This window comes from Oncorhynchus masou, chromosome 30, assembly GCF_036934945.1.
Source record: "Oncorhynchus masou masou isolate Uvic2021 chromosome 30, UVic_Omas_1.1, whole genome shotgun sequence".
NCBI classification, from domain to species: domain Eukaryota; kingdom Metazoa; phylum Chordata; class Actinopteri; order Salmoniformes; family Salmonidae; genus Oncorhynchus; species Oncorhynchus masou.
In genome coordinates, this window is record NC_088241.1 from 17,362,606 (window position 1) to 17,505,177 (window position 142,572).

Here is a 142,572-nt window from a genome sequence, read left to right on the forward strand (position 1 = left end):
TTAAGAAAAACATAATTTGCTTATTTTTTTAATTATTTATGGACAGCTCACTCGAACACTCAGACATAATTTTGTGTTTAGTGAGCCCTCCAGATCAGAGGCAGTAGGGATGACAACCTGTTATATTGATAGATGCACCATATTGCTGTCTTGCCTGAGCATTCGCAAATGTAACGAGTACTTTTGGGTGTCAGAGAAAATGTATGGTAGTAAAAAGTACATATTTTCCTTAGGAATGTAGTGAAGTAAAAGTAAAAGTAAAAAATATATATGAATAGTAAGGTAAAGTACAGAAACCCTAAAAAATGTCTTAAGTAGTACTTCAACATCACATATAGATGCCAGGGGGAAATGGTTTCAGGGCCGGGATGGGGGGAGATGTAAGAGCTTTGTCTGGTGCTCCCCAAAGCTGAGGGGAAAGACAGACGTATCTGCTCTCTGCAGTACTGCAGTACAATATAACATCAGAATGTGAGAGGGAAGCCTCTTGAACTGAGGATGTATAGAGGGTGGGATGGGTCTCTAACAACAGTCCATGCCTTCCTTTTGGTTGCCCTATCGAAGAGGTTGCCCAGCTGATCCTGTGGCTGACCGATGATTTTGCTGGCTGACAATTGTGTCCAGCTTGTTTTTACTCCTCACATTCAAGTTGCTGTATCAGACTGTCATGTTGGTTAGGATTCAAGAATATCTTGACCATCTTATTACCTTGCTCTCTTTCTTCCTATCCTTTAACCCAGATTTCTAGTTTGCAAAAAACATTCTTCACAAAACAGACTATGCATATGTCTGAAAAAGGGAAGAATTAAGGTAAAATTGAAAGTACATTTTGACCTCAGTTTGAAAGTCTGGTAAATTATCTAGACGTATTCAGAGTGTAGACCGAGCTTGGAAATTTCTCTAAAACGTCTGTTGGTTATTCAAGCATGACATTGGTTCCAATCTCTACTGTTTTCTGATAAGTACTAACCCTCTGCAAATGCTGGTGCTAGTTAAAAAAAGTCAGATATATCTGTAAAATTAATGTTTGAGTTGTGAAAGATGATGTGCTTTATTTAAATGTCTATGTAAAACTTCAAAAAAAATAAAGATTGAGTCAAAAAGACAAGTTCCAAAAAATCTTAAGTTCTCTGTGAAACAAAATCTTTACAAAACAAATCAAAACATGAATGCATGCAAGAGAGAGAGTTACTGAGTTTTTCTCTGAAAGGAGAGTGTAATCAACTCCTTTCATTTCTTTTTTAGATTCTATTCCATGCACTTAATTTTGCTGTATCTCGTTGATAATTATTTTGTTCGTATCCTCGTACTTGGCAACATATTAGCTGCACTACCAAACCAACATGCTTGGTATTCAGTCTGTGTCCAAAATTATCAATTTAATTTCAGTCGAGATGTGCCTCTGCCAGATGAGTTGATGATTTATATTAATGGCATCTCTGTGTATCTGCCTTCTAGGTTACTGGCATTTTGTGAAGCATACATTTCCCAGATATTGCCTCAGAAATAGTTTTCCCATCAACAACTGGAGAAGTTAGACATCAAAGCTACACACAATGAATGTATTTCCTAGCAGATAGCTGTCCTGTAGCACAGCTGAGAAGACAACCAAATAGTTCTAACCTTCATGCATTTGAGTTTCTTCAAAACATTGTTTAGTTTTGGGAACAAAACAATTCTGCCAGTGCAAGAGTTGTTTTTATTAATACAATTATGTGATTAAATAGGGTTCCTAAGTTTACCAAGGGACACCAAAAGTAAGATTAAATGGAGGGTGAAAGAGGCTAATTGTAATTGGAACATAAATAATTAACTTGTCAAAACATTTGATTTCATAATGCTGTACTATGTTGGATGCAATATTCAACCTGTTTGGGGTTTTGTTAATTTTGATTAATATGAGTTTGTCTAAATTATCACTCTGAAGCTGAACACTGTTTCTTTCATTAATCAATAGGAATTGCAGGAACAGTAATAATAGTTGTAATAAAAGAGACAGTGACTATAATACCAATTTCATTGGGAGGAACAGTGATAAATTGAATAAGATGCTCAAGCCAAACTCTGTGACAGGTAATCTCCATTGCCCATTGTCTGATTGTGACCATATTGTGCTAATGATGGGTCGGCATTGCTTTATGCAAGCCCCTGAGGGCAGTGGGAGGCGATAAAGTCACCAGACTGGAAAGGTAGGTAGGAATTGTATTATCATATAAAAAGGAAGAGACATTTAGTCACTGGAACTGACCTTCATGGCATCATTTGGAGATACTCTGCAGGGATAACAGTAAAAGGTACTGTTCGAGACAGCCTATAGGGAGGTCAGAGACCTGGCTGGGTGGTGCAAGAATAACAACCTATCTCTCAACGTAACCAAGACTAAGGAGTTGATTGTGGACTACAGGAAAAGGAGGACCGAGCATACCCCCATTTTCATCGACAGGGCTGTAATGGACCAAGTTCCTTGGTGTCCACATCAACAACAAACACCAAGACAGTCGTGAAGAGGGCACGACAAAGCCTATTCCCCCTCAGGAAACTAAAAAGATTTGTCATGGGTCCTGAGATCCTCAAAAGGTTCTACAGCTCCAACATCAAGAGCATCCTGACTGGTTGCATCACTGCCTGGTATGGCAATTGCTCGGGCCTCTGACCACAAGGCACAACAGAGGGTAGTGCGTACAGCCCAGTACATCACTGGGGCTAAGCTGCCTGCCATCCAGGACCTCTACACCAGGCCCTAAAAATTGTCAAAGACCCCAGCCACCCCAGTCATAGACTGTTCTCTCTACTACAGCATTGCAAGCGGTACCGGAGTGCCAAGTCTAGGACAAAAAAGCTTCTCAACAGTTTTTACCCCCAAGCCATAAGACTCCTGAACAGGTAATCAAATGGCTACCTGGACTATTTGCATTGTGTGTTCCCCCCAACCCTTCTTTTTACGCTGCTGCTACTCTTTGTTTATCATATATGCATAGTCACTTTAACTATATGTTCATGTACATACTACCTCAATCAGCCTGACTAACCGGTGTCTGTATGTAGCCTCGCTACTTCTATAGCCTCGCTACTGTATATAGCCTCGCTACTTCTATAGCCTCGCTACTGTATATAGCCTCGCTACTGTATATAGCCTCGCTACTGTATGTAGCCTCGCTACTGTATATAGCCTCGCTACTGTATATAGCCTGTCTTTTTACTGTTGTTTTATTTCTTTACTTGCCTATTGTTCACATAATACCTTTTTTGCACTATTGGTTAGAGCCTGTTAGTAAGCATTTCACTGTAAGGTCTACACCTGTTGTATTCAGCGCACGTGACAAATAAACTTAGATTTGAATACACATGGAAGATATAGGTTTAACTCCAGTAATAATTAGCGCTATGAAACACAAAGGTTTTTCATTGTCCTCACTTTACCTAACTGAAAAAAAGGCTATATGGTTGTTGTATCAGTCACTAGGATACTCAGTTGATTATGTTATTTTCCCATCATGTCACAGGCATGTCTGCAGAGCTGTCATTTAGGAGAGACGTGATTGACATATGACTTAAAAAGTATACTCCGCTCCCAGAGGTACTCTGGGCAAGTCATCCATCTGTCACGTCCTGACTCCTTTATTTACCTTGCCATCGGTGGATTAGATGTGTCAGTCATGTATCAAGCTGAATAAAAGCTGCCCCAAAAGATACAAATGAAAGAGATGTGGGGTGAGAGAGGAGATGAAAGAAAGAAAATTACAGAAGTGAGGGTCATCATTGAAAATAATCCTGCAGCAACAGGAAATGAGAATTATTATGTGGATTATAATTAATTTAAAAAATGTATAGGGGTTGATACATTTTTCCTAGTGGAAAATTAAGTATCAAATTTCAAAGTGGAAATTACAATCTTCTGCCTTTTTAAACCTCAAATACACTACCAGTTTTACATTTCCTGCCATGCAGGAAGGTTCTCCTGCAACAGGGTGATCAAATTAAGATCCTACATCTGTATGTTGACTGTATTTGTTATGGTTGATACAGTATGACGTTATTGTATTCAGTCAATCCCCAGGAAGGGAAAGTGAAGTCACCTCTCATTGAGTAGTGTATGTTTTCCATAAAACTTTCAGACTCAATGGAGACTCATATAGCTTCTTCTGTGGCGTTATATGATGAATCAAATGAAATGAGAAGCCAACTGAATAGAAACACAATTCTAAAGGGTGAAGCAGGGTCAAGGTGTGTGAAGCATGATTCACTTTCTCTAAAGAGTTAAATGGATAGGGCGGTTGACTAGGCTGACTCTTGGGAGCTCAGCTGTGGTGGCTAAAGGCAGTTTGTATTGACGTCCCTAAACCTGCCTCCAGGCTGCAACCATAGAGCCAGGCCTGTACTGGCAGCTTCAATAGTCCTAATTAGATTCACTGGAATAGGCCCGGTCTGTGTGGATGAGGAAGGTTCCACGGTGACTTCCTGCCTGGCCCTCAGGTTTGTGAGGTGTCTTCAAGGACTGGAGAAATGTTTTTTATTTCCAATGAAATTACCTTGATGACCTTTGGTAATATGGGTACTCAATTATATCAAGGTTATGGTACAGCCAAGGCCTTTTCCATTCAAGTTAAGTTCAGTTGCCTCACATAAAAGGAAACTTTTACTTGTTAGTGGTAGTCTTTATTGGTAATAATGGTGGCCTTTGCGTACTGAAGTTCAGGATGTTTGTGAAGTGCTATCATAAAATAGCCTTAAATAGATTCCATTACTGTGTATGGAGACAGCTTCTACACAACTCCTTTAATTGCTCAGACTGTCGAGGCAGACAGGCAAACCTTCCCCTACTCTGGGCCTATAATTTACCAGCTGAATGGTATTGGAGTTGGTCTTTGTTCACAATCACACAAACGTTGCTTAAATTCTTCTCCAGCCCATGTAAAACACTGATGAAAATCTCTTCGCTTCGATCAATGTTTAATTTAGATAGTAATAATGCAGGTTTAGTATTTCCAGCAGCTACAGATTTTCTCAAAAATGTTCTGGCATATAAAGCTTTTCAAGTAAATCAATCAAAAATATTTATAAAGCCCTTTTTACATCAGCCAATGTTACAAAGTGCTGTACAGAAACCCAGCCTGAAACCCCAAACAGCAAGCAATGCAGATTTCTAAGTATGGTGGCTCTGCAAACTCCCTAGAAAGGACAGAACCTAGGAAGAAACCTAGAGAGAAACCAGGCTCTGAGGTGTGGCCAGTCCTCTTCTGGCTGTGCCCCTGTGGAGATTATAACAGAACAAGGCCAAGATGTTCAAACGTTCATAGATGACCAGCAGGGACAGATAATAATAATCACAGTGGTTGTAGAGGACACAACAGGTTAGCACCTCAGGAGTAAATGCCAGTTGTCTTTTCATAGACAATCATTCAGAGTTAGAGACAGCAGGTGCGGTGGAGAGAGAGTCCATAGCAGCAGGTCTGGGACAGGGTAGCACGTCCAGTGAACAGGTCAGGGTTCCATAGCCGCAGGCAGAACAGTTGAATCTGGAGCAGCACTATGACCTGGTGGACTGGGAACAGCAAGGAGTCATCAGGCCAGGTAGTCCTGAGGCATGGTCCTAGGGCTCAGGTCCTCCTAGAGAAGAGAGAAAGTGAGTGAGAGAAAGAAAGAAAGAAAGAGAGAGAAAAGGAGAGAGGAATAGAGGGAGCATACTTAAATTCACACAGGACACCGGATGAGACAGGAAAAATACTCCAGATATAACAGGCTGACCTTAGCCCCCCAACACACAAACTATTGCAGCATAAATACTGGAGGCTGAGACAGGAGGGGTCGGGAGACTCTGTGGCCCTGTCCGACAATACCCCCGGACAGGGCCAAATAGGCAGGATATAACCCACCCACTTTGCCAAAGCTCAGCCCCCACACCATTAGAGGCATATCTTCAACAACCAACCTACTACCCTGAGACAAGGCCGAGTATGGCCCATGAAGACCTCCCCCACGGCATGGACCCAAGGGGGGCGTCAACCCGGACAGGAAGATCACGTCAGTGACTCAACCCACTCAAGTGACGCACCTCTCCTAGGGACGGCATGGAAAAACACCAGTAAGCCAGTGACTCAGCCCCCATAACAGGGTTAGAGGCAGAGAATCCCAGTGGAGAGAGGGGAACTGACCAGGCAGAGACAGCAAGGGTTGTTCGTCGCTCCAGTGCCTTTCTGTTCACATTCACACCCCTGGGCCAGACTAGACTCAATCATAGGACCTACTGAAGAGAGCAGTCTTCAGTAAAGACTAAAAGGTCGAGACCAAATCTGCTTCTCTCACATGGATAGGCAGACCATTCCATAAAAATGGAGCTCAATAGGAGAAAGCCCTGACTCCAGCTGTTTGCTTAGAAATTCTAGGGTCAATAAGGAGGCCTGTGTCTTGTGACAGTAGCGTACGTGTAGGTATGTACGGAAGGACCAAATCGGAGAGATAGGTAGGAGCAAGCCCATGTAATACTTTTTTGAAATCAGCCCTAGCCTCAACAGGAAGCCGATGGCTAGCACTGGAGTACTATGATCAAATGTTCTGGTTCTAGTCAAGATTGTAGCAGCTGTGTTTAAATAAACTTCAGTTAGTGCTAGTGCTTTATTTGGGTAGCCGGAAAGTAGAGCATTGCAGAAGTCTAATCTAGAAGTGACCATGTTCACCATGTTTCATTGAAATGTACAGCTGTGTATCGTCCGCATAGCAGTGAAAATTAACATTATGTTTCCCGAATGACATCACCAAGAGGTAAAATATATACAGTGCCTTGCGAAAGTATTCGGCCCCCTTGAACTTTGCGACCTTTTGCCACATTTCAGGCTTCAAACATAAAGATATAAAACTGTATTTTTTGTGAAGAATCAACAACAAGTGGGACACAATCATGAAGTGGAACGACATTTATTGGATATTTCAAACTTTTTTAACAAATGAAAAACTGAAAAATTGGGCGTGCAAAATTATTCAGCCCCCTTAAGTTAATACTTTGTAGCGCCACCTTTTGCTGCGATTACAGCTGTAAGTTGCTTGGGGTATGTCTCTATCAGTTTTGCACATCGAAAGACTGAATTTTTTTCCCATTCCTCCTTGCAAAACAGCTCGAGCTCAGTGAGGTTGGATGGAGAGCATTTGTGAACAGCACTTTTCAGTTCTTTCCACAGATTCTCAATTGGATTCAGGTCTGGACTTTGACTTGGCCATTCTAACACCTGGATATGTTTATTTTTGAACCATTCCATTGGAGATTTTGCTTTATGTTTTGGATCATTGTCTTGTTGGAAGACAAATCTCCGTCCCAATCTCAGGTCTTTTGCAGACTCCATCAGGTTCCAGAATGGTCCTGTATTTGGCTCCATCCAACTCCCCATAGATTTTAACCATCTTCCCTGTCCCTGCTGAAGAAAAGCAGGCCCAAACCATGATGCTTGCCACCACCATGTTTGACAGTGGGGATAGGGTGTTCAGGGTGATGAGCTGTGTTGCTTTTACGCCAAACATAACGTTTTGCATTGTTGCCAAAAAGTTCAATTTTGGTTTCATCTGACCAGACCACCTTCCACATGTTTGGTGTGTCTCCCAGGTGGCTTGTGGCAAACTTTAAACAACACTTTTTATGGATATCTTTAAGAAATGGTTTTCTTCTTGCCACTCTTCCATAAAGGCAAGATTTGTGCAATATACGACTGATTGTTGTCCTATGGACAGAGTCTCCCACCTCAGCTGTAGATCTCTGCAGTTCATCCAGAGTGATCATGGGCCTCTTGGCTGCATCTCTGATCAGTCTTCTCCTTGTATGAGCTGAAAGTTTAGAGGGACGGCCAGATCTTGGTAGATTTGCAGTGGTCTGATACTCCTTCCATTTCAATATTATCGCTTGCACAGTGCTCCTTGGGATGTTTAAAGCTTTGGAAATCTTTCTGTATCCAAATCCGGCTTTAAACTTCTTCACAACAGTATCTCGGACCTGCCTGGTGTGTTCCTTGTTCTTCATGATGCTCTCTGCTCTTTTAACGGACCTCTGAGACTATCACAGTGCAGGTGCATTTATACGGAGACTTGATTACACACAGGTGGATTGTATTTATCATCATTAGTCATTTAGGTCAACATTGGATCATTCAGAGATCCTCACTGAACTTCTGGAGAGAGTTTGCTGCACTGAAAGTAAAGGGGCTGAATAATTTTGCACGCCCAATTTTTCAGTTTTTGATTTGTTAAAAAAGTTTGAAATATCCAATAAATGTCGTTCCACTTCATGATTGTGTCACACTTGTTGTTGATTCTTCACAAAAAAATACAGTTTTATATCTTTATGTTTGAAGCCTGAAATGTGGCAAACAATGGTGGTCCTAAAACGGAACCTTGAGGAACACCAAAATCTACAGCTGATTTGTCATAAGACAAACCATCCACAGAGACAAACTGATATCTTTTCCGACAGATAAGATCTAAACCAGGCCAGAACTTGTCCATATAGACCAATTTGGGTTTCCAATCTTTCCAAAAGAATGTGGTGATCAATGGTATCAAAAGCAGCACTAAGGTCTAGGAGCACAAGGACAGATGCAGAGCCTTGGTCTGACGCCATGCATTATTGTGTTCTCATGAATCATAAAACAGAGTTATTTGGGTCCGATTCATTTTACATGCTCCTCTTTATCAACATAAGGAGATAATAGTAAGCCTCTTTAAAATTGCATATGAATTTGAGTTTGTTTGTTTATTCAACCTTTTTTGTGTGTTGCGTTGGGAGGTTAAAATCAGTTGTTGAGGGTGTTTGCCAACAATTGAACCTCTTGTCGTTGTGTGTATGGCAGTGGGTGTATCTCACAGCCAGTCTATGTGTCTGAGAAAGTAGTGTGCTCTACAGACAGAAGCCTATGCTCATGGAAACCACAAGTTGCAGCAGTGCAAACAGAAATAGAGTGAGTACACAAGTTCTGACATATAGCACACTGCTTGACTCATGATAAGATCAGTAACGTGCATTATTTCTCATTTGATTGTTATTAATATTAAAAGAACAAAGTTGTTTCTGTTGAGGAGTATGCTCAAAGGACCCCGCCTGACTGTTTTTTGTGAGATGGAACTGTTCAGGACGACAATACTTCTGCCAGTTCTGGTCCTCTCTCAAGGTAACACAGTTTAATCTAATATTTCAACTTTTTTTTTGTAACAGTATTTTTATTGGAATTTCACAATTTTCACCCATATTAAGAGATACAACAACAGAGACAAAGCACACAAAAAAACACAAAAAAACAGCACTCACTTACACATATCTACACGTATATATATATATATATATGTGTGTGTATATATATATATACACACACACACACATACATATACATACACTCATGCATATACACATATATACGCTCACGCACATACATACACACACAAACATACGTACACCATTTCCCTCTTCCCGCTCGGTGCTTCTCTCACCCCATCCCCATCATTGCGTCTCTCAATACATAGATTTTAAACAAACTTACAAACAGAAATTAAACAAAAAATCTCAGTTTAAACCAAGAGGTTCGGTTCCACACATGGAACGTACAATGTAGTTCTGAAATACATAGATCCCCGCCATTCTAAGAGAATCCTTGCAGCATAATAGCTGATACCTCAGGTTCTAGATAATTTAGATAAGGTTCCCATACTTTGTAGAACTGGTCTGTTTTAGAATGCAATGTACATGTCAGATATTCCAGAGGCACCCATACAAATAGTATCTTATGCCAATCTTTAATAGAAGGAACCTTATCACTAATCCACTGTAAAAGGATGTTAATATTTCGACTTTGATTGTATTCAACTATATTATTTTCAGTGGCTCTTTTGATGGAAAGTATGACGGTTGTACTCTATGTACATCAAACACAGCATCAAATGTATTTTAGAATTGTTTGTATGAGTTGTTGGATAATACTAAAGATATGCTCATCAGAATAGTTGGCAGTGGAGTCATATTTGGTTTTCTATTATGCTTCTATATCACCATATTTTTAAATTAATTTCTGTTTGCTTCTTATTCATGTCTGAATGTACAAGAGCATGTCGTTTTATTCTACCTGTTGACAGCACGTGTTGGTGTGTTCAAGCAAATGATAAAATATTCATACAAAAAGGGGCTGACCGTAGTGATGCCAACTAGGTGTAGGCTAAATGCTGCACAATCCTACAGAGGATTACTTTACTTCCCAATGTAAGGTGTTTACTGCAACAACCAATACGATTCATCGAACACTAGCTAGCTAAAATTCAAAGGCCGCTTGAAGCAACATAAAAGTGCAGTGAATTCAAATCAACCAATTGGCTGAAGCGTAATTGTTTTTGTATGACTCACTAGTTTGTCACAGAGTGATACATAAACAAAGTGATAGTTGAAAATGAATGGCTTTCTGAGGAGGAGAGCTGTGAACAAACTATTATTTTGCTTGACAAAGATGATGCATTATCTGCATCGATTAACTCAACAATGAGCCACAGATGTTATTCATGGCATACCCATCTAACAACTAAATTAACCAATTGAGGCAGTTGATAATAGCTGTTGTGAAAACCAGTGTAAATATAGTGATTTACAGACTCCATATTATATCCGTCTAATGGGACTATTGTGTAGCCACCTTGAAATACCACCAACAGACAGTTTACAAAATGGAAAAGATTATTCTGATTAGAGCCAAATTCAATAACTTGTTTGTAATGTACGTGCCGTGGGCTCATGTAGCATTGGCAACATGAAGTAGGCTGAAATAACTGGCTGGACAGTTGCATGAATACTCCCATCTACGCATAACTACAATAATGTTGAATTTATCTTAGTTTAGTTTGTTGTTGTTGTTTGTCATATTTCAGCCTTTCTAAATAAAGACCACTCTGTTCCGGGGAACTTCTCTGGGTCGAGAAAGACTGATGAGCAGCAGACATCCAATCTAAGTGAGTTCCAGTTTTATTTAAATGGTTGGTATTATGCTAAAAAGATCCTCAGAACCTGAGCCTCCAATCAAGCTTCATTTGGTTCCGGAGGCCACTGCAATCTACATCGATCTTACTCTCTGAATACCACCCCTAATTCCTTCCTAAACCCCAAATTCCAATCCCTCGTGCCCATGCAGTCAAATTGCTAGGTGCAAAAATAGAGGGATGAATGGGTAAGGTGTCTGTGTGCTTCTTAGAGGGAGGAGACAACCTCAAGCAACGATCCTGCAGAGAACTTGATTGCTCACAAGTCATTATACAGAGATCGAAATGAGACGAGGCAAAGGCTTTTTTATTTACTATAATGATACAGGTCACCAGCAATTAAGCCATCGTGAGACGATGTTTTCATTGTTCCCAGGGTGATGGTGATGCGTAAGGCTCCACTAGTGCAAAGTGGGAGGAACATCCCACACAAACATAAAATAATGGGTCAATTGTCATTCGTGTCATAGAGGATATCAAATGGTCCAGTGGAGTCAGATTATTAAGGAAAATACTATCAATCAGTTATTCAGTTATAATCATACTACACTAACCTGGTTTTCATTCTCTATTTGTTGAACCTCAATGAAGTGCAATTCCATCCACCACATTTAAACAGGGAAAAAAGTGAAGACTGAAGAGTTAAATGCAGAACCAAAGGCTCCAGTGTCATATGGTTTGAAATCACTGAGAGTATTTGGTCCCGTGGTGGTTCTAGCATCAGGTTGGTCGACTTCAGTGTCCCCCTCCGAATTCACCACCCAGTGACATTTCCACAGGACATGAGTCACAGGATGTGGCTGCTCTGCTGAACATCTGCAAATAGCACAGAAACCGAAAGGCCAACAAACAGCTAGGGCATTCAATGTGTGTGTGTATTATGCTGTATAACATGTACTGTACATGTGACTACACTACATGGGGAAATATAAACAGCCATCTGTATTTCACTCTCATATTGATTCTGCATCTCTCCATCCCTCCAGCCATATCTCACCCCCCCAGGCTATCTCAGCACTGCTCTGGGGTTGTCGAGGTGCTCCATCGAGGGCTGTGGAGGCCAGTGACCTTAGACCTTGGGTCTGCAGAGTGGGCCAAAGTGGTGGAGGACATATGTACCAACCTGAGCTGCGGGGCAGTGTACGAGCGCCGACAGAATGGCACAGCTACATTAAACTACTCCAGCTCAACGTGTCTGAGCCAGTGTGTCTACAGAGACCTACTGGTGGAGAACTGTACAGAGCTCTCATACACAGACTGCTCTAACCTGACTGAGATAACCTGTGGTAAGACCATCATTGCAAAGCTTATGCTTGGATCGGCAAGCATCTTGAGCAACCACAAACACATTGTTGCAGTAACGCCTGCAAACTGCATGCCATGGAGAGACATCGTATGGGCTCTCCAAGTGTTTTGTGGACGCCTTGCAACAAGGTCCTCGCGATTCCATTTTCAAGCTGCTTTTTAATGATGTGTGAGGCCCAGCTTCTATGGAGGTTAACTGATTATGTATGAACTGATTTGTTGATCTGTCCATTCCTCAGGGCACCAGGCCGTGCGATTGGTTGGAGGCTCACACCACTGTGAAGGACGGGTGGAGTTGTGGAGTGAGGAAAAATGGGGAACGGTGTGTGACGATAGTTGGGACCTGAGAGATGGGGGCGTGGTCTGTGCCCAATTGGGCTGTGGCTCTGCCCTAAATGTGAGCGGGCAGGACGGGTCCTTTGAAGCGGGTGTTGGTCTGGTTCTCTTAGATGAGGTGAACTGTGGGGGGAGCGAGAGGAACCTATGGGAGTGTCCCTCCCTGGGGACAGTCAACGACTGTGGACACAAAGAGGACGCTGCAGTGGTTTGTTCAGGTAAGCCTGCAGCTATAATATTATCATTGTCAGTTACTGAATTGACAATCATGTCATTTAAAAATGACATTTTAAATGTGAATAGAAGCTAAGTCAATGTCATGCCCACTACTTAAAATAGCTATGCTGTTACATGACGTGTGTATATTCTCCTTAGATTGGTCTGAATATGGATAGTGCAGTAATAACATGTAAAACACATTACCATGACTGAACATCCGGTGTCTTGGTGACGAACCAAGTCCCCATCATCTTAGCGCTGATTTTCAGCATGCTGAACGCTGTCGACAATCAGGGTTCTGATGATTGCGAATCAAGAATGATTTGGCTCGTGACCTTATCAGCATGTCTGAATGGATAGCAGAGTCTCAGTCACGCTCAACACTGATACTGACGAACAAGCTTCAAATCCTCCTACAGTAATGCAGAGATCAGGTGATGTGAAATGTCATAAGCCGAAAAGAGACAGCTGCTTTGCATATTAATTATTGTTATTTTTATTAACGGGAAAAGAAAATGAAACACACAGGCAGCACAAAAACACACAGGGCAAAGTAATGCACGTCACTCAGAAAGTAGACAAACCATGTCAAACCATAGCTCTGTCTGAGGAAGACCCTCAATGAAAGATGTTCAACCTGGGAGCCAAGTTCAAGAGTTCCTTGGTGAGAAAACATCCAAACTGCCTTGACCTCAACTTAACAACAGTTGTTTGGCACTTCCATGGGTTTTAAATCTTGCATCTAAATGAACAATTTTTTTAGACCATGTTTTAAATGTTTTTTAATAATTATTTATTACAAAAAACACAAGGGGTAACATTAAAGTAATAGAACATGAAGGATAAACAATACAGCATCAAGACACTATCAAACATGTATCAGTCTTTCCACAACAGAGCCATCCTTATGTGTGAGGGAACGTGTGCATGATAGTGATATAAAATATATGTCATAGTTTCCTTTTTTATGATCACAATCATGTGAAATCCGAACCCTCCAAGATCCCCCCACAGTTCCCCAGTAGCTGTCCCTCAACCATTCGTCCCCCCCCCCCAACTCCAATACACCGACAACCAAGAGAATGAACTAAAGAGAAAGAGAGGAAGAGACAGAAGAAAACAGCAATCAACAATGCAAATTATTTATTTTCTAAATATTACATATAAAACAAAGGACATCAAGAACAACTGAAATCATAACAGCAATGCCTACTTTATATGTTTGTGTGCATGTCTGGCACTATTACATGTATGTGTGTGTTCTTGTATGCGTTTATTTGAATGAGAGTGTGTGTATATGCATGTGTACAAACACCTGCGAAGCATCAGCCTCAGGCAAACCGGCATTAGTTGTAAAAACACTGCCACTTAGTGTCATTCAAATGTACTTTTATTATGTTTTATTTTTACTTTTTTCCCCTTTTATCTTTTCACCATCATTCTCTCTCTCACACAGCAACTCCACTCCCACTTGTCTCCAATTCCACATACCAACCCTCAGTTTCCCTCAGCCCATCCCATCTATCTCTGCTGCCCACCCACTTGTTGTTTCTACGCAACATATACAGTGCCTTGCGAAAGTATTCGGCCCCCTTGAACTTTGCGACCTTTTGCCACATTTCAGGCTTCAAACATAAAGATATAAAACTATTTTTTTGTGAAGAATCAACAACAAGTGGGACACAATCATGAAGTGGAACGACATTTATTGGACATTTCAAACTTTTTTAGCAAATCAAAAACTGAAAAATTGGGTGTGCAAAATTATTCAGCCCTCTTAAGTTAATACTTTGTAGCGCCACCTTTTGCTGCGATTACAGCTGTAAGTCGCTTGGTGTATGTCTCTATCAGTTTTGCACATCGAGAGACTGAATTTTTTTCCCATTCCTCCTTGCAAAACAGCTCGAGCTCAGTGAGGTTGGATGGAGAGCATTTGTGAACAGCACTTTTCAGTTCTTTCCACAGATTCTCGATTGGATTCAGGTCTGGACTTTGACTTGGCCATTCTAACACCTGGATATGTTTATTTTTGTACCATTCCATTGTAGATTTTGCTTTATGTTTTGGATCATTGTCTTGTTGGAAGACAAATCTCCGTCCCAGTCTCAGGTCTTTTGCAGACTCCATCAGGTTTTCTTCCAGAATGGTCCTGAATTTGGCTCCATCCATCTTCCCATCAATTTTAACCATCTTCCCTGTCCCTGTTGAAGAAAAGCAGGCCCAAACCATGATGCTGCCACCACCATGTTTGACAGTGGGTATGGTGTATTCAGGGTGATGAGCTGTTTTGCTTTTACGCCAAACATAACGTTTTGCATTGTTGCCAAAAAGTTCGATTTTGGTTTCATCTGACCAGAGCACCTTCTTCCACATGTTTGGTGTGTCTCCCAGGTGGCTTGTGGCAAACTTTAAACAACACTTTTTATTGATATCTTTAAGAAATGGCTTTCTTCTTGCCACTCTTCCATAAAGGCAAGATTTGTGCAATATACGACTGATTGTTGTCCTATGGACAGAGTCTCCCACCTCAGCTGTAGATCTCTGCAGTTCATCCAGAGTGATCATGGGCCTCTTGGCTGCATCTCTGATCAGTCTTCTCCTTGTATGAGCTGAAAGTTTAGAGGGACGGCCAGGTCTTGGTAGATTTGCAGTGGTCTGATACTCCTTCCATTTCAATATTATCGCTTGCACAGTGCTCCTTGGTATGTTTAAAGCTTGGGAAATCTTTTTGTATCCAAATCCGGCTTTAAACTTCTTCAAAACAGTATCTCGGACCTGCCTGGTGTGTTCCTTGTTCTTCATGATGCTCTCTGTGCTTTTAACGGACCTCTGAGACTATCAGAGTGCAGGTGCATTTATACGGAGACTTGATTACACACAGGTGGATTGTATTTAACATCATTAGTCATTTAGGTCAACATTGGATCATTCAGAGATCCTCACTGAACTTCTGGAGAGAGTTTGCTGCACTGAAAGTAAAGGGGCTGAATAATTTTGCACGCCCAATTTTTCAGTTTTTGATTTGTTAAAAAGGTTGAAATATCCAATAAATGTCATTCCACTTCATGATTGTGTCACACTTGTTGTTGATTCCTCACAAAAAAATACAGTTTTATATCTTTATGTTTGAAGCCTGAAATGTGGCAAAAGGTCGCAAAGTTCAAGTGGCCGAAAACTTTCGCAAGGCACTGTATCTTTCAACTATGCTGATGTTTAATGTACAATTTTAATCTATCTCATCGAATCTACAGATTGTGAGTTGAAGATAAATACTTTTACTAAGAGTATTAGTATATTAGTAATTGACTCACCCAGTCTCTCCAGATCTCCTAACAGTACTATTTCTAGGGTCAGTTTTATGCTATGCATTTTCAGCCATTCCTGAACCTGAGACCAGAAACAGGCTACCTGAGGGCAATACCAAAATAAATGGTCTATTGATTCTGTATCCTCACAACAAAATCTGCAGAGCTTTGATGATTTTATGCCCCAAATATTCAACATTTTGTTCGTGGCAAGAAATCTATAGAATAATTTTAGTTGAAAAGCACGAAGTCTTGAATTTTGCGTTGTTTTATATATCAACTCATACACCCTGTACCATGGAATCAGTACATCAAAAATCTCTTCCCAACTATTTTGCAATCTGTATGGCACAGTTGTCAACATCCTGGTATTCAAATGAAACTGGTAAACTTTCCTATTTATGCTATTTTTATTCCTCCGCCAGTTTTGATCCTTTATATTGGGCAGACAGACCAGTTCCCTGCCTCCTCCTGCTGGCACCCGAACTCATCCAGTTTTGGGGCAATGCTGTAATCAATTGGTTGCACTCTTGGATTGAGCAGACCTTCCCAAACAACTCCATGAAGGACATAACTCTACCATTACAATATCATTTAAGAACAAAATACCCTTTTCAAACATCTTTCCCATAAATACAGGTATTTTATCAACCAGCACATTTGTTGACCATGTTTCCGATTCATTTCGAACAGCTCAAGTGATTTATTATGTAGGCCTACTATCAAGTTTATTATGTAGGCCTACTATCAAGTGTATTATGTAGGCCTACTCAGAAGGCTACATCCATCAATCTGGGAGTCCTACACATTTCAAGTACATTTTTTAAGAGAAAACACACATTCCTTGCAGTAATTGCCAAATGACTCTTGAATAAGAGTCAGATATTGGTTCAGTAGATCATTAGATACACAGATGGACAAACACAACTCCTCTTGGATTTTCAATTTTTGAGCAAATGTTTTTGTTAAACAAACCTTTTCCCCGTCTTTCAAACAAGAGTGCCTTGATTACTCAGGAGAAGTGAGCCATGCATCTGTTATACATTCTAGTTCTCTAACACCCCTGGGACTTTTCCATTTCCCTGACAGGAATTCCATCTCAACCAGGCAACGAGACGGCAGAACAGAACACCCAGACTTCAACCACAGGTACCTTCAATAGATGCTGACACACATGACCCTCCATCTGTGTAATAATACACCAAGAGTGTCTGCTCTGCTCATTAGAACATGTCAACAAGAATTTGTTATCTAGTCTGTACTCTGCACTATGATTTGTTCTTGTTTCCAACAGGCTCAGTTCTACTAGTCACCAGTGCAGAGAGCTGGTCCTCTCCTCCCGTAGCTGCTGTCTGGGGCTGCATCGCATTGTCTATAGCCCTCCTCCTCACACTCCTCTTCAATGCCTCACTCTTCCTGTCTTACAGGAGGAGAGCTGGTGAGTCATTTTTTTTCTCTTTCATTGCCTCATACTCAACTGTCACTCTTCCCATTTGTTCACACCAACAACAACAAACATGCTATCATCAATGAGCAGTAATTAACACTGAGAAGCTGCTTTGTCTGAAGGGTATTACATGTTCTTCTCAATGGTTTGCCAATTATGATAATACAACAACACAATGCAATGTGATTCAATACAGAACACAAAGCAAACCCAACTGGAACAGTATTCATACCGCTGGGTTGGTTGATTGCTCATTAAGAGAGTCCCACCACCAGTGTTGTTTTCACACCAACTTAAAAAAGCAGCATATTTTATTTCACAGGGATGATAATGCTTTGAATATGTGCCATATGTGACGGTGGTCTAATTAAAATATTTAATTGGTTTTGAGATGTATTGTCCTTTTTTTCTTGTCCAACATCAAAGACAACAAAGGCCAACAAATCTATTATCCTAGTTTCGGTAAAGAGGAGTTTCAAAGGCAAAACTTTCCCTTCATTACTAGCACTTCTGGTTCACCAAAGACAAGATGGCCGTCTGCTGTCCATCCAGTCTCAACACACTGACCGAGGGGAGAGAGTCAACCTCCTCACAGTCACCACAGACACAGCTGATTACAGTGAGTTCCTACTGATGCACTTGTCCTCTCTGTGCCCATTAGTTACTTGCAATTTCAGGAAATGTCTTATTAGTTCAAGTGTCCCATTTGTCAGAATATATTTTCTCTATGTGACCTTTCATGCAGCTCCACAGTACCTTTCCCAACATCCCTCTCAGAATGACACCGATGCCTCATGTGACTCTGACTATGAAAACTATGACTTCAATGACCAACCCTCTGTTGCCATGGCTACTGCACTTGGTCAGTTCATCTTCATAGTTTTGGATAAATAGTGCAATTCTAAAAGAAAAAAAGATGGGAAGTGACACATGGCTATTAAGGGAGAAAGTGGTCCAAGGACTCACTCACAGTGCTAACCAAATGGTCTTTTATGTTTTCATTAGTCAGGGTCCTTGACAATGGAGTGAGCACAAGCAGAGAACCATGTGAAACCACGCAGACAGAAGAGACTTCTGACGCTCCTGAGAAATATAATATTTTTGCTGAGATAATCAACGGCATTGAGAGAAAAAACCCTGCCACCCAAAGTTGTAAGTTACTGTCAGGTTGGGTGAACCAGATTTTTACCATGATCATATTGTGTCCATGTCCGACAGGTTTCTTCTTAGTCTTAAAAGGACATAATGTCCACATAAAATCTGAGACTTTTCAACAACCGTTTGCAGGACAAGGAATCAGAAAATGTATAATTTGCTGAAACTTGCCATGGTGACAGAAAAGATGAATAAGAGCCCTATCGTAACATACTAACACTAACAACCATTTGTATGTCCAGTGCATTTGCTGGTGTCATCCAGCACGTCTTCTGGGGAATGCTATGAGAACATTGAGACACTGGAGAAGGAGCTGCTGGACTCAGGTCAGTCCAAAATGCTCAATGGCAAATGCTGCAACAGACTCAGTCAGTGCATCTATGAAATCCATTCTCATGAATCAATGATAACAGAGTAACTGTGTGGAATGCTAACCACCCAGGTCCAGATTTGAGAGAAACTGTCCTCACAGACTTGATCTGTGGAAGAGAGCCATCCTTGGGATCGAGTAGTAGTACATCATCAGGGGAATCCTACTACAACGTGGGGATGGCAGTGGAACAGCATCTACAGTCAGGTCCGTTCAAGTCAAATACACAGGAACAACAACACACAATTCATCTGGCTGTGTCTAAACACTGGATGGAGTAGACACAACAGCAAAGGCTTTTTGCACTACAGAACAGTACATGAAAGTATTGTCTTGAAAGTTTTGGGGAGAAAGTATATAGATTGGTAATTACTTCATTGGGAGCACATTTTCTAATTTTCTCCTCAGAGAACACCTATACACATTCCCCTGTGCAATCAACCAGTACACACCAGGATCAGCAACAGCCTGTGAACAGCAACCGCCACCTACTGAGCAGCCAAAATCAAGGTACCTGATACATTTCTGATGAGTCTGAGCATGTGTGTTTCAAAGGTGGACAGAATTTCCATTGAACCGTGTAATGTTCCCTGCAGAGACTAATTCTCAGTCTCCTTTCTGGTGTCATATTGTGTTTCAAAACCTGCCAAATTCATTTGACGCCACCGGTGTAATCTCTGAAAGAAACAGAACAAATCATATTCAAAGGATTCTCTAAGTTTATAAGCCAATGTGATTTCAAGTTGTGTCAAAACTCAATTCAAAGAGTTAAGGTAGTCAGACAGATGGAGCCAGTGGGTATGGGGCATAAACATCTGTGAGGATTTAAAATGTACTTCATTCCTTTAGTTTTCGCCAGATTTACTATCACAGTGAATAATGGAAAGGGTAGTATTTCTGGCAGGCACATGCTTGAATCCAACAGAGGGAGGGAGAGAGTTGAAGAGAGAGACGGTCCTCATTCAGATGGAGGAAATTGCCTGGCTCTGTTTTTCACTCTAATCTGCCATTAGGCTATTAGATTACAGACACTAATATCTGTTATAGACAGACTTTAAGGCATTTTGCCTGTATTTTTATTTATTTATCTGGCAATGTTTTACAGACCCAATTCACAGTCCCATTTTTACCACATTCTTGCCGAGATAAGCCTTTTATATCTCCCATGCACATGCCGGCATAATTAGGAGTGGGAGTAGATGTGGGTGGATGTCTGTTTTAATAAATCAATTAAATATACACCATCACAAAGAAATCCATAATTAATGAGTTTTTTGGCAGGTCCTAAGAAACATTATAGGACCAATACAATTTATTTTCAGAATAATAGAATGGCATATTTTGAGTTTAATGATGTTACTGGTCTGTGCAGCCGATAGGCTACATGGCTGTGCCATGCATATAAAATCAAGTTATTTTGTTCCTTAAACAGACAAGACACTTGGGCTACACTGATCACAGTCAACACACATATATTTTGTAGAAGGCTGAGAATATAATGAAATATAACAGAATAAAAGACATCATATTTTTCCCACACAACTTGCATCACAGCAACGTGTGGAACTGCTGTCATATAAAAAAAGTGATTTTGAAACAGAGCCCAAGGCAAGCCCATGCTTTTTTGATCCACGTTTCATCTCTTTTCTACCCTCCCTCCGCTTTGATAGGGAGCAGGCGTAGGGTCTTACATTGAGAGTATCTTCATCATGATACTGATAGAGAATAATAGCAATCTATATTTTCAAAAGCATGAGTCTCCTGTTCATATTTCACAACCTCTGCAGGCTTTTGGAGTTGCCTATACGCTATTGAGCATAACAATAGGCCTACGCTTGATTTAAGGCACATTACTGCATGCTAAATGTTTCTAATCAGTGATAGATGAGCAAACAAATAGATGAGTTTCCACCTCTACTTGTTTGCCCAGCCAGAGAATTAACCAAATATACAGATGGAGAGTCAGTTAAACAAAATCACATTGACAAGTCCCAGGCTTTCGTTTGGGAGTAGGCCTAGGCTGCTATGCGACTGTGAGTAAAGAGGAGTGCTTTTCTCTGCTCATACAGGAGTAATTAAGCCCTAGTTCTCTAATTGTGATTTTTATGTACAGTGGGGCAAAAAAGTATTTAGTCCGCCACCAATTGTGCAAGTTCTCCCACTTAAAAAGATGAGAGAGGCCTGTAATTTTCATCATAGGTACACTTCAACTATGACAGACAAAATGAAGAAAACAAATCCAGAAAATCACATTGTAGGATTTTTTATGAATTTATTTGCAAATTATGGTGGAAAATAAGTATTTGGTCAATAACAAAAGTTTATCTCAATACTTTGTTATATACCCTTTGTTGGCAATGACAGAGGTCAAACGTTTTCTGTACGTCTTCACAAGGTTTTCACACACTGTTGCTGGTATTCTGGCCCATTCCTCCATGCAGATCTCTTCTAGAGCAGTGATGTTTTGGGGCTGTTGCTGGGCAACACGGACTTTCAACTCTCTCCAAAGATTTTCTATGGGGTTGAGATCTGGAGACTGGCTAGGCCACTCCAGGACCTTGAAATGCTTCTTACGAAGCCACTCCTTCGTTGCCCAGGCGGTGTGTTTGGGTTCATTGTCATGCTGAAAGACCCAGCCACGTTTCATCTTCAATGCCCTTTGTTTCTGGTGTCCTTTGACAGCTTTTTGATCTTGGCAATAGTGGAGTATGGAGTGTGACTGTTTGAGGTTGTGGACAGGTGTCCTTTATACTGATAACAAGTTCAAACAGGTGCCATTAATACAGGTAACGAGTGGAGGACAGAGGAGCCTCTTAAAGAAGTTACAGGTCTGTGAGAGCCAGAAATCTTGCTTGTTTGTAAGTGACCAAATACTTATTTTCCACCATAATTTGCAAATAAATTCATAAAAAAATCCTACAATGTGATTTTCTGGATTTTTCTTCTCATTTTGTCTGTCATAGTTGAAGTGTACCTATGATGAAAATTACAGGCCTCTCTCATCTTTTTAAGTGGGAGAACTTGCACAATTGGTGGCTGACTAATACTTTTTTGCCCCACTATATTATTTATGACTTCATTTCAATTTATTAGGGGGTGCTGCAGCACCACTATTTGCTGTGGCTATGCCGTTCATGCAAAGGGGTGATTAAAATGTTCAAACATTGATGCATTAATATTAAGGGTAGGTTCCCTTGAGAAAGATTAAGCCTAGTCCTTGACATTAAGTCATGTTCAATGGCGGCACCAAGTACCCGTATTCGCCTACATGGATCACAACTGTGCAGTAGATTCTAGAGTACTGTCTGTTATGTACTGTATGTTATGTACATTGCCTTCATAAAGTAGTCATACCCTTTGACTTATTTCACTTTGTTACAGTCTGAATTCAAAATGGATAAAACAAATTAAAAACACATAATGACAAAAGTGAAAACATGTTTTTAGAAATATTTTTTATTTTTATAAATAAATATCTATTTAAATAAGTATTCACACCCGAGTTAATACATGTTAGAATCACCTTTGGCAGTGATTACGGCGGTCAGTCTTTCTGGGTAAATCTCTAAAATCTTTGCAACACCTGGATTGTACAATATTTGCCCATTATACTTTTTTAAATTATTCAAGCTCTGTCAAGTTGGTTGTTTATCATTGCTAGACAGCCATTTCTATAAGGGCACAAGGCGAGACCCAGATGCAGACACAGGAGGCAGATAGTTTGAGTCTTTAATATTTATTAATAATCCAAATGGGGTAGGCAAGAGAATGGTCGTGGAGAGGCAAAAAGTCAAAACCAGTTCAGAGTCCAGGAGGTACAGTGTGGCAGGCAGGCTCGAGGTCAGGGCAGGCAGAATGGTCAGGCAGGTGGGTAAAGTCCAGAAAACAGGCAAGGGTCAAAACCGGGAGGACTAGTAAAAGAGAATAGAAAAGGCAGGACCACAGGGAAAACACACTGGTTGACTTGGAAAATACAAGACGAACTGACAATAGACAAGACAGAAAACACAGGTTTAAATACCCAGGGGAAAATGGGGAAGATGGGTGACACCTGGAGGGGGTGGAGACAAGCACAAGGATAGGTGAAACAGATCCGGGTGTGACAATTTCCAAGTCATGCCATAGATTTAAGCAAATTTAAATCAAAACTGTAACTAGGCCAATGTATATTTTGCCTTGTGTTTTAGGTTTTTGTCCTGCTGAAAGGTGAATTTGTCTCCCTGTGTCTATTGAAAAGCAGACTGAACCAGGTTTTCCTCTAGTATTTTGCCTGTGCTTGGCTCTATTCTGTTTATTTTTTATCCTAAAAAAAAAAACTCTCTACTCCTTGCTGATGACAAGCATACCCTTAACATGATGCAACCACCATACTTGACAAAATTAAGAGTGGTACTCAGTGATGTCTTGGATTTGTCCCAAACATAACACTCTGTATTTAGGACATAAAGTGAATTTCTTTGTCACGTTTTGCAGTTTTACTTTATTGCAAACAGGATGCATGTTTTGAAATATATTTATTCTGTACAGGTTTCCCTTTTTTCCCCATTTAGGTTAGTATTGTGGAGTATGTTGTTAATCTATCCTCAGTTTTCTCCCATCAAAGTCATTAAACTCTGTAACTGTTTTAAAGTTACCATTGGCCTCATGGTGAAATCCCTTAGTGGTTTCCTTCCTCTTCGGCAACTGAGTAGGAAGGATGTATATTTGTAGTGACTGGGTATATTGATACACCATCCAAAGTGTAATGAAAAACTTCATTATTCTCAAAGGGATATTCCATGTGTGCTTTTTTATTTTTACCCATCTACCAATAGGTGCCCTTCTTTACGAGGTAATGGAAAACCTTGAATGTCTTTGAAGTTGAATCGGTTTAAAGTTCACTGCTTTACTGAGGGACCTTACAGATAATTGCATGTGGTAGTCATTCAAAAATCTTGTTGAACACTATTATTGCACATAATGTTGCTACAAACATAATTCCACTTTGACATTATGGGGTATTGTGTGTAGGCCAGTGACACATCTAAATTGAATCCATTTTAAATGAAGGCTGTGTAACCACATAATATGGAAAAAGTCAATGGATGTAAATACTTTCTGAAGGTATTGTAGATGCAAATTGCTGAAAACATGTAGCTTATTGTGGATGTATGTAAATGGTAATGTGAGTCCTTTATACAGAAGATTCAAGCAGCTCATCTTCCTCTGAGCTTTATGAGAACATAGAAGTCCAAGATGAAGAGGGGATTGTTGATGTTACCGTGAAGGAAGTCCCGGACCAGTCTCTTTCTGACAGTGACTACGATGACATAACAAATTACTAGCATTTCATCAAACATAGCAGTGAAGTGAGAACTATAAAAGAGTCATTTACATATTAGCAGTTGTTATTATCCAGAAAGACAAACAGGAGCAATTATGTTTAATTGCCTTGCTCAAGAGCACAGACATATTTTTTCTCACCTCGTTAGCATGTGGATTCAAACCAGCGACCTTTCGGTTACTGGCCCAACGGTCTTAACCACCTTTGCTTCTCCACTGCACAGAATGACCAGCATTGTGAACAAACAGCACTGTCACTGATATTGATTCATGCGGTGACCTGAGCCACACAAAGCACAGTCAAACTTTTTAAACTTGAAATTCAATTGTGTTAATATTATCAAGGGAGAAAAAGCAACAAAAATGAAGTGCATACAACATTTATTCAACTAAGACTTGATGTGAATAGCCTAGTGTATAAACGCATATGCAGATGCTTTGTACATAATATGAGCACATGTTTTGCAATCCAAAATATCTACTTCTGACTGGGCTATCACAACAAATGTCTTTGGTAGTTAAGCTTTTTTTTTTTGGGGGGGGCTTCCCTAATGAATGAATTAGTAGATATTTAATAAACTATCCACAGATTACTTCATTTGATTATGATTCATTTATAAGGTATCAACTACTAGACTGTCAAGAGTGAAGTGATTATTTTATGTTTAATGTTTTTCTTCTTCTAAATGTCTAGCACAGATGCAACAGGAAAGGTTTGGGTCATTTAACTTCACACTAACCTCACCTTCATACTATACACAATACATGAATGGTAATATCAGAAATCCCTTAAAACAGAGAATGCATTTCACTCAAAGAGACAGAAGAGGAAATAAACAAAATGACAAGGGAATTAGAAACTAAGACAGAAGGAAAGGCTACAGAAAAGCATGTAACAGCATTGTATATGAAATACTACCAGATAATGGAATGTCTTCATTACTATTTTTATTTTATTTTATACATAAAAGACTATTCAATTTAGCCTCATCTTTCCTAAGTACCGTTTTCACACAAGTATGGTCTGGCATATACCTGCTCTTAAAACTGAGCTAGCTAAAAATCACATCTCTAAAGATAGCAGAAGACCTACCTTGTTCATTTACATTTAAACCCAGAACACACTAAATGTAATGCAGAGAAAGACCTACATCATTCTCAAGGCAGAAAAATGTGTGTTGGGATGTCTATAACAAGAGAACATTGGTTTTCAAGTAACTGCAAAGTGATGGTGTGTGATAGAGAGAAGGCATTCATACTTCATGCTTCCCACAGACCCACTTGAGCTGGTGCTGTTCTCTCAGGTCGGTGAGGTCTCGAGCAGAGTGCCAGCTACACTGGCAGGCGTACGCCCGCGCCCCTTTTCTTCTCCTCAACTTAGCCCGCAGCTTCTGACAGTCTGGCATGTTGTTCCTGCAGAGATACAAAGAGACAAGGCTGGTTAGCTAAGCAATGAGCAGTAGGTGAATATCTCTCACAGTATTGGTATGTAGAGTTATAGAGTAGTACTAAATTCACAAAGTACTTGATTATTTAAGTTGGTCATGTGCATGGAACAAAACCAGCCTCCAAGAACCCCTGAAAGATTGTGGAATGATTGGAAACATCACACATATTCAAGAGTTAACCTGCAATTTACAGCTGAAGGAATGAATCTAAGTGGAAGCATCATTTGCACAATACATTACGTTGCATTTAACAAGCACATTTGAATGATAAATGAATCCCCATGTCTTGTAGAGGAGCCCTGGGCTCTCAGACACTCTCAGTAACCTCTATACTTCAGCACAAAGCCTGAAACCACCCAAGTGTCCACCAGAACAGATAATTAGTTCACTGCTGTGATAACACCGACAGCAAAACCCACATGCTTGGAACGTGCACCAAAACACCAACAACATTGTGGTTGAGATAGCCTTCTTTGTTTTTCTATTTTAAAATGTTTTTCTTCCATATGAGCACAGCCCTTCTGTCTGTTGTCTTTCTTAGTTTGCATTTCAAGTCAACTCTCACCAATTGTATCAAATTCGTGTAGCCTAGAAGAATTTAATTACTGTCTTGGTGTTAAGAGCACCAAATACCCATGCCTGCATACTCACACCACTACTGCTATGAGGTCTTCCACTTCACTTCCTTAACTAAGCTTAAGTGTCAGTCTTTGTTATCATGGGCAAGCTCTCTGTCAGTGAAACAACACAATATTGAACCAGAGAGGCACTCACGGTGGCATTGTTGTGTTGTTTGACTGCCTTTCTAATGTCTGTCTCCATCCACTAGTACCAGTTGTCCTATGAAATTCCTATCTGCCATGCACCGATCTCAGAGCACGGTTAAAAAACGTTTTAAATTAAACCACTTTGGCAAAAGGTTACCTGTTTTTCTGAACAGGTGGATATCAATCAAGGTGAAAGTCATAATCCCACTTAAAAGGTATTTTACATTAAGAATCAAATGAAGATTATTCCAGTTTATTTTCACGAAGTCCCAAAATAAAAAGGTTTACACTGCCCTCTTCTGTTCAAATCTGAGAAATTTGGGATTTTGTTTTCTGTATCAACTTCCAACTTGTTTCAAGATAATAACAATATTTAAATTCCGCAAATAGTTTGTTACCCCATAAAGATACATCGGGCCCAATGAGAGGAGGCTCACCTGAAGAAGAGGTAATCACAAGAGGGGTCCCATTCATGATCGTCAAACATGGCCACCCGAAAGTCACAGGAGATACATCTCAGCTGATCACACGACCTGTCAGCACATGTTAAACAGTGAGTCAAATTAAAATGTGATCCATGCTTTTACACACACACACACACACACACACACACACACACACACACACACACACACACACACACACACACACACACACACACACACACACACACAAACACACACAACAGGGTTCCCCAACTGGCGGCCCTTAGGTGATTTTATTTGGTCCCCCGCGTTTTTTGAGCAAAATAAATAAATACATTTTATAATTTTATTGTTGGACATAAGACTGTAAAAACACCAGCAAATCAGCACCAACCAAGTGATTTTAATTTAGGAAATCTGTTCCAAAGAATTCCCACGCAAAATATAGAGAGATACAGTATGTGATCATACACAAATGAAAGCAGGGTTTGAAATTAGTCTGTTGTAGTTAAATATTATATCGGTTTGGGCTTCTTGCAATCAAATTGCAGTTGACTAATTATCCGTAATTATGTTCTGGCCTCCTGACCATCCTCTCAAGAAAAAAAATTGCCCTCGGCTGAATCCAGTTGATGATCCCTGCACTACAATTAAACAGCACTTTTACCTTTGTGAAACAGCTGTTCCTACACCATTTGCAATGGAGCTTCCACCAAGGAAAACTGGGCAGCACCTGCTCACATAAGAACAAATGGGGATCAAAAGAGAGCTTTTATCAAATACATGCTTTACCAAAGGCTTACTATTAGATTTTATGGCTCCCCGTGAATTACCATTTTGGTCTGCCTAAAATAATGACAACTGTAAAACATAAAATTACATTGACTGCATGCAAGAGAGATATACAGATGTCTTCGATAACATTTACTGAGTTTCAATAATAACGTCATATGAACACATTGACATTTTGCAGTATACCACAGCCAGATATTATGATTCAAGAGGCTGCAACACAAAATAAACCGTTGTCGGCAGGATTCGAACCTGCGCGGGAAGATCCCAATAGATTTCTAGTCTATCGCCTTAACCACTCGGCCACGACAACTGCCTACATGTTTGACAACTCAGCCAGGACAACTAACTATGTTTGCATGAATAAGTTGTTGTTATTCAACAAGTTTTTTTTTTTTTTAATAGTGTTGCAAGAACTTACTTTCTTGTGGATTGTGGCAATGTCTTCGTCATTTTCGGAAGCTGTCCAGTCTGCACATGTGTAGAGTTAAGCAAATATGAGACCACCTACGGGCCAGCCCTTTTGCAATGTAACGTTAGCTAATGCATTGGAGTCAGAAGGACAAAAATGATAGCAACCTGTCCATTGGAAACAGGCTAAAAACAAATCAAACATAGCCTCATATTTATCTCATTATAGCTAGCTAATACATCCGTGTGATATCCAGACAGCTAACTTTAGCTAGCTACTACTACTGGACAGTAGATGCTGTTAGCAACAACAACAAAAAACTGCATTCAACATTGCAAGGCGATGTAGCTAAGGTTATTTACTCACGTTAAGCGCAAAGGAATCGAAATCATCGTCAAGTATGTCCTCAAGAAGGGCATCTATATCTTCGATGTCCGTTTTTCTGGGTGTATCGTCAGTGGTGCTGACGGTGTGAAGCGAGGAACAGTTTTAGCAAGCTAACGTTACATAGCTAACTACGTGATTTAGCTAACATGCTTGATGAAATAACAATGCATTTTAGGAAGGCTGGCGTTTGCAACTACGTTACATAGCTATCGTCGTTAGTTACGTTGCATAAGCTTCCACTGTGTCAGTCATGGTCAACAACTTGGTTTGCTAACCTTGCTTGCTAACTTTAGTCCATTCCCCCGTACTAACGTTAGCTATCGTTAACGTTAGCCGGTTGACACTTGCATTTTACTACGCACCAGTGTTTTCTTTCTTTCCCAGTTTGCGTTAAACATTTCCCAGCCGTCGATAATTCTGAGGGAGCTTGAAGTTGTGGCGTCAAAGAAACATTGCGACAGAACTTTGTTTCAACCTCATCCAGCAATTCGTCCAAATCGTCCGCCATAGCTTCAGGGTACTGCTGCTTATTGAATGTTGTCATGAACAGGAGTGCTTGATTGACAGGCGTAACCTCATTTCAAGTAGGTAAAGATTGATACCGTGGAGCGAGCGATTTATGTGGAGTGATACAATAACAGATACTGGCTAACAAAGGAGAAAAATAGCACGTTGTCGGCAGGATTCGAACCTGCGCGGGAAGATCCCAATGGATTTCTAGTCCATCGCCTTAACCACTCGGCCACGACAACTACTGATACTATTGAAGACAAAAACCGGTAATAGCCAAATAAAATTACAAATATATCAGACACTGACTGATATTATGTTTTAGCAATGTTTCTGGCGAACCTCAAATTACGTTGGTAACCATTTTTTTCCAGGCTGTATCACCACCGGCAGTGGTTGATAGGCCCAGAGGGCAGCGCACAATTGGCCCTGCGTCATCCGGGTTTGGCAGGTGTAGGCCTTAGAATTTGTTCTTAACTGATTTGCCTAGTTAAATAATAAATAAATAAAAATAGCAATAAGGCACCTCGGAGGATCAAGGTGATCCTAACTGTTATAGGCCTATTTCTATTTTTCCTCGTTTATCAAAAGTGTTGGAAAAGTTGTCAATAATCAATTGACTGGCTTTCTTGATGTCTATAGTATTCTCTCTGATATGCCATCTGGTTTTTCGGCAATGAGCCGTCCTCCCCTCAGCAGCCTACACTGATATAACATTGTCATAGTATTATGAAGAGAACATTGGTGAAAACTGTTCGTACAGAAATATCTGTTCAGAGCAAAGAAAAATAGTATGTTCCCTGGCCGGGAATCAAACACGGGCCGTGGCGGTGAGAGTGCAGAATCCTAAACACTAGACACTAGACCACCAGGGTCCAGCTGTATAGCGCATGTCGACGGCCCACAATGGAAAGAACTAGGATGGTATTGCTTTCTGATTGGTCTGTGGACTTATTGTAAAGGCAACCTGCAAATGAAAAAATAATACACAAATCCTTGAGCACCACTGGAAACTTTAAAAGAGTATATATCAGCACAGAGGAACTCTCTGGGGGTCCAATTTAAAACATCCACATGCAGCATACAGTTTGTTTACATACCAAAACAAGCTCACAATGAGAATAGAACACACTCACCTGTCACTCTGAGGTGAACCTGCCCCTCCTGGTTCTGCTCTCCTACAGGTGCTGCCAGGAGACACTTGTACCTCCTGCTATCACCAGCCGTTACATTGGGCAGGAAGATATCAAAAGAATTATCAGCCAAAAGTTCCACTTTACGCTCCAGGCCTGCGTACCATTGGGTGGTGCTGTGAGGTGATAGCCTCTTCATCAATAGACCGGACTCCATATTAGAGGGCTCCTCACCCAGCTGGAAGAAGAGGGTGTGAGGTTACTTTATGCCCCTAACAGCTGGTCTGGAGCCAGTGCTGTAGTTTCAATAATGATGATTACAATGAGGACTGAGGACATCACAGATCGTAAATCACTAGTATGAGCCACTTATGTGTGAGCAGCCAAAGATCTCCAGAAAAACAGCAAAAGGCAGATAGTCTAGTAGTCAAATCAAATTCCATGGTTCAATTGCTAAAATTAACTCAGACAGCAGGAGACAAACCTGAGGTTAAATTGTCTGGGAATCTTAAAAGTTATGAGTTCTGCTCTCTTTAGATGGAAGAAAGATTGGACGAAGATTGATATGATTAAGTGGCTAGACAAAGGCAATCTACAATACTGGAAATGTACATTTCCGGAAGAAAATGTGGTGTGCTTGCTAACTTGTTTTAAACTATGGTTTTGAAATAAGTTAGTGTAGTGGTACTGACTGCAGTAGTAATGGTAATGACTGGTTATAGTTGAAAAAGTAGTGCTAATTTATGCAAATGTATATAGTTATAGTTAAAGGTAAAGTTTTTAAGAATTGGAAGTTAGGATAGCCTGAACATGTGATAGATGGTTTGGTGTCTCTATTTTAATGTGGTGTCTCATAATTATGTGAGGTTTTATGTGATGTTGGTGCTCTTGGTCAGTTTAGCTCTGAAAATGTCGCCCTCATCAATCAGCCTAATCCTGCCTATTATGAGCGAACAAATGTTGTGCCGAAAATCTCCCCCCAGTCAGAATTCTCCCCCTTCTAATTTCCTTAATTTTGTGACTAGAGTCAAATACTTTCTGTGGCACACATCAGAATCAAATACTTTCTACAGAACAAACTTCACTTCAAACTTCACTTCATAGGCAACCAAAATTAATAATTAATGTATATGCGTTATATTAAACATAGAAGGAGTAAAATGTTGGCAAGCAATAAACATTTCAGAACAACTATGGCTGAATTATTATCCTTACACTTTAAAAAGTACTAGTCGAATAAGACATGGGAGAGATGACGAATTTTGGCAAAGAGATTTATTAAAAGACCAATACCAATCAGTAGCGGATTTAGGTACGGGTGAAATGTAGGCTAAACTGACAACGGGGTGTAGAGCAGAAAAGCAAGCAAGTCGCAGCAATGAAGAACGCGAAGGTGGGGGGAGAATTCTGACGGGGAGATTTTCGGCACTATACCAGCCCTGAGGACTCTGATCCAGGGCTTTAGTCAGCATTAGCAAGCCACACTACTGCCCTGAAAAAGAACAACGCAAAGTAGTTTACCTTGTACCACCTCATTGACCGGTACTTGACCCCAGGTAAAGAATTTTCTTTACATCTCAGAACTGAATCCTTCCGCATATTGACCTTGTATTTTCTGCATCCTTCATAATCCTGCTGTGTACGCAAACTGGAAAAATGGAAGGCAAATGTCAAAACGAACCTTGATGGGCAGCCCTTACGAAAAAAAGATGGCTGTCAGAGTGCAGTATAACTGTAGTATGCTGCAAATACTGCATCCAAAATAACATATTTTTTTACTGCAGTAAATTTGCAAAGTAGCTGCAGTTAGAGTGCAGTATAACTGCAATTTTGCAATTACTGCTTCCAAAATACCACAGTCGACTGAAGTTACTGCAGTTTCAAAACTGCAATCTTTTTTTGTAAGGGAGGACATAAAGCCTTGTTAGCCCTAAAATGAAATTTGAACTAACCTAGTGCAAAGGCATGGAGAAAGACTAGGGTACGCAATTTTCGTTCAGCACCAACGCGTTTTCTATATTTCGTTGTCTAATTCAAGGCGTAGATTTATCCTACTAGAATATAAAAGTAGAAGTAGCCGTCAAAGTGAAAGTATACTGGGCTATCTGTTGAGGAAGAGAAAGGGCCAAATCGGCGGGAAATCTGTTTCCCTCCAGCAGGTGGCGGTTTTTCATTGTCTTGCCCACCAAGCAAAGAGTGTTGGTATAGAGGTCAATGAGAGTGTCGAATTTGGTCAACAAATCAAATTTGATTTGTCACATACACATGGTTAGCAATGTTAATGAACAGGGAGTACAGGAGAGTACAGGAGAGGGCAGAGAACGCACCCTTGTGGGGCCCCAGTGTTGAGGTTCAGCTGGGTGGAGATGTTGTTTCCTACCCTCACCACCTGGGGCTGGCCCATCAGGAAGTCCAGGACCAAGTTGCAGAACGACAGATTTCCACCTTGTCAGCTCGGGGATCCAATCTTGCAACCTTACAGTTAACTAGTCCAACGCAATAACGACCTGCCTCTTGTTGCACTCCACAAGGAGACTGCCTGTTACGCGAATGCAGTAAGCCAAGGTAAGTTGCCAGGCGGCCCTTTTGCAATGTAACGTTAGCTAATGCATTGGAGTCAGAAGGACAAAAATGATAGCAACCTGTCCATTGGAAACAGGCTAAAAACAATCAAACATAGCCTCATATTTTACATTACATTTAAGTCATTTAGCAGACGCTCTTATCCAGAGCGACTTACAAATTGGTGAATTCACCTTCTGACATCCAGTGGAACAGCCACTTTACAATAGTGCATCTAAATCATTTAAGGGGGGGGGGTGTGAAGGATTACTTATCCTATCCTAGGTATTCCTTGAAGAGGTGGGGTTTCAGGTGTCTCCGGAAGGTGGTGATTGACTCCGCTGTCCTGGCGTCGTGAGGGAGTTTGTTCCACCATTGGGGGGCCAGAGCAGCGAACAGTTTTGACTGGGCTGAGCGGGAACTGTACTTCCTCAGTGGTAGGGAGGCGAGCAGGCCAGAGGTGGATGAACGCAGTGCCCTTGTTTGGGTGTAGGGCCTGATCAGAGCCTGGAGGTACTGCGGTGCCGTTCCCCTCACAGCTCCGTAGGCAAGCACCATGGTCTTGTAGCGGATGCGAGCTTCAACTGGAAGCCAGTGGAGAGAGCGGAGGAGCGGGGTGACGTGAGAGAACTTGGGAAGGTTGAACACCAGACGGGCTGCGGCATTCTGGATGAGTTGTAGGGGTTTAATGGCACAGGCAGGGAGCCCAGCCAACAGCGAGTTGCAGTAATCCAGACGGGAGATGACAAGTGCCTTGATTAGGACCTGCGCCGCTTCCTGTGTGAGGCACGGTCGTACTCTGCGGATGTTGTAGAGCATGAACCTACAGGAACGGGCCACCGCCATGATGTTGGTTGAGAACGACAGGGTGTTGTCCAGGATCACGCCAAGGTTCTTAGCGCTCTGGGAGGAGGACACAATGGAGTTGTCAACCGTGATGGCGAGATCATGGAACGGGCAGTCCTTCCCCGGGAGGAAGAGCAGCTCCGTCTTGCCGAGGTTCAGCTTGAGGTGGTGATCCGTCATCCACACTGATATGTCTGCCAGACATGCAGAGATGCGATTCGCCACCTGGTCATCAGAAGGGGGAAAGGAGAAGATTAATTGTGTGTTGTCTGCATAGCAATGATAGGAGAGACCATGTGAGGTTATGACAGAGCCAAGTGACTTGGTGTATAGCGAGCATAGGAGAGGGCCTAGAACAGAGCCCTGGGGACACCAGTGGTGAGAGCGCGTGGCGAGGAGACAGATTCTCGCCACGCCACCTGGTAGGAGCGACCTGTCAGGTAGGACGCAATCCAAGCGTGGGCCGCGCCGGAGATGCCCAACTCGGAGAGGGTGGAGAGGAGGATCTGATGGTTCACAGTATCGAAGGCAGCCGATAGGTCTAGAAGGATGAGAGCAGAGGAGAGAGAGTTAGCTTTAGCAGTGCGGAGCGCCTCCGTGATACAGAGAAGAGCAGTCTCAGTTGAATGACTAGTCTTGAAACCTGACTGATTTGGATCAAGAAGGTCATTCTGAGAGAGATAGCGGGAGAGCTGGCCAAGGACGGCACGTTCAAGAGTTTTGGAGAGAAAAGAAAGAAGGGATACTGGTCTGTAGTTGTTGACATCGGAGGGATCGAGTGTAGGTTTTTTCAGAAGGGGTGCAACTCTCGCTCTCTTGAAGACGGAAGTTACGTAGCCAGCGGTCAGGGATGAGTTGATGAGCGAGGTGAGGTAAGGGAGAAGGTCTCCGGAAATGGTCTGGAGAAGAGAGGAGGGGATAGGGTCAAGCGGGCAGGTTGTTGGGCGGCCGGCCGTCACAAGAAGCGAGATTTCATCTGGGAGAGAGGGGAGAAAGAGGTCAGAGCACAGGGTAGGGCAGTGTGAGCAGAACCAGCGGTGTCGTTTGACTTAGCAAACGAGGATCGGATGTCATCGACCTTCTTTCAAAATGGTTGACGAAGTCATCTGCAGAGAGGGAGGAGGGGGGGAGGGGGAGGAGGATTCAGGAGGGAGGAGAAGGTGGCAAAGAGCTTCCTAGGGTTAGAGGCAGATGCTTGGAATTTAGAGTGGTAGAAAGTGGCTTTAGCAGCAGAGACAGAGGAGGAAAATGTAGAGAGGAGGGAGTGAAAGGATGCCAGGTCCGCAGGGAGGCGAGTTTTCCTCCATTTCCGCTCGGCTGCCCGGAGCTCTGTTCTGTGAGCTCGCAATGAGTCGTCGAGCCACGGAGCGGGAGGGGAGGACCGAGCCGGCCTGGAGGATAGGGGACATAGAGAGTCAACGGATGCAGAAAGGGAAGAGAGGAGGGTTGAGGAGGCAGAATCAGGAGGTAGGTTGGAGAAGGTATGAGCAGAGGGAAGAGATGATAGGATGGAAGAGGAGAGAGTAGCGGGGGAGAGAGAGCGAAGGTTGGGACGGCGCGATACCATCCGAGTAGGGGCAGTGTGGGAAGTGTTGGATGAGAGCGAGAGGAAAAGGATACAAGGTAGTGGTCGGAGACTTGGAGGGGAGTTGCAATGAGGTTAGTGGAAGAACAGCATCTAGTAAAGATGAGGTTGAGCGTATTGCCTGCCTTGTGAGTAGGGGGAAGGTGAGAGGGTGAGGTCAAAAGAGGAGAGGAGTGGAAAGAAGAAGGCAGAGAGGAATGAGTCAAAGGTAGACGTGGGGAGGTAAAAGTCGCCCAGGACTGTGAGAGGTGAGCCGTCCTCAGGAAAGGAGCTTATCAAGGCATCAAGCTCATTGATGAACTCTCCGAGGGAACCTGGAGGGTGATAAATGATAAGGATGTTAAGCTTGAAAGGGCTGGTAACTGTGACAGCATGGAATTCAAAGGAGGCGATAGACAGATGGGTAAGGGAGAAAGAGAGAATGACCACTTGGGAGAGATGAGGATCCCGGTGCCACCACCCCGCTGACCAGAAGCTCTCGGGGTGTGCGAGAACACGTGGGCGGACGAAGAGAGGGCAGTAGGAGTAGCAGTGTTATCTGTGGTGATCCATGTTTCCGTCAGTGCCAAGAAGTCGAGGGACTGGAGGGAGGCATAGGCTGAGATGAACTCTGCCTTGTTGGCCGCTGATCGGCAGTTCCAGAGGCTACCGGAGACCTGGAACTCCACGTGGGTCGTGCGCGCTGGGACCACCAGATTAGGGTGGCCGCGGCCACGCGGTGTGGATCGTTTGTATGGTCTGTGCAGAGAGGAGAGAACAGGGATAGATAGACACATAGTTGACAGGCTACAGAAGAGGCTACGCTAATGCAAAGGAGATTGGAATGACAAGTGGACTACACGTCTCTAGTGTTCAGAAAGTTAAGCTTACGTAGCAAGAATCTTATTGACTAAAATGATTGAAATGATACAGTACTGCTGGAGTAGGCTAGCTGGGAGTGGCTGCGTTGTTGACACTACACTAATCAAGTCGTCTCCGTCGAGTGTAATAGTTTCTACAGTGCTGCTATTCGGGGCTAGCTGGCTAGCTAGCAGTGTTGATTACGTAACGTTACGTTAAAAGAACGACAATAGCTGGCTAGCTAACCTAGAAAATCGCTCTAGACTACACAATTGTCTTAGATACAAAGACGGCTATGTAGCTAGCTAGCTACGATCAAACAAATCAAACAGTTGTACTGTAATGAAGTGAAATGAAAATGTGATACTACCTGTGGAGTGAAGCGGAATGTTGGCCGGGTTGCTAGGTTCAATTCGGTAGACGTTGGCTAGCTGTTGGCTAGCTAGCTCGCAGTATCTCCTACGTTAAGGTCGACAAATAGCTGGCTAGCTAACCTCGGTAAATTAAGATAATCACTCTAAGTCTACACACTCTAAACTACACAATTATCTTGGATACGAAGACAGCAAAGACAACTATGTAGCTAGCTAACACTACACTAATCGAGTCGTTCAGTTGAGTGTAATAGTTTCTTCATATTAATCTCATTATAGCTAGCTAATACATCCGTGTGATATCCAGACAGCTAACTTTAGCTAGCTACTACTACTGGACAGTAGATGCTGTTAGCAACAACAACAAAAAACTACATTCAACATTGCAAGGCGATGTAGCTAAGGTTATTTACTCACGTTTAGCGCAAGGGAATCGAAATCATCGTCAAGTATGTCCTCAAGAAGGGCATCTATATATTCGCTGTCCGTTTTTCTGGGTGTATCGTCAGTGGTGCTGACGGTGTGAAGCGAGGAACAGTTTTAGCAAGCTAACGTTACATAGCTAACTACGTGATTTAGCTAACATGCTTGATGAAATAACAATGCATTTTAGGAAGGCTGGCGTTTGCAACTAATTAGTTATTGACTGTTGTCATGAACAGGAGTGCTTGACAGGCGTAACCTAATTTCAAGTAGGTAAAGATTGATACCGTGGAGCTAGCGAATTATGTGTAGTGATACAATAACAGATACTGGCTATCTATGATACAATGTAAACGCCTGGGCATTACCAATCACAGGAGAAAAATATCACGTTGTCGGCAGGATTCGAACCTGCGCGGGAAGATCCCAATGGATTTCTAGTCCATCGCCTTAACCACTCGGCCACGACAACTGCTGCTACTATTGAAGACAGAAACCGATAATAGCCAACATAAACTTACAAATATATCAGACACTGATTGATTTTATGTTTTAGCAAAACTCAAATTACATTGGTGACCATTTTTTCCAGGCTGTATCACAACCGGCAGTGATTGATAGGCCCAGAGGGCAGCGCACAATTGGCCCTGCGCCATCCGGGTTTGGCAGGTGTAGGCCTTCGAATTTGTTCTGAACTGATTTGCCTAGTTAAATAATAAATAAATAAAAATAGCAATAAGGCACCTCGGGGATTGTGGTATATCGCCAAAGGGGGAGATCAAGCTGATCCTAACTGTTATAGGCCTATTTCTATTTTTCCTCGTTTATCAAAAGTGTTGGAAAACTTGTCAATAATCAATTGACTGGTTTTCTTGATGTCTATAGTATTCTCTCTGGTATGCAATCTGGTTTTTCGGCTATGAGCCGTCCTCCCTCAGCAGCCAACACTGATATAACATTGTGATATTATTATGAAGAGAACATTGGTGAAAACTGTTCGTACAGAAATATCTGTTCAGAGCAAAGAAAAGTAGTATGTTCCCTGACCGGGAATCGAACCCGGGCCTCGGCGGTGAGAGCGCCGAATCCTAACCACTAGACCACCAGGGACCAGATGGATAGTGCATGTTGACGGCCCACAATGGAAAGAACTAGGATGGTATTGCTTTCTGATTGGTCTGTGGACTTATTGTAAAGGCAACCTGCAAATGAAAAAATAATACACAAATCCTTGAGCACCACTGGAAACTTTAAAAGAGTATATATCAGCACAGAGGAACTCTCTGGGGGTCCAATTTAAAACATCCACATGCAGCATACAGTTTGTTTACATACCAAAATAAGCACACAATGAGAATAGAACACACTCACCTGTCACTCTGAGGTGAACCTGCCCCTCCTGGTTCTGCTCTCCTACAGGTGCTGCCAGGAGACACTTGTACCTCCTGCTATCAACAGCCGTTACATTGGGCAGGAAGATATCAAAAGAATTATCAGCCAAAAGTTCCACTTTACGCTCCAGGCCTGCGTACTATTGGGTGGTGCTGTGAGGTGATAGCCTCTTCATCAATAGACCGGACTCCTTATTAGAGGGCTCCTCACCCAGCTGGAAGAAGAGGGTGTGAGGGAAGTTTATGCCCCTAACAGCTGGTCTGGAGCCAGTGCTGTAGTTTCAATAATGATGATTACAATGAGGACTGAGGACATCACAGATCGTAAATCAAAAGTATGAGCCACTTATGTGTGAGCAGCCAAAGATCTCCAGAAAAACAGCAAAAGGCAGATAGTCTAGTAGTCAAATCAAAGTCCATGGTTCAATTGCTAACATTATCTCAGACAGCAGGAGACAAACCTGAGGTTAAATTGTCTGGGAATCTTAAAAGTTATGAGTTCTGCTCTCTTTAGATGGAAGAAAGATTGGACGAAGATTGATATGATTAAGTGGCTAGACAAAGGCAATCTACAATACTGGAAATGTACATTTCCGGAAGAAAATGTGGTGTGCTTGCTAACTTGTTTTAAACTATGGTTTTGAAATAAGTTAGTGTAGTGGTACTGACTGCAGTAGTAATGGTAATGACTAGTTACAGTTGAAAAAGTAGTGTTAATTTATGCAAATGTATAAAGTTATAGTTAAAGGTAAAGTTTTTAAGAATTGGAAGTTAGGATAGCCTGAACATGTGAAAGATGGTTTGGTGTCTCTATTTTAATGTGGTGTCTCATAATTATGTGAGGTTTTATGTGTTGTTGGTGCTCTTGGTCAGTTTAGCTCTGAAAATGTCGCCCTCATCAATCAGCCTAATCCTGCCTATTATGAGCGAACAAATGTTGTGCCGAAAATCTCCCCCCAGTCAGAATTCTCCCCCTTCTAATTTCCTAAATTTTGTGACTAGAGTCAAATACTTTCTGTGGCACACATCAGAGTCAAATACTTTCTACAGAACAAACTTCACTTCAAACTTCACTTCATAGGCAACCAAAATGAATAATTAATGTATATGCGTTATATTAAACATAGAAGGAGTAAAATGTTGGCAAGCAATAAACATTTCAGAACAACTATGGCTGAATTATTATCCTTACACTTTAAAAAGTACTAGTCGAATAAGACATGGGAGAGATGACGAATTTTGGCAAAGAGATTTATTAAAAGACCAATACCAATCAGTAGCGGATTTAGGTACGGGTGAAATGTAGGCTAAACTGACAACGGGGTGTAGAGCAGAAAAGCAAGCAAGTCGCAGCAATGAAGAACGCGAAGGTGGGGGAGAATTCTGACGGGGAGATTTTCGGCACTATACCAGCCCTGAGGACTCTGATCCAGGGCTTTAGTCAGCATTAGCAAGCCACACTACTGCCCTGAAAAAGAACAACGCAAAGTAGTTTACCTTGTACCACCTCATTGACCGGTACTTGACCCCAGGTAAAGAATTTTCTTTACATCTCAGAACTGAATCCTTCCGCATATTGACCTTGTATTTTCTGCATCCTTCATAATCCTGCTGTGTACGCAAACTGGAAAAATGGAAGGCAAATGTCAAAACGAACCTTGATGGGCAGCCCTTACGAAAAAAAGATGGCTGTCAGAGTGCAGTATAACTGTAGTATGCTGCAAATACTGCATCCAAAATAACATATTTTTTTACTGCAGTAAATTTGCAAAGTAGCTGCAGTTAGAGTGCAGTATAACTGCAATTTTGCAATTACTGCTTCCAAAATACCACAGTCGACTGAAGTTACTGCAGTTTCAAAACTGCAATCTTTTTTTGTAAGGGAGGACATAAAGCCTTGTTAGCCCTAAAATGAAATTTGAACTAACCTAGTGCAAAGGCATGGAGAAAGACTAGGGTACGCAATTTTCGTTCAGCACCAACGCGTTTTCTACATTTCGTTGTCTAATTCAAGGTGTAGATTTATCCTACTAGAATATAAAAGTAAAAGTAGCCGTCAAAGTGAAAGTATACTGGGCTATCTGTTGAGGAAGAGAAAGGGCCAAATCGCGGAAATCTGTTTCCCTCCAGCAGGTGGCGGTTTTTCATTGTCTTGCCCACCAAGCAAAGAGTGTTGGTATAGAGGTCAATGAGAGTGTCGAATTTGGTCAACAAATCAAATCAAATTTGATTTGTCACATACACATGGTTAGCAATGTTAATGAACAGGGAACAGGAGAGTACAGGAGAGGGCAGAGAATGCACCCTTGTGGGGCCCCAGTGTTGAGGTTCAGCGGGGTGGAGATGTTGTTTCCTACCCTCACCACCTGGGGCCGGCCCATCAGGAAGTCCAGGACCAAGTTGCAGAACGACAGATTTCCACCTTGTCAGCTCGGGATCCAATCTTGCAACCTTACAGTTAACTAGTCCAACGCAATAACGACCTGCCTCTTGTTGCACTCCACAAGGAGACTGCCTGTTACGCGAATGCAGTAAGCCAAGGTAAGTTGCCAGGCGGCCCTTTTGCAATGTAACGTTAGCTAATGCATTGGAGTCAGAAGGACAAAAATGATAGCAATCTGTCCATTGGAAACAGGCTAAAAACAATCAAGCATAGCCTCATATTTATCTCATTATAGCTAGCTAATACATCCGTGTGATATCCACACAGCTAACTTTAGCTAGCTACTACTACTGGACAGTAGATGCTGTTAGCAACAACAACAAAAAACTACATTCAACATTGCAAGGCGATGTAGCTAAGGTTATTTACTCACGTTTAGCGCAAGGGAATCGAAATCATCGTCAAGTATGTCCTCAAGAAGGGCATCTATATATTCGCTGTCCGTTTTTCTGGGTGTATCGTCAGTGGTGCTGACGGTGTGAAGCGAGGAACAGTTTTAGCAAGCTAACGTTACATAGCTAACTACGTGATTTAGCTAACATGCTTGATGAAATAACAATGCATTTTAGGAAGGCTGGCGTTTGCAACTAATTAGTTATTGACTGTTGTCATGAACAGGAGTGCTTGACAGGCGTAACCTAATTTCAAGTAGGTAAAGATTGATACCGTGGAGCTAGCGAATTATGTGTAGTGATACAATAACAGATACTGGCTATCTATGATACAATGTAAACGCCTGGGCATTACCAATCACAGGAGAAAAATATCACGTTGTCGGCAGGATTCGAACCTGCGCGGGAAGATCCCAATGGATTTCTAGTCCATCGCCTTAACCACTCGGCCACGACAACTGCTGCTACTTTTGAAGACAGAAACCGATAATAGCCAACATAAACTTACAAATAAATCAGACACTGATTGATTTTATGTTTTAGCAAAACTCAAATTACATTGGTAACCATTTTTTCCAGGCTGTATCACAACCGGCTGTGATTGATAGGCCCAGAGGGCAGCGCACAATTGGCCCTGCGTCATCCGGGTTTGGCAGGTGTAGGCCTTCGAATTTGTTCTGAACTGATTTGCCTAGTTAAATAATAAATAAATAAAAATAGCAATAAGGCACCTCGGGGGATTGTGGTATATCGCCAAAGGGGGAGATCAAGCTGATCCTAACTGTTATAGGCCTATTTCTATTTTTCCTCGTTTATCAAAAGTTTTGGAAAACTTGTCAATAATCAATTGACTGGTTTTCTTGATGTCTATAGTATTCTCTCTGGTATGCAATCTGGTTTTTCGGCTATGAGCCGTCCTCCCCTCAGCAGCCAACACTGATATAACATTGTCATATTATTATGAAGAGAACATTGGTGAAAACTGTTCGTACAGAAATATCTGTTCAGAGCAAAGAAAAGTAGTATGTTCCCTGACCGGGAATCGAACCCGGGCCGCGGCGGTGAGAGCGCCGAATCCTAACCACTAGACCACCAGGGACCAGCTGGATAGTGCATGTTGACGGCCCACAATGGAAAGAACTAGGATGGTATTGCTTTCTGATTGGTCTGTGGACTTATTGTAAAGGCAACCTGCAAATGAAAAAATAATACACAAATCCTTGAGCACCACTGGAAACTTTAAAAGAGTATATATCAGCACAGAGGCACTCTCTGGGGGTCCAATTTAAAACATCCACATGCAGCATACAGTTTGTTTACATACCAAAACAAGCACACAATGAGAATAGAACACACTCACCTGTCACTCTGAGGTGAACCTGCCCCTCCTGGTTCTGCTCTGCTACAGGTGCTGCCAGGAGACACTTGTACCTCCTGCTATCAACAGCCGTTACATTGGGCAGGAAGATATCAAAAGAATTATCAGCCAAAAGTTCCACTTTACGCTCCAGGCCTGCGTACTATTGGGTGGTGCTGTGAGGTGATAGCCTCTTCATCAATAGACCGGACTCCTTATTAGAGGGCTCCTCACCCAGCTGGAAGAAGAGGGTGTGAGGGAACTTTATGCCCCTAACAGCTGGTCTGGAGCCAGTGCTGTAGTTTCAATAATGATGATTACAATGAGGACTGAGGACATCACAGATCGTAAATCACTAGTATGAGCCACTTATGTGTGAGCAGCCAAAGATCTCCAGAAAAACAGCAAAAGGCAGATAGTCTAGTAGTCAAATCAAAGTCCATGGTTCAATTGCTAACATTATCTCAGACAGCAGGAGACAAACCTGAGGTTAAATTGTCTGGGAATCTTAAAAGTTATGAGTTCTGCTCTCTTTAGATGGAAGAAAGATTGGAGGAAGATTGATATGATTAAGTGGCTAGACAAAGGCAATCTACAATACTGGAAATGTACATTTCCAGAAGAAAATGTGGTGTGCTTGCTAACTTGTTTTAAACTATGGTTTTGAAATAAGTTAGTGTAGTGGTACTGACTGCAGTAGTAATGGTAATGACTAGTTACAGTTGAAAAAGTAGTGCTAATTTATGCAAATGTATATAGTTATAGTTAAAGGTAAAGTTTTTAAGAATTGGAAGTTAGGATAGCCTGAACATGTGAAAGATGGTTTGGTGTCTCTATTTTAATGTGGTGTCTCATAATTATGTGAGGTTTTATGTGTTGTTGGTGCTCTTGGTCAGTTTAGCTCTGAAAATGTCGTCCTCATCAATCAGCCTAATCCTGCCTATTATGAGCGAACAAATGTTGTGCCGAAAATCTCCCCCCAGTCAGAATTCTCCCCCTTCTAATTTCCTTAATTTTGTGACTAGAGTCAAATACTTTCTGTGGCACACATCAGAGTCAAATACTTTCTACAGAACAAACTTCACTTCAAACTTCACTTCATAGGCAACCAAAATTAATAATTAATGTATATGCGTTATATTAAACATAGAAGGAGTAAAATGTTGGCAAGCAATAAACATTTCAGAACAACTATGGCTGAATTATTATCCTTACACTTTAAAAAGTACTAGTCGAATAAGACATGGGAGAGATGACGAATTTTGGCAAAGAGATTTATTAAAAGACCAATACCAATCAGTAGCGGATTTAGGTACGGGTGAAATGTAGGCTAAACTGACAACGGGGTGTAGAGCAGAAAAGCAAGCAAGTCGCAGCAATGAAGAACGCGAAGGTGGGGGGAGAATTCTGACGGGGAGATTTTCGGCACTATACCAGCCCTGAGGACTCTGATCCAGGGCTTTAGTCAGCATTAGCAAGCCACACTACTGCCCTGAAAAAGAACAACGCAAAGTAGTTTACCTTGTACCACCTCATTGACCGGTACTTGACCCCAGGTAAAGAATTTTCTTTCCATCTCAGAACTGAATCCTTCCGCATATTGACCTTGTATTTTCTGCATCCTTCATAATCCTGCTGTGTACGCAAACTGGAAAAATGGAAGGCAAATGTCAAAACGAACCTTGATGGGCAGCCCTTACAAAAAAAAGATGTCTGTCAGAGTGCAGTATAACTGTAGTATGCTGCAAATACTGCATCCAAAATAACATATTTTTTTACTGCAGTAAATTTGCAAAGTAGCTGCAGTTAGAGTGCAGTATAACTGCAATTTTGCAATTACTGCTTCCAAAATACCACAGTCGACTGAAGTTACTGCAGTTTCAAAACTGCAATCTTTTTTTGTAAGGGAGGACATAAAGCCTTGTTAGCCCTAAAATGAAATTTGAACTAACCTAGTGCAAAGGCATGGAGAAAGACTAGGGTACGCAATTTTCGTTCAGCACCAACGCGTTTTCTATATTTCGTTGTCTAATTCAAGGCGTAGATTTATCCTATTAGAATATAAAAGTAAAAGTAGCCGTCAAAGTGAAAGTATACTGGGCTATCTGTTGAGGAAGAGAAAGGGCCAAATCGGCGGGAAATCTGTTTCCCTCCAGCAGGTGGCGGTTTTTCATTGTCTTGCCCACCAAGCAAAGAGTGTTAGTATAGAGGTCAATGAGAGTGTCGAATTTGGTCAACAAATCAAATCAAATTTGATTTGTCACATACACATGGTTAGCAATGTTAATGAACAGGGAGTACAGGAGAGGGCAGAGAATGCACCCTTGTGGGGCCCCAGTGTTGAGGTTCAGCGGGGTGGAGATGTTGTTTCCTACCCTCACCACCTGGGGCTGGCCCATCAGGAAGTCCAGGACCAAGTTGCAGAACGACAGATTTCCACCTTGTCAGCTCGGGGATCCAATCTTGCAACCTTACAGTTAACTAGTCCAACGCAATAACGACCTGCCTCTTGTTGCACTCCACAAGGAGACTGCCTGTTACGTGAATTTTTTTATTTATTTCACCTTTATTCAACCAGGTAGGCTAGTTGAGAACAAGTTCTCATTTACAACTGCGACCTGGCCAAGATAAAGCATAGCAGTGTGAACAGACAACACAGAGTTACACATGGAGTAAACAATTAACAAGTCAATAACACAGTAGAAAAAAGGGGAGTCTATATACAATGTGTGCAAAAGGCATGAGGAGGTAGGCGAATAATTACAATATTGCAGATTAACACTGGATTGATAAATGGTGATGTACAGGTAGAAATATTGGTGTGCAAAAGAGCAGAAAAGTAAATAAATAAAAACTGTGGGGATGAGGCAGGTGAAAATGGGTGGGCTATTTACCAATAGATTATGTACAGCTGCAGCGATCGGTTAGCTGCTCAGATAGCTGATGTTTGAAGTTGGTGAGGGAGATAAAGGTCTCCAACTTCAGCGATTTTTGCAATTCGTTCCAGTCACAGGCAGCAGAGTACTGGAACGAAAGGCGGCCGAATGAGGTGTTGGCTTTAGGGATGATCAGTGAGATACACCTGCTGGAGCGCGTGCTACGGATGGGTGTTGCCATCGTAACCAGTGAACTGAGATAAGGCGGAGCTTTACCTAGCATGGCCTTGTAGACGACCTGGAGCCAGTGGGTCTTGCGACGAATATGTAGCGAGGGCCAGCCGACTAGAGCATACAAGTCCCAGTGGTGGGTAGTATAAGGTACTTTAGTGACAAAACGGATGGCACTGTGATAAACTGCATCCAGTTTGCTGAGAAGAGTGTTGGAAGCAATTTTGTAGATGACATCGCCGAAGTCGAGGATCGGTAGGATAGTCAGTTTTACTAGGGTAAGCTTGGCAGCGTGAGTGAAGGAGGCTTTGTTACGGAATAGAAAGCCGACTCTTGATTTGATTTTCGATTGGAGATGTTTGATATGGGTCTGGAAGGAGAGTTAGCAGTCTAGCCAGACACCTAGGTACTTATAGGTGTCCACATATTCAAGGTTGGAACCATCCAGTGTGGTGATGCTAGTCGGGCAAGCGGGTGCAGGCAGCGATCGGTTGAAAAGCATGCATTTGGTTTTACTAGCGTTTAAGAGCAGTTGGAGGCCACGGAAGGAGTGTTGTATGGCATTGAAGCTCGTTTGGAGGTTAGATAGCACAGTGTCCAATGACGGGCCGAAAGTATATAGAATGGTGTCGTCTGCGTAGAGGTGGATCAGGGAATCGCCCGCAGCAAGAGCAACATCATTGATATATACAGAGAAAAGAGTCGGCCCGAGAATTGAACCCTGTGGCACCCCCATAGAGACTGCCAGAGGACCGGACAGCATGCCCTCCGATTTGACACACTGAACTCTGTCTGCAAAGTAATTGGTGAACCAGGCAAGGCAGTCATCCGAAAAACCGAGGCTACTGAGTCTGCCGATAAGAATATGGTGATTGACAGAGTCGAAAGCCTTGGCAAGGTCGATGAAGACGGCTGCACAGTACTGTCTTTTATCGATGGCGGTTATGATGTCATTTAGTACCTTGAGTGTGGCTGAGGTGCACCCGTGACCGGCTCGGAAACCAGATTGCATAGCGGAGAAGGTACGGTGGGATTCGAGATGGTCAGTGACCTGTTTGTTGACTTGGCTTTCGAAGACCTTAGATAGGCAAGGCAGAATGGATATAGGTCTGTAACAGTTTGGGTCCAGGGTGTCTCCCCCTTTGAAGAGGGGGATGACTGCGGCAGCTTTCCAATCCTTGGGGATCTCAGACGATAAGAAAGAGAGGTTGAACAGGCTGGTAATAGGGGTTGCGACAATGGCGGCGGATAGTTTCAGAAATAGAGGGTCCAGATTGTCAAGCCCAGCTGATTTATACGGGTCCAGGTTTTGCAGCTCTTTCAGAACATCTGCTATCTGGATTTGGGTAAAGGAGAACCTGGAGAGGCTTGGGCGAGGAGCTGCGGGGGGGGGCGGAGCTGTTGGTCGAGGTTGGAGTAGCCAGGCGGAAGGCATGGCCAGCCGTTGAGAAATGCTTGTTGAAGTTTTCAATAATCATGGATTTGTCGGTGGTGACCGTGTTCCCTAGCCTCAGTGCAGTGGGCAGCTGGGAGGAGGTGCTCTTGTTCTCCATGGACTTCACAGTGTCCCAGAACTTTTTGGAGTTGGAGCTACAGGATGCAAACTTCTGCCTGAAGATGCTGGCCTTAGCTTTCCTGACTGACTGCGTGTATTGGTTCCGGACTTCCCTGAACAGTTGCATATCGCGGGGACTGTTCGATGCTATTGCAGTCCGCCACAGGATGTTTTTGTGCTGGTCGAGGGCAGTCAGGTCTGGAGTGAACCAAGGGCTATATCTGTTCTTAGTTCTGCATTTTTTGAACGGAGCATGCTTATCTAAAATGGTGAGGAAGTTACTCTTAAAGAATGACCAGGCATCCTCAACTGACGGGATGAGGTCAATGTCCTTCCAGGGTACCCGAGCCAGGTCGATTAGAAAGGCCTGCTCACAGAAGTGTTTTAGGGAGCGTTTGACAGTGATGAGGGGTGGTCGTTTGACTGCGGCTCCGTAGCGGATTCAGGCAATGAGGCAGTGGTCGCTGAGATCCTGATTGAAGACAGCGGAGGTGTATTTGGAGGGCCAGTTGGTCAGGATGACGTCTATGAGGGTGCCCTTGCTTACAGAGTTAGGGTTGTACCTGGTGGGTTCCTTGATGATATGTGTGAGATTGAGGGCATCTAGCTTAGATTGTAGGACTGCCGGGGTGTTAAGCATATCCCAGTTTAGGTCACCGAACAGAACAAACTCTGAAGCTAGATGGGGGGCAATCAATTCACAAATGGTGTCCAGGGCACAGCTGGGAGCTGAGGGGGGTCGGTAGCAGGCGGCAACAGTGAGCGACTTATTTCTGGAGAGAGTAATTTTCAGAATTAGTAGTTTGAACTGTTTGGGTATGGACCTGGAAAGTATGACATTACTTTGCAGGCTATCTCTGCAGTAGACTGCAACTCCTCCCCCTTTGGCAGTTCTATCTTGACGGAAGATGTTATAGTTGGGTATGGAAATCTCAGAGTTTTTGGTGGCCTTCCTGAGCCAGGACTCAGACACGGCAAGGACATCAGGGTTAGCAGAGTGTGCTAAAGCGGTGAGTAAAACAAACTTAGGGAGGAGGCTTCTGATGTTGACATGCATGAAACCAAGGCTTTTTCGATCACAGAAGTCAACAAATGAGGGTGCCTGGGGACATGCAGGGCCTGGGTTTACCTCCACATCACCCGCGGAACAGAGAAGGAGTAGTATGAGGGTGCGGCTAAAGGCTATCAAAACTGGTCGCCTAGAGCATTGGGGACAGAGAATAAGAGGAGCAGGTTTCTGGGCATGGTAGAATATATTCAGGGCATAATGCGCAGACAGGGGTATGGTGGGGTGCGGGTACAGCGGAGGTAAGCCCAGGCACTGGGTGATGATGAGAGAGGTTGTATCTCTGGACATGCTAGTTGTAATGGGTGAGGTCACCGCATGTGTGGGAGGTGGGACAAAGGAGGTATCAGGGGTATGAAGAGTGGAACTAGGTGCTCCATTGTGAACTAAAACAATGATAACTAACCTGAACAACAGTATACAAGGCATATTGACATTTGAGAGAGACATACAGCGAGGCATACAGTAATCACAGGTGTTGAATTGGGAAAGCTAGCTTAAACAGTAGGTGAGACAACAACAGCTAATCAGCTAGCACTACAACAGCAGGTAAAATGGCGTTGACTAGGCAACGGGGCCGACAGATAAAACATAAACAAGCAGAATGAGGTACCGTGATTAATGGACAGTCCAGCGTGCATCAGCTATGTAGCCAGTTGATCAGTGTCCAGGGGGCAGGGAAGCTGGATTAGTGAGTGTTATCCAGGTTAAACAAAAAAAAATAACAATGACTAAATAGCTTGTAGCTAGTTAGCTAGTTAGCTTCTGGAGGTTCTTGAGTGTGTTCTAAAAATTAACAATAATAGCGATTCCGTATCACATTGGGTGAGGCAGGTTACTGGAATGTATAAACAAATAAAAAATCGGAAAGAGATAAAGAGTAAATATGGGTCCAGTGAGTGTTTGGGACGAGGCGATTCAGACGGGTTAGCAGGTCTGTGCTAACAAGCTAACAGTTAGTAGGCCGGGGCTAAACAAGGTAGCAGTTAGCAGGCCGAAATAGCAAGCCAGGGGATAGCAAGGGCTAGAGAGTTAGCCTTTGGGGGACGTCGCGATGGGGTGAGTCTGTTTATTCCTCTTCATGCGGTGACATCGATAGACCGGTCGTGGGTCCGGGTAATTGTAGCCCAGGAGTATGCTACGGTGGTAGGTATTGTAGCCCAGGAGTATCCTACTGAGGTAGCACAGGGGCTCTGGCGGGGCTAGCTTCAGGCTAAGTGGGTGGAAGCGCTAGCCAGCAGTAATCGTCCGGGGTTGCGGTTTAGCTAAATAACTAGTTGTGAAGATCCAGATGTTCCGTTTGCGGCGGGAATCCGGGGGTAAAAAAAAAAAAAATAGGTCCGTTATGCTCTGGTTAGAGTCGCGTGAGCTTTTCGTGCTAAAGGTTAGCTGATGACCGGTTAGCTGAAGACCGTTAGCATAGCTGGTAGTTAGCTGGCTAGCTTCAGTTGCGGGGTTCCGGTTCCGAAGTAAATATAAATACTAAATACTTTAGGAAAAAAGAAAAATAGCTACATTGGGTGAGGCGGATTGAAGGAGAGAATTTGGAAGCTGAGGTTTAGCGAAATGTTTTAAAAGATATGCGAAGAAAAAATATGTAAAAACGAAAAAAGACGAAATATACACGGGACAAGGGACACGACACGTCTTACTGCTACGCCATCTTGGTAAAGCTGTAAGCCAAGGTAAGTTGCCAGGCGGCCCTTTTGCAATGTAACGTTAGCTAATGCATTGGAGTCAGAAGGACAAAAATGATAGCAACCTGTCCATTGGAAACAGGCTAAAAACAATCAAACATAGCCTCATATTTATCTCATTATAGCTAGCTAATACATCCGTGTGATATCCAGACAGCTAACTTTAGCTAGCTACTACTACTGGACAGTAGATGCTGTTAGCAACAACAACAAAAAACTACATTCAACATTGCAAGGCGATGTAGCTAAGGTTATTTACTCACGTTTAGCGCAAGGGAATCGCAATCATCGTCAAGTATGTCCTCAAGAAGGGCATCTATATCTTCGCTGTCCGTTTTTCTGGGTGTATCGTCAGTGGTGCTGACGGTGTGAAGCGAGGAACAGTTTTAGCAAGCTAACGTTACATAGCTAACTACGTGATTTAGCTAACATGCTTGATGAAATAACAATGCATTTTAGGAAGGCTGGCGTTTGCAACTAATTAGTTATTGACTGTTGTCATGAACAGGAGTGCTTGACAGGCGTAACCTAATTTCAAGTAGGTAAAGATTGATACCGTGGAGCTAGCGAATTATGTGTAGTGATACAATAACAGATACTGGCTATCTATGATACAATGTAAACGCCTGGGCATTACCAATCACAGGAGAAAAATATCACGTTGTCGGCAGGATTCGAACCTGCGCGGGAAGATCCCAATGGATTTCTAGTCCATCGCCTTAACCACTCGGCCACGACAACTGCTGCTACTATTGAAGACAGAAACCGGTAATAGCCAACATAAACTTACAAATATATCAGACACTGATTGATTTTATGTTTTAGCAAAACTCAAATTACGTTGGTGACCATTTTTTCCAGGCTGTATCACAACCGGCAGTGATTGATAGGCCCAGAGGGCAGCGCACAATTGGCCCTGCGTCATCCGGGTTTGGCAGGTGTAGGCCTTCGAATTTGTTCTGAACTGATTTGCCTAGTTAAATAATAAATAAATAAAAATAGCAATAAGGCACCTCGGGGGATTGTGGTATATCGCCAAAGGGGGAGATCAAGCTGATCCTAACTGTTATAGGCCTATTTCTATTTTTCCTCGTTTATCAAAAGTGTTGGAAAACTTGTCAATAATCAATTGACTGGTTTTCTTGATGTCTATAGTATTCTCTCTGGTATGCAATCTGGTTTTTCGGCTATGAGCCGTCCTCCCCTCAGCAGCCAACACTGATATAACATTGTCATAGTATTATGAAGAGAACATTGGTGAAAAATGTTCGTACAGAAATATCTGTTCAGAGCAAAGAAAAGTAGTATGTTCCCTGACCGGGAATCGAACCCGGGCCGCGGCAGTGAGAGCGCCGAATCCTAACCACTAGACCACCAGGGACCAGCTGAATAGCTCATGTCGACGGCCCACAATGGAAAGAACTAGGATGGTATTGCTTTCTGATTGGTCTGTGGACTTATTGTAAAGGCAACCTGCAAATGAAAAAATAATACACAAATCCTTGAGCACCACTGGAAACTTTAAAAGAGTATATATCAGCACAGAGGAACTCTCTGGGGGTCCAATTTAAAACATCCACATGCAGCATACAGTTTGTTTACATACCAAAACAAGCACACTATGAGAATAGAACACACTCACCTGTCACTCTGAGGTGAGCCTGCCCCTCCTGGTTCTGCTCTCCTACAGGTGCTGCCAGGAGACACTTGTACCTCCTGCTATCAACAGCCGTTACATTGGGCAGGAAGATATCAAAAGAATTATCAGCCAAAAGTTCCACTTTACGCTCCAGGCCTGCGTACTATTGGGTGGTGCTGTGAGGTGATAGCCTCTTCATCAATAGACCGGACTCCTTATTAGAGGGCTCCTCACCCAGCTGGAAGAAGAGGGTGTGAGGTTAGTTTATGCCCCTAACAGCTGGTCTGGAGCCAGTGCTGTAGTTTCAATAATGATGATTACAATGAGGACTGAGGACATCACAGATCGTAAATCACTAGTATGAGCCACTTATGTGTGAGCAGCCAAAGATCTCCAGAAAAACAGCAAAAGGCAGATAGTCTAGTAGTCAAATCAAAGTCCATGGTTCAATTACTAAAATTAACTCAGACAGCAGGAGACAAACCTGAGGTTAAATTGTCTGGGAATCTTAAAAGTTATGAGTTCTCCTCTCTTTAGATGGAAGAAAGATTGGACGAAGATTGATATGATTAAGTGGCTAGACAAAGGCAATCTACAATACTGGAAATGTACATTTCCGGAAGAAAATGTGGTGTGCTTGCTAACTTGTTTTAACCTATGGTTTTGAAATAAGTTAGTGTGGTGGTACTGACTGCAGTAGTAATGGTAATGACTAGTTACAGTTGAAAAAAAGTAGTTAATTTATGCAAATGTATAAAGTTATAGTTAAAGGTAAAGTTTTTAAGAATTGGAAGTTAGGATAGCCTGAACATGTGATAGATGGTTTGGTGTCTCTATTTTAATGTGGTGTCTCATAATTATGTGAGGTTTTATGTGTTGTTGGTGCTCTTGGTCAGTTTAGCTCTGAAAATGTCGCCCTCATCAATCAGCCTAATCCTGCCTATTATGAGCGAACAAATGTTGTGCCGAAAATCTCCCCCCAGTCAGAATTCTCCCCCTTCTAATTTCCTAAATTTTGTGACTAGAGTCAAATACTTTCTGTGGCACACATCAGAGTCAAATACTTTCTACAGAACAAACTTCACTTCAAACTTCACTTCATAGGCAACCAAAATGAATAATTAATGTATATGCATTATATTAAACATAGAAGGAGTAAAATGTTGGCAAGCAATAAACATTTCAGAACAACTATGGCTGAATTATTATCCTTACACTTTAAAAAGTACTAGTCGAATAAGACATGGGAGAGATGACGAATTTTGGCAAAGAGATTTATTAAAAGACCAATACCAATCAGTAGCGGATTTAGGTACGGGTGAAATGTAGGCTAAACTGACAACGGGGTGTAGAGCAGAAAAGCAAGCAAGTCGCAGCAATGAAGAACGCGAAGGTGGGGGAGAATTCTGACGGGGAGATTTTCGGCACTATACCAGCCCTGAGGACTCTGATCCAGGGCTTTAGTCAGCATTAGCAAGCCACACTACTGCCCTGAAAAAGAACAACGCAAAGTAGTTTACCTTGTACCACCTCATTGACCGGTACTTGACCCCAGGTAAAGAATTTTCTTTACATCTCAGAACTGAATCCTTCCGCATATTGACCTTGTATTTTCTGCATCCTTCATAATCCTGCTGTGTACGCAAACTGGAAAAATGGAAGGCAAATGTCAAAACGAACCTTGATGGGCAGCCCTTACGAAAAAAAGATGGCTGTCAGAGTGCAGTATAACTGTAGTATGCTGCAAATACTGCATCCAAAATAACATATTTTTTTACTGCAGTAAATTTGCAAAGTAGCTGCAGTTAGAGTGCAGTATAACTGCAATTTTGCAATTACTGCTTCCAAAATACCACAGTCGACTGAAGTTACTGCAGTTTCAAAACTGCAATCTTTTTTTGTAAGGGAGGACATAAAGCCTTGTTAGCCCTAAAATGAAATTTGAACTAACCTAGTGCAAAGGCATGGAGAAAGACTAGGGTACGCAATTTTCGTTCAGCACCAACGCGTTTTCTACATTTCGTTGTCTAATTCAAGGCGTAGATTTATCCTACTAGAATATAAAAGTAAAAGTAGCCGTCAAAGTGAAAGTATACTGGGCTATCTGTTGAGGAAGAGAAAGGGCCAAATCGGCGGGAAATCTGTTTCCCTCCAGCAGGTGGCGGTTTTTCGTTGTCTTGCCCACCAAGCAAAGAGTGTTGGTATAGAGGTCAATGAGAGTGTCGAATTTGGTCAACAAATCAAATCAAATTTGATTTGTCACATACACATGGTTAGCAATGTTAATGAACAGGGAGTACAGGAGAGTACAGGAGAGGGCAGAGAACGCACCCTTGTGGGGCCCCAGTGTTGAGGTTCAGCGGGGTGGAGATGTTGTTTCCTACCCTCACCACCTGGGGCCGGCCCATCAGGAAGTCCAGGACCAAGTTGCAGAACGACAGATTTCCACCTTGTCAGCTCGGGGATCCAATCTTGCAACCTTACAGTTAACTAGTCCAACGCAATAACGACCTGCCTCTTGTTGCACTCCACAAGGAGACTGCCTGTTACGCGAATGCAGTAAGCCAAGGTAAGTTGCCAGGCGGCCCTTTTGCAATGTAACGTTAGCTAATGCATTGGAGTCAGAAGGACAAAAATGATAGCAATCTGTCCATTGGAAACAGGCTAAAAACAATCAAGCATAGCCTCATATTTATCTCATTATAGCTAACTAATACATCCGTGTGATATCCAGACAGCTAACTTTAGCTAGCTACTACTACTGGACAGTAGATGCTGTTAGCAACAACAACAAAAAACTACATTCAACATTGCAAGGCGATGTAGCTAACGTTACATAGCTAACTACGTGATTTAGCTAACATGCTTGATGAAATAACAATGCATTTTAGGAAGGCTGGGGTTTGCAACTAATTAGTTATTGACTGTTGTCATGAACAGGAGTGCTTGACAGGCGTAACCTAATTTCAAGTAGGTAAAGATTGATACCGTGGAGCTAGCGAATTATGTGTAGTGATACAATAACAGATACTGGCTATCTATGATACAATGTAAACGCCTGGGCATTACCAATCACAGGAGAAAAATATCACGTTGTCGGCAGGATTCGAACCTGCGCGGGAAGATCCCAATGGATTTCTAGTCCATCGCCTTAACCACTCGGCCACGACAACTGCTGCTACTATTGAAGACAGAAACCGGTAATAGCCAACATAAACTTACAAATATATCAGACACTGATTGATTTTATGTTTTAGCAAAACTCAAATTACGTTGGTGACCATTTTTTCCAGGCTGTATCACAACCGGCAGTGATTGATAGGCCCAGAGGGCAGCGCACAATTGGCCCTGCGTCATCCGGGTTTGGCAGGTGTAGGCCTTCGAATTTGTTCTGAACTGATTTGCCTAGTTAAATAATAAATAAATAAAAATAGCAATAAGGCACCTCGGGGGATTGTGGTATATCGCCAAAGGGGGAGATCAAGCTGATCCTAACTGTTATAGGCCTATTTCTATTTTTCCTCGTTTATCAAAAGTGTTGGAAAACTTGTCAATAATCAATTGACTGGTTTTCTTGATGTCTATAGTATTCTCTCTGGTATGCAATCTGGTTTTTCGGCTATGAGCCGTCCTCCCCTCAGCAGCCAACACTGATATAACATTGTGATAGTATTATGAAGAGAACATTGGTGAAAACTGTTCGTACAGAAATATCTGTTCAGAGCAAAGAAAAGTAGTATGTTCCCTGACCGGGAATCGAACCCGGGCCGCGGCGGTGAGAGCGCCGAATCCTAACCACTAGACCACCAGGGACCAGCTGGATAGCTCATGTCGACGGCCCACAATGGAAAGAACTAGGATGGTATTGCTTTCTGATTGGTCTGTGGACTTATTGTAAAGGCAACCTGCAAATGAAAAAATAATACACAAATCCTTGAGCACCACTGGAAACTTTAAAAGAGTATATATCAGCACAGAGGAACTCTCTGGGGGTCCAATTTAAAACATCCACATGCAGCATACAGTTTGTTTACATACCAAAACAAGCACACAATGAGAATAGAACACACTCACCTGTCACTCTGAGGTGAGCCTGCCCCTCCTGGTTCTGCTCTCCTACAGGTGCTGCCAGGAGACACTTGTACCTCCTGCTATCAACAGCCGTTACATTGGGCAGGAAGATATCAAAAGAATTATCAGCCAAAAGTTCCACTTTACGCTCCAGGCCTGCGTACTATTGGGTGGTGCTGTGAGGTGATAGCCTCTTCATCAATAGACCGGACTCCTTATTAGAGGGCTCCTCACCCAGCTGGAAGAAGAGGGTGTGAGGTTAGTTTATGCCCCTAACAGCTGGTCTGGAGCCAGTGCTGTAGTTTCAATAATGATGATTACAATGAGGACTGAGGACATCACAGATCGTAAATCAAAAGTATGAGCCACTTATGTGTGAGCAGCCAAAGATCTCCAGAAAAACAGCAAAAGGCAGATAGTCTAGTAGTCAAATCAAAGTCCATGGTTCAATTGCTAAAATTAACTCAGACAGCAGGAGACAAACCTGAGGTTAAATTGTCTGGGAATCTTAAAAGTTATGAGTTCTCCTCTCTTTAGATGGAAGAAAGATTGGACGAAGATTGATATGATTAAGTGGCTAGACAAAGGCAATCTACAATACTGGAAATGTACATTTCCGGAAGAAAATGTGGTGTGCTTGCTAACTTGTTTTAAACTATGGTTTTGAAATAAGTTAGTGTAGTGGTACTGACTGCAGTAGTAATGGTAATGACTAGTTACAGTTGAAAAAGTAGTGCTAATTTATGCAAATGTATATAGTTATAGTTAAAGGTAAAGTTTTTAAGAATTGGAAGTTAGGATAGCCTGAACATGTGATAGATGGTTTGGTGTCTCTATTTTAATGTGGTGTCTCATAATTATGTGAGGTTTTATGTGTTGTTGGTGCTCTTGGTCAGTTTAGCTCTGAAAATGTCGCCCTCATCAATCAGCCTAATCCTGCCTATTATGAGCGAACAAATGTTGTGCCGAAAATCTCCCCCCAGTCAGAATTCTCCCCCTTCTAATTTCCTAAATTTTGTGACTAGAGTCAAATACTTTCTGTGGCACACATCAGAGTCAAATACTTTCTACAGAACAAACTTCACTTCAAACTTCACTTCATAGGCAACCAAAATGAATAATTAATGTATATGCGTTATATTAAACATAGAAGGAGTAAAATGTTGGCAAGCAATAAACATTTCAGAACAACTATGGCTGAATTATTATCCTTACACTTTAAAAAGTACTAGTCGAATAAGACATGGGAGAGATGACGAATTTTGGCAAAGAGATTTATTAAAAGACCAATACCAATCAGTAGCGGATTTAGGTACGGGTGAAATGTAGGCTAAACTGACAACGGGGTGTAGAGCAGAAAAGCAAGCAAGTCGCAGCAATGAAGAACGCGAAGGTGGGGGAGAATTCTGACGGGGAGATTTTCGGCACTATACCAGCCCTGAGGACTCTGATCCAGGGCTTTAGTCAGCATTAGCAAGCCACACTACTGCCCTGAAAAAGAACAACGCAAAGTAGTTTACCTTGTACCACCTCATTGACCGGTACTTGACCCCAGGTAAAGAATTTTCTTTACATCTCAGAACTGAATCCTTCCGCATATTGACCTTGTATTTTCTGCATCCTTCATAATCCTGCTGTGTACGCAAACTGGAAAAATGGAAGGCAAATGTCAAAACGAACCTTGATGGGCAGCCCTTACGAAAAAAAGATGGCTGTCAGAGTGCAGTATAACTGTAGTATGCTGCAAATACTGCATCCAAAATAACATATTTTTTTACTGCAGTAAATTTGCAAAGTAGCTGCAGTTAGAGTGCAGTATAACTGCAATTTTGCAATTACTGCTTCCAAAATACCACAGTCGACTGAAGTTACTGCAGTTTCAAAACTGCAATCTTTTTTTGTAAGGGAGGACATAAAGCCTTGTTAGCCCTAAAATGAAATTTGAACTAACCTAGTGCAAAGGCATGGAGAAAGACTAGGGTACGCAATTTTCGTTCAGCACCAACGCGTTTTCTACATTTCGTTGTCTAATTCAAGGCGTAGATTTATCCTACTAGAATATAAAAGTAAAAGTAGCCGTCAAAGTGAAAGTATACTGGGCTATCTGTTGAGGAAGAGAAAGGGCCAAATCGGCGGGAAATCTGTTTCCCTCCAGCAGGTGGCGGTTTTTCGTTGTCTTGCCCACCAAGCAAAGAGTGTTGGTATAGAGGTCAATGAGAGTGTCGAATTTGGTCAACAAATCAAATCAAATTTGATTTGTCACATACACATGGTTAGCAATGTTAATGAACAGGGAGTACAGGAGAGTACAGGAGAGGGCAGAGAACGCACCCTTGTGGGGCCCCAGTGTTGAGGTTCAGCGGGGTGGAGATGTTGTTTCCTACCCTCACCACCTGGGGCCGGCCCATCAGGAAGTCCAGGACCAAGTTGCAGAACGACAGATTTCCACCTTGTCAGCTCGGGGATCCAATCTTGCAACCTTACAGTTAACTAGTCCAACGCAATAACGACCTGCCTCTTGTTGCACTCCACAAGGAGACTGCCTGTTACGCGAATGCAGTAAGCCAAGGTAAGTTGCCAGGCGGCCCTTTTGCAATGTAACGTTAGCTAATGCATTGGAGTCAGAAGGACAAAAATGATAGCAATCTGTCCATTGGAAACAGGCTAAAAACAATCAAGCATAGCCTCATATTTATCTCATTATAGCTAACTAATACATCCGTGTGATATCCAGACAGCTAACTTTAGCTAGCTACTACTACTGGACAGTAGATGCTGTTAGCAACAACAACAAAAAACTACATTCAACATTGCAAGGCGATGTAGCTAACGTTACATAGCTAACTACGTGATTTAGCTAACATGCTTGATGAAATAACAATGCATTTTAGGAATGCTGGCGTTTGCAACTAATTAGTTATTGACTGTTGTCATGAACAGGAGTGCTTGACAGGCGTAACCTAATTTCAAGTAGGTAAAGATTGATACCGTGGAGCTAGCGAATTATGTGTAGTGATACAATAACAGATACTGGCTATCTATGATACAATGTAAACGCCTGGGCATTACCAATCACAGGAGAAAAATATCACGTTGTCGGCAGGATTCGAACCTGCGCGGGAAGATCCCAATGGATTTCTAGTCCATCGCCTTAACCACTCGGCCACGACAACTGCTGCTACTATTGAAGACAGAAACCGGTAATAGCCAACATAAACTTACAAATATATCAGACACTGATTGATTTTATGTTTTAGCAAAACTCAAATTACGTTGGTGACCATTTTTTCCAGGCTGTATCACAACCGGCAGTGATTGATAGGCCCAGAGGGCAGCGCACAATTGGCCCTGCGTCATCCGGGTTTGGCAGGTGTAGGCCTTCGAATTTGTTCTGAACTGATTTGCCTAGTTAAATAATAAATAAATAAAAATAGCAATAAGGCACCTCGGGGGATTGTGGTATATCGCCAAAGGGGAGATCAAGCTGATCCTAACTGTTATAGGCCTATTTCTATTTTTCCTCGTTTATCAAAAGTGTTGGAAAACTTGTCAATAATCAATTGACTGGTTTTCTTGATGTCTATAGTATTCTCTCTGGTATGCAATCTGGTTTTTCGGCTATGAGCCGTCCTCCCCTCAGCAGCCAACACTGATATAACATTGTCATAGTATTATGAAGAGAACATTGGTGAAAACTGTTCGTACAGAAATATCTGTTCAGAGCAAAGAAAAGTAGTATGTTCCCTGACCGGGAATCGAACCCGGGCCGCGGCGGTGAGAGCGCCGAATCCTAACCACTAGACCACCAGGGACCAGCTGGATAGCTCATGTCGACGGCCCACAATGGAAAGAACTAGGATGGTATTGCTTTCTGATTGGTCTGTGGACTTATTGTAAAGGCAACCTGCAAATGAAAAAATAATACACAAATCCTTGAGCACCACTGGAAACTTTAAAAGAGTATATATCAGCACAGAGGAACTCTCTGGGGGTCCAATTTAAAACATCCACATGCAGCATACAGTTTGTTTACATACCAAAACAAGAACACTATGAGAATAGAACACACTCACCTGTCACTCTGAGGTGAACCTGCCCCTCCTGGTTCTGCTCTCCTACAGGTGCTGCCAGGAGACACTTGTACCTCCTGCTATCAACAGCCGTTACATTGGGCAGGAAGATATCAAAAGAATTATCAGCCAAAAGTTCCACTTTACGCTCCAGGCCTGCGTACTATTGGGTGGTGCTGTGAGGTGATAGCCTCTTCATCAATAGACCGGACTCCTTATTAGAGGGCTCCTCACCCAGCTGGAAGAAGAGGGTGTGAGGTTAGTTTATGCCCCTAACAGCTGGTCTGGAGCCAGTGCTGTAGTTTCAATAATGATGATTACAATGAGGACTGAGGACATCACAGATCGTAAATCAAAAGTATGAGCCACTTATGTGTGAGCAGCCAAAGATCTCCAGAAAAACAGCAAAAGGCAGATAGTCTAGTAGTCAAATCAAAGTCCATGGTTCAATTGCTAAAATTAACTCAGACAGCAGGAGACAAACCTGAGGTTAAATTGTCTGGGAATCTTAAAAGTTATGAGTTCTCCTCTCTTTAGATGGAAGAAAGATTGGACGAAGATTGATATGATTAAGTGGCTAGACAAAGGCAATCTACAATACTGGAAATGTACATTTCCGGAAGAAAATGTGGTGTGCTTGCTAACTTGTTTTAAACTATGGTTTTGAAATAAGTTAGTGTAGTGGTACTGACTGCAGTAGTAATGGTAATGACTAGTTACAGTTGAAAAAGTAGTGCTAATTTATGCAAATGTATAAAGTTATAGTTAAAGGTAAAGTTTTTAAGAATTGGAAGTTAGGATAGCCTGAACATGTGATAGATGGTTTGGTGTCTCTATTTTAATGTGGTGTCTCATAATTATGTGAGGTTTTATGTGTTGTTGGTGCTCTTGGTCAGTTTAGCTCTGAAAATGTCGCCCTCATCAATCAGCCTAATCCTGCCTATTATGAGCGAACAAATGTTGTGCCGAAAATCTCCCCCCAGTCAGAATTCTCCCCCTTCTAATTTCCTAAATTTTGTGACTAGAGTCAAATACTTTCTGTGGCACACATCAGAGTCAAATACTTTCTACAGAACAAACTTCACTTCAAACTTCACTTCATAGGCAACCAAAATGAATAATTAATGTATATGCGTTATATTAAACATAGAAGGAGTAAAATGTTGGCAAGCAATAAACATTTCAGAACAACTATGGCTGAATTATTATCCTTACACTTTAAAAAGTACTAGTCGAATAAGACATGGGAGAGATGACGAATTTTGGCAAAGAGATTTATTAAAAGACCAATACCAATCAGTAGCGGATTTAGGTACGGGTGAAATGTAGGCTAAACTGACAACGGGGTGTAGAGCAGAAAAGCAAGCAAGTCGCAGCAATGAAGAACGCGAAGGTGGGGGAGAATTCTGACGGGGAGATTTTCGGCACTATACCAGCCCTGAGGACTCTGATCCAGGGCTTTAGTCAGCATTAGCAAGCCACACTACTGCCCTGAAAAAGAACAACGCAAAGTAGTTTACCTTGTACCACCTCATTGACCGGTACTTGACCCCAGGTAAAGAATTTTCTTTACATCTCAGAACTGAATCCTTCCGCATATTGACCTTGTATTTTCTGCATCCTTCATAATCCTGCTGTGTACGCAAACTGGAAAAATGGAAGGCAAATGTCAAAACGAACCTTGATGGGCAGCCCTTACGAAAAAAAGATGGCTGTCAGAGTGCAGTATAACTGTAGTATGCTGCAAATACTGCATCCAAAATAACATATTTTTTTACTGCAGTAAATTTGCAAAGTAGCTGCAGTTAGAGTGCAGTATAACTGCAATTTTGCAATTACTGCTTCCAAAATACCACAGTCGACTGAAGTTACTGCAGTTTCAAAACTGCAATCTTTTTTTGTAAGGGAGGACATAAAGCCTTGTTAGCCCTAAAATGAAATTTGAACTAACCTAGTGCAAAGGCATGGAGAAAGACTAGGGTACGCAATTTTGTTCAGCACCAACGCGTTTTCTACATTTCGTTGTCTAATTCAAGGCGTAGATTTATCCTACTAGAATATAAAAGTAAAAGTAGCCGTCAAAGTGAAAGTATACTGGGCTATCTGTTGAGGAAGAGAAAGGGCCAAATCGGCGGGAAATCTGTTTCCCTCCAGCAGGTGGCGGTTTTTCGTTGTCTTGCCCACCAAGCAAAGAGTGTTGGTATAGAGGTCAATGAGAGTGTCGAATTTGGTCAACAAATCAAATCAAATTTGATTTGTCACATACACATGGTTAGCAATGTTAATGAACAGGGAGTACAGGAGAGTACAGGAGAGGGCAGAGAACGCACCCTTGTGGGGCCCCAGTGTTGAGGTTCAGCGGGGTGGAGATGTTGTTTCCTACCCTCACCACCTGGGGCCGGCCCATCAGGAAGTCCAGGACCAAGTTGCAGAACGACAGATTTCCACCTTGTCAGCTCGGGGATCCAATCTTGCAACCTTACAGTTAACTAGTCCAACGCAATAACGACCTGCCTCTTGTTGCACTCCACAAGGAGACTGCCTGTTACGCGAATGCAGTAAGCCAAGGTAAGTTGCCAGGCGGCCCTTTTGCAATGTAACGTTAGCTAATGCATTGGAGTCAGAAGGACAAAAATGATAGCAATCTGTCCATTGGAAACAGGCTAAAAACAATCAAGCATAGCCTCATATTTATCTCATTATAGCTAACTAATACATCCGTGTGATATCCAGACAGCTAACTTTAGCTAGCTACTACTACTGGACAGTAGATGCTGTTAGCAACAACAACAAAAAACTACATTCAACAAAATGTAGCTAAGGTTATTTACTCACGTTTTCGAAAATCGTCAAGTATGTCCTCAAGAAGGGCATCTAAATCTTCGCTGTCCGTTTTTCTGGGTGTATCGTCAGTGGTGCTGACGGTGTGAAGCGAGGAACAGTTTTAGCAAGCTAACGTTACATAGCTAACTACGTGATTTAGCTAACATGCTTGATGAAATAACAATGCATTTTAGGAAGGCTGGCGTTTGCAACTAATTAGTTATTGACTGTTGTCATGAACAGGAGTGCTTGACAGGCGTAACGTAATTTCAAGTAGGTAAAGATTGATACCGTGGAGCTAGCGAATTATGTGTAGTGATACAATAACAGATACTGGCTATCTATGATACAATGTAAACGCCTGGGCATTACCAATCACAGGAGAAAAATATCACGTTGTCGGCAGGATTCGAACCTGCGCGGGAAGATCCCAATGGATTTCTAGTCCATCGCCTTAACCACTCGGCCACGACAACTGCTGCTACTATTGAAGACAGAAACCGGTAATAGCCAACATAAACTTACAAATATATCAGACACTGATTGATTTTATGTTTTAGCAAAACTCAAATTACGTTGGTGACCATTTTTTCCAGGCTGTATCACAACCGGCAGTGATTGATAGGCCCAGAGGGCAGCGCACAATTGGCCCTGCGTCATCCGGGTTTGGCAGGTGTAGGCCTTCGAATTTGTTCTGAACTGATTTGCCTAGTTAAATAATAAATAAATAAAAATAGCAATAAGGCACCTCGGGGGATTGTGGTATATCGCCAAAGGGGGAGATCAAGCTGATCCTAACTGTTATAGGCCTATTTCTATTTTTCCTCGTTTATCAAAAGTGTTGGAAAACTTGTCAATAATCAATTGACTGGTTTTCTTGATGTCTATAGTATTCTCTCTGGTATGCAATCTGGTTTTTCGGCTATGAGCCGTCCTCCCCTCAGCAGCCAACACTGATATAACATTGTCATAGTATTATGAAGAGAACATTGGTGAAAACTGTTCGTACAGAAATATCTGTTCAGAGCAAAGAAAAGTAGTATGTTCCCTGACCGGGAATCGAACCCGGGCCGCGGCGGTGAGAGCGCCGAATCCTAACCACTAGACCACCAGGGACCAGCTGGATAGCTCATGTCGACGGCCCACAATGGAAAGAACTAGGATGGTATTGCTTTCTGATTGGTCTGTGGACTTATTGTAAAGGCAACCTGCAAATGAAAAAATAATACACAAATCCTTGAGCACCACTGGAAACTTTAAAAGAGTATATATCAGCACAGAGGAACTCTCTGGGGGTCCAATTTAAAACATCCACATGCAGCATACAGTTTGTTTACATACCAAAACAAGCACACAATGAGAATAGAACACACTCACCTGTCACTCTGAGGTGAGCCTGCCCCTCCTGGTTCTGCTCTCCTACAGGTGCTGCCAGGAGACACTTGTACCTCCTGCTATCAACAGCCGTTACATTGGGCAGGAAGATATCAAAAGAATTATCAGCCAAAAGTTCCACTTTACGCTCCAGGCCTGCGTACTATTGGGTGGTGCTGTGAGGTGATAGCCTCTTCATCAATAGACCGGACTCCTTATTAGAGGGCTCCTCACCCAGCTGGAAGAAGAGGGTGTGAGGTTAGTTTATGCCCCTAACAGCTGGTCTGGAGCCAGTGCTGTAGTTTCAATAATGATGATTACAATGAGGACTGAGGACATCACAGATCGTAAATCAAAAGTATGAGCCACTTATGTGTGAGCAGCCAAAGATCTCCAGAAAAACAGCAAAAGGCAGATAGTCTAGTAGTCAAATCAAAGTCCATGGTTCAATTGCTAAAATTAACTCAGACAGCAGGAGACAAACCTGAGGTTAAATTGTCTGGGAATCTTAAAAGTTATGAGTTCTCCTCTCTTTAGATGGAAGAAAGATTGGACGAAGATTGATATGATTAAGTGGCTAGACAAAGGCAATCTACAATACTGGAAATGTACATTTCCGGAAGAAAATGTGGTGTGCTTGCTAACTTGTTTTAAACTATGGTTTTGAAATAAGTTAGTGTGGTGGTACTGACTGCAGTAGTAATGGTAATGACTAGTTACAGTTGAAAAAGTAGTGCTAATTTATGCAAATGTATAAAGTTATAGTTAAAGGTAAAGTTTTTAAGAATTGGAAGTTAGGATAGCCTGAACATGTGATAGATGGTTTGGTGTCTCTATTTTAATGTGGTGTCTCATAATTATGTGAGGTTTTATGTGTTGTTGGTGCTCTTGGTCAGTTTAGCTCTGAAAATGTCGCCCTCATCAATCAGCCTAATCCTGCCTATTATGAGCGAACAAATGTTGTGCCGAAAATCTCCCCCCAGTCAGAATTCTCCCCCTTCTAATTTCCTAAATTTTGTGACTAGAGTCAAATACTTTCTGTGGCACACATCAGAGTCAAATACTTTCTACAGAACAAACTTCACTTCAAACTTCACTTCATAGGCAACCAAAATGAATAATTAATGTATATGCGTTATATTAAACATAGAAGGAGTAAAATGTTGGCAAGCAATAAACATTTCAGAACAACTATGGCTGAATTATTATCCTTACACTTTAAAAAGTACTAGTCGAATAAGACATGGGAGAGATGACGAATTTTGGCAAAGAGATTTATTAAAAGACCAATACCAATCAGTAGCGGATTTAGGTACGGGTGAAATGTAGGCTAAACTGACAACGGGGTGTAGAGCAGAAAAGCAAGCAAGTCGCAGCAATGAAGAACGCGAAGGTGGGGGAGAATTCTGACGGGGAGATTTTCGGCACTATACCAGCCCTGAGGACTCTGATCCAGGGCTTTAGTCAGCATTAGCAAGCCACACTACTGCCCTGAAAAAGAACAACGCAAAGTAGTTTACCTTGTACCACCTCATTGACCGGTACTTGACCCCAGGTAAAGAATTTTCTTTACATCTCAGAACTGAATCCTTCCGCATATTGACCTTGTATTTTCTGCATCCTTCATAATCCTGCTGTGTACGCAAACTGGAAAAATGGAAGGCAAATGTCAAAACGAACCTTGATGGGCAGCCCTTACGAAAAAAAGATGGCTGTCAGAGTGCAGTATAACTGTAGTATGCTGCAAATACTGCATCCAAAATAACATATTTTTTTACTGCAGTAAATTTGCAAAGTAGCTGCAGTTAGAGTGCAGTATAACTGCAATTTTGCAATTACTGCTTCCAAAATACCACAGTCGACTGAAGTTACTGCAGTTTCAAAACTGCAATCTTTTTTTGTAAGGGAGGACATAAAGCCTTGTTAGCCCTAAAATGAAATTTGAACTAACCTAGTGCAAAGGCATGGAGAAAGACTAGGGTACGCAATTTTCGTTCAGCACCAACGCGTTTTCTACATTTCGTTGTCTAATTCAAGGCGTAGATTTATCCTACTAGAATATAAAAGTAAAAGTAGCCGTCAAAGTGAAAGTATACTGGGCTATCTGTTGAGGAAGAGAAAGGGCCAAATCGGCGGGAAATCTGTTTCCCTCCAGCAGGTGGCGGTTTTTCGTTGTCTTGCCCACCAAGCAAAGAGTGTTGGTATAGAGGTCAATGAGAGTGTCGAATTTGGTCAACAAATCAAATCAAATTTGATTTGTCACATACACATGGTTAGCAATGTTAATGAACAGGGAGTACAGGAGAGTACAGGAGAGGGCAGAGAACGCACCCTTGTGGGGCCCCAGTGTTGAGGTTCAGCGGGGTGGAGATGTTGTTTCCTACCCTCACCACCTGGGGCCGGCCCATCAGGAAGTCCAGGACCAAGTTGCAGAACGACAGATTTCCACCTTGTCAGCTCGGGGATCCAATCTTGCAACCTTACAGTTAACTAGTCCAACGCAATAACGACCTGCCTCTTGTTGCACTCCACAAGGAGACTGCCTGTTACGCGAATGCAGTAAGCCAAGGTAAGTTGCCAGGCGGCCCTTTTGCAATGTAACGTTAGCTAATGCATTGGAGTCAGAAGGACAAAAATGATAGCAATCTGTCCATTGGAAACAGGCTAAAAACAATCAAGCATAGCCTCATATTTATCTCATTATAGCTAGCTAATACATCCGTGTGATATCCAGACAGCTAACCTTAGCTAGCTACTACTACTGGACAGTAGATGCTGTTAGCAACAACAACAAAAAACTACATTCAACATTGCAAGGCGATGTAGCTAAGGTTATTTACTCACGTTTAGCGCAAGGGAATCGAAATCATCGTCAAGTATGTCCTCAAGAAGGGCATCTATATCTTCGCTGTCCGTTTTTCTGGGTGTATCGTCAGTGGTGCTGACGGTGTGAAGCGAGGAACAGTTTTAGCAAGCTAACGTTACATAGCTAACTACGTGATTTAGCTAACATGCTTGATGAAATAACAATGCATTTTAGGAAGGCTGGCGTTTGCAACTAATTAGTTATTGACTGTTGTCATGAACAGGAGTGCTTGACAGGCGTAACCTAATTTCAAGTAGGTAAAGATTGATACCGTGGAGCTAGCGAATTATGTGTAGTGATACAATAACAGATACTGGCTATCTATGATACAATGTAAACGCCTGGGCATTACCAATCACAGGAGAAAAATATCACGTTGTCGGCAGGATTCGAACCTGCGCGGGAAGATCCCAATGGATTTCTAGTCCATCGCCTTAACCACTCGGCCACGACAACTGCTGCTACTATTGAAGACAGAAACCGGTAATAGCCAACATAAACTTACAAATATATCAGACACTGATTGATTTTATGTTTTAGCAAAACTCAAATTACGTTGGTGACCATTTTTTCCAGGCTGTATCACAACCGGCAGTGATTGATAGGCCCAGAGGGCAGCGCACAATTGGCCCTGCGTCATCCGGGTTTGGCAGGTGTAGGCCTTCGAATTTGTTCTGAACTGATTTGCCTAGTTAAATAATAAATAAATAAAAATAGCAATAAGGCACCTCGGGGGATTGTGGTATATCGCCAAAGGGGGAGATCAAGCTGATCCTAACTGTTATAGGCCTATTTCTATTTTTCCTCGTTTATCAAAAGTGTTGGAAAACTTGTCAATAATCAATTGACTGGTTTTCTTGATGTCTATAGTATTCTCTCTGGTATGCAATCTGGTTTTTCGGCTATGAGCCGTCCTCCCCTCAGCAGCCAACACTGATATAACATTGTCATAGTATTATGAAGAGAACATTGGTGAAAACTGTTCGTACAGAAATATCTGTTCAGAGCAAAGAAAAGTAGTATGTTCCCTGACCGGGAATCGAACCCGGGCCGCGGCGGTGAGAGCGCCGAATCCTAACCACTAGACCACCAGGGACCAGCTGGATAGCTCATGTCGACGGCCCACAATGGAAAGAACTAGGATGGTATTGCTTTCTGATTGGTCTGTGGACTTATTGTAAAGGCAACCTGCAAATGAAAAAATAATACACAAATCCTTGAGCACCACTGGAAACTTTAAAAGAGTATATATCAGCACAGAGGAACTCTCTGGGGGTCCAATTTAAAACATCCACATGCAGCATACAGTTTGTTTACATACCAAAACAAGCACACAATGAGAATAGAACACACTCACCTGTCACTCTGAGGTGAGCCTGCCCCTCCTGGTTCTGCTCTCCTACAGGTGCTGCCAGGAGACACTTGTACCTCCTGCTATCAACAGCCGTTACATTGGGCAGGAAGATATCAAAAGAATTATCAGCCAAAAGTTCCACTTTACGCTCCAGGCCTGCGTACTATTGGGTGGTGCTGTGAGGTGATAGCCTCTTCATCAATAGACCGGACTCCTTATTAGAGGGCTCCTCACCCAGCTGGAAGAAGAGGGTGTGAGGTTAGTTTATGCCCCTAACAGCTGGTCTGGAGCCAGTGCTGTAGTTTCAATAATGATGATTACAATGAGGACTGAGGACATCACAGATCGTAAATCAAAAGTATGAGCCACTTATGTGTGAGCAGCCAAAGATCTCCAGAAAAACAGCAAAAGGCAGATAGTCTAGTAGTCAAATCAAAGTCCATGGTTCAATTGCTAAAATTAACTCAGACAGCAGGAGACAAACCTGAGGTTAAATTGTCTGGGAATCTTAAAAGTTATGAGTTCTCCTCTCTTTAGATGGAAGAAAGATTGGACGAAGATTGATATGATTAAGTGGCTAGACAAAGGCAATCTACAATACTGGAAATGTACATTTCCGGAAGAAAATGTGGTGTGCTTGCTAACTTGTTTTAAACTATGGTTTTGAAATAAGTTAGTGTAGTGGTACTGACTGCAGTAGTAATGGTAATGACTAGTTACAGTTGAAAAAGTAGTGCTAATTTATGCAAATGTATAAAGTTATAGTTAAAGGTAAAGTTTTTAAGAATTGGAAGTTAGGATAGCCTGAACATGTGATAGATGGTTTGGTGTCTCTATTTTAATGTGGTGTCTCATAATTATGTGAGGTTTTATGTGTTGTTGGTGCTCTTGGTCAGTTTAGCTCTGAAAATGTCGCCCTCATCAATCAGCCTAATCCTGCCTATTATGAGCGAACAAATGTTGTGCCGAAAATCTCCCCCCAGTCAGAATTCTCCCCCTTCTAATTTCCTAAATTTTGTGACTAGAGTCAAATACTTTCTGTGGCACACATCAGAGTCAAATACTTTCTACAGAACAAACTTCACTTCAAACTTCACTTCATAGGCAACCAAAATGAATAATTAATGTATATGCGTTATATTAAACATAGAAGGAGTAAAATGTTGGCAAGCAATAAACATTTCAGAACAACTATGGCTGAATTATTATCCTTACACTTTAAAAAGTACTAGTCGAATAAGACATGGGAGAGATGACGAATTTTGGCAAAGAGATTTATTAAAAGACCAATACCAATCAGTAGCGGATTTAGGTACGGGTGAAATGTAGGCTAAACTGACAACGGGGTGTAGAGCAGAAAAGCAAGCAAGTCGCAGCAATGAAGAACGCGAAGGTGGGGGGAGAATTCTGACGGGGAGATTTTCGGCACTATACCAGCCCTGAGGACTCTGATCCAGGGCTTTAGTCAGCATTAGCAAGCCACACTACTGCTCTGAAAAAGAACAACGCAAAGTAGTTTACCTTGTACCACCTCATTGACCGGTACTTGACCCCAGGTAAAGAATTTTCTTTACATCTCAGAACTGAATCCTTCCGCATATTGACCTTGTATTTTCTGCATCCTTCATAATCCTGCTGTGTACGCAAACTGGAAAAATGGAAGGCAAATGTCAAAACGAACCTTGATGGGCAGCCCTTACGAAAAAAAGATGGCTGTCAGAGTGCAGTATAACTGTAGTATGCTGCAAATACTGCATCCAAAATAACATATTTTTTTACTGCAGTAAATTTGCAAAGTAGCTGCAGTTAGAGTGCAGTATAACTGCAATTTTGCAATTACTGCTTCCAAAATACCACAGTCGACTGAAGTTACTGCAGTTTCAAAACTGCAATCTTTTTTTGTAAGGGAGGACATAAAGCCTTGTTAGCCCTAAAATGAAATTTGAACTAACCTAGTGCAAAGGCATGGAGAAAGACTAGGGTACGCAATTTTCGTTCAGCACCAACGCGTTTTCTACATTTCGTTGTCTAATTCAAGGCGTAGATTTATCCTACTAGAATATAAAAGTAAAAGTAGCCGTCAAAGTGAAAGTATACTGGGCTATCTGTTGAGGAAGAGAAAGGGCCAAATCGGCGGGAAATCTGTTTCCCTCCAGCAGGTGGCGGTTTTTCGTTGTCTTGCCCACCAAGCAAAGAGTGTTGGTATAGAGGTCAATGAGAGTGTCGAATTTGGTCAACAAATCAAATCAAATTTGATTTGTCACATACACATGGTTAGCAATGTTAATGAACAGGGAGTACAGGAGAGTACAGGAGAGGGCAGAGAACGCACCCTTGTGGGGCCCCAGTGTTGAGGTTCAGCGGGGTGGAGATGTTGTTTCCTACCCTCACCACCTGGGGCCGGCCCATCAGGAAGTCCAGGACCAAGTTGCAGAACGACAGATTTCCACCTTGTCAGCTCGGGATCCAATCTTGCAACCTTACAGTTAACTAGTCCAACGCAATAACGACCTGCCTCTTGTTGCACTCCACAAGGAGACTGCCTGTTACGCGAATGCAGTAAGCCAAGGTAAGTTGCCAGGCGGCCCTTTTGCAATGTAACGTTAGCTAATGCATTGGAGTCAGAAGGACAAAAATGATAGCAATCTGTCCATTGGAAACAGGCTAAAAACAATCAAGCATAGCCTCATATTTATCTCATTATAGCTAACTAATACATCCGTGTGATATCCAGACAGCTAACTTTAGCTAGCTACTACTACTGGACAGTAGATGCTGTTAGCAACAACAACAAAAAACTACATTCAACATTGCAAGGCGATGTAGCTAAGGTTATTTACTCACGTTTAGCGCAAGGGAATCGAAATCATCGTCAAGTATGTCCTCAAGAAGGGCATCTATATCTTCGCTGTCCGTTTTTCTGGGTGTATCGTCAGTGGTGCTGACGGTGTGAATGCGAGGAACAGTTTTAGCAAGCTAACGTTACATAGCTAACTACGTGATTTAGCTAACATGCTTGATGAAATAACAATGCATTTTAGGAAGGCTGGCGTTTGCAACTAATTAGTTATTGACTGTTGTCATGAACAGGAGTGCTTGACAGGCGTAACCTAATTTCAAGTAGGTAAAGATTGATACCGTGGAGCTAGCGAATTATGTGTAGTGATACAATAACAGATACTGGCTATCTATGATACAATGTAAACGCCTGGGCATTACCAATCACAGGAGAAAAATATCACGTTGTCGGCAGGATTCGAACCTGCGCGGGAAGATCCCAATGGATTTCTAGTCCATCGCCTTAACCACTCGGCCACGACAACTGCTGCTACTATTGAAGACAGAAACCGGTAATAGCCAACATAAACTTACAAATATATCAGACACTGATTGATTTTATGTTTTAGCAAAACTCAAATTACGTTGGTGACCATTTTTTCCAGGCTGTATCACAACCGGCAGTGATTGATAGGCCCAGAGGGCAGCGCACAATTGGCCCTGCGTCATCCGGGTTTGGCAGGTGTAGGCCTTCGAATTTGTTCTGAACTGATTTGCCTAGTTAAATAATAAATAAATAAAAATAGCAATAAGGCACCTCGGGGATTGTGGTATATCGCCAAAGGGGAGATCAAGCTGATCCTAACTGTTATAGGCCTATTTCTATTTTTCCTCGTTTATCAAAAGTGTTGGAAAACTTGTCAATAATCAATTGACTGGTTTTCTCGATGTCTATAGTATTCTCTCTGGTATGCAATCTGGTTTTTCGGCTATGAGCCGTCCTCCCCTCAGCAGCCAACACTGATATAACATTGTCATAGTATTATGAAGAGAACATTGGTGAAAACTGTTCGTACAGAAATATCTGTTCAGAGCAAAGAAAAGTAGTATGTTCCCTGACCGGGAATCGAACCCGGGCCGCGGCGGTGAGAGCACCGAATCCTAACCACTAGACCACCAGGGACCAGCTATAAATCTCATGTCGACGGCCCACAATGGAAAGAACTAGGATGGTATTGCTTTCTGATTGGTCTGTGGACTTTTTGTAAAGGCAACCTGCAAATGAAAAAATAATACACAAATCCTTGAGCACCACTGGAAACTTTAAAAGAGTATATATCAGCACAGAGGAACTCTCTGGGGGTCCAATTTAAAACATCCACATGCAGCATACAGTTTGTTTACATACCAAAACAAGCACACGATGAGAATAGAACGCACTCACCTGTCACTCTGAGGTGAACCTGCCCCTCCTGGTTCTGCTCTCCTACAGGTGCTGCCAGGAGACACTTGTACCTCCCGCTATCAACAGCCGTTACATTGGGCAGGAAGATATCAAAAGAATCATCAGCCAAAAGTTCCACTTTACGCTCCAGGCCTGCGTACTATTGGGTGGTGCTGTGAGGTGATAGCCTCTTCATCAATAGACCGGACTCCTTATTAGAGGGCTCCCCATTGAGCTGGGAGAAAAAGGTGTGAGGTTACTCTATGCCTCTAACAGCTGGTCTTAAAGCATTTAATTTTGTACATAAATCCAAGACATTACATTTTTTTTATCTTACCTTCATGTAACTAGGCAAGTCAGTTAAGAACAAATTCTTATTTTCAATGATGGCCTGGGAACAGTGGGTTAACTGCCTTGTTCAGGGGCAGAACAACATATTTTTACCTTGTCAGCTCAGGGATTCGATCTTGCAACCTTTCGGTTACAAATCCAACGCTCTCAGCACTAGGCTTCCTGCCGCCCCACATTAAGTATAATGTTACGTTTTGTATGGTATATATTAATTTGTGGATGTCTGTCACCCATTCTGTATGATAAATTCCAATTCTTATTATATGTTACAAATTTGCAAAACGTATGTATGATATGTTATGAATTCTGGCTATTTTAGCTAATGTTATCTATGCTAGGGGTTAGGGTTAAGTTTAGGAGTTAGCTAAAAGGGTTATTAGGGTTAGGGTTAGCTAACATGTTAAGTAGTTAAAAAGTTGCTCATGAGCGAAAATTGTCGATGGTGAGATTCAATCTCGCAACCTTTGGTTTGCTAAATATTTGTCTTATTCAACCCGACCAATCAACCTCTAGTTTTTGCCTTAACCTCTTATGGCTGCAGGGGCAGTATTGAGTAGCTTGGATGAAAGGTGCCCAGAGGTGCGTAGAGTAAACGGCCTGCTCCTCAGTCCCAGTTGCTAATATATGCATATTATTATTAGCATTGGATAAAAACAATCTGAAGTTTCTAAAACTGTTTGACTGATGTCTGTGTGTATAACAGAACCCATATGGCAGGCAAAAACCTGAGAAGAAATCCAAACAAGAAGTTGGAAATCTGTGGTTGGTCGATTTTCAATCCAGCCCCTATTGAATACACAGTGAGATATTGGTTATGTTGCAGTTCCTAAGGCTTCCACTAGATGTCAACCGTCTTTAGAAACTTGTTTGAGGATTCTGCTGTGAAGTGGGGGCTCATAAGGGCTGTTTGAGCCAGGTTTCTGGCAGAGTGCCACAGGCTCTGAGGCGCGGTCTTGAGAGAGTTAGCTCTCATTCCATTGCTTTTCTACAGACATAGGAATTCTCCGGTTGGAACATTATTGACGTTTTATGTTAAAAACAGCCTAAAGATAGATTCCATACATCGTTTGACATGTTTCTACAGACAGTAACGGAACTTTTTGACATTTCGTCTGCAACTAGGGACGCGCTTCATGACTTTGGATTTGTTTACCAAACGTGCTAACAAAAGTAGCTCTTTGGACATAAATGATGGACATTATCGAACTAAATCAAACATTTAATGTGGAACTGGGATTCCTGGGAGTGCATTCTGATGAAGATCATCAAAGGTAAGTGAATATTTCTAATGCTATTTCTGACTTCTGCTGACTACCTAATATGGCGGATATCTTTTTGGCTGCTTTGTTGTCTGAAATCTGTACTTAGATTATTGCATGGTTTGTATTTTCCGCAAAGTTTTTTTGAAATCTGACACAGCGGTTGCATTAAGGAGAAGTGTATCTATATTTCCATGACTAACAATTGTATTTTCATCAACATTTATAATGAGTATTTCTGTAAAATGATGTGGCTCTCTGCAATATCACTGGATGTTTTTGGAACTAGTGAACGTAACGCGCCAATGTATACTGAGATGTTTTTAAATATAAATATGCACTTTATCGAACAAAACATATGTATTGTCTCACATGAAGTCCTATGAGTGTCATCCGATGAAGATCATCAAAGTTTAGTGATTAATTCTATCTCTATTTGTGCTTTTTGTGACTCCTCTCTTTGTCTAGAAAATGGCTGAATATTTCTGTGACTTGGCGGTGACCTAACATAATCGTTCGTGGTGCTTTCACTGTAAAGCCTATTTGAAAGTGGACACTTTGGTGGGATTAACAACAAGATTACCTTTAAAATGGTATAAGATACATGTATGTTTGAGGAATTTTAATTATGAGATTTCTGTTGTTTGTATTTGGCGCTCTGCACTTTCACTGGCTCACATATCACTCCTGTTAACGGGATTGCAGCCCTAAGAAGTTTTTAAGTAACCATCTGTCTAATGTAACCATACCAAATGTAACATATCACAATAAATGGAGTGTCTCGGATTTACGTACAGAATAATACAAAATACTCTGAGACAAGTTGCTGGTCTAGGACCAGTGCTATATATTTTTTTGCATATAAATAATGGTTCAAAATACACAGTTTGTGCTATCACAATAATAGAAAGCTTACCTTGTACCACCTCACCGCCCGGTACTGGACCCCAGGCTTGCATATTGCTTTACATTTCAGAATTGAGTCCTCTCCACAGACTTCCTCTTCTGTAGACCTATCCTGTATGAACCCACCTTGCAGAGGCAGATATAGACAAACACAAGGTAAATCATAATTTCAGATGAGTCTGCAGTTAGACTGATATCAAAGTCATTGTTTAAAATAAATGACAACATACCTAGAATGCAGACGAGTTGAAAAAACATATTTGTAGAACTACAGCAATGAAGATGAAGATCGAGAACAGAAGTGAATCAGTTTATATAATAGGCTAAAATGGAAGTGAAACTATGGGGATTCCCGTAGAGTGCAGTCCGTCTGCAAAGGACTAAAAACATGCTTGTGCTTCGTCATAGTGGGTGAGACAGGTAAGAAATTAAGACAGCCAGGGTCAATGTGATCCCATAGAATTACATATTTTGGTGTGATCGTCTCAGGTGTGTGTGCAATTCTATGGGATCACATTTACATCTTACTGAAGTGGAAGTGCCCGTCTACACCCACTGTGATGAAGCACATGCCATGTTTTTAGTCCTTTGCAGACGTTCAGAGTGCACACGCACCTGAGACGATCACACCCAGAATGCCATTCTATGGGATCAAGTTCACAACACATACAGAACCCTGGCTGTCCCATATGGGGGAGATTCATGCCAGAATTAAGCCCCATGAAGCTACTGATACCTCTCACCAAGTCACCTAACGTCTTCCTAGCGCAATAAAATAACACCATGAATTAACATGGACTGTCAATGGAGACAAGTTTGTTTCTGAAGGCGTCAAACTGCTGACGCGTTCATGTCACGTGACACATACATGGGTTCGATTCCCGCTAGGGCCACCCATATGTAAAAGTAGTGGCCCCAGCTGACTTGTAAGTCGCTTTGGACAAAAGCGTCTGCTAAATGGGATATATTATATATATTTCATGTCACGTGACACATACACATCATGTAGACGTTTTTTATCATTTTTTATTAATAACAAATCAATATAGAAAGTACATGAGGGAACACAAGTATATATAGATTATATACAATGGACAATCAAGCTAGGGGGTATAATATCACATTACAATTACACAAGGACCTTAAGGGACATATATATATACACTTATAACAGCTTTTTTGTTAGTAGAGTATTTAATTGTCTTAAAATACAGTTCAATTTCGTTTTGTAGGGTAAGGAAATTTGTTTTTTTGTTTGTAAATTTACATTTGTGTATATGAAATTTGGCCAAAAGAATAATGAAATTAATTACATTAAAATGTTTCAGGTTATTTCTATCATATGTAAAGAATCCAAGCAGTACATCTCTCCACAATAGTGTAAAATCTTCATAAATGTGTTCAATTATAAATCTACTGATGTCTTGCCAGTTTTCTTACATGAATACAATGCCAAAAAAAGATGCAACATTTAAGTAAATTTAAAGTGAAAATAATTTATTCCATAACCTTTGAGCTAGATGTTTTCTGGCTTTGAAATTCAACTCAACTGAAAATTATGTTCAAGACCAAACCAAGGGTTCTTGTAGTAAGAGGGACTAAAAAGCCTCTTTAGTGTAATCAGGAACTATTCTGAGAAATAAAATACAAAATAATAATTTAAATAAAAGGGTACCTACTATTTTAAGTGCATACCTGTATGCCCTTTAAAACAGTATCTTAGTTACTGGGTACATAAAAAATAAATACTGCTTTCAGTCTTCTTTGTAAATTTGTAAACAAAATAGGTCGTCTGGTCATACAAGAACAAACTAGAGGTCGACCGATTCTGATTTTTCAATGCCGATACCGATACCGATTATTGGAGGACCAAAAAAGCCGATACTGATTAAATCTGATATTTTTTTTATTTGTAACAACGACATTTACAACAATACTGAATGAACACTTATTTTAACTTAATATAATACATCAATAAAATCAATTTAGCCTCAAGTAACTAATGAAACATGTTCCATTTGTTTTAAATAATACAAAAACAAAGTGTTGGAGAAGAAAGTAAAAGTGCAATATGTGCTATGTAAGAAAGCTAAAGTTTCAGTTCCTTGCTCAGAACATGAGAACATATGAAAGCTGGTGGTTCCTTTTAACATGAGTCTTTAATATTCCCAGGTAAGACGTTTTAGGTTGTAGATATTATAGGAATTATAGGACTATTTCCCTCTATACCATTTGTATTTCATTAACCTATGACTATTGGATGTTCTTATAGGCACTTTAGTATTGCCAGTGTAACAGTATAGCTTCCGTCCCTCTCCTTGCTCCTCCCTGGGCTCGAACCAGCAACACAACGACAACAGCCACCATCAAAGCAGCGTTATCCATGCAGAGCAAGGAGAACAACTACTAGAAGGCTCAGAGCAAGTGACGTTTGAAACGCTATTAGCGTGCGCTAACTAGCTAGCCATTTCTCTTCGGTTACATCAGCCTCATCTCAGGAGTTGATAGGCTTGAAGTCATAAACAGCGCAATGCTTGACGCACAACGAAGAGCTTCTGGCAGAACGCAAAGAAAGTGCTGTTTGAATGAATGTTTACGAGCCTGCTTCTGCCTACCACCGCTCAGTCAGATACTTAGATACTTGTATGCTTGTATGCTCAGTCAGATTATATGGAACGCAGGACACGCTAGATAATATCTAGTAATATCATCAACCATGTGTAGTTAACTAGTGATTATGATTGATTGTTTTTTATAAGATAAGTTTAATGCGAGCTAGCAACTTACCTTGGCTTACTGCATTCGCGTAACAGGCAGTCTCCTTGTGGAGTGCAACGAGAGAGAGGCAGGTCGTTATTGCTTTGGACTAGTTAACTGTGAGGTTGCAAGATTGGATCCCCCGAGCTGACAAGGTGAAAATCTGTCCTTCTGCCCCTGAACGAGGCAGTTAACCCACCGTTCCTAGGCCGTCATTGAAAATAAGAATGTGTTCTTAACTGACTTGCCTAGTTAAATAAAGGTATAAAAAATGTAAATAAAAAAATAAATAAAATATATTTTTTTTTAAATCGGCAAATCAGCGCCCAAAAATACAGATTTCCGATTGTTATGAAAACTTGAAATAGGCCCTAATTAATTGGCCATTCCGATTAATCGTTCGACCTCTAGAACAAACTAATAAATTGTACCTGAATATTTCCCAAAAATATTCACCTGATGCTTGTTAGATTAACAATATAAGGAAAATGAGAATACCATTGCTGACACCATCAATCTGTTCCTTCTGGTGAGATTTTAGGGAGGAATATTGATTTCTGAACCGTTGATGAAGCCTCGTCCTCCGACGAAGTAAGCAGCTTTTCCCTCATTTCGTGCTATCTTGATCGTTGGCCACAACTTGTTCCTTCTTTCTATGTCCTCCGGGCTGTGATGCTCGTCGAAACACATACCATGGCTCTGAAGGAAGGCATTTTTCCCAGCAGCTTTCCAGACAGCGTCCCTGTAGAATCTGGTAGTGAAGAGGCTGATAATATTGGTCTTGAATCGTTTTGCTGTTGCTTCTTGCCGAGGTGATGCACAACGTCGATGGTATCACCAACTTTGTTCTTCTCTGCAGGCATAACTTCTTGGCAGATGCGGATAGCCTAGGGTGACCAGACGTTTCTCCGGGGACAGTCCCCGTTTTTGGTGGCCTGTCCCCGGAAATGTCCCCGTTTTTAACTGTGCGGCTTCATTCACTCTTCTTCTACTAACTACTTGCTCGCGGTAGTTTTAGAGAAAACTGCAGTGGAAAACTCGGCCAGAAGCTAGCAAGTATCAAGTGAATCCACAACATCACCACAAACGTCTTTTCAAGTCAGGTAAGTTACAATCGTTTGAAATACTAGCTAGTGCTGTTATAATGTCAAAATGTATTATATAGATAGATGATCTGCTTTATAAGTTTTTAAATAGGTTATGCTAGCTAACACTAGCTATGTAGACTAAGTTAGCTAGCTACTGTTATGGTAGCTTGGTGAAAAAACGTTCACATGTAAACATGCTGTGGACAGGCTATTTTGAAAATATGATTATGTTAAATGAATGCACAATTAATTCTGAGAATATTTTTGTAGATTATAATTTTAATGGTTTGGCCTTATAAGTAGTGTGAAAATATATTTAGAACTGTTCATGGATAACATTACCAGTGGAGAGGAAGATGAGGAGGAAGACTGGATAGGAAGAAGAGTGAAGGAGACAGAGGAGGAAAGGTAAAGATATGGTTACAGAGCCTGCCAATTTATTATTCCAAACAATGTTTTTGAGATAAAATACAGAAATGAGGCAAGCAATGGGAATCTGTTAACCAAAGTATTTGATCTAATAGTATGATATTTATTAATACAGATTTGAGAGGAAGGAGAATGAAAAATAAAGGGAGTAAATAGAGTGAAGCAAGGAGAGTGTTGAAGAGTGAGGTGGAAAGGTGAAGAGAAGGAAAGGAAGACGAGTGAAGAAAAGAGGAAGAGAAGAAAAAGTTAAGAGAGTAAGAAGAGTTACACAAGGAGTGAAGAACAGACAGAAGAGATACAATGACTCTTTCCAAGAAACGGAAATGCACTTTTTATGAAAAACATGATGAGAGAATTACCATTTATAGGCTCAGGTCAAGACGATAGAATGGTTCACTGCACCCTTTGTAATTCCTCTCTTTCAATGGCAGCCAGAAAAGAACAGCAGTGATAGAACATCAGCAGATGAAAAAGCACAAAGCCTCTCTGATTGGCTGTGTTGGTATGCCCTCTGTCACCACATTCTTCAAGAAGGTAGAGCCTTCCCAAGAAGAATATGGTTTAGCTGTGCAGGAGGGTGTCTTTGCATAACACACACTATGCGACACAATCATAGTTACAGATCTATGGACTGCACAGCACAACTGACACGGAAGCTTTATGAGCCAAATTTTACATGTGCTAGGACAAAATGTGACGCCATAGTGAGTAACGTGTTAGCAACTACTTTGGTAACACAGGACCTAGACCAGGTTGAATTTGTGTCCCTGTCCATTGATGCGTTCAATCATGGACATGTAAAGTTGCTGTCAATAGTAGTCAGATATTGTAAGATTTATGGTGGCAACACATCTGTGGAAACAAAACTGCTTGATTTTGTTGAATTGAATGGAGAAACAGCAGAGGAAATTGCAGTAACTGAGCTAAACGACTACCGCCCCGTAGCACTCACTTCCGTCATCATGAAGTGCTTTGAGAGACTCGTCAAGGACCATATCACCTCCACCCTACCTGACACCCTAGACCCACTTCAATTTGCTTACCGCCCAAATAGGTCCACAGACGATGCAATCTCAACCACACTGCACACTGCCCTAACCCATCTGGACAAGAGGAATACCTATGTGAGAATGCTGTTCATCGACTACAGCTCGGCATTTAACACCATAGTACCCTTCAAGCTCGTCATCAAGCTCGAGACCCTGGGTCTCGACACCGCCCTGTGCAACTCGGTACTGGACTTCCTGACAGGCCGCCCCCAGGTGGTGAGGGTAGGCAACAACATCTCCACCCCGCTGATCCTCAACACTGGGGCCCCACAAGGGTGCGTTCTGAGCCCTCTCCTGTACTCCCTGTTCACCCACGACTGCGTGGCCACGCACGCCTCCAACTCAATCATCAAGTTTGCGGACGACACAACAGTGGTAGGCTTGATTACCAACAACGATGAGACGGCCTACAGGGAGGAGGTGAGGGCCCTCGGAGTGTGGTGTCAGGAAAATAACCTCACACTCAACGTCAACAAAACTAAGGAGATGATTGTGGACTTCAGGAAACAGCAGAGGGAACACCCCCTATCCACATCGATGGAACAGTAGTGGAGAGGGTAGTAAGTTTTAAGTTCCTCGGCATACACATCACAGACAAACTGAATTGGTCCACCCACACAGACAGCATCGTGAAGAAGGCGCAGCAGCGCCTCTTCAACCTCAGGAGGCTGAAGAAATTTGGCTTGTCACCAAAAGCACTCACAAACTTCTACAGATGCACAATCGAGAGCATCCTGGTGGGCTGTATCACCGCCTGGTACGGAAACTGCTCCACCCACAACCGTAAGGCTCTCCAGAGGGTAGTGAGGTCTGCACAACACATCACCGGGGGCACACTACCTTCCCTCCAGGACACCTACACCACCCGATGTTACAGGAAGGCCATAAAGGTCATCAAGGACAACAACCACCCGAGCCACTGCCTGTTCACCCCGCTATCATCCAGAAGGCGAGGTCAGTACAGGTGCATCAAAGCTGGGACCGAGACTGAAAAACAGCTTCTATCTCAAGGCCATCAGACTGTTAAACAGCAACCACTAACATTGAGTGGCTGCTGCCAACACACTGACTCAACTCCAGCCACTTTAATAATGGGAATTGATGGGAAATTATGTAAAATATATCACTAGCCACTTTAAACAATGCTACCTAATATAATGTTTACATACCCTACATTATTCATCTCATATGTATACGTATATACTGTACTCTATATCTACTGCATCTTTATGTAATACATGTATCACTAGCCACTTTAACTATGCCACATTGTTTACATACTCATCTCATATGTATATACTGTACTCAATACCATCTACTGTACATTTACATTACATTTAAATCATTTAGCAGACGCTCTTATCCAGAGTGACTTACAAATTGGTGAATTCACCTTCTGACATCCAGTGGAACAGCCACTTTACAATAGTGCATCTAAATCATTTAAGGGGGGGGGGGGTCCTGTATTTTGCCTATGCTGCTCTGTACCATCACTCAATTAATATATCTTTATGTACATATTCTTTATCCCTTTACACTGTGTATAAGAAATTAGTTTTGGAATTGTTAGTTAGATTACTTGTTGGTTATTACTGCATTGTTGGAACTAGAAGCACAAGCATTACGCTACACTCGCATTAACATCTGCTAACCATGTGTATGTGACAAATAAAATTTGATTTGAGCTGAGGTCCTGGTGGTCATCCAAAAATGTAACCTGGAAAACATTCTCTGCTGACAACAAATACCAACTTTGGAGGACTGAATAGGCTGGGGAGGGTCAATGTCCATACCAAAATTAAAAATGCTCTGCAGCGGGAGGTGATTGGCTTAGGTTGTCCTGCCCACATCATTCATAACACGGCCAGAACAGCTTTGGACATGGTGTTGAGTACCTGCTCACATCATTCATAACACCGCCAGAACAGCTTTGGATGTGATGTTGAGTACCTGCTCACATCATTCATAACACCGCCAGAACAGCTTTGGACATGATGTTGAGTACCTGCCCACAAAGATATTTGGATATGTTCATATTTTCACCGTCAGAGTAGAAAGACTGAAGGGCTTTTGTGAGTTTGTTGGCCAGGAGTACCATAACATTTTAGGACACAGCCATGTTCACTGGATGTCCCTGCTCCCTGCTCTAGAAAGAGTGCTGAAAATGTATGTGCCATTGAAATCCTTTTTTATTTCTGAAGACAAATGCCCTGTTGTCCTGCGAACAATGTTCGAAGATCCACTGACTGAACTTTGGCTGGCCTTTGTCCATGGAAACTTGACCGTATTCAGTGACTCGATCCTTGATCGTGTCCACTGCAATTCTGAGAAACGTTGAGCCAAAATTGACTTCAAGACGTGATGACAACTTCATTCCAGTTTTGGTCAGAGGACTTCTGAGAGAGCTGGAGACATGTCTAAAGAGAGCTTTCTCAAAACATCCCAATCATTCTTCACTATGGCTGTGAACTACTTGCAAGCATGGGGAAAGCACACAGATAATCTAAAATATTTACATGGTCTCCTTTTAAAAAGGCAACCCTGGATCTCTTCTGCGTGAAGAGATCCAGAAGACAGCAGTCACACTGCAGGAAAAATACCCCAATGTAACCATCAATGAGGATGCACTGTGTGACGAGGTTACTGGCCTGCAAGAGTTCCTAAAGGGGGGATCGCTTGAAGAATGGAAAACATCTGAGACACTGCTTAGTCAGAGATGGAGCACGATGGTTACCCACTTCAAAGAGAATGACATCCCACACACTAACCTGGCTAGATTAGTGTCTGTTGTCATGTGCTTACCTGGAGGTAATGCACCAGTCGAGAGAGTGTTCTCCCAAATTAATGATCTATGGACAGCAGCAAGAAATAGGTTCACTGTTCCTACCATCAAGGCTGTGCTTATTGTGAAGACAAACTTCAACCTCCCCTGCCAGGAGTTCCTGGAGAAGCTGAAACTAAATACATGAAACCGGAATTGTACCCCATTTTTATTTTATAGATAATAACATTGGATATTTTAATTATATATTGACCACCGAACTGGAAATGTCCCCGATTTTCATTTCAGAAATCTGGTCACCTTAATTAAGATAGCCTCTCCTCGCAAATCTTCATTCTCCACAAGCTGTCAGTGTCAGGTTCCATCTTCTTGTTTATTGTTCCAGATCAGTGAGACGTCTAGACGTTGTTATTCCTTTCCACTTTTGCCACTCTCGTTTTCACATCCTTGATTTCACCACATGCAAACTCCAGTCTTTTTCAAGCATTCAAGAAACATGGTGTTCGCACCTACCATTTTCTCAATGGCGTCAGACATGGAGTTGATGAGTACGGAGAGGGTAGCCACGATGTCAGAGTTCATGTTGGGGTTTTTTGGAGGGTGGAGGTTTGCACGGAGTAACAAGTAAAGAGAGGAATTCGTCATCTTCAGCAGCATTCGAAAGCATGATATTATCCATAGGCCAAGCGTAGTTATGGCAGTTGTCTATAAGCACGTTTCTCTCTCTTTGATTAGCAATAGAATGGATAACTTCTTCCTTTCTTTTTTGTCACGACTTTGCATGGACATGCCGATATAAATTATCAAATTATTATGCCAGTCACAGGAAAGGTCTTATATATTGAACAAATAAAAACAGTAATAGTAATGACTGTAAACTTGTTTTTTTTCACAATCTTTCTGATGTTTGGTACGGGGCTCGGTAAACAGCGTCTGTTCAAGCCGCCATCTTGGCACTACTTCACATCATGTAGACGTGTTCACATGGTGTTCATGTCGCGTGTAAGTTTATTATGAATGATCTTCCCATAAACGCCTTAAAAACGCCTACATGTGGTACACGTTTCGTGTTAGTTTAATTAAGTGTCTGTTTCGTTCATCAATTTCACTTGTTGATTTAGCTCAAATAGGCTTATCACCTCAATACAAAAATGATTAGGCTAGTTGATATCGAAGCCACCATTACTGTATAGATATGCCTATTTCTCGCATCAATACAAACACACAGGCTTTTTGGTAGCCTAGTGGTTAGAGCGTTGGGCCAGTAACTGAAAGGTAACTATATCAAATCCCAAAACTGACAATAAACTTTTTTTTGTCGTTTTCCCCAAACAAGGCAGTTAACTGTACCTGTGTGGCTCAGTCGGTAGAGCATGGCGCTTGCAACGCCAAGCGTCGTGGGTTCGATTCCCGCTGGGGCCACCCATATGTAAAAGTAGTGGCCCCAGCCGACTTGTAAGTCGCTTTGGACAAAAGCGTCTGCTAAATGGGATATATTATTATTATTATAACCCACTGTTCCCACGGCGACAAATGCGTGGATTTCGATTAAGGCAGCCCCCCACACCTGTTTGATTCAGATGGGTTGGGTTAAATGCGGAAGACACATTTCAATTGAATGCATTCAGTTGTACAACTGACTAGGTATCCCCCTTTTCTTTGTTGGAGGTAGCCTCGGGTCTCTAGTGGCGCATGTCATTATTGACCTCGTCCCCCCACCCCCACACACACAGATTAACAGACACAATCACTGTCAACATGCAATCCTTCGTTTATACATTTCTGTGGAAATGTCTTATGATTAAAAGCAGGGTTCGAATTGAGGGGGTATGTGAGGATATAGGCCTTGTTAAGGAGACGTGCAAAAAGCATATGCTACCACTTGTTTGCTTAGCCATAGGAAAAGCAACGGTCCAAATTTTATAAAGCTATCTCGGCTATAACAATGATAAACTCCAGGCTTATTTTCGCATAGTCTACTAGCATATCAAAGGTCTTGCTCAGCCCAAACATCACAGGAAAATGTGCTTGGTTTATTGAATGCTCTGCAATGTAGAGCTATGCCTAATGCAAAATACAAAAAAGTTAGAATCGGTATGGGTCTATGCATTGGCCAAACAGTTTAAAAGATAAAAACATGAATTATTCAGGAGAATCCCATTGAATCAGGCTATTCATTTCAGTGCAGTTGCGTTCTTACGCATATCATTAGACTAAACGGAACTGAAAACACCACAGCCTGTTTTGATCACAGTTCATGTTGAAACCTTCACATTTATGCTGTCATCCCCCACATCATATTTGTTCCAATTAGGCTAAATGTATTCCTATTAATTTGCATAGGCTAACCATTGTGGTTAATGTTATTTACCATCTGAACAGGCATCAGGGTAAATATAATATAATTTCAGTCCTCAATTATGTTTAAAAGAAATCATAGCTCTTTAGTACACCCTTGTGGTTGAATATATATATTATATGTCTTCCGATACAATTAATAATATTGAACTAAGAAATACCATCAAGGGATACATTACAATTTACAATAAAGAACACCTTATGAAACAGCTGTGAAAACCAATCTAGCAATATTTTAGATTTAAATACATAACCATTTTAAAAAAATTGCTACATATGTGTCAATTTACTTTCAGATTTGTTGTACACTCACATGGCAATCAGACTGAAATACAGAATTCTGGTGTGTGGAATATAGAGGAGGTGGATATTGTGTGGATGGGAGGTTCTGCCTGTCACTTGTTTTTCAACAGGTAGTCAGTTTTGGAAGATGGACTCAATTAGGGAAACTGCAAATTCCAGGCGCTGCTGCTGCCCTGTTTGTTCTGAGTGTTTGCAGTGCTAGTGTTTTTAGCTAATCTGTGTATCTCACATTATGCGCCCAGTATGATAGTGTTCTTGCTCTTTCTTAGCAGATAATGACAACATGACATTAACAGTAGCTGTAGATGATGTAATGAAAAGTTGGAGGGTGGTTGGTAATGGAGGACATCAGGTGGATCCATGTCTGAGTGTAAAGCAGAGCCCCTAGGTCCTGGAGAACCGGAGCAGAGTAAAGGGAACAGGTTAGGAGACAGATGTACACAAGCAAACACACAGGTTAAATGATTATCAGGTATGTAAAATGATGTACAGTATGTACAGGTATGTACAGTTATTGAAAGATTTAATTAAAATGTTTGATCAGACATGCACTTATGTTAATGGCAGACAGAAAATAAAGGATACCTGTCTATAATTGTTTATGTCAGTGGGGTTGATGAGGGAGGTAAGGGATGGTCCCTGGAAAAGATAGAGAGATGAGTTGTGAGAGAAACTCCAGGATGGTGTCATGACCACTGGAGTCTTAACAGTACCTACGTGGACCCAGTTGTTAGCCTTGAGATGGACTATTTGGAGAAACCCCTGTGCCAGTGTTGGTACTGCTAACAGCATGGTGATGCCGACCCACCACGAAGCGGCAAATGCATATAGTTATCATCTGAGATTTTTATAAATCAAATCAAATTTTATTTGTCACATACACATGGTTAGCAGATGTTAATGCGAGTGTAGCGAAATGCTTGTGCTTCTAGTTCCGACAATGCAGTAATAACCAACAAGTAATCTAACTAAAAATTCCTAATCTACTGTCTTATACACAGTGTAAGGGGATAAAGAATATGTACATAAGGATATATGAGTGAGTGATGGTACAGAGCAGCATAGGCAAGATACAGTAGATGGTATCGAGTACAGTATATACATGTGAGATGAGTATGTAAACAAAGTGGCATAGTTAAAGTGGCTAGTGATACATGTATTACATAAGGATGCAGTCGATGATATAGAGTACAGTATATAGGTATGCATATGAGATGATTAATGTAGGGTAAGTAACATTATATAAGGTAGCATTGTTTAAAGTGGCTAGTGATATATTTACAACATTTCCCATCAATTCCCATTATTAAAGTGGCTGGAGTTGAGACAGTGTCAGTGTGTAGGCAGCAGCCACTCAATGTTAGTGGTGGCTGTTTAACAGTCTGATGGCCTTGAGATAGAAGCTGTTTTTCAGTCTCTCGGTCCCAGCTTTGATGCACCTGTACTGACCTCGCCTTCTGGATGATAGCGGGGTGAACAGGCAGTGGCTCGGGTGGTAGATGTCCTTGATGATCTTTATGGCCTTCCTGTAACATCGGGTGGTGTAGGTGTCCTGGAGGGCAGGTAGTTTGCCCCCGATGATGCGTTGTGCAGACCTCACTACCCTCTGGAGAGCCTTACGGTTGAGGGCGGAGCAGTTGCCGTACCAGGCGGTGATACAGCCCGCCAGGATGCTCTCGATTGTGCCTCTGTAGAAGTTTGTGAGTGCTTTTGGTGACAAGCCGAATTTCTATTCACCTTAACGGATGGTGACCCCAGCTAGGAGTGAAAGAGAAGCAAGGTTTCCCAGTTCTCGCCTTTCTTTCATCTTTCTTCCAAGCCAAGTCATTCTCCCAGATGTCGAATCACTTGGTCCCCATGATTCTCCTCCGGTGGCCCTCCTCCTGTTTCTCCTGCGCCTTGTCCATGTTCAGTCTCAGCTTGATTGATAATTTAAATAAATGAAATTATATTTCATATTATTACAAATGCATCTCTTATGTATCTCTTGGAAGGCCTGAAAATAAATTAACAGCGGACAATAATGTTGACCTGGTATAAAAAAACCCACATCCTTCTCAGTCCGTGCCTGAAGGTGGTCCTTGAAGGTGTTCTGATCTGGTACGACAACTTCCACATCAGGTGGAGTATCAGTGACCTCAAAGTACGTTATACAAAAATAGCAATAGAAATACACAAAGTCAATCACACATTTTTTAGACTACAGTATAGGCAATAATTTTATATACAATTGCATTGTATACCTCAGTAAACAGCGGCAACTCCCGTCCGTACAGTAGGTGATAGGGTGAGTACTCTGGAGGCCTTGATGCTGCTGTTGTGTGCAAAGATAATTACCTTCAGGTTGTCCTCCCACCATTATTGGAGCCAGTCAAGGGACTTGCCCATGGCAGTCTTGAGGGTGTGGTTTGTCTGTTCATCCAAACCTGGATGAGGGGCTAGGAAAGGGATATCTATTAACAATGCAAGATATTGAAATGTCTGATTATGTACCATGGAAAAAACAAAACTAATTGTAAAAAATAAACAAACTAACACAAACCATTGGTGACAGAATATAACCTATAACAACTCTACCTTGTTCCAGAGTTTACGACCTCGGTCACTCAAGATGACCTCAGGAGAACCATGGGTGTTTGAAGATCTCCATCATCGCCTTGGAAGTGGCCTCGCCAGTCTGGGATCATACAAAAGAAAACACATTTTTGGTTCCAAGCACCCTTTTTAAATGGGTTACAGAAGGGAATTTAGAGTTAAGCACGTTCTCTTCATTTGCAGAGCTTAATGGGTATTGCTTCCACCCAATTGGTAAAATAATCAGTCGCCATCAGGCAAGACAGGTACTCATCTTTAAGCACAAGGTGACAAATTTAAACATTGTGTTCTCTCTGATATGACATTCATTGAAATCAAAATAATTTCAGATATAATAGAATGTGATTGATAAACAAACTGTTGTTTCACTTGCCCAGCTGTCCACTTCCTTGACAATCCCATGCCAAAAGAAGTGTCTGTTGATTTTGGCAATCATGTGCTAGACCCTGAAATGGCCAACATGCATCTCGGTCAGCATGCTCTCCGTTTCCTCTGTGAAAAAATACCTTCCTGTGTGGCTGGCGATCCTTCCCAGGCTTGAATTTCTCAAGAGTTCACAAAGAGTCACGAATTTGTATATATTTTACTATACTGTAAGTGCTACGGATTTATTGTTACACGGAGTGTTATTTTGTTCGTCGGGCAGCCGATAGTTCAACGAGGGAGCGACACAATGCGCTCCTATCATTTACATTGAGTTTATTAGATTCGAATCTGGCTGTGATTTCCTGTCTTTCGTTAAAACTAGCATAGTGCAAAGAAATGTTAATTCGGATTGTGCGTGAGTTTCTGCGTTAATTTGTTCATACTTTGAGAACTTGCTACCAAGCTCGTGTGTATCATAAAAAACATTGTGTTTTCTATTCTGAACTGAAGATGTGTTACCACGTTGTTTTAGCCTATTGGTGATAGTCATATACTCTGTAATTCTGTAATGTATAATATATTTCATGTACACTGTAATTGTCTGAGTGTCAATTCTTTCGTCCTATTAGTTAAATAGAGTAACTGCATTCCTCGTTTTACAGAGTAATTATTTGATTGACCAAATGCTTATAATTTAGAAGGTCTATTGGTAGTTGTTATTTGCACATACCGTAGCATACTCTTGGGACCACCTTGACATCTCTGATCTGCTTGCCTCAATTAATTAATGCTAGAACATTGGTTTCCAGGATTAGTTATTTGTATCAAGTCTCTTAATAATTGCATAACGGTGTAAGTTAGAAATGTTCATTATAGTCATACTGAGTCAGTGATACAATGATTCACTATCTTGCTAGATCCTCCAGAGATACACAGGGCCTGTTGCATTTCTTTTTACAGAAAACCACGGCAATAAAGGTGCTATCTAGATCCTAAAATGATTATTCCGCTGTCCCCATAGGATAACCCTTTGAAGAACCCCTTTGGTGCCTAGGTATAACCATGTTGTGTTCCATTCTACAGATGGTTCTACATGGAACCCAAAAGGGTTGTTACTCGAACCAAAACTTTGGGTTCTTTCAACAAGTTCAACCTGTTCAGTTTACACCATTTCATTTCTACTCCAACATCTGCCTGGTATTCAAAATAAAACGGCATAAACACCACCATCTAATAGGTAACAGTGACATTTTTTATGCAACAGAATACACACTAAAAACACATTACATTTCAATAGTTGCAATAAGTTAGTTTGATTACTTTGATTAGATTATGTGTTTGTGTCTTTTAATGTCCTGTTCAGTTTACACGTAAATAATATTGCCTACGTGCTTTCGAGAATGCGTTATCAACTCGTTATCAACTAAAAAGTACTTGGACTTATAAACACAGTAGGCCTAAATATTTCCTAACGATATCACAACTTAAATATAGCCTACTTACTCCTCAATTGGATCAAGGACATCTTGGTAATTCTTTTCATCATCTCTAAAGAAACTATCTTGGGCAGACACTCGAAAACTTGAAAATAAATGAATGTCTGTGTCGCTGCTGTGCTCTCAAATACCGTGCCCGTCTCTCACTCTATCTGGATTCCCTGGGACGTCCTTACCCTAAACCATAAACTAACATTAAACTTAACCATTTTACATTTATTCTTGCCTAGTGGTTAGAGCATTGTGCCAGTAACCAAAAGGTTGCTAGATTGAATCCCTGAGCTGACAAGGTTTAAAAAAAATCTGTCGTTCTGCAACCTGAACAAGGCAGTTAACCCACTGTCCCTAGGCCGCCATTGTTAAGAATAATTTGTTCTTAACTGACTTGCCTAGTTACATTTTTTTTAAAGAATAGAGGTAGGAACATCCCAAGCATCCCGAAAAGCATGGACCCTCTGGGAAAGTCTATGAACTGCTCTATTCGACTGAAGGGACATCGCAAGGATACCAAATAGCAACTATGAACTCCTCTGAAAGCTGTGGACACAACTCTTATTGGTTGGGAACTGGTAACAACACAGTCTGAGATTGGCTAACGAAGTTTAGCTCTGTATACAGTGAGATAAAAAAAACATACCATTCCATGAGGTGTTGAGGGAAAGACAGATATTTTTTTTTTTTTTCACCTTTATTTAACCAGGTAGGCAAGTTGAGAACAAGTTCTCATTTACAATTGCGACCTGGTCAAGATAAAAGCAAAGCAGTTCGACACATACAACAACACAGAGTTACATACGGAGTAAAACAAACATACAGTCAATAATACAGTAGAAAAATAAGTCTATATACAATGTGAGCAATTGAGGTGAGATAAGGGAAGTAAAGGTAAAAAAATCACCCCGCTCCTCCGCTCTCTCCACTGCTCTCTCCACTGGCTTCCAGTTGAAGATTCGCTTCCAGTTGAAGCTCGCATCCGCTACAAGACCATACGGAGCTGTGAACGGCACCGCAGTACCTCCAAATACAATATCCTCGCCTCCCTACCATTGAGGAAGTACAGTTCCCGCTCAGCCCAGTCAAAACTGTTCGCTGCTCTGGCCCCCCAATGGTGGAACAAACTCCCTCACGACGCCAGGACAGCGGAGTCAATCACCACCTTCCGGAGACACCTGAAACCCCACCTCTTCAAGTAAGATAAGTAATCCTTCTCACCACCCCCCTTAATGATTTAGATGCACTATTGTAAAGTGGCTGTTCCACTGGATGTCAGAACAGTCGCTCTGGATAAGAGCGTCTGCTAAATGACTTAAATGTAATGTAAATGTAAAATGGCCTGGCGAAGTAAATACAATATAGCAAGTAAAACACTGGCTGTGAAACAGTTCGCTGCTCTGGCCCCCTAATGGTGGTAGATTTGCAGTGGAAGAATGTGCAAAGTAGAGATAGAAATAATGGGGTGCAAAGGAGCACAATAAATAAATACAATAGGGGGAGAGGAAGTTGTTTGGGCTAAATAATAGATGGGCTATGTACAGGTGCAGTAATCTGGGAGCTGCTCTGACAGCTGGTGCTTAAAGCTAGTGAGGGAGATAAGTGTTTCAAGTTTCAGAGATTTTTGTAGTTTGTTCCAGTCATTGGCAGCAGAGAACTGGAAGGAGAGGCGGCCAAAGGGAGACTTGGTTTTGGGGTTGACCAGAGAGATATACCTGCTGGAGCGCGTGCTACAGGTGGGTGCTGCTATGGTGGCCAGCGAGCTGAGATAAGGGGGGACTTTACCTAGCAGGGTCTTGTAGATGACCTGGAGCCAGTGGGTTTGGCGACGAGTATGAAGCGAGGGCCGGCCAACGAGAGCGTACAGGTCGCAGTGTTGGATAGTATATGGGGCTTTGGTGACAAAACAGATGGCACTGTGATAGACTGCATCCAATTTGTTGAGCTGGGTATTGGAGGCTATTTTGTAAATTACATCGGCAAAGTCGAGGATCGGTAGGATGGTCAGTTTTACAAGGGTATGTTTGGCAGCATGAGTGAAGGATGCTTTGTTGCGAAATAGGAAGCCAATTCTAGATTTAACTTTGGATTGGAGTTGTTTGATGTGAGTCTGGAAGGAGAGTTTACAGTCTAACCAGACACCTAGTTATTTATAGTTGTCCACATATTCTAAGTCAGAACCGTTCAGAGTAGTGATGTTGGCCGGGCGGGCAGGTAGCGATCGGTTGAAAAGCATGCATTTAGTTTTACTTGTATTCAAGAGCAATTGGAGGCCACAGAAGGAGAGTTGAATGGCATTGAAGCCTGTCTGGAGGGTTGTTAACACAGTGTCCAAAGAAGGGCCAGAAGTATCCAGAATGGTATCGTCTGCGCAGAGGTGGATCAGAGACTCACCAGCAGCAAGAGCGACATCATTGATGCATACAGAGAAGAGAGTCGGTCCAAAAATTTAACCCTGTGGCACCCCCATAGAGACTGCCAGAGGCCCGGAAAACAGGCCCTCCGATTTGACACACCAAACTCTATCAGAGAAGTCTTTGGTGAACTAGGCGAGGCAATCATTTGAGAAACCAAGGCTATCGAGTCTGCCGATGAGGATGTGGTGATTGACAGAGTCGAAAGCATTGGCCAGGTCAATGAATACGGCTGCACAGTATTGTTTCTTATTGATGGCGGTTAAGATATAGTTTAGGACCTTGAGCGTGGCTGAGGTGCACCCATGACCAGCTCTGAAACCAGATTGCATAGCGGAGAAGGTATGGTGGGATTCGAAATGGTCAGTAATCTGTTTGTTGACTTGGCTTTCGAAGACCTTAGAAAGGCGGGGTAGGATAGATATAGGTCTGTAGCAGTTTGGGTCAAGGGTGTACCCCCCTTTGAAGAGGGGGATGACTGCAGCTGCTTTCCCATATTTGGAATCTCAGATGACACAAAAGAGAGGTTGAACAGGCTAATAATAGGGGTTGCAACAATTTTGGCAGCTGATTTTAGAAAGAAAGGGTCCAGATTATCTAGCCCAGCTGATTTGTAGGGGTCCAGATTTTGCAGCTCTTTCAGAACATCAGCTGACTGGATTTGGGAGAAGGAGAAATGGGGAAGGCTTGGGTGAGTTGCTGTGGGGGGTGCAGTGCTGTTGACCGGGGTGGGATAGCCAGGTGGAAAGCATGGCCAGCCGTAGAAAAATGCTTATTGAAATTCCCAATTATAGTGGATTTATCGGTAGTGACAGTGTTCTTATTCTCCATGGACTTTGCAGTGTCCCAGAACTTTTTTGTGTTTGTGTTGCAGGAAGCAAATTTCTTCTTGAAAAAGCTAGCCTTGGCTTTTCTAACTGCCTGTTTATATTGGTTTCTAGCTTCCCTGAAAAGTTGCATATCACGGGGGCTGTTCGATGCTAATGCAGAACACCATAGGATGGGATTTTACCCTGTTTTCTCCCCAATTTCAAGGTATCCAATTTTTTTTTAGTAGCTACCATCTTGTCTCATCGCTACAACTCCCATACTCAGGAGAGACGAAGGTTGAAAGTCATGCATCCTCCAATACACAACCCAACCAAGCCGCGCATCCAACCCAGAAGCCAGCCGCACCAATGTGTCGGAGGAAACACTGTGCACCTGGCAACCTTGATTAGCACGCACTGCGCCCAGCCCACCGCAGGAGTCGCTGGTGCGCAATGAGACAAGGATATCCCTACCGGCCAACCCCTCCCTAACCCGGACAACGCTAGGCCAATTGTGCGTCGTGGCCGGTTACGACAGAGCCTGGGCGTGAACCCGGAGTCTCTAGTGGCAAAGCTGGCGCTGCAGTACAGCGCCCTTAACCATTGCGCCACCCGGGAGGTGCCATAGGATGTTTTTGTGTTGGTTCAGAGCAGTCAGGTCTGGAGAGAACCAAGGGCTATATCTGTTCCTTGTTCTAAATTTCTTGAATGGGGCATGCTTATTTAAGATGGTGAGGAAGGCATTTAAAAAAGATAACCAGGCATCCTCTACTGACGGGATGAGATCAATATCCTTCCAGGATACCCCGGCCAGGTCTATTCGAAAGGCCTGCTCGCTGTAGTGTTTCAGGGAGCGTTTGACAGTGATGAGTAGGGGTCGTTTGACCGCTGACCCATTACGGATGCAGGCATTTATTGAGGCAGTGAAAGACAGATTACCTATAGATTGGACATCATCTTTTCTAGGCTATTAGCGATAACAGAGCTACACTATATATACAGTGGGGCAAAAAAAGTATTTAGTCAATATTTAGCCACCAATTGTGCAAGTTCTCAACACTTAAAAAGATGAGAGAGGCCTGTAATTTTCATCATAGATACACTTCAAAAATGACAGACAAAATGAGAAAACAAAATCCAGAAAATCACATTGTAGGATTTTTCATTTATTTATTTGCAAATTATGGTGGAAAATAAGTATAGAAAAGACTATGTCCAATCTATAGTGCAAATCAATCACAGAACAACAGCAAAGGACCCTGTGAAGATGCTGGAGGAAACAGGTACAAAAGTATCTATATCCACAGTAAAACAAATCCCATGTCAACATAACCTGAAAGGCTGCTCAGCAAGGAAGAAGCTACCGCTCAAAAACCTCCATAAAAAAGCCAGACTACGGTTTGCAACTGCACATGGGGACAAAGATGGTACTTTTTGGAGAAATGTCCTCTGGTCTGATAAAACAAAAATAGAACTGTTTGGCCATAATGACCATCGTTATGTTTGGAGGAAAAAGGGGGAGGCTTGCAAGCCAAAGAACACCATCCCAACCGTGAAGCACGGGGGTGGCAGCATCATGTTGTGGGGGTGCTTTGCTGCAGGAGGGACTGGTGCACTTCATCATGAGGAAGGACAATTATGTGGATATATTGAAGCAACATCTTAAGACATCAGTCAGGAAATGAAAGCCTGGTCGCAAATGGGTCTTCCAAATGGACAATAACCCCAAGCATACTTCCAAAGTTGTGGCAAAATGGCTTAAGGACAACAAAGTCAAGGTATTGGAGTGGCCATCACAAAGCTCTAACCTATAGAAAATTTGTAGGCAGAACTGAAAAAGCATGTGCGAACAAGGAGGCCTTACACACCTGACTCAGTTACACCAGCTCTGTCAGGAGGAATGGGCCAAAATTCACCCAACTTATTGTGGGAAGCTTGTGCAAGGCTACCCAAAAACGTTTGAAGTTAAGTTAAAAAATGCAAAGGCAATGCTGCCAAATACTAATTGATTGTATGTAAACGTCTGACCCAGTGGGAATGTGATGAAAGAAATAAAAGCTTAAATAAATCATTCTCTATACTATTATTGACATTTCACATTCTTAAAATAAAGTGGTGATCCTAACTGACCTATAACAGGGAATTTTTACGAGGATTAAATGTCAGAATTGAGAAAAACTACGTTTAAAGGTATTTGGTTAAGGTGTATGTAAACTTCTGACTTCAACTGTAGCTAGGCAGGCTAACGTTAGTTAGCTAATTAATATGCTAGCTATAATACAGTAGGCGTATATTAATAATTATATACACTACAGTTCAAAAGTTTTGGGTCACTTAGAAATGTCCTTGTTTTTGAAAGAAAAGCAAAACATTTTGTCCATTAAAATAACATAAAATTGATCAGAAATACAGTGTATACATTGTTAATGTTGTAAATGACTATTGTAACTGTAAACAGCTGATTAAAAATAAAATGAATATCTACATAAGCATACAGAGGCACATTATCAGCAACCATCACTCCTGTGTTCCAATGGCACGTTGTGTTAGCTAATCTAAGTTTATAATTTTAAAAGGCTAATTGATCATTAGAAAACCCTTTTGCAATTATGTTAGCACAGCTGAAAACTGTGTCCTGATTAAAGAAGCAATACAACTGGCCTTCTTTAGACTTAGACTAGTTGAGTATTTGGAGCATTAGCATTTGTGGGTTTGATTATAGGCTCAAAATGGCCATAAACAAATAACTTTCTTCTGAAACACGTCAGTTTATTCTTGTTGCGAGAAATGAAGACTATTCCATGCAAGAAATTGCCAAGAAACGGAGGATCTCGTTCAACACTATGCACTACTCCCTTCACAGAACAGCGCAAACAGGTGTGAACTTGATCCCATAGGATGACATTCTGGGTGTGATCGTCCCAGGTGCGCGTGCACTCTGCACGTCTGCAAATGACTAAAAACAAGGCAACAAGGCAAAAACAATGTGCTTCGTCACAGTGGGTGTAGATAGAATTGCACCCTGCACACACACACCTGAGACGATCACACCAGAATATGTAATTATATGGGATCACATTGACCTTGGCTGTCCCGTCTTAATTTCTTACTGAAGCCGAAGTGCCCGTCCACGCCCACTGTGACGAAGCACAAGCATGATTTTAGTCCTTTGCTTTCGTCACTCTACGGGAATCCCCACGTGTCGCTTCCATTTTAGCCTATTGTAACGACCCTGCCTTATAAAGGCAGAAATAGACTGCCGCTTGAGCATGTTTTTGCGGCACAGTCGACAGCGCGCCGAACCTCGTGCTAGAAGGTCGAGGGTTCTGTTATGGGTGTATAAACTGATTGACTTCTGTTCTGGATCGTCTTCATTGCTGTAGTTGTACAAATATGTGTTTTCAACTTGTCTGCATTCTAGGTATGTTGTCACTTATTTTAAACAATGAGACTGATATCAAACTGTGCAGGCTCACCTAAAATTCTGATTTACTTTACTTGTCAATAGAGTCTGTGGACCTTTTTTATAGATACTTTCTCAATGTATAAATAACCTTTTGACGAACAAAACAGGTTTTTTTTCTGGTTAGCCATTGTAGTGTTACATTTCCATGAATTCTGTTGTGTTAATTTATTTAAATCAGGTGTGCAAACTCTGGAACAGCTGAGGGATCCTGAGGAGTGGTTTGAGAACTGATTTAGACCACAGTTCTCATTTGATGCAAGGTGTCTGTGTAACAGTATAATTTTAGACCGTCCCCTCGCCCATACCTGGGCGCGAACATCAACAACAGTCACCCACGAATTCTCGTTACCCATCACTCCACAAAAGCTGCGGCTCTTGCAGAGCAAGGGGAACTACTACTTCAAGGTCTCAGAGCAAGTGACGTCACCGATTGAAACGCTATTTAGCGCGCACCGCTGACTAAGCTAGCCGTTTCACATCCGTTACATCTGTCACAAGACACCTTCACTGGCCATATTTTTATTTATTTATTTTCTTCCCAATTTTGTGGTATCTAATTGGTAGTAGTCTTGTCTCATCGCTGCAACTCCCGTACGGACTCGGGAGAGGCGAAGGTCGAGAGCCATGCGTCATCCGAAACACAACCCAACCAAGCCGCGGTTGCACAAAAAGAGATCTGAGCAAACCACACCCCAAAATATTTGAATGAGCTGCCGCCCCTACAGAGAGGAAGAGGCAAAGCGAGATGTTTCACTCGCCAAAATCTGTCCAAAATAAACCCAATGCCCAACGACTCCCATTGTTAGGGTGGAAACATGAGCGTCTCGCCATTATTAACAGACATCTGTTATCACTAAAAGAGCAAAAACACTTTTTGTGAACCGCAAAGAACCATTTGAAGGGCTCAAAGGGTTATTTGTCATTATGGTTCCACACAGAACCTTCACCCAGTTTCTTAGTGTGTGACTTTGGTCGTTCGAGTAATTGGGCTGTGTCAGATTAGGTTACATCTCACGTGTCTCACGTGTGCGTTGGTAGGCAATTTCATAAAAAAATACATCCCGAAAATAGTTCACGCATGCTGAAAAGGGGTTATCAACAGCCGCCTAGTCATACCTAATTTAGGACATGCTGTTTGCATTGTAAAGTAGCTAATCTCATTCCCAGACACTTCCGCCCAAATGCACGAAGAGTCTGGTGGACCAACACGTCAAACTTGGCCTTCATTAGCATCAGTTTAGTTAGCTTGTATTTCCATACCTGACATGACTGTTGACATCTTATCTTATGTCAACATCTTATGTCATCTCATTGCAGTGTTCCCACAAGAACCACCGGTCATTTCAATAAGTATGCAGTAGGCCTATGTACTGATGTAACCAATTGGATTTGAGCCTAGGTTGTTTTCACAAGACTCTTTTAGCCCTCTGAATTTATGGCTTCGCTTGGAGGAGCTAACACAAGTGCTTATTGGGCCAGAACAGAACAGAACAATTGGGCCAGAACAGAGTAGCACGGCAGGCCCTTAGATGTACACGGAGAGCCAGCATTGATAATATGCATGTCAATCTCTCCTGGCTCAGGGTGGAGGCGAGATTGACGGCATCAATGCTTGTTTTTGTAAGAGGTATTGACATTTAAATCACTGAGCTGTCTGTTTAACCGACTAGCGCACACCCATACATACCCCACAAGACATACCACACCAGAGCTTTCTTCACAGTCCCCAAGACCAGAACAGACTCCGGAAAACTAACAGTACTACATAGTCATGACTACATAGAACTCTATTCCACATCATATACAGTGCCTTGCGAAAGTATTCGGCCCCCTTGAACTTTGCGACCTTTTGCCACATTTCAGGCTTCAAACATAAAGATATAAAACTGTATTTTTTTGTGAAGAATCAACAACAAGTGGGACACAATCATGAAGTGGAACGACATTTATTGGATATTTCAAACTGTTTTAACAAATCAAAAACTGAACAAATTGGGCGTGCAAAATTATTCAGCCCCTTTACTTTCAGTGCAGCAAACTCTCTCTAGAAGTTCAGTGAGGATCTCTGAATGACCCAATGTTGACCTAAATGACTAATTTACATTTAACATTTAAGTCGTTTAGCAGACGCTCTTATCCAGAGCGACTTACAAATTGGTGAATTCACCTTCTGACATCCAGTGGAACAGCCACTTTACAATAGTGCATCTAAATCATTAAGGGGGGGGTGAGAAGGATTACTTATCCTATCCTAGGTATTCCTTGAAGAGGTGGGGTTTCAGGTGTCTCCGGAAGGTGGTGATTGACTCCGCTGTCCTGGCGTCGTGAGGGAGTTTGTTCCACCATTGGGGGCCAGAGCAGCGAACAGTTTTGACTGGGCTGAGCGGGAACTGTACTTCCTCAATGGTAGGGAGGCGAGCAGGCCAGAGGTGGATGAACGCAGTGCCCTTGCTTGGGTGTAGGGCCTGATCAGAGCCTGGAGGTACTGCGGTGCCGTTCCCCTCACAGCTCCGTAGGCAAGCACCATGGTCTTGTAGCGGATGCGAGCTTCAACTGGAAGCCAGTGGAGAGAGCGGAGGAGCGGGGTGACGTGAGAGAACTTGGGAAGGTTGAACACCAGACGGGCTGCGGCATTCTGGATGAGTTGTAGGGGTTTAATGGCACAGGCAGGGAGCCCAGCCAACAGCGAGTTGCAGTAATCCAGACGGGAGATGACAAGTGCCTGGATTAGGACCTGCGCCGCTTCCTGTGTGAGGCAGGGTCGTACTCTGCGGATGTTGTAGAGCATGAACCTACAGGAACGGGCCACCGCCATGATGTTGGTTGAGAACGACAGGGTGTTGTCCAGGATCACGCCAAGGTTCTTAGCGCTCTGGGAGGAGGACACAATGGAGTTGTCAACCGTGATGGCGAGATCATGGAACGGGCAGTCCTTCCCCGGGAGGAAGAGCAGCTCCGTCTTGCCGAGGTTCAGCTTGAGGTGGTGATCCGTCATCCACACTGATATGTCTGCCAGACATGCAGAGATGCGATTCGCCACCTGGTCATCAGAAGGGGGAAAGGAGAAGATTAATTGTGTGTCGTCTGCATAGCAATGATAGGAGAGACCATGTGAGGTTATGACAGAGCCAAGTGACTTGGTGTATAGCGAGAATAGGAGAGGGCCTAGAACAGGGCCCTGGGGGACACCAGTGGTGAGAGCGCGTGGCGAGGAGACAGATTCTCGCCACGCCACCTGGTAGGAGCGACCTGTCAGGTAGGACGCAATCCACGCGTGGGCCGCGCCGGAGATGCCCAACTCGGAGAGGGTGGAGAGGAGGATCTGATGGTTCACAGTATCGAAGGCAGCCGATAGGTCTAGAAGGATGAGAGCAGAGGAGAGAGTTAGCTTTAGCAGTGCGGAGCGCCTCCGTGATGCAGAGAAGAGCAGTCTCAGTTGAATGACTAGTCTTGAAACCTGACTGATTTGGATCAAGAAGGTCATTCTGAGAGAGATAGCGGGAGAGCTGGCCAAGGACGGCACGTTCAAGAGTTTTGGAGAGAAAAGAAAGAAGGGATACTGGCCTGTAGTTGTTGACATCGGAGGGATCGAGTGTAGGTTTTTTCAGAAGGGGTGCAACTCTCTACTAATGATGATAAATACAATCCAAATACAATCCACCTGTGTGTAATCAAGTCTCCGTATAAATGCACCTGTACTGTGATAGTCTCAGAGGTCCATTAAAAGTGCAGAGAGCATCATGAAGAACAAGGAACACACCAGGCAGGTCCGAGATACTGTTGTGAAGAAGTTATAGCCGGATTTGGATACAAAAAGATTTCCCAAGCTTTAAACATCCCAAGGAGCACTGTGCAAGCGATAATATTGAAATGGAAGGAGTATCAGACCACTGCAAATCTACCAAGACCTGGCCGTCCCTCTAAACTTTCAGCTCATACAAGGAGAAGACTGATCAGAGATGCAGCCAAGAGGCCCATGATCACTCTGGATGAACTGCAGAGATCTACAGCTGAGGTCGGAGACTCTGTCCATAGGACAACAATCAGTCGTATATTGCACAAATCTGGCCTTTATGGAAGAGTGGCAAGAAGAAAGCCATTTCTTAAAGATGTCCATAAAAAGTGAAGTTTAAAGTTTGCCACAAGCCACCTGGAAGACACACCAAACATGTGGAAGAAGGTGCTCTGGTCAGATGAAACTAAAATTGAACTTTTTGGCAACAATGCAAAACGTTATGTTTGGCGTAAAAGCAACACAGCTCATCACCCTGAACACACCATACCCACTGTCAAACATGGTGGTGGCAGCATCATGGTTTGGGCCTGCTTTTCTTCAGCAGGGACAGGGAAGATGGTTAAAATTGATGGGAAGATGGATGGAGCCAAATACAGGATCATTCTGGAAGAAAACCTGATGGGAGTCTGCAAAAGACCTGAGACTGGGACGGAGATTTGTCTTCCAACAAGACAATGATCCAAAACATAAAGCAAAATCTACAATGGAATGGTTCAAAAATAAACATATCCAGGTGTTAGAATGGCCAAGTCAAAGTCCAGACCTGAATCCAATCGAATCTGTGGAAAGAACTGAAAACTGCTGTTCACAAATGCTCTCCATCCAACCTCACTGAGCTCGAGCTGTTTTGCAAGGAGGAATGGGAAAAAATTTCAGTCTCTCGATGTGCAAAACTGATAGAGACATACCCCAAGCGACTTACAGCTGTAATCGCAGCAAAAGGTGGCGCTACAAAGTATTAACTTAAGGGGGCTGAATAATTTTGAACGCCCAATTTGTCAGTTTTTGATTTGTTAAAAAAGTTGGAAATATCCAATAAATGTTGTTCCACTTCATGATTGTGTCCCACTTGTTGTTGATTCTTCACAAATAAATACAGTTTTATATCTTTATGTTTGAAGCCTGAAATGTGGCAAAAGGTCGCAAAGTTCAAGGGGGCCGAATACTTTCGCAAGGCACTGTAACTCAGTCAAGCAGTAAAATCAGATTTTAAAAAACCCAGATAAAACAACACTTTATGGAACAGCGCTGTGAAGAGACACAGGCACACACACAGCATTCACAAACACATGCTAACACGGGCACTCTACACACATGTACATCAGAATATTGTTATTTTGCAGTATTGTGGATTTTGTATTGTAGATTTATTATGGTAGAGTAGTGTGTTGTATGTTTGGACCCCAGGAAGAGTAGCTGCTGCCTTGGCAGCCGCTAATGTGGATCCAGAATAAATACAAATAGACTATAGTGACCACCTCCGTTAAGCTGACACTGCCTAGTATGCTGCATAATACAGTGGCTTTAGGTCGACATGATCCTTTCTTGGGGTGAGGTGGATTCCCATTCCTCATGTCCTTTTTCTTTATTCACTTTTCAGTCTCCGTATTCTCAGTCTCAGTGTGCGCAGCCTCAGTAGGGGAGAAGCTGGTTTCCTACACATGTCAAGAGGGTACAAACACACTTGAAATACCATTTGGAGCAGTGGATCCCCAATGTGATCAGAGCTGGACCACTGGCAAAAAGGTAATCTATTTTCTACAGTATGTGGTCATGACAAGTAGATACAACGTGAATTCCGATATCTTTATTAGAGCAATTTTTCTTTTTACATATCACCATTGACAGTACGAAAATTGCTGCACTCACTACTGTAATTCACTCTGTATAACAGTGTCTGCTAAATGACATGTTATGGCAGGGGCTATGTCAATTGAGACATGCCATGTGAAAGATAATTTTTTTCACTACAGCCCATTGCTTACTATGAAAATGGCAAAGGTGAATGCAGTTTTTCATGCGAAGAAGTTATCTCTGGCAAAGTCATCCTCCGTGAATGTCCCAATGTCACATTAACTATTGGTTGCACCACCAAGGTAGGTCAACTCATACAATTCACCTTCCTCTTCTCTGTTACTGCCTACCAAATGCCAACATAGTAAACGTTTCTAAATATTTACACCTTTCTCTTTCACAGGATGGGGTATATGAAGAGACCAGGCTGCACTTCTCAGGTGTGGTTGCTCCTGATGTTATTGGTGTATAACACAACATACCATTGATGTTCATATAAAGCGTTGTTGTCATCATATTGTCATCATAAAAATAAAATAGTTACTTTACGAGTAAAGTAGGAAGCCCAGGTTGCAATAGGCAAAAATATATTGTGTCATGTAAGGAGTGTAGATATTTGGCCTGGCGACGCGGTTTTATGGGCTGACTGAATGGAAGCTGATATTTGAGTTTTTTACTCTGCTGGTCTTGGCAGATTAGCAGTCCTCATTGTCCAAGACAGAATCAAGACTGAGTAAAAATGTATCCGACACCGAGACAATCAATACAGATGTGGGATCTTAATTGTATCACTTTTTTCTTTGCAGAGGATTTGCATGTACAGCTTGTAATTCCCACTTTTAAAATGTCAACTTCATTTTCCCTAACAAAACCTGTATAAACCCCTACAGAAAATGTCCATTTAATTATAATCCACATTTATAATCCACATAGTTAAAATTTCCTCTTAATTCAGGATTATTTTTCTGCTGTAGCAAACTGGCTCAAATTTAAGATCCTAAGGTCCAGACCAGACTCAAGTTCTGTTCCAAACACAAAAACCGAATATACAAAACACAGTGGGATATGAAGTGGACAATACCAGGTGGGAGAACAACACTTCTTTTGAGTTTAAGATAAAGACAAATTGTAGGAGGAGACCCTCCCACAGTTCAGAATCATTAGCATATTTAAGCAATAATGCCTGAGGGTTGTCTAGGGCAAGAAAGTTGTCTCCACTTCTCTGGTAAGGATTCCTTCGATTTCAGTGCCTTATACCATTAGCCATTATTTTATCATATTGCTCATATTATTCATTTTCTCATTTTATAGGGATAAGTGTCAGCAACCAAGCTTTGCCTCCGGAAACTGCCAGCACTGCATCTACAAACGTTCAACATGCTCATTATGGTTAAGTATAGAGTTTTTTATTTTATTCGTTACACCAGTGGTCTCCCAACAGGTCGATCGGCCCACCTATGAGTAGCTCGCCAAACAATTCTTAAAGTACATGCAATTTTCACGTGTTCCACGGCAAACTGTCATAAACAAATCTCACAAGTATCAGACACTGTAAACTCCCAGCTACTTACTATCTAACAAATGCAACAATGACATTATCCAACACCTGGTTATCCACTATTGTCGTAAAAGCCAAACCTAACACAATATATGCCTATTACCTTAGCCCCAGTCTGTCTATTTGCTGCTCGAGTTTGTCTATCGTGTGTAGTCAGTGGATGTGATACAGAAATACTTTCCCCAAAACCTTCTCAATTAAATTTTAACTGCAAAGTAGGCTTACCTGGCAGACTAGTCTATACCATGAGTAAGTGCAGTGCATTCGGAAAGTATTTTGATGCCTTGACTTTTAAGGCTGTAAAGTATTATTTATTTTTTATTCTAAAATGTATTAAATATTATATCAATCTACATACAATACCTCATAATGACAAAGAGAAAACAGGTTTTTGGAAATGTTTGCTAATTTATAAAAAAATAAAAAAAACAGATACCTTATTTACGTAAGTATCCCTTTCCTATGAGACCCTATGAGACCTGTTTCCATTGATAATCCTTGAGATGTTTCTACAAATTTATTGGTGTCCACATGTGGTAAATTCAATTGATTGGACATGATTTGGAAAGGAACACACCTGTCTATATATGGTCCCACATTTGAGAGTGCATGTTGGAGCAAAAACCAAGGCATGAGGTCAAAGGAATTGTCCGTAGAGCTCCGAGATAGGATTTTGTCGAGGCACAGATCTGGGGAAGGGTAACAAAAAATGTCAGCAGCATTGAAGGTCCCCAAGAACACAGTGGCCTTCATCATTCTTAAATGGAAGAAGTTTGGAGAGCCTTCCAGAAGGACAACCATCTCTGCAGCACTCTACCAACCAGGCCTTTAATGGTAGAGTGGCTAGACGGAAGCCACTCCTCAGTAGAAGGCCTCCTTGGAGTTTGCCAAAAGACACCTAAAGACTCTCAGACCATGAGAATCAAGATTCTCTGGTTTGATGAAACCAGGATGTAACTATTTGGCCTGAATGCCAACCGTCACGTCTGGAGGAAACCTGGCACCATCCCTATGGTGAAGCCTGGTGATTGCATCATCAGCAGCAAGGACTGGGAGACTAGTCAGGATCGAGGGAGAAATGAACAGAGCAAAGTACAGAGAGATCCTTGATGAAAACCTGCTCCAGAGAGCTCAGGACCTCAGACTGGGGCAAAGGTTCACCTTCCAACAAGACAACAACCCTAAGCACACAGCCAAGACAACGCAAGAGTGACTTTGAGACAAGTCTCTAAATGTCCCGATTTGAACATCTCTTGCGAGACCTGAAAATAGTGTCATTCCCCATCCAACCTGATAGAACTTGAGAGAATCTGCAGAGAAGAATGGGAGAAACTCCCCAAATACAGACGTGCCAAGCTTGAAGTGTCATACCCAAGAAGACTTGATGCTGTAATCGCTGCCAAAGGTACTTCAACAAATGACTGAGCAAAGGGTCTGAATACTCATGTAAATGTGATATTTCCATTTTTTATTTTTAATACATTTGTTAACATTTCTAAAAACCTGTTTTTGCTTTGTCATTATGGGTTATTGTGTGTAGATTGATGAGGAAAAAAATATGAAATCAATTTTAGAATAAGGCTGTAACAAAATGTGGAAAAACTAAAGGGGTCTGAATACCTTGTGAATGCACTGTATATCATTAGTATCTATTGTGTTATTTGCCAACTTTACCATTAAATGAGCAGCAGCAGTACAGAACTATTGATTGACCAGCACATTAGATGGCACATTCCTCACTTGCTAGATGCACAATTAAAGAGCCAGATGTGCAATAAAATGGGGAATTACACTCAACAACAAAAAGTTTTTTTCTACCCAACTTTAAAAATCATGATCTTCTGATTTAAGGTAATCATTGACATGGAATCAGAACATTGATTGTATTGTTTCTCTATGAATAATTGTAATTTTGTGAGTGAAAAAGCAAAACAAATCTAAAACCAGGAGGGGGTGGGGTGAAGAAGTCACACATTTTGTAGGGCCCCCCTTAGTTGTTTATTAACCATTATTTGACCATGTATATTGACAGAAAAACAGTGCACTACTTTCTCTTGTACACTAAGGACCTGGGGAAGAGTTGCAGGGTAGAGGAAAAGAATGTGCCTATTTTTGAAAGCTAGAAAAAATGAGAAGCTCATGACATGTTTTATTTTCCAGAAAGTTTGGAAACCCATGCTTTTTACATTTGGGGATAGATTGATAGCACAAACATGTGGAACTGTTAGATAAATATAAGTGGAATGCAACAATTTGACTATCAGTTTTACAACCATCTACTGTATTGTGTATCATGAATCAGCTCCACTCCAATATCTCATAAATTCTTGATGTTCTTCACATGGATATATTAAAATTAGATGTTTTTAAATACCATACAAGAAGCCTTTTTGGAAAAAAGTTATTATTTTGACAGTACAACGTAAGTGCTTTTCATACACTATGCTCAAATCGCAATGTTACCTTATTTGCGGGTGAACTTCCTCTCTTGAAGCATCTCCAGTTCCATTTCCCATTCATTTATTGACAAATGTTATGCTCTGTTTATATTTCAGGATTAATGATATTCTCGGTTCTGTCACCTCTGGTTATTGTGATCAGTGTGATCATCAGCCGTTACTGCAGATCTCATCCAAATGAAGGTGAGGAGGCTTCATCCATGGTGTTGTAATCCCCCCAAAGGACCTAGATGACATCTATCCTGCCAATGAAGAATACTGAATCAGGCATTATCTTAACATTTAGCCAGTAGGATTATTGACAGGTAATCCTTTCGGGACTGCTGCTCTACCTCTCTGAAGGGAAAGAAATCAGCTTTTAGACCATGTAGGTTTTTAGTTTCATTGCAGACAAATTAAAATGATGTAGTTCTGTGAAGCACTCAATGTTGTGCACTTTCCTGCATTCTCTTTTAATTCCAATACTCAAATAACCCCTAAACTTGTTTACCAGTGATGCAGGAGACGTTGGCAGTCTTTTCACCTAAGACAGGAAGGAGAAAAGCCATAGATCTTTCTGTGAAAATGTATTCTTGCTGCTAACATTTGAAACTCTTCTGCATCACAATGCTGGAACATACATCTAGTGTTGTAGTATTAATGTAGTAACAAGTATTTCCAATCTATTTATTGCTGACAGATGTATAAGTGTAAAATGAGGAAGGTATGGTATTTCTAGGTATTTTTGCCAACAGTACAGTAATTGTTACTGTACATTGCCATTTCTCTCTTACATATTTGTGAAAACTGTTAATATGACAGTTAGCTACAGTAGATGGTAGCGATGCCAAGCAGTAACAGAAAGCACTCAATGTTCATCAGTTCACCTTGGGCTTGGAAGTGATGAAATGAACCAGCAATTGGCGACTTACTCGTCTGAAGTCCTCATGCTATTGAGTAAGTTACTCAATCTGTGGGACCAGTGTGTATGGCAAGACTTGAAAATGGCTGTCTAGCCATGATCAACAACCAACTTGACAGAGCTTGAAGAATTTTAAAAAGAATAATGTGCAAATATTGTAGCATCCAGGCGTGCAAAGCTCTTAAGAGGCTTACCCTGAAATCGCTGCCAGAGGTGAAGCTAACATATACTTATGTAAATTAGATATATCTGTATTTCATTTATTTATTCTAAAAACAGGTTTTAAATTTGTCACTGTGGGGTATTATGTGTAGATGGGTGAGATAAAAAAATCAGGCTGTCACAACAAAATGTGGAATAAGTCGATAGTGCCTAAAGTATTCATACCTATCAATTTTAGAGATGCAGTAACAGAAAGTGCTCAAGGTTAATCGTTCATCTTGGGCTTGGAAGTGATGAAATGAGCTGGCAATTGGAGAGTTACTGGTCTGAAATCCTAATGCTTGCTGTGGCATGAGAAAGGTGCTGTGGGACCAGTGTCAAAATTAGCAAGGATACAAATGTTAAAAGCATTTTATTATTGGTTGATATCACATTTCACGGAGACTTACCAAACATCTGTTATTCTAATTCTTCTTATATTAACTAACAAACTGAATTTGATACACTAGTATTACATGCGCTGCAAATAAGCTCTATTTCTTTTTTAGGTCTGTTGCTTTGCATTTGTATTAACAACTGCTAACCATGTGTATGTGACCAATAACATTTGATATGATTTAATTCTGTTAAGATTATTATTACTATTGTGAAATAATGTGTTGTGTACTATGATCACACGGATGTCATAAAAAAATGTCACTGTTATTGTATGTGACCCATATCCACGCACTCCTCATGTCAAACCTGTCCTGTGATATGGTGATGCAATAAAAAAAACAAATATTTTGTTCTATAGTAATACATTTTTTAAGCTACATGGAATTTTGTCAAGGATTTTCAATGTTTAGATCAGTGGTGTAAAGTACTTTAGGCCAGGCACCACAGGTGAATAGGCATTTTTTAAAGTATTTTGTCTCATCAGACTGAAACTTTACCAGTTGAAAGTATACATAAATCCAATATATTATGGAATTACAAGTTCTAATTATTTTTAAATAAAATATGCAAATGAGGCAAACCGTCCTTAAAATATGCACTAATTTGCATATTACGAGAATCAGTTTTTTAACACATTGCTTCAAGGTAGAATGTGTTTTTTTTGTGATAAGACATTCAATGGTCAGACTTATGGATCAGTTCATCAAAATATTGTAATTTCATGGAATTCTTTAAACACTTTGCATGTATGACGGGTGAATATTTTGCATATATTTAAACAAAATGACACAAGATTAAAACGACACAAGATATTTAAGAAAAACTCAAAGTCTGACTATAAGACCCAAGAACCTGTGTGTGGAATAATGTGAATGTACGTCCTTTGAAAACTGAGAAAAATTAATTGGTGCACTGGGAACATGTCATTTTGAGAAAATGGCCGATACAGATAGGCTAATGGAATTAAAATGTACTTTCCATAAATATAATCATTTGTCACATTAATTAAAAATAAACAAAATATACCTTTTGTGTTTCAAGCAATAGAGCATATCCTTTGAATACTGGTCTGTTGGGCAAATATGCAGTTTTGGGCAAATTCTCATATCACTTTGCTCAGTTTCTCACATACAAGGCTTTTGTATGGCTGTTGAAATGTGCAGAACATTTATCAGCTATGCCTGCCCCATATCTAAGGCCCTCTTTGAGTTGTTGCTGGTGCCGCTTTACTTTATTGACTGTGTCATGTGACCTGCGCCTACGCTTGGCACACTCCCATTGAAGCAGCATCCGCTCTCACAACTCCTTGCTGATTGCTTCCAGGGTCACCAAAGTGCTGTCAAGCCACAATTTGTTCATCACATTTGATATAGCAGTGGCTCCCTCATTGAACGTAGCTGCTGCAATACTGGCTGCTCCGTCAATGTGACTTTTGCCCACAAAGACAATTTTGGGGCATCGCAACCATATTACAGAGTTCAGACATTCATCTGCATTCTGGGTTCCTCCATGCTACATTCTTTTGAGGACGTTATCATTTGACATCCTATGATATACAGGGACCATTTTCTGTGCAGCCTCTATTAAAAAATGTATGCCCTCCAAGGTTTTTGTGACAGGGTGGATCTTCTCCATTTTCTATGGCTCGCTGGTACCAGCACCAATGCACACACCTATCCCTTTGGTTGGAAGTGAATCCTCTCTTGTGCCAAGTGCCATCGAAGGATACATGAATGTCTATGATGGCATCCTCATCCTCCTTCTGCAACTCTGCTATGTCTGGGTCTATATCTGCATATGCTCTTCTAATTATCTTTGCAGCACTCTCCATTGACTGTAGTCCTCTGAATTTCTGAAACTAAAGTGGGGGGGGAATTACTTATTATGTCTGTCGACATCACAGTCTTAACTGCATGACTAAATATCAGCATGTTTTCCTATGTAAATACCAGCATGTTATCCTATGTAAATATCAACATGTTATCCTATGTAAATATCAACATGTTATCCTATGTAAATATCAGCATGTTATCCTATGTAAATATTTGCATATCAGCATGTATTTACTTTATGTAAAGCTAATTTCTCACTAATCACATCAGGCTACAGCCCTATGACACTGTAGGCCTATATTACAGTCTCATTATATAGTTATCCTATCACTCTGTTTTATTCACTTTGAATACATTTGCTGGAGCAAGGAAATGCATATTATTTTTACACAGCAAGTCACCTGACAATATTGGGCAACTCTCCATTTTTATTTACCTGTCATTCTGTCATGTCTCTGATATGAGCTGAATGCAAGAAAGGAATCCCTAGGTCTTTGCTTATTTTCTTTAGAGCTGCATAACCAAGTCCAAGTTCATGGGCTAGAAGAACCATCCTCATATCAAATGCCACTCTACCCTGGAGCACTCCTGTAGCCTGGATGAAGTGTAAACACTCCTAAATGCATCACGATCAACTTCACAGTATGCACATTATATCAAGACATAATTACAGAATCACTGGTTGGTGGGGTCTATGGTGATTTTCAGTCCAGGTTTAGACAATTAGCGCAAATGAAATAATGTACAAGTTAGTTTACTTGTGACATAAAAATAAAAGCCACTGTTGGCTGGCTGCTGTCTGGTTGATCGCCGCTATTACAACTACTCGGTACAACTACTAGTCGAATAAGACATGGGAGAGATGACGAATTTTGGCAAAGAGATTTATTTATAGACTAATAAACTTGCAACAAATAGCCAAACCGAAAACTGCAGACATTACTAGTGCCCCCCCCCCCCATAAAATAAATCTAATGAAACGCAGCCAAACGTGATCAGAAATCTCAACTCGCAAGCAAGTCGCAGCAATGAAAAATTGAGTGCGAGCGCGTTCACGCGAAGGGGGGATTCTGGCAGGAGGGAGCTTTTCGGCACACCTGTTACGTCCTTTTCCTGTACTGCCACTACCTCGATCGGCGGATCAGGCTATTTTTTCTTTCATTCACTACTTTTCTCGCATTGGCTGACTGATATCGCCTATTTGTATTCACATACTGTGGGTATATTCTTCGAGATTTTCTAATTTTGTCACTATTTACGTGGATTCTTCGCGGGATATATTTTCAAACAAGGAAGTGTTGTGGGGCAAGTTTTAAACAATCAGGTTGCCGTAAAGGGCCTTTAAATGCCGGTAACCAATCGGATGTCAGAAAATTACTCATCTTTCAGCATGAAGCACGACGTCTACAAATGATATAGCCATGTATGGACTAGCTAACGATAAGCTTTTGAACAATGAATGTTTCAACATGGAGAGTTTTAAAAATAGCGGTTGAAGTTCTTCATGAAACATGCTATCAAGAACGACATTTATGGTAGGTGTAGTTGACGGAGTTGGGATAAAATTATACAAATAAAGTATGTATATACATTATTGCCTATTTATTTGTACATGTTGTGAAAGTATGGAAGTTACAGTTGCAAAATATCCCAAAATCTGAAAATTGACAGATGAAAGCAAAATCACAATTTTTTCCTGTGTTGTCGGCCTTGAGTAAAACTACTTTAAAGAAAGTATTGTGCTTTTTACTCCATACATTTTCCCCTTGAAGTACTCGTTACATTTTGAACGCTTAGCAGGACAGGAAAATTATGAAATTCCCGCACTTATCAAGAGAACACGTGGTCATCCCAAGTACCTATGGTCTGGCAAACTCACTAAACACAAATGTATCTTTTGAAAATAATGTCTGAGTGTTGGAGTCTGCCTCTGGCTATCCGTGAACTTTAAAAACAAGAAAATGGTACCGTCTGCTTTGCTCAATATAAGGAATTTGAAATTATTTATACTTCTACTTTTGATACATAAGTATATTTTAGCAATTACATTTACTTTTGATACTTAAGTATATTTAAAACCAAATACTTTTAGAATTTTACTAAAGTAGTATTTTACTGGGTGACTTTCACTTTTACTTTAGTAATTTTCTGTCACGAGAATTTTCAATCCCAATGATAATAACTGACAATCAATAGCTCTGGCCAATCCCCGCGATCTGTAAAACCATGGGTTTAATAATAATTAGTCAAAGACTCAGTTTAGGCAAAAAAATAGTACAGTTCATTCAGAGAACGTTCTAAAGTCCATTATACAAAGACATCCATTTTATAGCTGCACACAAACACTAGGTATCCTACGCACATATTTCCACACAAACAGTAGATGAGTTTTATCCTTCTCCATAGTTCTCACCACTGTGTATCACTGCCCTGCCGACAGTTCCATTCCCCAGAGATTATGGAAACCTTGAGAAGTACTCCCTATGCTATCATAGGTGCCAGGTCGGTCCAAACACAGTTTAACTGTTCTCTTTTTTTTTCTTCTTTGGCACACACATACAAGTTCAAACCCTAAACTACGCCTTGCTCAGACAGTCTGTGTTTTTCCACTATACAGATACATTGTTTAACCTAATTCTGACTAAAACTATAAACATCATCAGATTATAATTTTATGATTCTAATCAATTTTATACAGTTAGAAGGTTTCAGAGTGGAATTATTTTATCATTATCTTTCAACATGTACATTATTTTATCATTTTCTATTATGGTATCTATACTTTTACTCAAGTATGACAATTGGGTTCTTTTTCCACCACTGGTTTAGATCGAATGTAAACTGGCTTCCATTTGATGCTGTATGATGTTATTACTTTGTAACATGTTTGGGGTAATGTGATTGTCAATCACAATGACAGAGACTTCACAGAATTGTTGTCACTCAAAAGATTAGTGATATTTATGTATTTAACAATAACAGCTATCCAAAAAAACACTTTGTGTTAACCCTTGAGGATAATTGTTATCATCCCTTTTAAAATGTGCACATTACAACATTGACAGGTGATGGAAATTACTAATATCAAGGTACAGTATATGTACCATGTGTAACTCTGTGTTGTTGTGTCGAACTGCTTTGCTTTTATCTTGGCCAGGTCGCAGTTGCAAATGAGAACTTGTTCTCAACTAGCCTACCTGGTTAAATAAAGGTGAAATAAAATAAATAAAAACTAGTATAAAATATTATAGAATGTGTTGTGTGAAATAGGTAGAGATTTTTTTTTGACAGACATTTAGCACCTCAAACAGTATACTATGCAGAAAAATAGTTATGCATCTAGTTTGTAAGCCTCTGTAAAATGGTAGGGTAAATCATTTATCTTAATAACATGAACTATTCTGAGGAACAATCAACTTATCTAAGAGAAACATCACTACTGTGGTGACTAAAAAAGACTAAAACTCGTTTTAAGAAAAAGTTAAAGAACATTTATCTAAGAACCATAGCACATGTACATCAGAAACAGTACGTTACAAAAGTATTTACGACTTCATTCTTTTCAATGTATACACACAATTGCTGATCATGTTCAAAAACCAAATATTCACCAAAGCCCACTTTCATAATGCTTGGAGGAAAATAATATTTTTGGGTTCTGCATACAAGATTAATAAAATACTGTTTTGGCCTCACAAAATAACAAAAACGTATCAATAATGCCTGAACATTAGAGTTCATTGAGAGATTTGCTTGGCTCATATGGAATGCCGTATTGGTTGGTTTCATCTCTCTGTGCAGAGTCCAGCGTGTCCCACCAAATCCTGCCAACACGGGAGCCCCATGAAACAGTGCTCAGATCAATTCCATTTCATTACCAATCAATACAGGAATTTAATTAGGCATGAAATGCCATGTAGTACACATTGGTAATTTTCCAGTTCAACATCAATGTCAACTTCAATTGACTGAAATGCAAATGGAATTAACCCCAACTTTGCCATGGAGCGACCCTGCAGAATGACCCCTTATCATGAATTATTCCTTCTCCCTTTCCTGAAGTTCCTTGTTGGGGTTAGATTTGGGACTTAGATCGTGGGGTCCCTTCACAAGGCCCTGCTCCTTGTGCATCACAGGCACATGAATGCTGCAGACAGGCACTCATTGCTGGAGAACTGCTGCCCTAGCCTGGCTGCACTGCTGTTTGGCTGCACGAGTGAAAGGGTGTAGGTTACTGTTTCTGCTTTATTTCTTTGAAAAGCCTAAACATCTTAGTTCTAAAGGACCGGCCAGAGGGTTGTTTGCCTCCATCTGCTCTAAAGATGAATTCTTCTCCTGGAAAATAGACATAACTCTTAGGCTCCTTGCACAGCTTCAAACGTGCCCTAGTCTTTCTCTGCATTTCCTCTCTACGTTCAAGTATACAATGAGCCCAAACTAGCAGAACAGGCTCTCACACACAGACATGTTTTATGGAACCCTGTCTCGACCAGTTTGGCCCCAGAGTGTAAATCAACATTAAATCTTTCTTCTCAAGGGGTGCATCTAGAAGTGGTTCTTGTGGATACTTCTTACTCCTTTGCAATAACATATTCCTTAGGATGACCTATGGTAAAGATGAGGATTATTAAGTAAATAAGGAAAATGAAATACATGGAAACCATCACCATAAAATGTTAGTTTCTTTCATCTGTTTAAAAAACAAATAAGTCAGAGGAACAGCTGGCAGTGTTGTAACTCACATAGCTGATGGTGAATATCAGCAATGCCACCACAATCCCCACAATGGAAAGAACTAGAATGGTATCCCTTTCTTCTGATTCGTCTGTGGACTCAAGGCAACCTGCAAAACAAGTATCCACAAATCCTTGAGCATCACTGGAAATGTTTTAAAAGATTAACTCTCTCTCTGTCCAATTTAAAACACTCACATACATTATACAGTAGGTCTACATACCAAAACAAGCACACAATGAGAGTAAAACACACTCACCTGTCACTCTGAGGTGAACCTGCCCCTCCTGGTTCTGCTCTCCTACAGGTGCTGCCAGGAGACACTTGTACCTCCCGCTATCAACAGCCATTACATTGGGCAGGAAGATATCGAAAGAGTCATCAGCCAAAAGTTCCACTTTACGCTCCAGACCGGCGTACCATTGGGTGGTGCTATTAGGTGATGATAGCCTCTTCATCAATAGACCAGACTCCTTATTAGAGGGCTCCTCACCCAGCTGGGAGAAGAGGGTTTGAGGTTACTATATGCCCTTAACAGCTGGTCTGGGACCAGTGCTGTATGTTTTTGGCATATATTGCACTTGTACAGAATTTGGTCAGATATTTCATAACACAGTTGGTGCTATCACAATAATAGAAAGCTTACCTTGTACCACCTCACCGCCCGGTATTGGACCCCAGGCTTACATATTGCTTTACATTTCAGAATTGAATCCTCTCCACAAACTGACTTCACTTCATGGGTAGGCCTATCCTGTGTGAGCCCACATTGCACGGAGGCAGCTATAGAAAAACACAAAATAAATTATAATTTCAAGTGAGCCTGCCAGCTGGACTAATATCAAACTCGTTTAAAAAAATAAATGACAACGTACCTAGAATCCAGACGAGTTGAAAAAACATATTTGTAGAACTACAGCAATGAAGATGATGATCGAGAACAGAAGAGTGGCAGTTTATATAAAGCCAAATGAAAGTGAAACTATAAAGCTGGGGATTTCCCATAGCGAGTGCCGCCTTGAGTTCCGTTCGTTTAGTGGGTGTGGCCTGGATGTGACCATTTGAAATCACAAAACTCGTAGCACCATAAAATCTCCCTCTGGTTCATCATAATCATGCCGTTCTTTCGTACTCAACGGATCCCCGACATTTCGCTAAATTGAAGGTGATAGGTCACAGTACGTGTGTGTATATCATTTGGAATAAGCGGCGAGCCTCTCAGTTGCGCGTGTACTCTCTTCACAGGCTCGACTGCAATTGGTTATATTGACCAACATGCTGATACTTCGCGGCACTCTCCTGATGTGTTTGGGTAGGCTATGATTCTCATACATTGTTCAACTTAAGCAAACGTAAAATGTACACCGAGTGTAACAAACATTATGAACTCCTGCTCTTTACATGACAGACTGACCAGGTGAAAGCTATGATTCCACTTGTTAAATCCTCTTCAATCAGTGTAGATGAAGGGGAGGTGACTGGTCAAATACGTTTTTTAAACCTTGAGACAATTGAGGCTTGAATTGTGCATGTGTGCCTTCTAGAGGGTGAATGGCCAAGACTAAGTGCCTCTGAACGTATGGTAGTAGGTGCTAGGTGCACCGGTTTTTGTCAAGAACGGCAACGCTGCTGAGTTTTTCACGCTCAACAATTTCCCATGTGTTTGAAGAATGGTCGACCACCCAACGGACATCCAGCCAATTTGACAACTGTGGGAAGCATTAGTCAGCATGGGCCAGCTTCCCTGTGTAACGCTTTTATTATGTCTGCCTGCTGGCGCTAAGCGGGTTTATCTGTAGTGTAGAAGAGAAGGCGTTAAAATTTGATTTAAAAAAAATACATTTATAGCCTACATATAAAGATATAACTTATTTTTGCAAACTGAAAGATACATTCACGGTTGGCCATTGCCTGAAAATCCCCTAAACTCCCCTGGCTGATTGAGCATCATAAAATATTATAGGGAATCCCCAAGCCAGAGCCAGGAATCCCCTGAACCAGAATTACATTGTTTATATGGCAAATCTCCTTTATACACAGGAAGCAGCCATTCAATTTGGCATTCACCAGCCTTTGAAGTTTAATAATGTACAAATACAATCGTTACTCACGAAATATGGAGTTTCGATTAGCAATTATTGTCATTTAGGCCTACAGAAGGCTGCAGACACGGCCGGTATGTAAACATCCAAAAACACAAGCAACAGAAAAAATGCCCATTCGGCACCTCCATAACAAGGTATAAGCATCCGAAAAATACATGAGGTGCCGAAGAGGCCTTTTTTTTCGGTTGCATCGAACTTTTTATTTAGACCTTTTTTGGAAGTACAAGATGTCAAAAGACATGGTTGGTGTCTTGTCAAGCAGTGCAAAGTGGGTGTCATGTCCCCGTTTTGGATATGTTTGGTTACATTTAGAGATATTCACTGATACAAATATCAGTTTAAGCAAAAACATCACATAGGCTATTAACAACTTCCTCTCCATGTGATGCGTTTTTCAAAAACAATTTCAAGGACTACAATGGCAACGTTAAATGGAGATAGTCCTAATTTCAATAACTAGGCCTAAGGTTCCTAACGGAATGGCATTTCACAGTGGCCATGCCCCTACTGGGGTACAGACTAGTTTTCCTTTATTTGATTTAGAACATTTTCCTCCTTTATTTATTTTTTTACTCTGCATTGTTGCTTAAGGGTTTGTAAACATTTCACTGTACCACTCTACCCTTTTATTTAACCAGGCAAGTCAGTTAAGAACAAATTCTTATTTTCAATGACGGCCTAGGTTAACTGCCTGTTCAGGGGCAGAACGACAGATGTGTACCTTGTCAGCTGGGGGTTTGAACTTGCAACCTTCTGGTTGCTAGTCCAACGCTCTAACCACTAGGCTACCAAAATTAGGTGAACTATTAGAATTTTAGCAACCAGGAAATGGTGGAGCGATTTCTGCATATTGCATCTTTAAATTAAACACTGTGACTGTTTTCTCTAACTGAATGTTGTTTGAAATGTCCAATACAACATATGTTGGTGATATCATTATCAACCAACTGCATAACCCTTAAAAAAACTCAAATGTTCATGTGCAGGGTATGCAATTAGCATTTCAAGACTCATTAAATGGCGACTGTACTACCTGAATTGGCCTCGTTTTGAAGATGGCTCATTATGAAATGCTAGCTGCCATGACTAAAGCCATACAATAGTTGTCTTTGAGGTGTGGTTTGATGTGGGTGTGTTATGTTTGCATATCATACCCTGGTAGGTACTGTTTGTCCTTCCTAAGGCACCGTAGCATCAACACAGCGACTTCCTCAAAATAGTCACTTCCTTAAAACGGTCAGAATTAAGCTAAATCAAGAAATCTGTAATTAGTCGCACAATTTCGAATCTAGTTAAGCTGTTTGGTGCAGTATTTTTCAAGTAAAAAATGTTGCATGAAAAACTAGTCTGTGCATACAGTCTATTGGGTAGGGAAGGTCTGGCTGCATGCAGGACTGATGCTCAGGACTGATTTTGAGTATGCAATAAAATGTATACAATTTCATAATCCACAAACTGTCAAACTATCATCAATAAAGCACAAGCTACACACTGTTTATCAGTGCCCAAAATCACTTGCTAGCTAGCGAAGTTATACAACTCTGTGTTTGTCAATTAAGTAGTAGTAGCTAGCAGGCACACAGTAAGCTTACCAAGTCACTAGCTAGTGGCGCCGTGTGTGCTTCGGTGCTGTTTTATTTACACATTTCTCACTATTACCAGAGTGTAAGTCTGTCTGGCAGTGTTTCATAGGGAATCATGTTACAAAACAGGTCTCGGGGGGGCAAGGGCAAGATGCTCGCAAATGGGTTTTGGAATAATGACAAGTTGCACTTGGGATACAAGTGCGTTCTGAACGTGTCAATTCTAATTTTGCCCAATAAAGTGGCAGACTCAAGTGATTGATACGATCAAACACATCAGCAAGCGCCACTCCATAAAGGGCTTAGGGCAAAGAGTTATTTCAGCATAACATTGGCCATGTGTTGTCTTATGTAAACAAGTCTGAGGTGCTGTGTAATGGGCAGGTCTGCCTCACTGTCTGGAGGTTCTGGCTGCTATGATTGGATGGTGTGCACAGCTAATGCAATGCAATCAGTACAGCTGCTTCTCTCGTGTGAGTGTGCACTGGGCAAGTGGGCATGACCATAATCTATACCCAACCCTTGAGTAAGTGGTGACAAACTCACTTACAAAACTTTTGTTGGACGAGACTAAATGACACAAATTATCTGTCAACTTTCAACTTTGACACAAATGAATGTTTCTGAGTCCTATCAATGCCACATAGGCTGTTTAAAACCACAGAAGTTGGTTTTAAGGGGCAGTTGACCTTTAAAACAGACTGGTAGGATAATTAGCCATTACTAGAATTCAATGGTGGAAGTAACATTTGAGTGTAGTAGAGTTGACTGATGGCAATGACATGAATACAGTGTACACTCAGTGACCAGCTTATTAGTACACCCATCTAGAACCGGGTCAGACCCCTCTTTGCCTCCAGAACAGCCTGAATTATTCAGGGCATGGTGTTCAATTGTTTCTCAATTGGTATCAAGGAACCTAATGTGTGCCAGGAAATCCAGTTATATTGCTTGAAATCAGGCATGGCAGCTTTAAATGTGGAAAGATTGCTTCCATACCCCACTTTTCCCCACTTGCGTGAATTTCATTGGAAAGATTTCACTTTGCCGTGTGTACCCGTGTGCTGATATGCAACTGGTATTTGAGTCTAGGTTGTTTTCTCATGACTAAGTTAGCCCTCTAAACTTATGGCTTAGATTGGGGGAGCAAACACATGTTTTAAGGTCTCAGGAAAGGTCATCACACTATAGTGACCATCTCTGAATGTCCAATACAGCTGTTTTTAACTCTATCAAATAATTTCTAGGTAACATTTCTGGGTACTGTGATTTATTTTCCATTTAAAAGGGCCAAAAATAAACAAAAATAGCTTCTTAGCAAAGAGCAATTTCTGGGATTGGTCTGAGTGGGGAGTGGAAAACTAGCTGTTATTGGCAGAGAGGTTTGGAACTCTCTTTCTTAATGGTCTAGTCATTAATTTACTGCATAGATGTCACCAGCCAGGCCAAAACGCCATCCCACCAATTTCAGTCTGTATTTTCAATCATTAAAAGGGCATTATCATAATTTTCACAATTTCACAGTATTATTCCAACCTCATAGTATGGAAATACATATAAAACACAGGTGAATCATGTTTTTCACTGCACTGGACCATTTAAACTGACACTTTGCCTAGAATGCTGCATAATACAGTGGATCTAGGTTGACATCCTTTCTTGGCGTAAAGTGGATTCCCAATCTCACTCATGTCTTTATTTATTCACTTTTCAGTTGCCGTGTTCACAGCCCCTGTAGTGGAGAAGAAAATTGCCTACACATGCCAAGAGGGTACAAACACACTTGAAGCACCATTTGGAGCAGTGGATCCCCAATGTGATCAGAGCTGGACCATTGTCAAAAAGGTAATCTATTATACAGCACCAGTCAAAAGGTTGGACACCTACTCACTCATTCAAGGGTTTTATTTTTACTATTTTCTACAATGTCGAATAATAGTAAAGACATCAAAACTATGAAATAACACAAATGCAATCATGTAGTAAAAAAAGTGTTAAACAAATCAAAATATATTTTAGATTATTCAATTAGCCACCCTTTTCCTTGACAGCTTTGCACACTCTTGGCATTCTCTCAACCAGCTTCACCTGGAATGCTTTTCCAACAGTATTGAAGGACTTCCCACATATGCTGAGCACTTGTTGGCTGCTTTTCCTTCATTCTGGGGTCCAACTCATTCAAAGCATTCTCAATTAGGTTGAGGTCAGGTGATCGTGGAGGCCAGATCATCTGATGCAGCACTCCACCACTCTCCTCCTTGGTCAAATAACCCTTACACAGCCTGAAGGTGTGTTGGGTCATTGTCCTGTTGAAAAACAAATTATAGTCCCACTAAGTGCAAACCAGATGTGATGGTGTATCACTGCAGGATGCTTTGGTAGCCATGCTGGTTAAGTGTGCCATGAATTCTAAATAAATCACTGTCACCAGCAAAGCACCATCACACCACCTCCCCCATGCTTCACTGTGGGAACCACACCTGCAGAGATGATCCGTTCACCGACTCTGCATCTCACAAGGACACGGCGGTTGGAACCAAAAATAAAAAATTTGGACTCCTCAGACCAAAGGACAAGTTTCCACCGGTCTAATGTCCATTGCTCGTGTTTCTTGGCCCAAGCAAGTCTCTTCTTATTGGTGTCCCTTAGTAGTGGTTTCTTTGCAGCAATTCAACCATGAAGGCCTGATTCATGCGGTCTCCTCTGAACAGTTGATGTTGAGATGTCTGTGACTTGATCTCTGAAGCATTTATTTGGGCTGCAATCTGAGGTGCAGTTAACTCTAATGAACTTATCCTCTGCAGCAGAGGTAACTCTGGGTCTTCCTTTCCTGTGGCAGTCCTCATGAGCCAGTTTCATCATAGCTGTCATGACGTTGCCCTCTTTGGGTACAGCGAGCACTACCCCCCCCTCCCTCCCTCTGCACCAGCCCTTCTATCCACCATCCCCCTGTCTCCTACACCCAGGCTGCTGTGGTCAGAGAGGTCGTGAATTCCTGGAGGAGATTATCTCCTCATGGCCACAGTATATAGAGAGAGTGAAGTTTCATAGAGAGAACAAAGGAATTTCTTCCACCTCACAGAACTTGAGGTCCGAACAACATTTATGTTCTGGAGAAGGCATACAAGATCAGTGAAGAATCCAGCTACGAACTTGTCTGTTTGGTACAATTTTGTGAAACTCATGGGAGACAATACGGCCACATTACCATAACGCTGTCTATACAATAGCCTCAGCTATGAGGCTTACATCTAATTGTTGTACAGGATGAATCAGGAAAGATTGAACTATTTGTGAAATAATGGGATGCTACGTAATGTGAGAGAATTGTATTTCTGTGTAAAGTTTCACTTAAGTCACTGGCATGCCCCCATGAACACAGTTAGGACCTGATGTCATGAGACAGCCTTTTTATGCTCTAATGAATAAAATAAGTCATGGTTTTTGCGACTGCACTTGAAGAAACTTGAAATTTTCCGTATTGACTGACCAGCATGTCTTAAAGTAATGATGAACTGTTGTTTCACTTTGCTTATTTAAGCTGTTATTGCCATAATATGGACTTGGTATTTTACCAAATAGGGCGATCTTCTGTATACCACCCCTACCTTGTCACAACACAGCTGATTGGCTTAAATGCATTAAGAAGGAAAGAAATTCCACAAATTAACTTTTAACCACTTTTGGTTACTACATGATTTCATATGTGTTATTTCATAGTTTTAATGTCTTCACTATTATTCTACAATGTAGAAATAAAAACCCTTGAATGAGTAGGTGTGTCCAAACTTTTGACTGGTACTGTAAATGTGGTTATGACAAGTAGATACAATGTGAAGTCAGGCATTTTTATTAGCACTATTTTATTTTTTACATCTCACCATTGATAGTATCATCAACAGTATGCAGAGGGGCAGGGGCCATTTCAATTGAGACATGACGTGAAATATTTTTTTTCTTCACTACAGCCCATTGCCTACTACAAAAATGGCAAAGGTGAATGCAGTTTTCCATGTAAGGACGTGTTCTCTGGCAAAGTCCTCCTCAGTGACTGTGCCGATGTCATATTAACTACTGGTTGTACCACCAAGGTAGGTCAACTCATACAATTCACCTTCCTCTTCTCTGTTACTGCCTACCAAATGCCAACATAGTAAACATTTCTAAATATTTACACCTTTCTCTTTCACAGGATGGGGTATATGAAGAGACCAGGCTGCACTTCTCAGGTGTGGTTGCTCCTGATGTTATTGGTGTATAACACAACATACCATTGATGTTCATATAAAGCGTTGTTGTCATCATATTGCTCATGTCACTCTTTTTGCTCCATCAGTGATAAGCAGACCAGCTGTCTCTATGACAACCACTAACACTGCAAACCATCATATCGCACATTATGGTAAAGTATGTTTTTAAAATTTTATATAATGGATTACATTTTGATTGCACATAAGTGGCACTGTTATCAAAAAATACATACTAGCAGCACCCTGCCCTTAAGGGTGGTAAATCATTGCAAATTAGTATATTGATTTAATGCAATTCCCCCCTCCTGCTAAACAAATAGTCTATCAACCTTCTCAACTCCGGAGCAACTTGTTGGAGGCTACTGTTTTTGTAGGCACTTGCTTTCTGGACCATTACAGAAGTCAGCGAGATGTGCGATATTCCCTGGCACATGTTTCGTCAGGCTTAAACCATGTTATCCATATCTGTTTAAACAGTAGCCTACAATAGAAAATGAATTTTGTGATGCGTAATGATGTACCTTGCTTTATTTGATCTCCATTATTTCAAAGGATTTGAGCCTTAGTTTAAGAGCTGGGAAAAACAGGACTACGGTTCATGAGATATGCTGTTGAAGATTTTCCACACAGGCCTTCCATAGACTATAAGTGCTCCGGCGCAGTTGATAGGATGCTGTACCTTGGATACCGAAGATTGCTGGTTGCATTAATACTAGTATTATGATGTATAATTGCCATGGTAATTTGGAATGTCCAGTCCGTAGGCGTGAGACTCTGTTTGGACACGGCCGTGGTGGCAGGCTGGCGCGCAGTACGCACCTTACGACTTACCACCTCATCACTGTCATCTTCTCTTGGGCGTCCCTTTATAGTGGCCTCTTATTGTTATACCCAGTGAGTGGCTGGACCTGCACTTTTATAGTCCTCGGCTTTGCCTTGGCAGTGAAATGACGTCATAATTGCATTGACAACTCAAATTTATTTATATAGCCCTTCGTACATCAGCTGATATCTCAAAGTGCTGTACAGAAACCCAGCCTAAAACCCCAAACAGCAAGCAATGCAGGTGTAGAAGCACAGTGGCTAGGAAAAACTCTCTAGAAAGGCCAAAACCTAGAGCCAGGCTATGAGGGGTGGCCATGTGGAGATTATAACAGAACATGGACAAGATGTTCAAATGTTCATAAATGACCAGCATGGCAAAATAATAATAATAACAGTAGTTGTCGAGGGTGCAGCAAGTCAGCACCTCGGGAGTAAATGTCAGTTGGCTTTTCATAGCCGATCATTAAGAGTATCTCTACCACTCCTGCTGTCTCTAGAGAGTTGACAACAGCAGGTCTGGGACAGGTAGCACGTCCGGGGGAACAGGTCAGGATTCCATAGCCGCAGGCAGAACAGTTGAAACGAGCAGCAGCACGGCCAGGTGGACACGATGCAATAGTAACTGAGCCATTCCAAACCAGTGTTGTTTGATTCCACCTAAAGCGAGACCAATTCAAAACCAAGACAAATCAAATCTGAGTCAAGACCAAGACCAGAGGTGAGGCGAGACTAAGTCAAGACCGAGACCAGGAGGGGGGTTAGGGGTCCGATACCAAGACCAGAAAAATGCGAGTCCAATTCAAGACCATTAATTGTCAAATCTCCACCATAATAAAAGCTCAATGTCCAGTATTTCTGTGTTGATATGTATTCTTTAGGCATTCAGAATGGTGAAAAAATGTGGGCTGACGGCAAATAGAGCCACTTTACAAATGATCACAAACCAAACAGGTCTATAATAGATGAAACGACAAAATATGTTACAACTTCCCTCAGTTTCCCCTTACTAATAGTGAGCATGCAACTTTCAAACAATGTCCCATACTCTTCCCTACCAGCGAATAATTTCTGACAAGCGCGACAATATTTGAGGATACACTTCTATGAATGTAAAGGACATTAGTGTTATGAGTAAAATAGAAAGCCCAGGTTTCAATAGGCAATAAGATAGTAATGTGTCATGAAAGGAGTGTGGTTATTTGGCCTGGCGAATGGGAGCTGATAATTATTTATCAAGAATTTTTCACTCTGCTGTCTCAGCAAGAAATGATGAGTCCTCACTGTCCGAGACAGAATCAAGACGAAGTAAAAATTTATGTGACACCGAGACAAGACCGAGACTCTCAATACAGATGTAGGATCTTAATTTGATCACTCCTTTGTTGCTGAGAATGTACCTGCACAGCAGGACATGCAAACGTGTGTATTCAAGTTTTAAAAAGTATTCTAAAGTTAGTTATTTCCAGATTTGATTTGCCCTAATGAAGAATTTATCAACCCTTACAAAAAATGTCCATTAATTATAATCCACATAATAATTCACATTTCCTGTTGCTGCAGGATTATTTTACTGCTGTTGCAAACTGGCTCAAATTAAGATCCTACATCTGTATGTGGTCTCGAGACCAGACTCTGTTTGGAACTACTTAACAACAATACAAAACACAGCGGAATATAAAGTGGACAATATCATGTGGGAGGACGATGTACTTCTTTTGAAGCGTTGAATCATTAACTTATTATAATATATATCAGAGCTCTTACTATCAAAAACAAGTTTTTCTGTTACAGGAAAATGCCTGATGTTCTAACTACAATGATAGATTTTTAAATAAACAAAATAACTTATTACTTAACCGTCTTCTGTTTATATTTTAGGACTTTGGACATTCCTGATCCTTAGGGTCCCTATGATCATACAATTTGTACTGTAGATGTGGTCTGAGGGGGCTCTCGCAACAATCTAGAACCAACAATCTAGAACCAACAAAGAACCCAGATGACATCCTTTATCCTGCCAATGAAGAACAGTTGGGCATTTGTAGTTGGTGGGACACACTACACCATCTAACATCAAAGTTGAGCAAATAGTATTATAGACATCTATCTACTCAGGACCTTGCTTTTTAAAGGAAGAATATGACTTCTTCCGCCATGTCCAGACTCTAATTGCATGTTTTAGTCTCATTGATGCCTTCTACGCACTTTTCTACCTTTTTGTCTCAGTACTCTGCTAACTAAACCAAGTGTACCTGTAGGATGGGTGACGTTTACATCATGTAGTTTCACCTAAGAAAGGAAGAAAGCCAGTGTTTTTTTGTTGACAGAACACAAAATTCAAACAGAGAATGTTTGTTGCTGCTGACCACCTATAGTATAATCTGCACTGCCTCATCATGCTGTGACATGTAGACAGTGTTGTTTATGAAATATATTTATTAAGCTATTTATTACCTATTCATTCTAAAAAAGCACAAATGACGAAGTATGAATGTACAATTAGCTAGAAAAACAAGCTGTGAACTTGTCCGTTACAAGCCATTCATCTCTCCCATGGCCCATTTGTTGTCACAAAATGGCAGTACTTCACTATGCCTTGGGACCAATGTCAAATTGTATGTGTTTATGTCCCATCAAATTAAGGAATATATTTTGCAAGATTTTAAGCATATATATTTGAAAGTAGTGTCCTTTTAAAAAAGAATAATACTTTGCCTTGGACTATTTTGTATTGGTACAAATATAGCACCTACTCACCCCTAGATCAGAGAATAAGCTTAGAGAAAGGTGACTCGATTGATTTCACCAGAAAGATGTACTGTACAATAGTGTAAACACTTGGTAATAATAATTCTTCTTACCTCCTTCCAGTCCATAAAACCAAACACTTCTATATGAACTGACAACCAACATTTTACACACAAAGAGGTGCCCTTTTGAACCTGACCAGCGTTAAACATTTTAACAAGGTTTATTTTCTTGTGTTCATGCATGTGTACTTTCGTAGCATAGTTGTATACCATAATGTTTAGCATGATTTTGATGAGAGATAATCACCCATTTTCATGTTCTGCTCATTTTCTAATCTGTCCTGTGATGTGGTGATGCATTAAAAATAATTGTCTCCAAACATTGTGACTCTTTTGTATCAGGGTTCTGATTGCCAACACGTACACAAAAGTACAAATGTTAAGAACACGTGTGATGTACTTGAGTTTACAGGGCTATGTTTCCGCCTTGTAATGTGTTGGGATGATTCTCAATGAAGATTGACAAAAATATCAATTAAGAGTTGAACGTCCTGTTCATGTGAGCTATTTATGAATATAGTTCATTCATTTAATCGACAGACATTTTGTGCTGTCCTACAAATCATTGACAGATTATTTATTATACAGTATTTGGATTTCAATATGTTATTTTGAATATGAAAACGTAAAAAAAAAAAAAAAAACTTTTATATTGATCAATGTGGTCTGTGAACATTTGATCTAAAACTGTGATACTTCAGAACACACAGTACATGTGCTTGTGATACTTTACAAAATTATTTACTTCACTTTATTGTGAGCGGACCAAGTAATTGGGCGTCACTCTAAAGCGGGAAGGTGGAATAAACGAGTCAGGAGTAGGTTTTCTTGATTTAACACAGTTCTCTATTGAGGGCATTTGGTCAACAAAAACATTCCAACATAATCAATGAAAATCTTCCAAGGAAAAAAACATACATCTTCTTCTGCAGATGAAACAGGAACACAATATGATTATCTTTAAACTACAACAAAAAGTCACGGGATTGTCACCGTCTTAGTGGTTCTTCCTGGATAGCTCCTCTCTCTCCGTGGCCATCTTCCAGAGATAGTTTTCCCCCTCTCTGCTGGTTCCATTCTCTCTCTTATAGGGGAAGGAGAGTATGTCATTAGTACCATCAGCTGTGCTTAATTGCCTCTGGTGACCTTGTCTCCCATGCCTTGTTGGGCTACTATCCATGAGCCCAGCCTGCCCTCTGGTGGTCCTTCCACATTATTTTCAATGTATACACAGCATTGTTGATCATATCAAAAACAAAACCTGACTTGTAGCCAGAGACTCCTGCCAGTTTCTCAAGCCCATTATAGTTTTGCTTGGAGGAAGACTATTTTCTTTCTTGTTTCTGCATAAAAAAATCGTAATGTATTGATTTTGCCTAGCAAAACAAAAGTTATAAATTATGCCTAAACAGTTCATTGAGAGCCTTGCTCAGATGGAATGCAGTCAAGGTTGGTTTCATCTCTCTGTGCAGAGTCCAGCATGTTTCACCAAACCGTTCCAACACTGGTGAGCGCCATGGAACAGTGCTCGGATCAATTCCATTTCAATACTAGTCGATACAGCAATTGAATTAGGAATGAATTTCAAAAAGATCAATGCTGTACACATTGAGGTTTGGTCTGGGAATGGAGCAATGTCAAGCAAATCTGGAAGTGATTTACAGATACTTTACAACAATTCTAAGACAAGCAATTTTGAGGTAGACCTGAGAGTTTCACACCAGTGGAAACATTGTCCTACCTCTGAGGCCTTGATGCCCATTGTGTCCTGGCAGTCTTTTACCAGGCTCACCTCCTTTTCCTTTTGGACCTTTTATTCCTGTGGAGTAGAACAGAGATCATGCCTAATTCAACTCTGAAGCTAACCCACTAAAAAGGTGCTCCACTCATTTTCACTTGAATTAGCCTTAGTGATCAGGGTTAGTTTCAGGGTTAGTTTACCTGGAATCAAGTTTGGAAGAACTATGTCTATTGGTTGGATTTACATACCTCTTTCCCCCTCTGTCCCCTTCTGACCATCCACTCCTGTGTCCCCAGCTTCAAACTTCTACAGATGCTGTCGTAGATAATTGTTACAGAAATATAATACTGTCTATAGAAATATAATACTCTCAGAAGAACTTTTTGAATTCAATGTAGACTTTAATACAAGTTATTAAAAGCCGTGTTGATCCGCGGAACAGCCGCCCCTTCTTAGCCATGGCTCTGCTTTTATACATACATAGTGTTTGTGTACATCACATATGTAAATAAAGTTACTCCCCCTTAGTATCTGCTTTTGGTTACAACGGTGGCAGAACTCTTTCCATGTTCTAAAAATAATATATGTACTGCATGCTTATGTTTTACGTGTTAGTCATCAGTTATCTTGCCTACATCTTTCCTCCTGTATCCTGCTGACCATAGCACGTTCAGCTGTCATGAATGCACGTATGGTCTTGGTTAATATTTTCTTTCAAAAATAGAGTATGGTCTGGGTGTCATGTGGCCTGGATATCATCTTCTCTTAATGTGCATGTCCTTGCTACTTCAGCCTAGCAGCCAAACCTATCTACATGCAATGCTGAGCTTTCTTCAATGGTTTGCTCCAACAATGCACAATCGAGAGCATCCTGGCGGGGTGTATCACCGCCTGGTACGGCAACTGCTCCGCCCACAACCGTAAGGCTCTCCAGAGGGTAGTGAGGTCTGCACAACGTATCACCGGGGGCAAACTACCTGCCCTCCAGGACACCTACACCACCCGATGTTACAGGAAGGCCATAAAGATCATTAAGGACAACACCCACCCGAGCGACTGCCTGTTCACCCCGCTATCATCCAGAAGGCGAGGTCAGTACAGGTGCATCAAAGCTGGGACCGAGAGACTGAAAAACAGCTTCTATCTCAAGGCCATCAGACTGTTAAACAGCAACCACTAACATTGAGTGGCTGCTGCCAACACACTGACTCAACTCCAGCCACTTCAATAATGGGAATTGATGGGAAAGGATGTAAAATATATCACTAGCCACTTTAAACAATGCTACCTAATATAATGTTTACATACCCTACATTATTCATCTCATATGTATACGTATATACTGTACTCTATCATCTACTGCATCCTTATGCAATACATGTATCATTAGCCACTTTAACTATGCCACTTTGTTTACATACTCATCTCATATGTATATACTGTACTCGATACCATCTACTGTATCTTGCCTATGCTGCTCTGCACCATCACTCATTCATATATCTTTATGTACATATTCTTTATCCCCTTACACTGTGTATAAGATATTAGTTTTGGAATTGTTAGGTAGATTACTTGTTGGTTATTACTGCATTGTCGGAACTGGAAGCACAAGCATTTCGCTACACTCGCATTAACATCTGCTAACCATGTGTATGTGACAAATAAAATTTGATTAGATTTGATTTGATTTTTGATGCCCCTGCCTCCTTTGACTCCAGCTTTGCCCGCTTTACCCTGAGAGAGAGAGAGAGAGAGAGAGAGAGAGAGAGAGAGAGAGAGAGAGAGAGAGAGAGAGAGGTCAACAGAACTTATCATCGTTTGGAATAAAGGCTTTCCTTAGTAGATAGGGGTTGGTTTGGGGGCTGTGTGACTCACGGGTTTGCCTGATTCTCCAGTTGGTCCCCTGGTTCCGGGCGGCCCAATAAGTGTGCGGTTGTTGATGGGGCAGCCCTGGGAACACTTGACCCGGATGGAAGCTGCATACTGGGAGATCTGGGCTGTCACCACTCCTTTACACAGCTGCAATACCTGCTCATCTGTCAGCCCAGGGCCCTGAGGTCAAAAAGCTGGCAATCAGCCAAGCAAGTAATCAATCGATCAATCATTAAGTAAATGTTCTTGCTAGATATGTGTCAATGTAAAATAAGGGGGAGACCCTTCCTCCAGGCAGACTGGAGTTGGCTCCTGATACGCACAGGGGCACCTGGCACTCCTTTAGGTCCAGAGCCACCTTTGAAGCACAGGTCACCGCCTGGACCTGGCTCTCCTCTGGAGCCTGGGATGCCAGGGGGTCCATTTAGTCCAACAATGCCATCAGGGCCGATGGTACCTCTCTCCCCTTGCTGCCATTCAGAGATGAGGGGAAGGAGAGAGACAGACAAAGGGGGGACATTGTTCAGTCACTAAACACAAAAAGTCACGATTTAAACTCAATCTCACTACTTGTACCTAATCAAATCATTTAATTCTCAATACTTCTACCTAATTAAAGAATTGAATTATCAATACTTCTACTTGATTAAAACAGTTCTCTTAGGATATTATGATATAACAGAAACTCAACACTCCAGTATGTGCTGTTGTATCTGCTGTCATCTAGGAACAGCATAAAGTGTCAGTATTGTGGTTTTTACATGACATAAAATGAGTTGAGGTGAAAAAACTCATACTTTTACAAAATGGATTGTAGAAACCTGTCCTTTGTCACCACGTTCTCCAAAACCTCCCTGTTTGGAAAGAGGAACAGAAACATTTTTGGTAAGAAGAAAAACAGTCCCACTACATCAATGGAAACAGGAAGTAGATGTGAGAGTGACGTAGCCTCGGCATTGTCAAATGATTACCGTGTCTCCTTTCTCTCCCTTCACACCAGTTCTTCCAACCCCACCCTGAGGAAGGAACAATCAGCACATGAGATAAGTCAGTAAGATGCCATGGCAATGATAGGACTGCTTATTACAGCTCATCAGTCACAAAGGAAAGACCCAAACATAAACAGTAGATGGCCAATACACATCCACTTTCACTCACTGGTGTGTGTGTGTGTGTGTGTGTGTGTGTGCGCTTGATTAACTGTGAGAAATTGACTGGTAATTTAGCAGTGTGATGGGGAATGTAAATAAAAGGTTAACTTCTCACCATCAGGTCCTTTGGCTCCCTAGAAACAACGTATTAAATCAACAATTGTATAATCACAAAAGTCAATGATGATAATTGTAGTGGTAATGACAATGTTGGAGTAATGACATATACACACAGGCTGGGCCTGCAGGCCTTTAGGTCCTGGTTTCCCTGGAATTCCTGCATCTCTCGCTCCTTGAGGCCCCTGTAATATGAAACACACATAGGTAAACTGCTGCAAATACACACACACACACTTTATAATGAGAATCTTTGTTCAAAAAGAGTAATTTAGTTATATTTCAATGAATGCCATAACATCTCTGACAGTTTTTCTCTTTTTACTTTTTACTAGGATTAAATGTCAGGAATTGTGAGGGAAAAAAATGTATTTGGCTAAGGTGTATGTAAACTTCCGACTTCAACTGTACATGCTAAAATCGCCACTTAACCTAATACAATATCTGCCTATTTTCTGCCTACAATTTAGCCCCTGTCTATGTGATGCAAGAGTTTGTCTATCACACTGTGTGTAGCCAGAGGATGTGAATCAGAAATACTTTCCCCAAAACATTCTCAATCACATTTTAACTGCAAAGTAGGCTTACCTGGCAGACTAGCCTATATCATGAGTAAGTAAATAATTTGTATCTATTTGTTATTTGCTAACTTTACCATGAAATGAGCAGCAGCAGGACTGAACCATTGCTAGACCAGCACATTAGATAGCACATTCCTCACTTGCTGTATGCTCAATTAAAGGGCCAGATGCATAATTAAATGGGAATTACACACAAATGGTCTTCCAATTTAGCTGTTTCTCTATGAGAATTTGTAATTTTCAGAGTGGAAAGGCTAATACATTCTAAAACCAGGAAAAATAAAACTGAGAAAACAGAATTTGGGAAAATAGAAAACAGAACTTGGGGGAGGAAATACACACATTTTATAACTAAAGTTGTTAAATAACCATTATTACTAACCATCATTATTTTACCATATTGACCGTAAAATATAGTGCACTACTTTCTCTTTTTTCTATTTGAAAGCTTGAAAATAATTAGTCGGTCACGACATGTTTTATTTTTTTTAGGTTGCTCTCATGCTAAAAAAGGTTGGAGACCACTGTTTTACACCATTGGCGATAGATTCATGGCACAAACATGTGGAACTGTTATGTAAATGTATGTGGAATGCAACAATGATGTGACTGTATCACAGAGTTTTAAAACCATCTACTCTCTTTGACTGTGTTGTGTATCATGAATCTGCTCCACTCCAATATCTCAGAAATTCTTTATGTTCCTCACATGGATGTATTAAAAGGAGACATTTAAAATACCATACAAGAAACCTTTTTGGAATAATGTTTGTACTGTCATTATAATAATAATAATAACTTGTATTTGTTAAGTCTTTGGACACTGTGTTAACTAACCTCCAGACGAGCTCCCTCCTTCCATGGCCTCCAACTGCTTTTAAATGCAAGTAAAACTAAATGCATGCTTTTCAATCAATCACTGCCTGCACCTGCTCGCCTGTCCAACATCACTACTCTGGACGGCTCTATCTTCGAATACGTGGACAACTACAAATACCTGGGTGTCTGGTTAGACTGTAAACTTTCCTTCCAGACTCACATTAAGCGTCTCCAATCCAAAATTAAATCTAGAATCGGCTTCCTATATCGCAACAAAGCATCCTTCAGTCATGCTGCCAAACATCCCCTTGTAAAACTGACCATCTTACCGATCCTCGACTTCGGTGATGTCATCTATAAAATAGCCTCTAACACTCTACTCAACAAACTGGATGCAGTCTATCACAGTGCCATCCGTTTTGTCACCAAAGCCCCATACACTACCCACCATTGCGACCTGTACGGTCTCGTTGGTTGGCCCTCGCTTCATACTCGTCGCCAAACCCACTGGCTACAGGTTATCTACAAGTCTCTGCTAGGTCAAGCCCCGCCTTATCTCAGCTCACTGGTCACCATAGCAGCACCCACTCGTAGCACGCGCTCCAGCAAGTATATCTCACTGGTCACCCCCAAAGCCAATTCCTACTTTGGTCGTCTTTCCTTCCAGTTCTCTGCTGCCAATGACTGGAACGAACTGCAAAAATCTCTGAAGCTGGAGACTCATATCTCCCTCACTAGCTTTAAGTACCAGCTGTCAGAGCAGATAACAGATCACTGCACCTGTACATAGCCCATCTGTAAACAGCCCATCTATCTACCTACCTTATCCCCATACTGTATTTATTTATTTATCTTGCTCCTTTGCACCCCAGTATCTCTACTTGCACATTCATCTTCTGCACATCTACCATTCCAGTGTTTAATTGTTATATTGTAATTACTTCGCCACCATGGTCTATTTATTGCTTTAACTTACCTCATTTGCACTCACTGTATATAGACTTTTTGTTTTCTTTTGTTCTACTGTATTAGTGACTGTATGTTTTGTTTATTCCATGTGTAACTCTGTGTTGTTGTATGTGTCGAATTGCTGTGCTTTATCTTGGCCAGGTCGCAGTTGCAAATGAGAACTTGTTCTCAATTAGCCTACCTGTTTAAATAAAGGTGAAGCTAAATAAATAAATAAAAGTGCTTTTCATACACTAGGCACAAAGCGCAATGTTACCTTATTTGGAGGTGAACTTCCTCTCTTGAAGCATCTCCAGTTCCATTTCCCATTAATTTATTGACAAATGTTATGCTCTGTTTATATTTCAGGATTAATGATATTCTCGGTTCTGTCACCTCTGGTTATTGTGATCAGTGTGATCATCAGCCGTTACTGCAGATCTCATCCAAATGAAGGTGAGGAGGCTTCATCGATGGTGTTGTAATCCCCCCAAAGGACCTAGATGACATCTATCCTGCCAATGAAGAATACTGAGTCAGGCATTATCTTAACATTTAGCCAGTAGGATTATTGACAGGTAATCCTTTCGGGACTGCTGCTCTACCTCTCTGAAGGGAAAGAAATCAGCTTTTAGACCATGTAGGTTTTTAGTTTCATTGCAGACAAATTAAAATGATGTAGTTCTGTGAAGCACTCAATGTTGTGCACTTTCCTGCATTCTCTTTTAATTCCAATACTCAAATAACTCCGGCGGGAGAGGAGGAGGAGATGATGGTACGCCCTAAACTTGTTTACCAGTGATGCAGGAGACGTTGGCAGTCTTTTCACCTAAGACAGGAAGGAGAAAAGCCATAGATCTTTATGTGAAAATGTATTCTTGCTGCTCACATTTGAAACTGCACTGCCTCACAATGCTGGGACATATAGCTAGTGTTGTAGTATTAATGTAGTAATAAGTATTTCCAATATATTGATTGCTCAGTTCATGTGAATATGACATATGTGTAAAATGAGAAAGGTATGGTTTTTTAGGTATTTTTTTCCAACATTTCAGTTTAGTAATTGTTACACTGTTGTCGTGTCTTTGGCTATGCCGGATTAAGTGATATGACATGCTATTCTATAAAATAATTTCTCCGTCATTAATATTACCTGATAGAGCTAATCATGTAAATGTAATTAACTAGAGAGTCGGGCACCACAAAATAATATTTATAGAGCTGATATCTTCCGAATAAACTTTTAAAGACCTAGTAATATTTTATATCAATAGTGGAAACCCTCAGGGGAACTCCGACAGGATAGGGACAAGGTGGAAGCAAACCTCAGGTGGACACAAACAAGCATCACTTCGGAGAGAGAGTGGAGCCCAAAAGAACCGCTAAATTGACAAAAGAGAAAAGACTGTCGATTCGAGTTAAGTCCCGCACCCAACAGGGTTATAGACGGCTGATATCTTCCGAAATATTAATCGTCATCTTAATTCAGTCTCATCTGAAGTGATAAATTCTTAATTATCTGCACGAACCCTGGCTAACAAGTTGAATCAGCAATACAAAATTGGGTTAAAACATTTTTTTTACTACATACCTAACTAATTACACATACACATAATTAAATTATAACTTGATTTCCTAATTACGTCATAAAGGAAAATGTCCCTAGCGGGCGGAACAGATATGACAGCTTGTTACACAAAAGAAAAGGGGTTGGGTTTGAGTGAAAGAGAGGGAAGACTGAGGAACAAAGGGCGAAGCTGTGCTATCGTAAATACAGTATCTTATGCATTCTAAATTACCGCCCATTTGGAAAAGGAAAATGCAATAAATATTTACTCTGAGCTGCGCTTCGGTAGGTTGGTGGTAGATGGAAGGTCGTGTTGCCCAACCGAGTCCTTCGTCCTTTGAAGAATGTCTCTGCTGGTAAATCGAATACGTTGTAGTAACATCGTTGTGTGGTAGACGGGATACTCTGTCTGTTCCTTCCTAACCCTCGTTTGCATTGGCTGTTGCTAACTCAACGGCTAGGAGGTATCACTTCTGTAGTGAATAAGAGTTCAAAGTTCATACCATTCGCAACCAAAGCTCACGCTGATGTTGGCTTCGTTCTGTAGTTATTATCTGAACCATTCTGACATCGGACCGTCGTCCTCACGTCCTTGGAACAGGAGGTTATATTGTCGTCAAGGGCTTATATAGGAAGGGAGCGGAGGGCGTGTTTGAAAAGTTTTATAGCCCATGTCCCTTCACAGGGGCGGGCCAGTGATTGAGCAGAGCCCAATCAATTATGAAAACCCAAATCACACATTTTAGAAGCTAAAATCACATTTCATCCCATCACAAATAATTTCATATTCAAACATTTAAATTGAGCAACAATTCCATGTGAATCCAATAACTCTGTGTAGACTTTCCACTGTAGAGTTTATGTCATCTTATCATTGATGAGAATGTCTCAGATGACAACCGAACTGACATCATATTCATTAAGTACCACCGCATATGTTCAATTGTTCGGATTACGAGAATATAGTTAATTTCCCCCCACCTTCTGATGTTCCCAGAATCTCTACGTTAACCAAGGGGTTTTGCAAATGTAACATCAGTAGGGTAGAGAGAGGAAAAAGGGGGGAAGGGGTATTTATGACTGTCATAAACCTACCCCCAGGCCAACGTCATGACACTGTACATTGCCATTTCTCTCTTCCATATTTGTGGTAAAAACAATGTTAATATAACAGTTAGCTACAGTAGATGTTAGAGATGGTCGAGCAATAACAGAAAGCGTTCAAGGTTCATCAGTTCATCTTGGGCTTGGAAGTGATGAAATGAACTGGCAATTGGAGAATTACTGGTCTGAAATCCTAATGATATTGTGCCCAATAGGAAGGTACTCACCTAACCTGTGGGACCAGTGTCAAAATGAACAAGGCAAACAAAATTCTAACGGATTTTTATAGTGTCCACTATCTACTCTGTAATTTGTTATTTGTACAGAAATATATTTCTTGTTGAAGTTACAAGCTACACTTACCCCTAGATCAGACAATAAGCTTAGAGACAAGTGATTACCTGAATATGTTGATATCAAGCTTATTATTATTATTGTGCAATAATGTATTGAGTGCTATGATCAGACATTTGTCATGAAAAAGGTCACTGTTATTGTATATGACCTATATCCATGCACTCCTCATGTCCAATCTGTCCTGTGATATGGTGACGCAATACATTTTTTAAAGTTATTCTATAGTATTAAATGTTTTTTAACTACATGGAATTTCATGTTTGTAAAGGATTCATGTGTTCAATGTTGTTTAGATCATATGGCTTAACCTGGCTTCCATTTTATGCTGTTGTTACTTTGTAATGTGTTTGACGATGACAGAGACCTCACACAATTGTTTGTCACTCAAAGGATTATTAGCAAAGAGGTATTTATGTATTTAACTATTAAAACAGCTATCCAAAAATATAATTGAGGATAATTGTGATCATCCGGGCTCAAAATTGGCATATTAGTCATTTATGTCACCTGTCAATGTTGTAAAGTCAAGGTACAGTATATAACTAAAATAAAAAATGACAATGTGTCTTGTGAAATACGTAGAGATTTGTTAAAAGCCATTTAGCACCTCAGACAGCATACATCAGATACAGTTAGTTACAAAATTATTTACAAGGCTTCTTTATTTTCAATGTATCCACAGAATTGCTGATCATATTTAAAAAACAATACAAGTTAATTTTCTGCCAATTACTTTTCACCAAAGCCCACTTTCATTTTGCTTAGAGGAAAATTACACATTGGTCATTTCCCAGTTCAAAGTCAATGTCGACTTCAATTCCTGGGTTGACTCAAATGTAAATGGGATTAACCCCCACGTTACCATAGAGCAACCCTCCAGAATGACCCCTCATCGTGGACCATTCCTGCATCCCTTCCTGAAGCTCGTTATTGAGGTTAGATCTTGGGGCTTAGATCGTGGGTACCTTCAGCAGGCCCTGCTGCTTGCGCATCACAGGCGAGTGGATGCTGCAGATGAGCAATCATTGCTGGAGAACTGCTGTTCTAGCCTGACGTTGTACTGCTGTTTGGCTGCCTGAGTGAAAGGGTATAGGCTACAGTTTCATTTCTTTGAAAAGCCTACACATTGGTTCTATAGTCCCAGCCAGAGGGTTGTCTGCCTCCATCTGCTCTAGAGGTGAACTCTTCTCCTGGAAAGTACAAGTATTGGGTTGTTAGTTTACCTGAAATGCACAAGGTCCTCTACTCTGACAATAAAAGGGTAAACTTAGTTTTGTTTCTAGTAATCTCTCCTCCATCAGTCTTCTTCTGACTTTATATGGCGTTTGACAACCAACTTTAAGGTGCATTACCACCACCAACTGGTCTGGAGTGTGGATCGCAGTTCATCTTTCAATCACCCATGTGGGTATATGCTCTGAAAAACCATTGAGGAGATGGGAGAAGCTGGACTTGCAGTGCATAAAGCGTCTATTTTAGCGCCTGGCTACGCAGGCGCTCGTTGATGCGCGCAAGCAGTTTGGATGAAATTGCTGAATAACAGGTATGTGTACATTTATTTTGCCACGCTCACAACGCAAGCGGTGTGGTCAGCATGATAGACTCGTTGCTCAGCTTCAAATGTGCCCTAGTCTTCTCTGCATTTTCTCTTTACGTTCAAGTATACAATGAGCCCAAACTAGCAGAACAGGCTCTCACACACAGACATGTTTTATGGAACCCTGTCTCGACCAGTTTGGCCCCAGAGTGTAAATCAACATTAAATCTTTCTTCTCAAGGGGTGCATCTAGAAGTGGTTCTTGTGGATACTTCTTACTCCTTTGCAATAACATATTCCTTAGGATGACCTATGGTAAAAATGAGGATTGAGTCAATAACTGTAACATTTCAAAGAAAATGAAATACATGAAAACCCTCACCATAAAATGTTTGTTTCTTTGATCTGTTAAAAATAATAATAGAGGAACAGCTGGCAGTTTTGTAACTCACATAGCTGATGGTGAATATCAGCAATGCCGCCACAATCCCCACAATGGAAAGAACTAGGATGGTATCCCTTTCTTCTGATTGGTCTGTGGACTCAAGGCAACCTGCAAAACAAGTATCCACAAATCCTTGAGCATCACTGGAAACATTTTTAAAGAATTTAGCAGCATAGATGAACTCTCTCTGGGTCCAATTTAAAACACTCACATACAGTATACAGTAGGTCGATATACCAAAACAAGCACACAATGAGAGTAGAACACACGTACCTGTCACTCTGAGGTGAACCTGCCCCTCCTGGTTCTGCTCTCCTACAGGTGCTGCCAGGAGACACTTGTACCTCCCGCTATCAACAGCTGTTACATTGGTCAGGAAGATATCAAAAGAATTATCAGCCAAAAGTTCCACTTTACGCTCCAGACCGGCGTACCATTGGGTGGTGCTGTTAGGTGATGATAGCCTCTTCATCAATAGACCGGACTCCTTATTAGAGGGCTCCTCACCCAGCTGGGAGAAGAGGGTTTGAGGTTACTATATGCCCTTAACAGCTGGTCTGGGACCAGTGCTGTATGTTTTTGGCATATATTGCACTTGTACAGAATTTGGTCAGATATTTCATAACACAGTTGGTGCTATCACAATAATAGAAAGCTTACCTTGTACCACCTCACCGCCCGGTATTGGACCCCAGGCTTACATATTGCTTTACATTTCAGAATTGAGTCCTCTCCACAAACTGACTTCACCTCTTGTGTGGGCCTATCCTGTGTGAGGCCACCTTGCACAGAGGCAGCTTTAGACAAACACAAGGTAAATCATTATTTCAGGTGAGCCTGCCTCATTGGAATATCAAATTCATTGTTAAAAATAAATGACAACATACCTAATATGCAGACGAGTTGAAAAAGCATAATTGTAGTACACAGCAACGAAGATGACGATTTAGAACAGGAGGGTAGAAGTATATATACTTCCCGAGAGAGAAGTTAAACTGGGATTTCCCCGACTGCGTCACATTCTGAAGTGCGCGTGCACTCCCTCCACCAACATGACCGATTGCGAATCTGCAGACATGAGACATGCTCACCACCGCTCTTTGCAAAATAAATGTACACACAATATACCCACATGGGTGATTGATAGATGGATTGAAGTCCACACCGCCAGGTGTGATTTGTAGACGGCAATTTTACGCAAGTGCTTGTAATGTATGGCCGAAACGTTAGTGTCGTACCTATGATTTTCTTTCTGTTGAAGAAGGTGTTAAAATAGATAGAAATACAACATTACAATATAGTAAAAATATGAAGATAGGTCTACACTATATTAACCTATGGACTGGCTTTTGCTACCTGAAAGTGAATGTTTGGGGTGGGGGAATTCCCAGTGAATTCCGCGATCAGACTTCCTCAATTATATTTGGTTTATTCGTAACGTGTAGAGTGGGTGGTTGGAGTAATTATAGCTGTCTGTGTCAGATTAAATAACGTATGTTATAGTGTATTAGGTATTTCAGTTAAAAGACAATACACACTTCATTGACAAGTATGTGGGCACCTGCTCATCGAACACCTCATTTCAAAATTATGGCCATTAATATGGAGTTGGTCCCCCTGTTTCTGCTTTAACAGCCTCCGCTCTTCTGGGAAGGCATTCCATAAGATGTTGGAACATTGCTGAGGGGACTCATTGCTGAGGGGACTTGCTTACATTCAGTCACAAGAGCATTAGTGAGGTCAGACACTGATGTTGAGGATTAGGAGTCTGCGTTCCAATTCATCCCAAAGGTGTTAGATGGGGTTGAGCTGCTCTGTGCAGGCCAGCTAAATTCTTCCACAACGATCTCAACAAACCATTTATTTATGGACCGCTTTTGCACAGGGGCCTTGTCATGCTGAAACAGGAAAGAGCCTTCCCCAAACTGTTGCCACAAATTTGGAAGCCCAGAATTGTCTAGAATGTTATTGTATTGTGTAGCGGTAAGATTTCCCTTCACTGGAACTAAGGAGCCAAGCCCGAACCATGAAAAACAGCCCCAGACCATTATTCCTCCTCCACCAAACTTTACAGTTGGCACTATGCATTGGGGAAGGTAGCATTCTTTTGGCATCCACCAAACCCAGATTCTTCCGTCAGACTGGCAGATGGTGAAGTGTGATTCATCACTCGCAAGAACATGTTTCCACTGCTCCAGAGTCCAATGACGGCGAGCTTTACACCACTCCAGCCGACGCTTGGCATTGCGATCTTAGGCTTGTGTGTGGCTGCTCTGCCATTGATACCCATTTTATGAAGCGCCTGACGAAAAGTTATTGCGCTGACTTTGCTTCCAAAGGCAGTTTGGAACTCGGTAGTGAGTGTTGCAAACAAGGACAGACGATTTTTATGCACTACTGCTTCAGCACTCGGCTGTCCCATTCTGTGAGGTTTTGTGGCCGACCACTTTGCGGCTGAGCCATTGTTGCTCCTAGACGTTTCTAGCACTTATAGTTGAACTTGGCAGCTCTAGCAGGGCAGAAATTTGACAAACGGACTTGTTGGAATGGTGGCCTCCTATGACCGTGCCACATTGAAAGTCACTGAGCTCTTCAGTCGGGCTATTCTACTGTCAGTGTTTCCTATGGAGATTGCATGGCTGTGTGCTCGATTTTATACACCTTTTTGCAATGTGTGTGACTGAAATAGCCAAATCCACTAATTTGAAGGGGTGTCCCCATAATTGCGGCCGTGTAGTACAGTTCACTCCTGGTACATGGTGATATCATGTACTTTTTGACCAAAAGTTGTTTGGCTTGTTTCTTCCGTTTTTCAGTTTTGTCCTTTAACCAATGTATGTTAAAATAAATAGCTTAGATACAATAGTGAAAACAGATAAACAGTTCTACAACTGAACATCAGAAATCAACAAAGTGCCTACCCTGCCACGAAAGGCTGAGGTAAATGAATGGCGCTGGAGAGAATGGCTGCTGTTTTACAGTCTCCTAGCCAATTGTGCTATTCTGCCACCGTCTCTTATGACCGAAAAGAGCTTCTCGAAATCAGGACGGCTATTACACACCTCGTATTGAAAGACAATTTTTTTCTTTAACGAGTCGGACGAGAGGGATTTACTCCAGACACCCGACAAGGCCCTCATCCCGTCATTTGCAGGAGACAGAGATATTGAGAATGAAGATCGGGAAGCCTTGTAAGGATCCGGTGGCGAGTGGGTAATTTGCCTTTGTACGTCGGCTAAGAGGACCGATGGTAATCATTGGATAATAAAATAGACGAACTACAAGCACGTATATCCTACCAATAGGACATTAGAAACTGTAATATCTTAAGTTTCACAGAGTCGTGGCTGAACTACGACATGAATAACATACAGCTGGCGGGTTATACACTGTATCAGCAGGATAGAACAGTAGCCTCTGATAAGACAAGGGGTGTCGGTCTATGTATTTTTGTAAACAACTGCTGGTGCACAATATCTAAGGAAGTCTCAAGGTTTCGCTCGCCTGAGAGTATCTCATGATATGCTGTAGACCACACTATTTACCAAGAGAGTTTTCATCTATATTCTTCGTAGCTGTCTATTTCCCACCACAAACCGATGCTGGCACTAAGACAGCACTCAATGAGCTGTATATGGCCATAAGCCGTATAGGAAATTGCTCATCCAAAGGCGGTGCTCCTATTGGCTGGGGACTTTAATGCAGGGAAACTTAAATCCGTTTTAGCTCATTTCTACCAGCATGTTTATTGTGCAACCAGAGAGAAAAAAACTCTTGACCACCTTTCCTTCTCATACAGAGACGCATACAAAACTCTCCCTAGCCCTCCATTTGGCAAATCTGACCATAATTCTATCCTCCTGATTCCTGCTTACAAGCTAAAACTAAAGCAGGAAGCACCAGTGAATCAGTCAATAAATGAGTGGTCAAATGAAGCAGATGCTAAGCTACATGACTGTTATGCTAGCACAGACTGGAATATGTTCCGGGATTCTTCCAATGGCAGTGAGGAGTACACCACATCAGTCACTGGCTTCATCAATAAGTGCACCGATGACGTCGTCCCCACAGTGACTGTACGTACATACCTCAACTAGAAGCCATGGATTACAGGCAACATCCACACTGAGCTAAAGGGTATAGCTACTGCTTTCAAGGAGCAAGACTAACCCAGAAGCTTATAAGAAATCCCCCTATGCCCTCCGACAAACTGTCAAACAGGGAAAGTGTCAATACAGGACTAAGATGGAATTGTACTACACCGGCTCCGACGCTCGTCAGATGT

The 142,572-nt window shown here is 41.4% G+C and overlaps 4 protein-coding genes, 1 long non-coding RNA gene, 18 other non-coding genes and 5 pseudogenes across 27 annotated transcripts; 1 reads left to right on the plus strand and 27 right to left on the minus strand.

The window, feature by feature from the left end:
• Positions 1 to 8,832: 8,832 nt before the first annotated feature.
• Positions 8,833 to 25,041, plus strand: LOC135522198 (T-cell differentiation antigen CD6-like). Of its 4 annotated transcripts, none has more exons than XM_064948252.1 (14): positions 8,833 to 8,936; positions 9,041 to 9,146; positions 10,882 to 10,962; positions 11,976 to 12,275; positions 12,534 to 12,848; positions 17,244 to 17,303; positions 17,449 to 17,592; positions 18,107 to 18,220; positions 18,347 to 18,463; positions 18,607 to 18,753; positions 18,999 to 19,082; positions 19,199 to 19,333; positions 19,535 to 19,636; positions 24,308 to 25,041. In XM_064948252.1, the coding sequence occupies exons 1-14, from the start codon at positions 8,892 to 8,894 to the stop codon at positions 24,448 to 24,450; spliced, it is 1,893 nt and encodes a 630-aa protein (XP_064804324.1). In that variant the 5' UTR covers positions 8,833 to 8,891; the 3' UTR covers positions 24,451 to 25,041. The 4 variants fall into 4 exon arrangements, with proteins under 4 accessions (XP_064804324.1, XP_064804325.1, XP_064804321.1 ...); XM_064948253.1 differs by having other exon boundaries at positions 9,058 to 9,146; XM_064948249.1 differs by lacking the exon at positions 8,833 to 8,936 and having other exon boundaries at positions 8,944 to 9,146.
• On the minus strand, positions 24,813 to 29,362 carry cfap418 (cilia and flagella associated protein 418). Its single transcript, XM_064948255.1, has 6 exons — positions 29,042 to 29,362; positions 28,659 to 28,755; positions 28,302 to 28,351; positions 27,756 to 27,821; positions 27,101 to 27,196; positions 24,813 to 25,861 (listed from the first exon to the last, which is right to left on the minus strand). The coding sequence occupies exons 1-6, from the start codon at positions 29,221 to 29,223 to the stop codon at positions 25,702 to 25,704; spliced, it is 651 nt and encodes a 216-aa protein (XP_064804327.1). The 5' UTR covers positions 29,224 to 29,362; the 3' UTR covers positions 24,813 to 25,701.
• trnas-aga (transfer RNA serine (anticodon AGA)) lies at positions 28,112 to 28,193 on the minus strand. Its single transcript has one exon. It is a non-coding gene; the product is annotated as a tRNA-Ser (tRNA).
• trnas-aga (transfer RNA serine (anticodon AGA)) lies at positions 29,350 to 29,431 on the minus strand. Its single transcript has one exon. It is a non-coding gene; the product is annotated as a tRNA-Ser (tRNA).
• Positions 29,432 to 30,049: 618 nt separating this feature from the next.
• On the minus strand, positions 30,050 to 32,496 carry LOC135521594 (uncharacterized; annotated as a pseudogene).
• Positions 32,497 to 37,342: 4,846 nt separating this feature from the next.
• Positions 37,343 to 37,424, minus strand: trnas-aga (transfer RNA serine (anticodon AGA)). Its single transcript has one exon. It is a non-coding gene; the product is annotated as a tRNA-Ser (tRNA).
• A 566-nt stretch (positions 37,425 to 37,990) lies between these two features.
• trnae-cuc (transfer RNA glutamic acid (anticodon CUC)) lies at positions 37,991 to 38,062 on the minus strand. The gene has a single exon. It is a non-coding gene; the product is annotated as a tRNA-Glu (tRNA).
• LOC135521595 (CD83 antigen-like) lies at positions 38,048 to 41,748 on the minus strand (annotated as a pseudogene).
• Positions 41,556 to 41,637, minus strand: trnas-aga (transfer RNA serine (anticodon AGA)). The gene has a single exon. It is a non-coding gene; the product is annotated as a tRNA-Ser (tRNA).
• Positions 41,749 to 42,205: 457 nt separating the features above from the next.
• On the minus strand, positions 42,206 to 42,277 carry trnae-cuc (transfer RNA glutamic acid (anticodon CUC)). Its single transcript has one exon. It is a non-coding gene; the product is annotated as a tRNA-Glu (tRNA).
• LOC135521596 (uncharacterized) lies at positions 42,263 to 44,709 on the minus strand (annotated as a pseudogene).
• Positions 44,710 to 50,619: 5,910 nt separating this feature from the next.
• Positions 50,620 to 50,701, minus strand: trnas-aga (transfer RNA serine (anticodon AGA)). Its single transcript has one exon. It is a non-coding gene; the product is annotated as a tRNA-Ser (tRNA).
• A 568-nt stretch (positions 50,702 to 51,269) lies between these two features.
• Positions 51,270 to 51,341, minus strand: trnae-cuc (transfer RNA glutamic acid (anticodon CUC)). Its single transcript has one exon. It is a non-coding gene; the product is annotated as a tRNA-Glu (tRNA).
• A 3,349-nt stretch (positions 51,342 to 54,690) lies between these two features.
• Positions 54,691 to 54,772, minus strand: trnas-aga (transfer RNA serine (anticodon AGA)). Its single transcript has one exon. It is a non-coding gene; the product is annotated as a tRNA-Ser (tRNA).
• A 568-nt stretch (positions 54,773 to 55,340) lies between these two features.
• trnae-cuc (transfer RNA glutamic acid (anticodon CUC)) lies at positions 55,341 to 55,412 on the minus strand. The gene has a single exon. It is a non-coding gene; the product is annotated as a tRNA-Glu (tRNA).
• Positions 55,413 to 58,761: 3,349 nt separating this feature from the next.
• trnas-aga (transfer RNA serine (anticodon AGA)) lies at positions 58,762 to 58,843 on the minus strand. Its single transcript has one exon. It is a non-coding gene; the product is annotated as a tRNA-Ser (tRNA).
• Positions 58,844 to 59,410: 567 nt separating this feature from the next.
• trnae-cuc (transfer RNA glutamic acid (anticodon CUC)) lies at positions 59,411 to 59,482 on the minus strand. Its single transcript has one exon. It is a non-coding gene; the product is annotated as a tRNA-Glu (tRNA).
• LOC135521598 (CD83 antigen-like) lies at positions 59,468 to 61,728 on the minus strand (annotated as a pseudogene).
• A 1,229-nt stretch (positions 61,729 to 62,957) lies between these two features.
• trnas-aga (transfer RNA serine (anticodon AGA)) lies at positions 62,958 to 63,039 on the minus strand. Its single transcript has one exon. It is a non-coding gene; the product is annotated as a tRNA-Ser (tRNA).
• A 568-nt stretch (positions 63,040 to 63,607) lies between these two features.
• trnae-cuc (transfer RNA glutamic acid (anticodon CUC)) lies at positions 63,608 to 63,679 on the minus strand. Its single transcript has one exon. It is a non-coding gene; the product is annotated as a tRNA-Glu (tRNA).
• A 3,498-nt stretch (positions 63,680 to 67,177) lies between these two features.
• Positions 67,178 to 67,259, minus strand: trnas-aga (transfer RNA serine (anticodon AGA)). The gene has a single exon. It is a non-coding gene; the product is annotated as a tRNA-Ser (tRNA).
• Positions 67,260 to 67,827: 568 nt separating this feature from the next.
• trnae-cuc (transfer RNA glutamic acid (anticodon CUC)) lies at positions 67,828 to 67,899 on the minus strand. The gene has a single exon. It is a non-coding gene; the product is annotated as a tRNA-Glu (tRNA).
• Positions 67,900 to 71,398: 3,499 nt separating this feature from the next.
• trnas-aga (transfer RNA serine (anticodon AGA)) lies at positions 71,399 to 71,480 on the minus strand. The gene has a single exon. It is a non-coding gene; the product is annotated as a tRNA-Ser (tRNA).
• Positions 71,481 to 72,046: 566 nt separating this feature from the next.
• Positions 72,047 to 72,118, minus strand: trnae-cuc (transfer RNA glutamic acid (anticodon CUC)). The gene has a single exon. It is a non-coding gene; the product is annotated as a tRNA-Glu (tRNA).
• On the minus strand, positions 72,104 to 75,153 carry LOC135521599 (CD83 antigen-like; annotated as a pseudogene).
• A 10,134-nt stretch (positions 75,154 to 85,287) lies between these two features.
• On the minus strand, positions 85,288 to 90,322 carry LOC135523099 (uncharacterized). Of its 2 annotated transcripts, XR_010452772.1 has the most exons (5): positions 90,126 to 90,322; positions 88,239 to 88,338; positions 87,999 to 88,099; positions 86,247 to 86,300; positions 85,288 to 86,052 (listed from the first exon to the last, which is right to left on the minus strand). It is a non-coding gene; the product is annotated as an uncharacterized LOC135523099 (long non-coding RNA). The 2 variants fall into 2 exon arrangements; XR_010452771.1 differs by lacking the exons at positions 85,288 to 86,052; positions 86,247 to 86,300 and having other exon boundaries at positions 87,126 to 88,099.
• Positions 90,323 to 112,689: 22,367 nt separating this feature from the next.
• LOC135522201 (CD83 antigen-like) lies at positions 112,690 to 115,457 on the minus strand. Its single transcript, XM_064948256.1, has 5 exons — positions 115,348 to 115,457; positions 115,119 to 115,255; positions 114,732 to 114,969; positions 114,481 to 114,581; positions 112,690 to 114,344 (listed from the first exon to the last, which is right to left on the minus strand). The coding sequence occupies exons 1-5, from the start codon at positions 115,373 to 115,375 to the stop codon at positions 114,192 to 114,194; spliced, it is 657 nt and encodes a 218-aa protein (XP_064804328.1). The 5' UTR covers positions 115,376 to 115,457; the 3' UTR covers positions 112,690 to 114,191.
• A 21,492-nt stretch (positions 115,458 to 136,949) lies between these two features.
• Positions 136,950 to 139,277, minus strand: LOC135522202 (CD83 antigen-like). Its single transcript, XM_064948258.1, has 5 exons — positions 139,175 to 139,277; positions 138,948 to 139,084; positions 138,561 to 138,798; positions 138,295 to 138,395; positions 136,950 to 138,152 (listed from the first exon to the last, which is right to left on the minus strand). Exons 1-5 carry the CDS (start codon positions 139,200 to 139,202, stop codon positions 138,000 to 138,002), a joined length of 657 nt encoding a protein of 218 aa, XP_064804330.1. The 5' UTR covers positions 139,203 to 139,277; the 3' UTR covers positions 136,950 to 137,999.
• Between the last annotated feature and the right edge of the window lie 3,295 nt (positions 139,278 to 142,572).

Bases quoted from the DNA above. Each gene is read 5' to 3' on its own strand.
- cfap418 (XM_064948255.1), bottom strand. From the start codon at position 29,223: ATGACAACATTCAATAAGCAGCAGTACCCTGAAGCTATGGCGGACGAT. The intron at 28,352-28,658 runs GTGAGTAAATAA...ACACATGTGCAG, and splicing joins TCGATTCCTTTGCGCTTAAC to ACTGGACAGCTTCCGAAAAT. The intron at 25,862-27,100 runs GTGAGCCTCCTC...GTATCTCTGCAG, and splicing joins TGTGATTACCTCTTCTTCAG to GAACAACATGCCAGACTGTC.
- LOC135522202 (XM_064948258.1), bottom strand. From the start codon at position 139,202: ATGCTTTTTCAACTCGTCTGCATATTAG. The intron at 139,085-139,174 runs GTATGTTGTCAT...GTTTGTCTAAAG, and splicing joins TCAACTCGTCTGCATATTAG to CTGCCTCTGTGCAAGGTGGC. The intron at 138,799-138,947 runs GTAAGCTTTCTA...CTCTTCTCCCAG, and splicing joins GGGCGGTGAGGTGGTACAAG to CTGGGTGAGGAGCCCTCTAA.
- LOC135522201 (XM_064948256.1), bottom strand. From the start codon at position 115,375: ATGTTTTTTCAACTCGTCTGGATTCTAG. The intron at 115,256-115,347 runs GTACGTTGTCAT...GTTTTTCTATAG, and splicing joins TCAACTCGTCTGGATTCTAG to CTGCCTCCGTGCAATGTGGG. The intron at 114,345-114,480 runs GTGAGTTACAAC...TCTTTACCATAG, and splicing joins TGATATTCACCATCAGCTAT to GTCATCCTAAGGAATATGTT.
- LOC135522198 (XM_064948249.1), top strand. From the start codon at position 8,978: ATGATAAGATCAGTAACGTGCATTATTTCTCATTTGATTGTTATTAAT. The intron at 12,276-12,533 runs GTAAGACCATCA...TCCATTCCTCAG, and splicing joins CCTGACTGAGATAACCTGTG to GGCACCAGGCCGTGCGATTG. The intron at 12,849-17,243 runs GTAAGCCTGCAG...TTTCCCTGACAG, and splicing joins CGCTGCAGTGGTTTGTTCAG to GAATTCCATCTCAACCAGGC.